Genomic DNA, 110,065 nt, shown 5'->3' on the forward strand with positions numbered 1-110,065 from the left:
GAAAGATACGCAATAGATGTTGTGTGCACAGAACAGACCAAGAGAGAAAAATTCCAGTATGGAAAAACAGAAATTATAGACAGATTGATAACATATATGAAGAATATATCGGGAGGACATCGAGCAGCTTCCAGATGCCACCAAACAGAACCTGAGCCATACAACTTCCTCTCACTGAACTCCATGTAATTAAAACGACTATTAACTTTGTCTCAATCTAACAAGTGCAATATAACTAACAGACATTAGTGAGATGTCAGATAATCTTGCATTTCCAGGATTCTTAAAGACTTGAATATTCACTTTGCTGCACAATAAAAAAAGAGATGGATGACGACATGACATGTCTGTCCCCAAATATTATGCCACATCACCAAAAATTGAAAGATTTATATTGTAAGGCTGCAATTAACAATTATTTTTATTATATTTATAATCTGATAATTATTTTCTCAATGAATCGCTTCATCCATAAAATGTCAGAAAATAGTGAAAATGGATGTTGTAACTTCTCAGAGTCAAAAGTGATGTCTTTAAATGTCTTATTTTGTCCGACCAACCATCCAAAACCCAACGATATTCAGTTTACTATCATGTATGACAAAGGAAAGCATTAAATCATAACATTTGAGGAGCTAAAAGCTAATTATTGCAGCTTGAAATCTATATTAATCATATTTCCAATTATTTTATATGTGCATATATAATGACATATTTCTACTTTTCGAGCATTAACCAACTTTGTTTTTGAAAGATCACTGGTGTTTTGCTTGTCAGAAAAGCCAAATTATTAGATGTTAACACATGAGAGGTACAGACTTTGACATTAGTTTGATCTGTACACGTCCACACAGTCCTGAGAGGAGCTCTAATCAGCCACAAGTGAAAACATCTGTGCATCGTGTGTGTAGGAGCTTTAATCAAGTTGTCCTCACCACTCCACTGTGCTTTCCAGAGAAGAGAGGAAGTTATTATGATATTAGACATGTTGCACTACATGATTAATGGTTTGGTTGCTGGGGTGATGATTTTTTATATGTGCATGTGTGGGATGATATCAGCTGTCAGTTTCAGTCATAGTAATACAGAGATGTAATATTGGAAATGTGAAATATTAATATAAAATCAATATCAAAGCCCCAGCAGCACTTGTGGTGTAAAGAACAATTTAATAGTTAGAACAACGCGTAGTCAGACAACACATTACAAAGAGTATGAGTCATACTCATCTTATTTAAAGGGGATATATCACGATTTTTGTTATTTTTATACTGTTATAATGTTGGATGTCTATGTTAAACATGGTCAACGGTCCAAAACTTGAAGTTAACGTATGTAAAAATGTTCCCTGAAAGTCAAAACCCAGGGCTTCAATGTGCTCTGAACATTTTGTTTGCAAAGTGACCTCTACTTCCTCCTTGTGATGACATCTTGCCCACAAACAACCATCCGCTCCGTAGCCTTTGTTGCTAAAGATGCTCCATGGGTTGATTTCGAACATGTACAGATGTATTTGAGAAGTTTCCATTTTGAGAAAAAGAAGTGAAATCCTACTACTATTGTTTGTTTATGTCTGTAGAGGGACAGCTTTTGGGAGCTAACCAATCAGAACAGAGTGGGTTCATCTGGAGGTGGGGCCTTAAAGAGACAGGAGCTAAAACGGCCTGTTTCAGAAAGAGGCTGAACTGAGGGGCTGCATAAAGGACCAGTATAAGATAAATAAGGAGTATTTTGAACTGTAAATCATGCAAATATATTCCAGGAGAGCCCCAGAATATAAATATAGACCTGGAAATGTGTATGATACTTCCCCTTTAAATGTTCTTTGTATTGTGTTGTATGACCCTGATGGTCCCCTGATGGTCCCAAGCTAAACACAAAGGGTCTAACACAAAAGCTGTTCTTTACACTTTAAGTGCTACTGAAGTTTCACCTCTTCTTTTCCTTTCCAGAATAAATAGGTGAAGTTTTGCCAGAAATCTCTATTCTGCCTCTACATGTAAAATATCAAAAAATATTCTCCAGGCTGAGATAAACTGCCGCTTATTTGGGCGTTTTTGGAAATTCTGAAAACATTTAAGTACTATGATATTTGTAAACATTTGTACAATGGTGCACATATTCTTTTTGGTCTTTTTTTATCCTGCAGTATCTCAGGATAAGATTTTTGACCCTGTACTTTCTCAGCGTTCAACATTAACACACATCTTCCACAGGCAAACAGATGAAATCAAACTTCCCCATATTAGAAACTGCTTCATAGTCTATTGACACAGGTCAGTGTGCCACCAGTATATCCCATTCGCAATTAAACCACTGATGCTCAATGAGCAAATGTTGCCAGGCAACAAATACAATTGCAGCCTCCATGCAGAGTCTTGGATGATATTGCTTTGTGACTACATAGGATGTTTAATACTGAACCCCGCAGTGCTGCATGAGTGTGATACAGTCACAGGGGTGTCATCAGGTCCAGATCACCTTTAGAAAGACCTTGAAGCCGGACAAGATAATCATCTGGATATAAATATATACACACGCAGACAGTAACACCAGCTGGACAGCAGAATCAAAACCATCCACATCCTCCGGACGGGATGATTCACCTGCTGAGAGGGAATCCATGTATTTATACCACAGTACGGAAGAGGCTAACCTGACACGCCAGATGGTTTGTGACACAGAACCATCTGAGAATTCGTCCTTGGAAACTGTTTGAAAAAGGGCAGGCACTTTCAAAAAATGGATGACGCACAGGTGAGTGGATGAACTATCTGTCTATCACCGTCTTACTTTGTGAGGCAGCTGGATTCGCGAGATCACAAGATCACATGAGAATCCTCATAGGACATCTGAACCACTGGTGGTTCGGATACAAGCACATAAATTGAAGCGTGACAAGATGGAGTCTCACATGATCTTGTGATGATGTGATTTCGAAAAACGAAAGGCCCTCTCTAGGGCCAGTGTTTGGTTTGTCCATTCTGGGCAACTATAACAACATGACAGTGCAACATGGCGGGCTCCATGGAAGAGGATACGCTCTCTATGTAGATATAAAGGGCTCATTCTAAGGTAACAAAAACACTTTGATTCTTATTTTCAGGTGATTATATACTAATTAAAACATACTTATGAATATTATATTCCATTTCTGCCAAGTCTTTTCTGCTAGATGCCACTAAATTCTACACACTGCACCTTTAAACAATTGATTTTCTCTATAAAAAAAAGTCTCTTAAAGGTTCTTTAAATTTAGAAAGCATACAGTTTTTTCTGTATCTCCTTGTTCTCACACAAACTTATTAACCAAGATGCCATTTTTATTGGCTGAACCATCAATCACCTGGAAATAACTTAGGTTTCCTGCGCATCATTTTATACATAGGTAGGCACATAAAATGATGCACAAGCAACCAGGGCCGCTGACACTGTGAGAACACTGGGTCCTTTGTCAGAGGCTCGGAAAAGAAGAGAAACAAAAAAGAAAAAATTATAGCATGTATTTGAAAAAAATATTGTGGAAGATGCCGCTGCAGCAAGTACAGCCCCATCTGTAATGGGGGTGGAGGGTTTTAATCGAGAGCAAGGTGAGACATTCATTTAGTTAGCTTAAACATCTGGCAAACACAGCCACTAATAGCTACCACCTAACTGTAATCTATTGTACTCGGAACTCGGAAAACAACGACCTCCGACACGGAAAAGTGAAATGGAACGGTCATTCAAGTCAGAATTCCAAGTCTGAAACCCAGGAAAGATCCATCTAGCCTGAGTTCACCGACAGAAACACACCTGATGTCACAACAACATGGCGGTGCGCATAGTAAACAGTAAGCAGAATTACCTTTTCATCAATTTTTACTTTATGTAATGTTTGTGTTGTTAAACATGCTGTAACAACTTTGTAGTTGCCATTTCCATTTGTGCTTGATAGGAGCCTTTGTGAGCATGAGGCACTGGCCTACTCCTCCCGTCTCTTTTAAAGTGTGCTAAGCTGTTAAATCAGCCGCTGTGTTGAGTTGGAATGAAACCCTGCATGTATATAGCCCTCCAAACATCAGTTTGCTGCAGGCGTCCATGTTTTCCGGAGCAGATGCAATGGGACACATTTAGATTGGAAGTCAGGAGTACATTGACTTCCGACTTGCGATGGATTGCAGCATAACTTTAATGTCCAATTATTAGCTTGTATAAAAGCCTAACACAACACGTCCTCTGACAGAAACAGCTGAGTCTGGAGATGGAAGTAGCTGCGTCAGAGAGGAGAGACAGAGAGGAGGAGAGACACAGCCTACAGATGAGAGTAGGGCGGGAGGCCAGCTGCGCCGGTGAGGAGAGGAAAGGAGAGGAGAGGAGAGGAAAGGAGAGGAAAGGAGAGGAAAGGAGAGGAGAAGAGAGGAAAGGAGAGAAGAGGAGAGGATAGGGGAGGGGAGGAGAGAAGAGGAGAGGAGCGCCCACCCTGGAGCCAGAGCAGCAGGTGGATGATGCATCATAAATGACTTTGCTATAAGGAAAGTTCGACACTTGACATTTGGAGTTCAACATGCTGCACCAACAGTAGCCTGGAACACTGGAACTAATGAGATTATTTTCTTGTGCAGTAAAGAAAAGGTTAGTACAGCGGGTTCATTCATTCATTCATCACATGCCTATTTTGCTCAATAATAAGACTGTGTGTGGGAAGTCTATGGGCATATATACCATAAAACAACCAGTACCTGTTTTACACATTTACATTCGAAAGATTGACTGTGGTGAGTTTTTATCAGTTTTCCATGAACAACCTCAAAGCATTAAAGTTGGGATTGATAGCATGTCTCTAATGTGACTGAACTTTGGTGGTGGGGCTACCCTTTTATAGTTAGGCTATATTTGGATTAAATAGTGTGTGAGAGAGGAGAGCTCTTTTATTGTGTGTGCGTTAAGGTGCAGACACACTGGATCTGTTGACAGATGTCAAGTCAACATATCCTATTGATTTTCACTTTCTATGGAGAGCAGGAGATCGGGCCGCGCAGTGTATGATGGATACAGCACGGCGAGTTGATGGACCAATCGCTGTATCTGAATTTGCATAATCATGAATTGACGTCAACTTTATGCAAACCCGGTGCAACGCACATGGCTCACAAAACTCAAATTGTCAAACTAGGCAGTGCTGATAAAGTATGAATAAATATTCTGTTAATGCATTGCCTATTTCTCGCCTCAAATGTTTTCAGAAACTTATTTTAGTGTACTGTTTAGCTATAATATAAGAAAGTTTGTGACCCAGCTGCCATGTTCAAAACAGACGAGGCAAAACCAAACACCGCTCAACTCACACTTCATCACCCAGCACGTCACCACCAGCTGCGATTAGTGGCCCAGTGTGTCAAGATGCATTTTTGCCGGAGTCTATGTGTCTGCATTAGTGCAAGTCAGCGACCTATGCGCAGTCGGGACTTGGGGGGTTAAATATTGATTGTGAGAGTATTGTTTTATAACTAACATGTAGGCAAATGATCCAGAATTGTTGTTTTTGCTATAAAGTTGACTTTTCATTCCCCAAATTAATACATACTTGGAAAGATTGGGATCTTCGCTAGAACTTAAAGGGGACCTATTTTGCTTTTCCTTATTGTCTGTCATATATATATAATGTTACAGTGTTGGATTTTCATATTAAACATGGCAAATAATGAGGTAAACGTATGTGGAAGTAATTCCTGTTAGCAAAAGCTTCAGCTTCAAACTGCTCTGAACGCTAGGTTTCCAACAGTTTTTTCTACTTTCAGCCTAAGCTGACGTCAGCTCATGATTCATTTCTTTATATGGTCATCTACTCCACACACAGTGCGCAACTTCACTGCTCCACGCCGCTAACATTATGGTGTTTTTTCCATTGTTTTGGGGTTAGTCATGCTGAGTCCTGACTCAAGTTGAGCTGGCACGCTGTGAGTGTTTTTCCATTACACAGCACAACAAAGTAAAATAAGTGGTTTACCTGTTGGAGGTGTGCTGGTCATCTGCAGCTCTTCATCAAACATCATCATCACTGTGGCTGTTTCTGCTTGTACTATTCCTCCCTGCATTACTATCCCCACTGACAGAGCTCTGCTAATTTGGTTATAAATACATTTCCTATAAAATGTTGGGTTTGCATCCGCAGTAACTTAACACGACTCTGATACGGCTGCCCCTCACTAGGCTTCCTGAAGCTGGCCAGTCAGAACAGAGTGGACTCATCGGGAGAGGGGCCTTAAAGAGACAGGAGCTAAAATGGCCTGTTTCAGATAGAGGCTGAACTGAGGGGCTGCATAAAGAGCCAGTATAAGATAAATAAGGAGTTTTTTGAACTGTGAATCATTCAAAGCTAGTCTAGTGGAGTCCCAGAATAAAAATACAGAGCTGGAAATGAGCATAATAGGTCCCCTTTAAAATAAAGTATAGTTAAGAGGTTAATAATATATCAAAATGAGCCAAATATACCAAAATGAGAGGACAGAAAAGTGTGAATGAGCACCAGAGTTTAATACCTGGGACCCCACCAGTCAGAAAGGCCTCTTTAACAACTTAACCAGCACTTCCAGTTGCATTTTCCTCTCCTAAAACTAAAAGACATTATTAGGCCCCACAAAAAAAATGTTGTCGCCCAGATCAGTATGCGGTACTGTACACAATCCCTCCTCTGATCTTGGGATAAAAAAGTTGTCCTAGTATTGTGGGGAAAGCGAAACACTCTTACAGTAACATTCTGTCTAACATGTTTTTGGTTCATGTAGAGGTCTTTCTTCATACTTTCTGCATCTATACTACATTGCAGCAGGAGTATTTCGAGGATAATGTGGTATTTATATCAGGTAGATACTAAATGGAGGACTGGTTCAGTGGTTAAATCAGTGTGAACTGTGTTCTGATCACGAACCTGCACTGGGTCATAGAGGCAGGGTCACTATAATGTCACCACACTTGATTGCAGCCATTTGGACGTAACCAGAAAGCGTACAGTTTGGCTGTGTGTAAATGTGTGTTATTGCACAGATACACACATATATTGATCTTTGTGAAGGCCAGTTTTAGACACTGAAAGTATTTCAACTTTTTTTGAAAATACACTTATTCACTTTGTTTCCAAGAATTAGATGAGAAGATCAATACCACTTGACACATTGATACCACTTTCATGAAAGTGGTATCAATTTTCTCATTTAACTCTCAGCAAGAGAGTAAATAAGCAGATTTCCCAAAATGTCTAACTATTCCTTTAAGGAGGGAATAAAAGTTGGAGTTAAGCATGTAGTCGTGATAGTAATGGTTAGCTAAGCTAGCCCCAGTTTGTGCCTCTCATGTATTAGCGTACATTCAGGTCACAGAGGTAACCATCAGTTTTACTAAAACATTATGAACTGGTGATGTTTGTAAAACCCAGAAGGTCGTTTAAAAACACTTAGTGTTGTTCTGAAGGTGTCTCCAGAACCCCTAAAGACTCTTTTAACCATCTGGATGAAAAAATATTTTGTCTGCTGAATGATAAAAAAGATTTTTCGGCCTGTTTCCCAAGTTGCAACTCTGTCTCCGAATCAAAAGAAAGATGGCAGCCCTCGGGCTACCTGAATAGAGTTGCAACTTGGGAAACAGGTAAAAAAAAATCTTTCTTAGTGTGCAGCAGAGAGAATATTTTTTTCATTTAGATGGTTAGAAGAGTTTTTGAGGATTCTGAAAATACCACCGGACAGTCATCGGTTATCACTGAATGTGTGTTAATACATGAGAGAGACAAAGTGGGGCTAAGGTCAGGTGAGCTAACAGATAAGGGGTGCATTATGTCAGTAACAGCCTTCACAAGAACAAATGTGTATGTGTGGGTGTACTGGTGCAAATAGTATCCATCCAGTATTATTACAATATTGTTTCATTTTTTTTCTAATTTCTATCCTGGAACAGAAAGTACTAACTAAAACAGAAGTTATTTACTCCTACTTTTATGCTGGAATTAGACATTTATTACAGTTTTGCACCTCCTGTCGACACATTGCCACTGACCAACTGCCATTTTGTGATCTTACAGGTTTTGTTGAAATATGATTGATTTTAACCAAACCTTTGCCCCTCAGTCCTGATCAGGAAAGACTCTGAAGCTAAGCAGGACTTCTAAAATCCTTACTGATGTTACACTTGGCTGGGAGAATCTCTCAGCTGTGGGGCATCCCAGTGAATCCGTGGGCTAAGGTGAATGCCATTCCCACAACATCACAAGTATGTGATGTTGTGGGATCACATCTGGCTCCCGGCCTGTCTCGTTCCCTCTTTGTCTCTCTGTCATTGCTCTGCACACAGTCTAATGAAGCAGAAACAAATCCCAAAGCTTTATATCTGCAGTAGACAGAGCTGTGAAGATGAGATGTTTCCTCCTACGCAGGCAGGCAGACAGGCAGTAGCTCTGGAAACGAAAACACGCTCCGAATGTAGCTACTGTAATTCTATGGAATATCTGATTAAGTCTCAATGATAGAAAACACTGAGCCTGCAGCCACCATCTGAGCTGATAGATTTATTCTGTGGATTTATATCTGCAGTGAGCATCTGAATTCACTGTGTGGATCGATGGCAAACCTTTAGGCACTGAAATAATAGAATACAGCTTCATAAATAGTGAACAGTATCGCTGTAGGTGGCTTATGACAAATTCAAAAAACCTGTAAGGACTGCCATGTTAGTGAGTTCTCCTCTAGCTGACAAGATGGAGTTTTATGAGCTGAGTGAGTCAGTTAACATCAAGATGGTTGGAATAAAAATGTCAGGAGAGGTGTGCAACCATAGGCAGAGGAGACAACAAAAATTTTAATATTTCTTGATTTGATGCAATATTTAGGGTTTTTTTGGAGTCAGATATTTCTAATTTGACAAATGTCAAGTGATGATGTTGTTTACCTTGATCAATTTTTAAGTATTAGCCACTACTTTTTTAGTTTGAATGCTGCACAAAAATCTTTTTGTGCTTAATTTTTTTTTTCTTGGGTGGCTGGTTTCTTTTTCAGCTATTGTAATATCCTCCGATGTTTCCTCAAGATGGTGATAGGTTAACAGGTACTTTTCTCTGTTTTTAGCAGCCACTGGTGAGGATAAGTGTTGGAAAAACGAAACGTTTATGCATTAATTATGTCTATGTGGATTGTTTAAGTTGAAATGGTTTTAAAAGTTGTATATGATTTAGTATGTTTTCTGTTATACAGATACCTCATGTCGTCATGTCTGGGGTAAGTGTATGTACACTATATATTACTGTTCATAAAGAGGTGCAACCAAAGTATTTACAATTTTTTGTGTAAATATCAGTGTCTTTTTGAGTCTGTGATATTATTCATGAGGCAAAATATTATAATATTTTGTCACTTTTGCATGTGAGTGTTAAAAAGGAAGGTCTCAACTCCTCAGCCAACATTTTAAAGTTCCTACAGGTTACTTTATTTGTCAAAATCTCTTTGTGTCAATGAATGTAGTTTAGTTAGACATTGATTTTGGGAAAACTGTCTATACACCATCCCTACTCTCATAAAATCCAACAGGAGGACAAAAGCATTCCACAAATGTCTTTTTAAAAAAAAAAGATTTCCTGCAGATTAAAGTTTCACACCTGATCTAAAAGAGCCTAAAAGTGTGTGAGGTGTCCTCAGGTGGTTGGGTAGAGGACTATTGTTTGGGGGGAAGCAGCCGAGCAGAAAGCCAAATCCCCCGATGGTGCATAGCTTATTCCTGAGGGCACGGAGGAGCCGGCTGTCGCCTGACCCGAGGTTACTGATGGAGGTTTTGGGGAATCCTGGTGACACAGAGGACTGGCAGGCATGCCATGCACTTACGGTTTGAATCCAACACGTGACCTAAGTTGCATATTGTCTCTCTATACGATCTCCAAATTGTAGAAAGTCACGGGGAGTGTAGATTCACTTGTTAACTCGTATATCTGTCCACATCAATAAAGCATGTACAATCAGACAAACAAAAAAAAACCCTTGAAGTTGAGAAACATCCCATTATGTCTTTCTAGTTTACAGTAGAAAAGCCACACAGCAGTGAAGCAATTCTGGACTAATGGGACAGCATGATGCTGCACAGCTATGGTAAAATCCCTGATACAAGAGTATAGATGAAGCGTTATGTAATTAATACTCCTCCTCCAATGCAGATACAGTTGACAAGCCTAGAAATCCTCACCTCAGCTGAAACTGTAGCCCTAAAATCACTGATACAGCTCATATATGTGGTATAATATTAATCATTCTGGCTCCTATATTCCCATATAGTCCAGGAGCTCTTGACTCAGCATTTGCATCACTGATACTGTAAAACAGGTTTCCAGTATAATGTAGGTTTCATACAGTAACACCAAACCCCCTCTACAGCCACGCAGCATGCAGAGAATCTGTCTTTCTCTCCGTCTCACCCACACATGCAGTACAGTCAAAGCCCAGAGAAGCCTCTGTTTACCTGCTATCAGTGTCCCATAATTCACAGTGCTGGCAAGGACAGGTGACTGGTAAAGCCAAGACAGACAGAGAAAAGTGGTGTGGGGCTCTCTTACCAACAAATCCCCCTTCTTCAGGAATTCTTCCTCTCCTCTCCCTTCAGCCGGCTTCCTCCAGCGCTCCGGCGTTCATCTTTTCCAGTAAAGAGAGCAGAAAGAGAGCGAAGGACTTTAAATAATCAGCATTCCTCTTGCTCTTGTGTTTTCTCTCTGTCTCTCCTCTCTACTCTCTCCAGATTTCTCCACAGTCTCCGGCGGGGGTGGAGGGGAGTGCGGGGGGGAGCAGGAGCATCAGTGATACACTGCCACGCGCTCCTCCGCTGCAGGAGGCTGAACGTCAATCACACAGGTAACCTAGGAAACCACTGGGCCCACCCCTATCCTAACGTTGATTGGCCCGGCTGACGGAGAACCAGAAGTGACAAGTCCTTGCAGATCCACAGATGGGTACTGAGAACTGTGGTGGGATCATGTACAGAGCCAAACAAACAGTAGTGGATTGCAGTACTTGTGAACTCTCTTTCTCTCTTCTCGGTCTCCCTCTCTCTCTCTCTCTCTCTCTCTCTCTCTTCTGACTTCAGAGCCTTTATTTTACAGTTGCCTAGCAACAGACGGGCATGTGTGAGTGTGTGTTGCAAAGCAGGAGGAGGGATGTGGGAGAGAGAAAAGAGTTCAAGTCCTCAACTCTCTCTCTCTCTCTCTCTGTCAGAGGTGTGTTGAATATTTCAGCTCACAGCAGCAGTCTGTCTCAGTATTATGAAGGCTGTTGTTGCTTTGTAGCAGACTGTTACTGTAAATGCAGCATCGGGAGACAAAATGACTCAAACTACAAAATACATCTCCTCAGTAAACCTTAGCTTTAAAGGGGACGTTGAGGGGAAAGCTGCTCTCACTTAAAACGTTAGTATGGGTCTTTTTTTTTAATTCACTACCTCATGATCGGCTGTAATTTGTTAGTGCTTGTATGAATAACACAGATAATATAGATAACATGGAAGTTTCAAGATTTCAAAGGCTTTCTTTGTGTGTATAATATAAATAGTGAAATGCAGGGTGGCATACTCTTAAAGGTATAAAAAAAAAGTTCAACATCTTGGGAAATTTGTTTATTTGCTTTTTTTTGACCTGATGAAGATGTGGCTTTAGGAGTAAGTGTGCAGACTTTACTCTTTTTTTTTTTACAATGCAAATATATTTATAGAAATATGAAAGTACATCACACTTCCACTGGTCAGAAATTGTAAATGTGTAAAACAGTAAATGTGCTATAACAGATACAACATTTTACATCCCTCTTTGCCTTTAACTTTTCTCCATTAAATACACTTCACAGAACAAGTGCTTACAATTGTAACACTGTCTATAAAACCTTAAAAAAGACAGCTAAAAAAATGTTGTTACTGCAATGCTGAAGATCCCACAACCCTCAGTATATAACAGTAAGGCTGATTGTACAAAAACCTGTCAGCAGGGGGCATCGTTTTCACTGAACAGAGAAGAAAAAAGAATTAAAAAGGTAGAAATGTTTGGAAAATTGAGTTGAATGTTCCTAATGTAGTAACAGGTACAAGTGTGTGTGTTTTCTGATTGATCGCCACGGAAATCAGAAGTCTGTTTGTCACATTCATATGTGGTAATGTGCTCCGCTGACTGTGTCATAGTTTTGTGATGTGACTGGCTTGAGGCTGACACGAGTTTGCCCTCTAGATCTGAACACATTTAAGAAGAGTCGCCATGAAGCAATTAGATGTGAGAATCTCCTCCCGACAGAGCTGACCTGATAGAAACTGTCCTTGTAGAGTCTAAAAGACTGTACAGACTGATTTTCCATGACACACTTCTGTTAAATGAAAGCAGAATATGTAGATGCTTCAGGGTATTTCTTGAATATTTAAAGGATAAGGCTGGTGATTTTCTATATTTCTCTGTATGTGCAGAGCCAAACCAACAATGAACTGATCATACTTACAAGTATTGTGTGTGGATCCAAAGCCTTATTTCTCTTATTCCTCTTTGCATCAGCGAGCCACACCGCTGGTCACGGTAGTTTGTTTAGAAACAGCTCCAAAGACTAATAACAGTGATCACATTTTCAGTCTCCAGAGAGTAGTTCCTTGTAATGCAGTTTACAGTGTTTCGCTAGCTTGTTGTGCTACATATTATAACCTCTTGACTTTGTGCTATATTGTAATTTTCTTAAAGAACTTCAGAACAAAGTCAAGAGGTTGTAATATGTAGCACAACAAGCTAGTGAAACACTGTAAATGGAACTGCGTTACACAGAACTGGAGACTGAAAATGTGATCGCTGTCTTTCGAGCTGTTTCTAGAAACTACTGTGACCATAATCTTTGTGGTGAAGGAACAGGTCACTCAGCACAAATTAGTTTTTTGGACAACAATGGAGGTCTATGGCACAGAGGAATAAGATTTATCAGGCTTGGGATACACACACAATACTTGTAAGTAGATCAATTAATTGTTGGTTTGGCTCTGCACATGAGATTTGTGGCCAACAAGAAAAAATACAGAAAATCAACCAGCTTTATCCTTTACAAACATAAGACCAGACAAGATCATTGTTTGATGACTATTCCCTGTCTGCTTTTTTTTTACCAGACAGGTTTGTTGTTATGTTATTTCTCATTAAAATCAGATTATTATCTGAATCTTACACTGAAACAACAGAGTGAATATACTCACTGAGGTCCAGGACTTTACTGTTGGTGCTTTGGAGCCAGACTTTCACTGCAGTCAGCCTCTCAGTGCGCTCACTCAAGGGTAAGAAAACATCAAAGGCGCATTATGAATATTCAAATGGATGAAAGAAAGCATATGGACGTGTAATGCAGTTGGAGTAGTAGTGCAGAAATAGAAACAGGCTTACAGCTGCCACATACTCTACCCATGGAGTACAAGAAACTACTTAAATTTGGTGAATTACAGTATAAATATTTTACTATTACTATTGTACAGCTGGCTATGCACACAGCCAGTAAAACTTTTTCCTAAAGCTATTAATCAGAGGGAATCTAATTTTTGATGTGACAAGACTGGAAAATTAAGGGTTAAAGACAGCGAATGGGTCATATTTTAATTTTTCCAATCAGAGTTTTAGGATTATTTTGTGCAAGTATTTACACAAACCTACGGTGCATTGCACATCACTCCCTCTTAGAGTGATATGAAAGCATTTTCCTAAATAAATAAATCTTTGAATGACCCATTTTAAAGGCAGTTTTTCTGTTATAATGAAGCCTATTCTATTATAGTACTGCTTGTAATTTCATGTACGGCTTAGAAAATGAAGTGTCATGTCCGGTAAGTCTGTGTGTCTGTGTTGATAAATGAATTAAATGTATTGATTACCTGCCTGCATGATGATACTGAAACCCTCAATGCATTATCCTCCCTGACAGTTTCATTTAAATGATTATAAACAGAGAGAGAGAAGAAACAAGATTCACATTTATTCAAACAAGGTTTTCTGATCAAAGCACTTAGAACCAGATGTTTGTCATATTTTTTGTTTTGGTTGTGCAATTAAACCAAATACAACCTATTATCTTCTTTCCAGTCATTATGCCAAAACCAGCATGATACCTAGTGGTGTAGTGGCGTATTATTTGCTTGGGACTGTTTGTTTTTCTTAAATTTAGCCTGTAAGCTTAACTTTTTTATTGCATATGGGAATTGATTTACAATATCTAATTAAGGTTACAAATACCAGATGAATATAACAATATGTAGACATTCATACAAATTACATGCTTCATGCAAGAACATTTTAAAGCTAGTCAAGACTAATCTTTGCTATTTCTGAGGATTGTTAATGTGTGTCTCCCAAAACAACAAATACTCTCTTGTGGTATAATTCTCTCTGTTCATATTCAAGCTGCCTTTTTGGACATTTTAGGCTGTGGGTTTTGTCTCGGTGGGAAAACATGTTAAAATTATAACATTTTGACACATTGATATACAGTATAGAAACACATATTTATCAAATAGACAGAGGTAAAGGCTCAGAAGAACTCACCACACCCTTACAACAAAGTCAGTGGCATGGCGACAGTCGCTAACAAACATGTGAGCCAGAAACTCAGTAATTAAGGAACAAAGCAAACGTGTTTCACTACCTTTAAATGAGCTGATGCAACACTAAGAATAAGAGGGGACTTTGTTTTGTTTTTTGTTCCAAGAAATCTCTTTCTTGGAACATTTTTAGTGGGACTTTTCTCTTTCAAGCGTGTTATTCCTGCAATATTTCAGTTAATGGATAGACTATTAATCTAATAGATAACCATACATTATTTTAGCTGAAGTCCTGCAAACATTTTTTTTTTTAATTCTTACGAAACATTAGCTTTGACACCAAATGGAGGAAGAGTTAATCTGTGGAGTCTGTCACATGGTGTTTCGCTCCACTGGGCTGCTCGAGAAACACAAAGCACTGTTCTGCATTGGGAGTGAGGTAGGGCACCTTCGGGTGCGAAGGCACAGCTCTGAGATTCTCATCAGAGACAACGCTGGAGATGTGCACCCTAAACAGACCAGAACCCCTGATCTTGTACAGGTAAGCAAGTAATACTGATTGAGTAAGGGAGAGCAGGGAGGGGGTAACAGGAAGATTTCTTTTATCTTAAGAAAGTGAGTACAAAGTGATTTTGATATGAGTGATTTGGAGATCTCATGATTGTTGCAGTAGATACTCAATAAAGCTATATTATTTATTTGTTGAAGACTTTACAATATGAAGCTATTAACTTACCATGAATGTGAAAATTGGTCTGCTTGTTGTGTTAAAATCCTGTAATTGTTCTTTAAATAAATAAATAATCAAGTCCTAAATATAATGCAGTCCTGTACAACAACACCACAAATCACCATAGAGCTAAATCAACACACTTCTAGCTAATATGTGTCAACAAAGGTTATTAGGTACAGGTGTACCTAACAAACTGGAAGTGACAGTTCAATATTATTCATATAGTATGTATGTTTTAGGGTGGATGATCTCTTTAACACTCTAATAAACAATAAAGCTGATTTTATGTGCCATCTCTGTCATTCAAAAAAACAGATGCAGCGGAAAACATTGTACATGTATTTGTGTTTGTGCAGCTCAGAGGTCAGTGGAAGAACATCACCAGGTGGAGGAGTGTTGATGCTGAGCCAAAGTCAGGAAAAGCAGAAGAGAGTGCTGCTTTGCAAAACCTCACTGATGAGGTAAAAACCGAACCGCTGCACAAACCACACTTCATCTTTCCTGTACTACAGACATGCTAACATCCAAAACACAATGGAAAAACAATTGTATCCATCCACCAGAAGTATTTTAAATTGATTCTCTCTTCTCTGACTTTCAGTTTCACAAGTTGAGGATGTCTGTTGAAGAAATTTTACCAAACGGCTCAAAAAGGAGAACCGACACTGAGGTGACTGCTCTTCCAGTCTCTTTCCTCATACTGTACATATTTTTCTTTTTCCTTTCACTGTACCATTCAGCCCATGGTATGTGGTGAGCACTTATCAATGTACCACAAGCATGCACATTTCTTCTATGTTGTAAAAAGCTCTTCAATAATAGATTAAGTCATCACCCAGCGGTGTCAGGATGAGTCACAGGTCACTCTGGGAGAAGACAGATACAAGACAAGAGTACATTTTAATGATAGTGGGTCTCCGGGTGACAAAAGAAATGAGTCATTTTGCTCCAGGGTGTAAGATGTTTAAAAATCAATGCTGATGATGAATCCGTCCGCTTATAAACACATTTCTTAGGCTTGTGGGCGTCAGCTGGGTCACACTGACAGACTGAAGGAGATGAGGGAAATGGCAGCTCTCCATGAGCACCAGCTGGCCCTGATACATGCTCACAACCAGCAGCTGGAGCAGCAGAGAGACGGTGAGCAACAAGCTGCTTGAGACCCTGTAGGCCAAATATCTCCTCTGGCCTTTGTGTGGAAAATGTAGGCATCATCTCAAATATACACTTGATATCAACGTCAGAGATTGCTCTAAAACTGTGTTGTGTGTATTGTGTGTCAGAGCTGGCCCTTCAGGTAAGTGTGCTGACTGAGCAGAGCAACATAAGTCACCTGGAGGGTCTGCTGACGGAGCTCAGAGAGCAGGAGGAGAGGAACAAGGAAACACTGCAACAACTCACTGAACACCTCCACACATTACAGTAAGTGTGTATGTATGTGTATCCAGTTTCAGGCTTTTCTTATCAAGTAAAAGTAGCAATACTACAGTGTAAAAATATTACTGTGCTCAAGATTGTGGATAAAAGTGCAGAAATATTAGAAATTAGCTCCACTAATACAAATGTGGCATTTGAGGAAAAACGACTGCTTCTGTAGTGCTCTCTCACCAAGAGGAATATTTAGTAAAATATGTCTTTTTTTTCTAGCTGTTGGATGACTCAGAGCATCAATTATGTGTTTCATTATGCCTGGGTAGTTCCTCATTGCACCATTTGTGGTCGAATAAATTGAATTTCCTATTGTGAGGTACTGTGGATACTGGCTGGGAGACTTTCTGTAGATGCCACAATATGATCTCATTTAGATGATCTACAATGTTTTTATTTCTCCTTTTCTTTTTAGTATAAAAGAGGTCTCTGTACCTGCTGATCAGCTAGCTCCACACAAGAATAAAAGGATGCATCATGATGACAACTATGAGCTCATTTCTACTGTGGATGGCCCCCTCTCTGCACAGATAAAGTATAAACCTACATTTTTCAAGAGTAATTTATTTTAAAACCACTTTGCTGTTAGGAGAAAACAAGATCAAATGCTGTTACTGTTACAAAAAGCAGGTTGCTTATATGATTATGAGTACATTCGACTGAGCTGTATGGTTATATCAAGTAAAAATCTGTCACTGGTGCAGAGCTCTGCGGCAGGCATACATGCAGTCAGGTGGGTCAGATCCAGCCATTGTGGCACATATGATTGACCTGCAGGCAGAAGCCCAAAGTCTGGAGAAGAACCAACCAGCAACAGCCGCCAAGGACAGGAAGAAAGAGAGTAAGAATCCGAGCGATGATGAAGAGATAGTATGTTGTGTTTGTCACTGTATAAGTCTCAGCTGTGTTAATGTATTTAAGTAGAGCAGGATGGGCTTACTGCAGAATTCACAGGCTTTGTTTATTAAGTTTACTCGGCTTGATTTTTCCGCTCTGAAAACTAATTTACACCACCGAGTCCATGATGAGAAATTCTAGTCCATTATCTTTTTTTTCACATCATCAGTTATAACATCTAAAACACAGTGAATGCAAAACGCACTCTGGATTGGAGCATTGCAACAAGCGACAAAGATTCAAACTGAACTTTGTTTTTCCTTCTATAAACTTTATTAAAACAGCAACAGATAATAACTAATGATACAACTTGCTTTTTTTGCTTGAATATATTTATTGGTTTTCACATTTTTCCACTTTAAATAAGGACATAAAAACCAAAAACATTACATGAAAAATGACAAAAAAAATACTGTCACACATAAACTACATTTCTTCATCACTTAATCAGAAAGTATAAAGTTAGTATAGGGTAACTTGGTCTCCCAGTATTATTTTGCAAGTGGCCTTTTGCAGCATGCGTCAGTTTTACCGTTGCCAAGCAGCTTGGGAGGCTTTTTATCCATTGAGTATCAATGGAAGTGCAATACAATATTTTGCCTGCAGGATATTTTGATAGTGTCATATCATCAGGAAAGAGACCCAAGACGCAAAGACGGGGGCAGGCAGGTAATGTTAATGAAACAATATCTAATAAGATCTGCGCTGTTTTTATTGCTTTTTTTCGTTACATTCAGCTGAAGATGAAATATATTGTTTAACATAGATTATCAACTCAGGAAACTTGGGCTCCCTGCTTAGCAAATTAAGCCATGAGGCAATAAACAAAACCTTGTCTCAAGTATTCAGTACAAACTCCAGGCTTATGACACAGAATTGAGGGTAAATTACTGTTTGGCCCTGAGCCACGTCTCTGGTTGTCCTCGTGCCCAGAGGTGAAGCCTCTTCAGCGGGGTCCAAGCTGGGAGCTGCTGGCTGTGGAGCAGGAGAACCAAAGACTGGAAGAGGAGATCCTCATGATCCAGCTGGCTAGGAAGAAACATCATAACTATGAAGGTTGGACAGTGCTCCTCGACTCTGGAACAACCTCCTCTGCAAAGTCCCAGAGAAGCAGTGCATTTCTTTAAAAAGTTTTCTTTGGCTTTTTCTTTATTTTACTACTTTAACTTTGTGGATTACACATTTATTTCTCCTCATTTTATATATAGTTTTCTCTGTCTCCTTCCTGTAAAGCAATTTGTAACCTTGTTTTGCTGCATAAATAAATGCTGTTTGCTTGCTTTCTAAACATGTCTGACAGCTCACAGAGGATGTTTTATTGTGTTCTGCAGCAGCAGCGAGGACTGAGCTTGAGCTGATTCAGACTCAGAACCTCCAGCAGATTGTTGCTCTACAAGCAGAGATGGAAAGAAGCAAAGAAACTCCCAGGCCTCGCAGACAGCCTCCTCCACCTCCAATCCCCCTCCAACCCAACACCCACACGCATGTACCTCTTCCCCTGGTACACAGTTTACAACTGCAGTCAAACATGTTTATGAACTCTGGTTTCAGGCAGTTTTTCAATCCAACTAATGTAAAAGTTGCTTTCAATCATGTCATAAAAAGTCCTTAGATGACTGATTGCTCAATAATAATTTACTGTCAGTGTTTGTTTATGACATTGATTCAGAAATGTCTCTGTGTGCCTCAGCTCCAGGCCAGATCCTTCACCTCTCCATTAGGAAGATGCATGGTGGACCCCCTGGACTCCCTGAGTCCAGCACCCTACGACCCTGCGTCAGTTTAGTTCCCCTCACCGTCCACCAAACAGGCCATTTACATGTCAGAATCAGACTGGAGTTTAGCTACACACTGAGCTCACATCAAGCGACAAATAGAAACAACCACTCACACTGCATTAACTATAATGTATAAACTAGGTAAATTACTGTAAGTGACATTTATATTCCCACTGATAACAAAATTACTGAAACATAAGGATCTTTAACAGGTATACAGCATTTCACTACCGCTAAACAAAAGCACTTAACCAAAAGAGATGTGCTATTATTCAAATCAGCTCACATACAATCCATAATATGTCAAATCCTCACTTCAAATCTGCATGTTTCTTACACACAATTACCCCAAAACCTATTTAAATAATAAATAAAAACACTGGACTTACCCTTAGCTGCACACTTTACACAGGAACCAAATCAGTTAAACTCACACAAAACACTTAAAACACCCAAAATCTTGGAAAAGAAAATCTGTCTCCATACTAAGCAGAAAAACTGTGTGTTGCAACTGCACAAAATATTGGTCTCAATTAGCCAGTTAAGCTGCCTCTATGTAACAGTATACAGAACGGGTTGCATATTTAAATCTTCGCATATAGCCTATAATTCAAGTGACACATTCAAGTAGTAATAAAGTGACTGTGAATCACATCGAATCATCTACTCATCCTGTCGATGATTTACCTCACTGAGTGAAAGATGATCTCTGGTTTTTCAGAGCTGGTTTTGTGGTTTTTTATGACCTGGTGCTTGGAATTGACGCCTCTCAGACGGTGTTGCGCCTGGTGGCGACTCTCTACTCTGAAGGTCAAGAAGTGGGACCACTGACTCCGCTGCCCCCTGTCCAGTGCCTGCCGGGAGTGTCCCTGCCATACACCCATAGCCTGCAACCTGGAAACTATGCCCTCCTGTCTGTCAAACAACCTGTACCCAGGTAGGGGCAACACCTAGAGAGGAAGTTGGTTATATTTATACATATCTCTACAGGATCTACTATATAGCGGTGAAGCAGTCTCAAAAGACTATTCTATTATTTCAGTATAAATCCGACTTCAGTATCTCAAATGGAAATTGCATGCAGTTATGACATATGCATTGTCTGTCTATATACTGTATATCTCTCTAACCTTTTCTCCCCGTAGGATCCAGCCGTCACGCTCCCTCTCTCTGGTGGTGGAGGTGCAGACAGCAAGAGATCTGGATGTTTATAACCAGGACGTCTTCAAACTGCTGCCCTGTGGCTGGACACGACTGGAACTCTTTGACCAACACAACCAGGTCTAAAAGCAGGATCAGTCACAGCTTGTATACTGCTGTAAAAATGTGCAAATCCATTTTATACTAATGGGAATTTGTGATGTTATTGCAGTAGCTACAGCAGTGTGTTATGTGTGCTCTTATTGCAATCTGTAAAGATGTACATTAAAGGAATCACCTGCAGAGGTAATAAGGAGCATTAATCTATCAGAGTTGATCATACAAGCCTAAATAGTTTTAACACATTTCTAACTGACCCAATACTCTTTTTTAAAGTATATGTGATAACATTTTAATATTTTCTCTTCACCAACAGCTCTGTAGTGGCCACTGGAGGGCGCCAGTGCGCAGACTGCCTATTAGACCCTCCTTAAGCCTTGCCCAGCTCAACTCAATACCTCAGGTATAAAGACACCAAGAGTTATCAGGTTCAAATCCTGAAACCAGCAGGTGCTACAATACATACACAGTACTGTATCCATGTATGTTGTCTATCAGGTGTTATATCTAGGCAGCAATTTGATTGAGATTTTAGGGCCAAAGCACTATTTTGGTTTAGAAAGAGCAAGGCAGTAAATTACAGACCTGACTGTATCTGTGTCTTTAAAGGTGGACAACATGGAGCTGTGTGTACGTTTGGTCAACGGTCGAGATGGAGATGTGCAGACTATGGTAAAGCCTGACCCCAGCAGCACCAGCCACTATAAATATGCAGCTGTGGTAGGTTAAGAAGAGCCTGAATGGATTCCAGTATTTGTGCTGAAAACCAGTTTATCAAAGGAATTTGTTATACACAAGGCTCATACTGTAATTTGAATTAATTTGGTTTTGCTCCAGTGTCAGTCCAGATGTTTTGTCATCTTTAGGCAGAGACAATTAAATCTGTGACAGTTTACACTGAGAATAATGTAAATACTATGTACCACTATCAGACCACCTACACTAGACTAGAATACTGGAGAATTTCATCATCTTGCATTGGAGGCAGGTGCATGCTACACTTTTTATTTTTTTTTACAAAAGATGCTTCATTGCGGTGTTGTGTATTGTGTCTCAACACAGGTGTCTACTCTTCCTGTGACTCTTCCTGTTTCAGCTCCGCAGCCCTCTGGAGCGGATCGACTCTCCTCCCACCTGCCTTTCACTGATCACCAAGAGCCCCCCCCCACAGAGGAGGCCAGTCAGAGCTGAAAAAGACATCAATACCATACAGGATGTTACACAGGATGTTTCTTCCACATCTTTAATGATGATTTATGTGGTGTAATTGTGTAAAAGTATAAATGAGGGCCACTGAAGTTTATTTCACTTGTTTTGTGATTGAGGTATGCAGTGGTCTACATTCAGGGCCTTTATGCAAGATGTGTTTTATGAACATGAAGCAATGAGCTGTTGGAAAGAAGAGCACAGGGATTTGACTTTCCAATGTTAAAATTAAACTGTTTTAACTGAAGTGCTTTCATTTTTTGTACAGTCATACTTTTAGGATTGCAACAATGATTCATTGTTGGGTTTTTTTTTCTTCAAATTGTTTGGTCTATAAATGTAAGGCAATAGTGAAAATACTCCCCAATTTCCCAGAGCCCATGGTAATATTTTCAACTGTTTGTTCAACCAACAGTTCAAAACCCAAAGATAATTGATTTATTATCATAAAAGACTCAGAAAACCAGAAGCTTTGTACATTTAAGAAGACAGATTGAGCAACTTTGCTTGCAACGAATGTAAACTTCTTATCAAAACTTGCAGATTCATGTGAAGTCAGTGGACTAATTATTGCAGCCGTTTCCCGTTGAACCTGTTGCAGTGGTGGAGTATTCTTTAGAAAAAAAGTTATGTTTGGAAAAACTCTTTCCCCAATCAGAATAGTCTGATTTATGCATTTATACATAAACATATTATTCAGACTAAAAGGTGAACACATTCACTGTGGCTGTCCATCAACTGACAATTACTAAACGTTAACTGCAGTGAGTCCTCAAAGTCAAAAGAAAGTTGGTGATACAATCTTACTTTTGCAAATTCTTTATTCTTTTTTTACTACAAGTATACAAAACTGGACAGACAAATCTATGAAAATGGATCTTATTTACAAAAACAAAAGTGTTGTAGGTGGAGGGGCTCGACAGGCATGCTGTGCTGGTTTTTGAAGATCAGGAAAGAGGTGAGGATCATCACGCCGAAGACTTGACAGAGGCTGACTGGTTGGCAGGCTGCAGGAAACAAGGAAGAAAAAAAAAAACAAACAATTTAACATAACAGCAGGAAAGGCTTCAGACTGAACTCTGCCTTCTTCCAGTCAAGAGAAAAATGTTCAGATTGCTGGTTTGTCTTGATTAACTCTTGTAAGAGCTCTCATCGATTAAAACTAATACAACTTGAACAGTCACAAAAATGACTTAATTTGTTCCTTTTTGAAAACTGCACAAAGACATACACACACTTTCTGAACTTTCAGTGATGTAAGTAGTTTGTTCTGATTCAAGTCACCATTTAAGACAGCAGTAACTTAAATCACAGGAACACTTGAGGCTTTAAATGTAGTTAGGTGGTCTGGGACTGAACGGTGTGATTTTCACCTGTATAGACACCAAGAGTATCTGAGTGGTGATTTTGAAAGAAAGCCATATGATCTTGTCACCTTTTTGTCTTGCTCCTACACTTTAAAAGCCAGCCAGAAGGTCCCAGACACAGATTTTAACCACAGGCATTCAGTTTCATCATGTGAACCCATACAGAGTTAAAAACACCACATTACAAAAGGATTCCTCTCAACTTTGTGGTAGACGTCTCTGCATTTTCCCTCCATTTTTACAGATTCCAGGACTGGAAAACAACCCGAACACGGATTGAGACGTGATTGCTCTCTCAAACCCCGTAAGTAGTAACTACTGTATCCAAAAACAGCATCACCACAGCGCAATCTTATTTTAAGACTGCTGTCCTCAGGTTTATCTCTTTGTAGGAATGTATTCTAACACTCGCCTCCTGTGATTTTTCCTCCTGGACTCCATTGCCGTTGCTGGCACTAGAACCCCCACTGCCATTAACTGTGGCTTCCTGTTTCGCCTGCTTAGCATCAGTGTCCTTTACTGGGCTCTCCTCCTCTGGTTTCCTCTGTGTAGAAACATAACCAGGACAAAAGGGGAGGGAAGAGAAGACTGAAGGCCGCTGTACACAACTGTTTTCCATGCAAACAACCTTTGAGGGTAATATTTAGAAAAAAAGGGGAAACCGAATTCAGCACTAAAGAAGCTGCCCAACAATTACAATTGTCAAGGTCACAATTTGATGCATCATGCACACAGCCCAGATCAAAAGCTTAATTACTAGTATTAAGCTCTACCACAACACAGTCACCTACACACATACACACCACAACTACAGATCACTAAAAAACAAAAGTCACACTTCAAACACTGCAAGGGACACACACCAGCTAAAGATTGACACTCACAGAAAGCCATGACTTCCTGACGTGTGTTCAGACAGAAAGTGATGTGAAATTTTAGGAAGTTGCCCGATCGCATACAAAGTCAAGGGAAAGATGTGAATTCGGTGGCGGGGAGCCACACAAATGATGTGACGCGTCTGAGTGAAAAGGTTTCATTTTTGAACGAATTTGCACTTTTCCCCAGACTTTATGGATCTGCATCATAAACCTTCAGAGTCCATAGAATTGACCAAAAAAACACCAGGTCAGTGTGTTTGGTGCGTAAACTGGATATTTGGTCCAATGGTCAACTTTGCGTAGATGACGTGAGGGGAAGAATTCACTTTGCTTTCTGTCTGAAGACACAACTTACAACTAGAGCAGGCAAGCACACCTTGCAACATAAAAACATGGCCAGTTTCAACATACAGATTACAGCCCCGGTATGGAAGCAAAGAGTTTTTGAATTATGAAGGTTTTTTTTAATTCCTGCTAGACTTCTGCTGCTGATCTGTTAGATAAAAAAAAAAAAAATTGCAGAATTCAAGATGATTAGTGGAAAGTGGCGAGAGGAGATAAGTAGCCTCACCTTTTTCCTGACGAGGTGGGAGATGTCGGAGACGGCTTTGGAAGACGAGGCGCTGTCAGATGATTTCACTGGGATCTGAAATAGAAATGTTTAAATTCGTTTGTGATGTTTATTTGGGGAGGGCATTAGCATATGTAGGTTTTTTTTAACCCAAGTTTTTAAGTGCAATTCTATGTGCAATACAAAGTTCTTCCTTACCGTGCTGACTGTTGCAAATGCAGATGAAGATGATGATGAAGATGAAGGGCCCCCGTTTTCACATAGGAATGCTGAGGAGGTTGAGGCACCGCCCTGCAAGAGGTTGGTCAGTTACCCAAGAGCCAAGGCTGCATCAACTTGCCTCTTTCATACATCTATACTGCACTTAAACATGGTTTGCAATCCAGAACACACTTTTCATTCTCACGAAGAGAAAGAATGTTTTAACCGCTGGATCCTTTAACCCATCATTTTGTTGTCCCGTCTACCTACTAGCGTCTGCTGGATGGCATGGGAGGCAGCGCTGGCTGTTCTCTGGCTTTCCTTGGCATCCTCCACTTTTTCCTTGATGTCAGGCAGAAGCCGCTTCAGCTCTTCTATCTCGGTCTTCTCTTCCGCTGCCCCGTCTGCACCCTCTGCTGCGTCTATCACCTCCTGCAGCATGGCTATACACAGACAGTGACTGGGATCAGCACAACATCATGATATAGAAAAGTAAACAGGATAAATACAGTCTCACAGGTGGTCATGTCTTCAGAGAACATCCTGTGTAGTCTTACCCAGGCGGGTCTCGATGACCTTTATGGAGCTGTTGTAGTGCTGGATGGCCTGGCTGTACTGATCCATGTAGCACAGCGTAGTTGCGACATGGTAGTGGGTCTCAGCCAGCAGACGACTGTGAGGAGGCAAATGCTTCAGCTGCAGGGTGAGACACTCCTGGAAGTCGTCTAGCGCCTGAGGATAGTTACCTGGCGGAGGGAATGGATGAGTCAAATTTGGATAGGTGGAGAAGTTAAGGGCAGGTTATGCTCAGTAATAAATAATCTGCATGATTGTTGAACATTAGGAGGGCAAAAATGTTTGTAGACGTTCCTAACAGCCACACTTGAGGGTGGAGTAAAAAGTCAGCTGGCACAGGGAAGAGGGAGATAATTGAGCACATTTTCAAGTAGTCTCTCTGGGAAGGTAGTTAGTGTTTCACACATCAGGGGTGACGAATAGTTGTAAAGTACAAAAAAAAAAAAAAAAGAAGCTTTAGTTCTTCAAACCCTGGCTCCTTTCTCTCTTCTGCATGCCTGAAGATCACTGCAGCAAGCAGGTGTGAATGTCAGATTGTCAGTTTCACAACGTTGCAGAAATTTTAAAAGACACTGCTCCCCAATTCTGATGTCTGAAAAAGTGTAGGGACGAGCAATAATGAAAGCAAACTTACCTGATTCAGCACTGACTTCTCCAAGTTTCAGATATGCCTGGGCTGCCATGAGCTGGTCATCTTTGCTTTCCTTTCTGTGTGGATTAATAAGGGAAGAAATATACACTTAGGCTTCACATAAACCATCATCATTCTAAAAACAGTAAATGCAGTCTTAGATCCTTGAGCAGTGCTCTAATGGAGTCTTTCAATTCATCAGTAATTTCATCTGGCAATGTTACCTTTTGTAGATGACTTTAGCTACCTCCAGCATCTCCCATGCCAACTGCAAGTTTCCAACTTCTTCCTCCTCCTGGAAGGCAGAGACAGCATACAATAAACCAAAGACAAAAAACAAAAAACACAAGTTGTTTATATTTTCTATCCAATTTCAACAGATTCCCATGTGTTGTGCAAGGACTCACCTTATCGTCACCATTTTTCTCTCCATCCTCATCGTCGTCATCATCGTCGTCGTCATCATCATCTGTGGAAGCCACAGGAGAATTACTACACAGTGAGATAAATGTTTCCCCTGCAGTGCAACTCATGTTAAGTATTAATGAAAGTCAAAACATGCACAAAAATGGACCAAAAAAGAAAAAAGTTTCCTAAAAGTGCAGTTTACACTTGCTCTGGTGCATTTCCCTTCACCCTCTGTGACACCTGTACATGTGGACCGGATCAATAAGTGAGAGGAAAGGGGGACAAAACAAAACCAACAAAGTCCCCAGTTTGTGCTGCACCCATCCATACAAACAGTGCTGTGTATCTGAAGAACTACTGCCCTCTGGTTCCTCCTCATCCTGTTCAGCCTCTGGTTTGGATCCCTCGTCTTCTCCTTCCTCTGGCTTTTCCTTCGTCTTCTCGCCGTTCTGCTCTTTTGAAACTTCAACCTTGTTCTCCGTCACGGTTTCTTTTCCAGGAGACCCAGTAGGACTTTGCCCCACACCGTTCAGAGCACCCGGGCTCTTCTCAACTCCATTCACTTTGTCTTCCTGGACTGTACTCTTCTCTTCCCCGTTTACAGGTGAAACACGGGGTTTCTCTGATCCATTAACAGCGTGTTTGGCTGGGGACTTCGCCACACCGTTTTCCTTTTTCACTTTGGTGCTGATCTTCCCATCCTCTGACTCCAGCTTAGTGTCAACTGCCTCAGTCTTTTCCTCCTCTGCCATCGCATCATACACCTGCTTTCGTAGCTCATCTCTAGTTTTTTCTGCACCAGAGTAGCATGTGAGAAATTTTCTTAATAGATTAGTCTGGTGAAGTTTTTCTGAAAACCACATTAGCCTGATATTTCAACTCATGATTTGACTTCCAATGCTGCTGTGTTTGTTTGCGATTAGACATGGAAGATGGAAACGTTACATGTCCATGCATTTCTGCTATCAGCCACAGTGGGAAAACGGCAGTGAAACCTTTTTTGGCTGCCTACCAGCACAAGAAACATGTACACATTTCTTAGCTTACTATATTGATGTGTCAACTGATTTAAAAAACAAAACTCAGCTATGAAATTCAGGTTTGTTATTGTTGACAGCGTAGGCAGCCAGGATCTTTAACTTCATTTTGTGAACTGAGGTTAATAAAATAGAAGTGAAACCTCTGGGACGAACTTGCTATAAATTAAAAATAGAGTTGATCTAACCGTCTGACTAGGAAGATCAGGGTTTGTTTCAGTTTTTCATCATAATAATTTTCCTAGTGGGAAATCATAACTGACAAATTATAAAAAAGTTAGTTACTTTTCAGTGCTAAAAATTCTATCAGGCAACCCTTGATGATAGTTGGAAATACTTATGATACTGACCATCCAGGTTGTTGGCACTTTCAATATTTGGGTTGCTAGGTTGCTCCTCTTCCTCAGATTCTTCTGGGACTCCCTCCAGGGCATTACCGAGGACAGTGTTCTCCATCCTAACCAAAACACAAGAGACCACAAGTTACCCAAAGTTAACAGAATACACTGCTTAATGGGAAAGGAAAGACTTTGAGACTCTCTAAATCCAATTTAACAGCTGTCCAGTCAGCACTTTCACTTTGAATAGTCAATGCAAGGACTTAAGATCAAATTCTAGGCCTGAGTAGACATCAGGAAAATGCCATACTGAGAAAAATAAACATGTGATTGAACTTTAACCAACTTTGAATCAGCCTTACAGTGAAACCATCTTTTATACAGTATAAAAAGATTCAAAGTGAGTAATCCAAGTTACCTGGCAAGCTCCAGTAGGGACTTCCCACACAGGAAAAAGGCCTCACCACACTCATCTGCAGTGTCCCCGTACCTCTCAGCCCTGACAGACAGACATCACAAGTATTAAAGGAGCAAGTTTTACTGGGAGGAAAGTACAGTTTAATGTTACATTACCAAAACTACTGGAATTCAGTTGAAGTAGGCTATGATTCAATCTCATTTCAATATGCATTTTGCACAGACCAATACATTCTCAGAAAGTTGACATTTAATCACTTAAAAAGGATAGTTTTTTTTGCCATAAATCATTCCTTCTGAAGTCCTCCTTCGCAAAAGATGTATTTAAAAGTTTATCTTAAGCTAATATGAGGCTTTATCCATCCAAATGAGTCAAATCAAGTAGACATCTTTCAACATTACAATCTTTTTAGTGAAGTCCCTCTTTTTGTTACTATACTTCCACCGGAGCTGAACAGGGAAACACAAAGAGGGAATCTGATGCTAAAAGACTGTAAATGTGGCAGATATCCACTTGATACAACTAACCTCAGACTGCTGAAGTCTTATTAAAGCTTCAGATAACATTTAAATGCATTTTTGCGCAAAATGACTGTGTGGACATATTGTGGATTATGGCCCTCATCACTTACATTGAAAGCACATTTGAAGAGGATCTTTTAATAGCCAATATGAACAGAAAGAGTGATTACAGCGAGGAAACCTCTTTCAGTGTTCATATGGACACCTGACTGTTGTTTTAAGAACCTGAATCCCTGATACTCACAACATGCCGCAGGCGTCCTGGAAGACACTGACAGCGGAAACAACATCTCCCATCACGAGATGCCTGTTCCCTGTGCCTATCAGCTTCTTTGCCTCCTCCATGACGTCAACAGAGCTGCAAGAAATACAGAGCATGTGTAATAATAAGTCAAAGTCCAATAATGTTTTGAAGAGAGGCAGCAGAGTTGTTTGTTCAGATACTCACCTGTCTGCTGCAGCCGCTGACGAGGAGCACGGCTTTTCCTCCACACTTTAAAAAAAAAGTGAACAGAGATTAAGAAAAAAACAAAAACAAACACCGGAGTTCAGTCAAGGCCGTTATAAGTTGCTTAGCCTGAATCTCAAGTACAGGCACACCTAGTTTTTACTGTTGAACCACTCACTTGACATCCGGCTTTATTGTTGTTAGCACCGTGTGGTTGTTAGCCAACTAGCTTGCAAGTGGCGGTGTAAGCGATGTCTGTTAATAGCGTTTGCAGCCACCACCGGGTACACCGGTTAACTTTAACAGCTACTGTACGTTTGCATAACTGAGAGATATACAACAATCAATACTTATCACACAGGGTCGTGAACGGCTGCCGCGTTTTCAAGCTACAGGCTAGCTAGCTGTGTTTTCCCAGGGTAACGTAACGTTTTAGCGACTACAGTGAAACACTATAAGCGAGTCTTTACCTCCCGGAACTGGACGCGGCGGACGTTTCCTCTGGCATGCTTTCAGGAGGACAGTAGAGACGGCAGAGAGACACAAAACCGACGGTCTGGTGCAGCTTGAATGAAGTACAGATGGACCTCCTGTGTCTTCGTTGGCGCGCTTAAATAGAGAAAAGAAGGCTTTCTATTTCCGCTTAACTTGGAACGCGGGAGATTGTTGTTAAAGGGGCCGTAGCAGGGCTCGTGGTGCATTCAGGGGTCGTGGGAAAAGCAAAGTACAATCAAAACCAGCACGCATGCAAAGCATCAGTGGTGGAAGAAGTATTCTTCTCTAATCTTTGATTTTTGGTGAAATATTGGATCATTTGATCATTTATTGAAATGACACCATGTGAGAAGTTTAGAGGGAAAAAGGTTGGAGACCACTGGTTTCATCTTTAACAATGTATTGTATTTTAAAAGCTTGTTATATTATGCATTGTGTGAAATCTTTATCTGAAAAGTAACTAAAACTGTGAAATAAATGTAGTGGCGTAGAAAGTACAATATTTCCCTCTGAAATGTAGTAGAGATGAAGTATAAAGTAGCATAAAATGGAAATGCTCAAGTAAAGTACAAGTACCTCAAAACTGTACTTAAGTACAGTACTTGAATAAATGTTTTGTTACTTTTCCACTACTACAAAACATTATGGTATGGTGTCAAAGAGGTGTGAGCTACTGTTGTCTTAACAAAATACTTAATTGTGTAATTTCCCGTTGAGGCAATATCGGCCCAAACTTATCTATAATACTTGAATAGAGAGACCAGGCTCCACCGTTAAACTCGAGCTTGGTGAAAACTCAATTAAGTCGATTTCACTAGGGAATTTCATTTTCCGTGGTGATAAATATAGCAACTGTGTCACGCTAAGTTACTTTACATCGCATCAGTCGTGTTTGTTGTGAAAAAAAAAACGGATGTGAACTGGAATGAAACGTCTCGCATCTCCATGGCGTTTTCACAGAGACAAAAATGTGTGTGCTCACCTTGTGTTCTTTGTCGACCTCTTCTTTGCTGTCTTACAGCATATTAAGACGTTATAAAACAATTAAACCACACGATTTATAACTGTATTAACGTCGATTGCCTATGTTAAAATAAGTTGGTGACTCAAGGTGTTCTCAGAGCCTCGTTGGCGCAGTAGGCAGCGCGTCAGTCTCATAATCTGAAGGTCGTGAGTTCGAGCCTCACACGGGGCAAGTGTTTTGTTTCCTTTTCATCTGGTGTTGTGTGAAGTTATAGATTTACCGTTTCTTGTGTTGGTCTGATCGTTTTAATCAGTTTTGAGATTGTCCTCAGGTTGTCATAGCTGTGCTAAATTACCCAGTTAGTGTAAATTGGTCAACGGGTCAAAATAACCGTTGGAAATGTTGGAAAAACCCAGCTAACAGTTAGTTTTACTGGGCGTCCTGGTGGGAGTAACGTCGAGGAGAATCACCTTTTTATCAAACTGTTTACAAAACAATACAGCATCAGTATACACATGTATGATGGGGTTTCCCTCCTCAGCTAACAGTTGTAAAATAACAAGTTGTTGTAGCTAATGTTTTGAGACACAATCCATCATGATAATTGTGCTTAAAGTAATTATGAAAGAAGCCTGTATATTACATGAATGGCAGCGATTGTTGAATGACTCTGCTATGACCCTCAGTGACCAGCAGGTGGCGCCAATATTCCACTTTTTATACCTCACTTCTATAACAAGAGTGAGTCAAGTCTCGTCAACACGTTTTTTTTTTTTTTTAAATCATTAGCTCTGAGTACGGTGGCTTTGAGGGCAATATACAACATCTAAAAGGCAACGTCTGGACAGAAAGTTGACAGGCCACTACAAACATTTTTGTAGAATTTTATACTTAATGTTTCAGTCAGTTATGAAAATGGAAAGAGGAATTACTGTCGTCACGTGGGCCAGTGGCGCAATGGATAACGCGTCTGACTACGGATCAGAAGATTCTAGGTTCGACTCCTGGCTGGCTCGTACTTTTTCCTTTCGATATATAAATTACGGTCAGACTAGGCAGAAGGGACAAGTCCTACACTGCAACAAGTTGTGAATACTGCCTACCTCATACCACCACATTTAATCATCTATAATGTGCAGTGCAATCCTGCAGTGGTGGAAGACGCATTCAGATCTTTTACCTAAGTAAAATAATCAATACCACAATGCAAAAATACTTTCTTACAAGTAAAAGGAGTGCATTTAAAATCCTACTGAAGTAAAAATATGGAAGTATTACTTACTAAATTTACTTAAAAGTACTAAGTATTGCAGAAAATCGGCTGCAGCGTTTGCTTGAGGTGGAGTTAGTTTGAACTACTTTGTAAGGGTCATAAGATAAATCTGAGGGGTTTTGAGATGATAGATTGGAAAGAATAGTTCTGTTATATACATTTGGATTCATTTTTCAGAGCTTTTCTTTAATATTTGCATTTTTGTGAAATATTGGAGAGTTTTACCTCTTTGGGCCTCAAACAGTTATATATTTGAAACCATGTGAGGGGGAATGTCTCTTTGGTTGAAACATGACAAAGAGACACAAATACACACTGACTGGCCCACAAGCCAAAATGTTTGGGAACCACTGGTTTAATCTTTAATAATGCAGTGTAATTTATAAACTATTATGTAAAAATTTACTCTGAAAAGTAACTAAAGCTGTCAAATAAATGTAGTGGAGTAAAAAGTACAATATTTCAAGTAGCATAAAATGAAAATGCTTTAGCACAGTACTTGAGCAAATGTACTTAGTTACATTTCACTACTGTTATTCTGTACTATATACTCTTGCCACATGTAAATTGAGGTTATTCTTGGTAGTGACAATCACATTTCCGTCTGCTACCATAAATCTACCAGGATTTGTATGCTATGGCCAATCAGTGCTCATATTGCTACCAAGATTTCCACTAGCAACTACCAAGAATCGATCAATCAATGTCTCCGAGTGCCCGGACCAATCACAGATTGGTTTGATTGCAGTTGCCGACTGGAACATATATATGTTTTTTTTAATGAATAACCTGTGGCTCTGTAACTACCAGTGTTAGTAAACGTTACTTGTCCTATCATTCACTTTGTAACTTAAAGCTTGCTTTCCGATAGTGATTTTGAGGCTTCCTACTAATATTAATGTGAAGTCAATTTAATGTTAACATATCTTACAAACTAACCTGCCCATTGATGACATTAGGGAGCTATGTCATTAAATAAACATTAAGTTTCAAACAGGTGTCAAGTACAGAACAGTAAAAGTTACAACTTATTTTTACTATTGACTCATAGTGATTCTGGAATGTTATCTGTCAGAAAAATATACATAGACAGAACATAATATAAAATCAACATTACAAGGTGATCATGACTGAATACATCTGATAGTAACATAACATACACAGCTGCCCTTAAGTAATGTGTTACCAAATGTTTTGTCCATCTCATCTTTCACAGCTGTGTTATTTACACCTGTTCCTCTGTTTTCTTTATATTTTAATTTTTTTGATCTAGATGGAACGTCGCTTCAGGAGTTTCAACCTTACAGACACATCTGAAGCGACAAAGGTGAGGGATATTAACAAAGTAAAGCTGTGGATTCAACCCTTGTCCCTAGAGGGAGTGCTGGACAAGGCCAGAAAAGCTTTGATTCAGCACCATGGAGATCCAGAAGACACCTGCTGGTTTTCTTCAAAATCCAGGTGGTGTGTTTCGCAGGCAGACATTCAGGTGGGTAGCTGAAAATGCCCTTGGCATTGCTATAAGAGGGACCCTACAGGAGGGAGCAAAGACTCCCAAGACCAAGACCACAACAAGAGGTGTTTCAGGGGGTATATTGAGCTCTTTCCTTCTGGAAGAATTGCCATTGCCATGAAGGAAGAGCAAAATGCTGGGAAAACTCCCCAGCACGCTGCGACCACCCAGCACTCTGCGACCACCCAGCATGCTACCACCACCAAGCACTGTTCCCCCACCCATCGTGCTGCCACCACCCGGCACACTTGAACCTCCTCTCTCCGCTCCCTCTTGGTTAGGAAGTTGGCTAACCAGAAAAGCCTGACCAAGACTGGTCAAAAAGTCTGGTCCCCCCACCCTGTTCAAAGCCAAACTTTGTAAGCAAACATTTATTTGTATAAGACATTTTATGTTTAGTATTTACTGCTATTCAATACTCATGATGTTTATCTGTTGGTCCTGCTTTTTGTTTTTTTACCCACCCGACTGTGTCCACTGAACTGGATGACAGCACACTGCTGGCAGAGGCAACTAGGTTGGAGGAGGCACATGTGGCATGTACGTTTGTACTTATTTAAAACAGAAATCTGTGAGTGGTACTAATGATGTTCATTTCTCTTTTTTCTTTTTTTTTTACTTTATTTTTATTTACTTTTCAGAACTTTTCAGAACAAGTTTCCTTTCCAGGGATAATGAAGTAACGTGAAGTGAAATTAAGTGAATTTGCAATTGTTTATTTATTATTTATTGTTCATTTATTATTTATTTGTTTATTTGTTTTTGTTTTTCCTGCATGACAAGTATGTCTTCCAGCTAGCTGGATACACACCTTGTTTGAAGTGGACCAGAGGTGGATATCCAAGGCCCTGTTCAGGTTGACACCACAGGGGAGACCTGAGCTGGACTTTAGCAGGGCGGACAAACTTTGGTGGTATCCTCCACAGGTGTCATTGGAGACCCGTAATTCCTCTTCATTGGAAAATTATTTTGGCCATCCCCTGCTGCTCTGGATGCCACGAAAGCTGACGCAAGTCAAGCTGATCTGTCTGCATCCAAACTGTCACAAAGAACTTCTCACCTCAACTGGCCCGCATCAGAAGATCAGGCAGGTGGTGGCCGTGTGGAAGACGTACTTTGTTGCATCTGAGTACCTGATCTGCCAAAGAAGCAAGCGGAAGGTCATCAGCTGGAGCCATGGTATCGTCTCCCAGCTCAACATTGGCCACAGGGTGCAGTTCCCTTGCATCCTTACATCAAAACTTGCATGTGACGTCTAGGTAGCCAGTTTGATGGGTCAGTGAGGGCTGGGAAACAGCTGCAGACAGATCCAGCAGAAGCTGCAAGAGCATCATGCTGAGGTCTGGTTGCAGAAGACAGTCCAGTACCTAACAGATTTCTAGGGGATTTCCAGTGCTGTCACATTGGGACATATGGTGGGACACTGCTACTTGGGCAGCCAATGTTGGTAATGAGCATGGACAGGGGATTGCATCCATGCTCACAGCCAGCAAAGGTTTTGGTCTCGGGCTGATGATTGAAGGCCTCATCAAGCGATACAGAGTGGCTGGGTTGGCTCCTCCCGAGGGACTATATGTCGACCAAGACTGCTGTGGCAACACTCAGAGGAGGATGTTTGAAGAGTGGGAGCAAATGACCATCCAGTTAGACATATGGCACTTCATGTGGAGGTTTGATGTGGGTTGCACTAATGACAATCACCATTTGTATGCCACTTTCATGAGTCACCTCAGCCACTGTATTTTTATGTGGGACCAGGATGACGTAATGGCCCTGAAGGAGGAGAAGTGTGCAGAGCTAGAGTTGACTGGATACAATCATCTGAGGCTGATGTGCTGGGCTATATCAGCCAAAGTGAGCTAGCCCTGCATTGCAGGAGAACCACCCGCAGGACCGAGGAGACCCAGGCTCTGATTTAGAGCCATATCCAGTCCTTTGATGAGATGCTGGTCATGAAACTCTGGGAGTCCTACTAATCAACTTGGCCCAGACGAGCGAGATCCGGAAGTCCCAGTGGAAGCATGTGGCCTGCATCCAGGATCTTCCAAATCAAAAATGGTGGTTGGGATCCCCAGAAGATTCATGTGGCCAGGACCACAGCCAGTGTTTAATCCCTCCATGTTTACCTTGGTGTTTCCTTCAATGTTGATGGTGTTCATCCACCTTTTCCTCGATGTTTACTCCAATGTTTGAAAACCTAGACTGGCCAGGTAGCAGAGTCAGCAGGAAGAGAGCCTCCAAAGTGGCCTGATGAATGACTCATAGTGTCATATATTATCATCGTCCGATATTGTCCAACATTATTCACAAAAAGTTCACAAAAGTGCACAAATTTAGCGGAGTGGACGAAGGGGCGACTGTATAGGTCCACGCCTTCTCGAGTCCAGGGTGTGTAGAGAGGCTCAAGCATGCGTGGGTTACCTTACCAACATGGATCCTTTAATTTTCCTTCTTGTCTTTATAAAATAAATCTTTTGTCAGCTTCTTTAGTGGGAGGACAAGTGTCTGCTGTTGGAACTGAGAGCTAAGCATCATTTACCGTCGCCTCCGCGTCATTCGCCTTTACCTTCATGTTGTTCACCGTCATATGCTCCAGCTATGCTATGCTCTACAGATTTGGAGCAGTGATTGTTGTTTGCTGATTTAAGTTCTGGTTCTGGCCTGACTTCCAAAACAGGTTCTAGTTTTGAGTTGTTCATCACTGATGCTTTTGCGTCTTTGGTTGGTAATGAGGAGCATATACCAATTAAGCTGTTGTGTGACACAGGTGCTAAACACTAATTTATTTTGAAATCGGTGCTGCCTTTTCACGATTTTTGGCTACCTGGCTGGTAGTGCTGCGTGGGCCGATGTGCTGCCAACTATTGTGATAATTTCCAGGCTGCTGCATGTGGGGAGCTGGATGAGAGTGGTCGGGGATTTCCAGGGGTTTTTCCAGCCTGTGCGGTGACGCATGCACAGAGCCATAATGTGTCCAGACCCACCTGTTTCAGGGTGTATTAAAGGTATAGTGCCTGCAGAACATGTGGTTTCACTGCCTGATCTTCCTCAATGTGTTTCGTGGGAGGAATGGGTGAAGAGCCAAAGGCCTGAGTCATCCCTGTATCCCTGTCTGCTTTGTGGGATGAGGCTTTGCCAGTTGAAAAAATAAGAGACGTTGCTCATGGTTACTGTGTCCAGGGAGATTTGCTGGTGAGAAAGTGGGTGCCCTGTGTTGGAGACTTTGTTGGTGAGGCAATTTTTCAGGTTTTTGTGCCAAGTAACTTCCGTGATGTGGCATTGCAAGCAGCGCTTAATAGTTGTGGACATTTGAGGATAAAGAAAACTTATGACCGTGTCCTGCACTATTTCTTTTGGCCTTGGTTGAAGCGTGTTGTCTTCAAATATGTCAAGACGTGCCTTACATGCCAGCAGGAAACCGAGTCAAGTTGTCAAGCCTGCTCTGCTTTGTCCCAGTCCAGTTGTTAGCCAGCCGTATGATGGCACCGAAGAATTTGGAAGGTGCACAGGCTAGTTTGAAAAAACTGTTAGACCATCTGAGCATCGTCAGTGATTCTGTTGCTTAGGAAGTAAATCTTACTCCTACACTTGTGATTTCTCCTGTTCTTTCAGATCCTGAGGTTCCTGTTGGGAGTTTGAACAGTGAGGAGGATGTTAATGCTCCTGATGTTTCTATCACATGTGGTAGGCTGGAAAGCTCTCACTTAGCTCTGCTGGCCAGGATTTGTGTGTGTGTCACTGGCTGCTAAATCCTCCAACTACTGCTTGATATACAGTATTTGTCCCAACTAGGGTAGGTTAGTCAGCCCCAGTGGGTTAATTTTCTATGCTAACTTTGGGATTTCCATCAGTGCTTGTTTCTGTTTTTTCTCTCTCTCTCTCCCCCTTAATGTGCTTCCAGGATCCAGTTGCTGAGGTGAATCAATACAAAGTTATTGTTTTTCTTTTTTTTTCTTTATTGCAAGTCAACATATGAGAAATAGACAGAGGCCTCGCAAACAAGACAGAACAGTGTTAACATTCACTATTTGCATTAATGGATGAGACAAAGGTAGCACGGAAGCACATGACAAGTACAGAAGCTTAAACCAGGGGTCAGGTCTATTTTGGTGCATTTTGTGTGTGTGTGTAGGCCTGTGCGTGTGTTTGCACGTGTGTGTGAGTAGGGTGGAGATAGTGGTGGGGGTTGTGTTGGGGTTGGCACCTTTATTTTTGTTTTGTTTGTTCATTTTGTTATTTATGTTATTTATGCAATTTATTTCATTATATTTTATTGCACTTTTTAGTTTATTTATGCCTTTATTTATGTTACACTTTATTATTGTTGTTGTTGTTGTTGTTGTTGTTGTAACTATGTTAAAAAATATAAAACAGGTTAGGACGTTTCTGTGTTCTGATTTCTTCTTCATTCTCTTCTTCCTCTTATTGTTTAGTTAAATGATTACAACATCTTCACTCAAATCTACAACTTTTAATGTCTACAAATGGCAGGATTATCTGAACTCAAACTAGATAACAATAATACACATATTTGTCATATTCCTTGTCTTCTTCATCATCACATAAGGTCCTTAGTTTTGCTCTGGATTTTACATAGGCCTACTTCACATTTCTTCACATATTTGTGTGACAATATGAATGTACAGTATAAATAAATAGGATTTCGCGTTTTAACCTTACTTATCATTGTTTATTACAGGTGGAAACAACATAATTATTCATTTTCATAAGGATCTGGATATTTGTATGTCAATATGTAATGTACAGTAGTCATAATATGTTCATAACGAGTTAGGAACGAGTGGGATTCGAGGTTGTATTTCACGCTATTTTTGATGGGCGCAAGCCAGCAGTCTCATAAATCTGAAGGTCGTGAGTTCGAGCCTCCCACGGGGCAAGCTTTTATTATTATTATTATATAATTTGGCGTTTTTGGAAGTTATAGATTTACAGTTTTCTTGTGTTGGCCCGATCTATTTAATCAGTGTTAAAACGTGGTGAAGGCACGGAAGGAAAATATTATACTTGGAATACTTTTTGAGGTTGTTTTCAGGTTGTCATAGCTACGCTAAATTACCTAGCTAGCTGTAATTTATCAACAAAATAACCGTTATGTTGGACAAACCCAGCTAACAGCGAGTTTAATTGGGTGTCTTGGTGGGAGTAACGTCGAGGAGAATCACCCCCTTTTTTTTGTCAAATTAACAAAACAAAAGGTAAGATTAGATACAGTATCAGTACACACATGTATGAGGGGGTTACGTTAAGTTACCCTCTTTAGCTAACAGTTATAAAATAAGTTGTAGCAGATGTTTTGAGATACCATAATCATATTGATAGTGGATGTAATATATTCACAGGAATTGTTCAAGTTTGTATAATTATGAGAGAAGTCTATACATTATATGAATATTAGTAATTAATTTAACCGGGAGCTATTATTAGGCTAAATGACTGCTACGACCCTTAGTGAGCAGGTGGCGCCCATGTTCCACTTTTAAATAGTATTTTCCACTGACTTCACTTCTTCACAGCAATCAGTCAAGTTGAATAGATTTTATTTGCAGGATCAGCTGTTGACAGCTGTATGTGTGAGAGAGATATGATGTCAATAAAAAGGCAAATAAAGAACTTGATGCTTAGTAAAGCGAGCAATCTGTTACTAAGCAACACTTCTTTTTTTTTCTTTGGATTGGTATGAGAATTATTGTGTTGTCAGCTTATTTTAAAATGCAATAAGTTATTATAAACTACTCTATTGTCACCTATGCGTTTTCAAACAGCACGCTTTCGTAATAGTAGTTTGAATTTTGAATGCACAAGTCAATTAAGTAATTGAGCTGAAGTGAGCGAGAGTCAGAGAGAGACACAGAGGGAGGGCGCTGAGCCTGACAGTGGGCTCCAGGCAGTCTCCGGCTGCAGATGAAGTTTTCCATCAGAGTGCACCGTGGGACTTTTTGGAATTCATATTAACCATCCAGACTGTCTCTCTCTCTCTCTTTCTCTCTCTTTCTCTTTGTCCTTCTCTTCTTTCTGACTGAGATGTTGCGATGTTCCGTGCTATCTTACCAAACGTGGACTTGTTTTGGGTGATTTTGTTATATTTAGTTTTTCTGCCGGAGGCTGGCTGTGGATCAGCCGATGCAGACAGCTGTCATGAGGTGAAGACAGCCTACATGATGCGCCAAATAGGCCCGGTGGAGCTGGTGCCAGACAGAGCGGGAACAGGTCAGTGAACCCCCTTGGAAATATCAAATGAATAATTATTAGATTATATGAAGAAGAATAATTACGAAATACCCTACTAACCTCATATCATGAAGGTCCAAATAGTTTAAAAAAAAAGAATTAAATGAAATAGAAAACCAGACACTCTTTCTCCTCCAGAAATGACTAAGATGACAGTAAATAAAACCCATGCACCCCTTCAAATTAATCCTGCTAGTGGGATTTATGACATTTTAAACATTGTTGTGAATTGTTGTGCCCACACAGGGTTTAGACCCTTAGCTTTAGAAATGCAGGGGCCAAATTCCAAATAGAGGGGATCATAACTGTGTCGGGTAGGCCAACACTTCCCGGAGGGAGGCTATTTCTGTTGAAAACGAACATAAACACAGTCTGAAATACTGATATAGATCTCTTGATAGCACACTCGGCTATAAGAGGTGGTGTTAAAGATGCTGTTTTCTAAATGTAAGTGTCACTTGATTTTATGTGCGCAGCCAGGTTCTGAATCGCTGTATGAAATTGCATCCAAAAAAGAAAACACAGAAAGGTGAGACTCATGATTCATTTAGTTGGCAGTGATTGCAGATTTCCCTGGACGGCGAAGAAGATGATACAGATCTTTTCTCATCATTCTGACTTAGAATGAATGGTCTCTTTGTGATTATTATTCAGTTTGTAAAATGCTGAAGAATCAGATGTTTGTCATCTTGGCTAATCAGTAGACAGAAGGCAACTTCTGCCAGATATCAGTAGATAGCTCTCGTATAACTTTCCATCATGGGATTTTGCTTTTGGTCGATGACACTTAGATGTTGTTTTGCAGTTTTTCCAAATAAGACATAAGAAACTGTGATATTTACTATAATGTTACTGTTATTACTGCAGGGTTTCATAGTGTGTTGTATACCGGTGATCGTTATTAATTGTTACGGTAGTGGCTTTAGCGTTTTGCATTAATTCTGGTTATCGTCTTTGCACAATCTTTGCTCAACATCCCTGCACATCAGAGTCTTTTTCTCTGGCCTTCAGTGATCTGGCATGGCCACGGATGAATTAGCTTGAGAAAGGTGTCATTTTAAGCAGGCTGCACAATAGATAATCGGCTGCTTTCTCTCTTGACTGAGACATCCACACAAACACCGCCTTTGGACAAACGCACCACTGCCCGGCCTTGTTATTAGTGTTTCCTTCTCATTGTTAAACTGAAAAAAATGAGGTGGATGTTCTGGAAATGTTGTCAAATTTCACCTGAACTATCCTCTGAAATTAGGTTATGAATAGTTTGAGCTTTAGGTGTTCATTATCGAGCTCGTAAATGGAAACTTTTTAGCACAAAAGCCACTTAAAGAAAATTCTCCGCAGTTTTCAGCCTGGAACGGAGATCAGTTTCTCAATCTCCCCCCTGTATACTGTACGTCCTTCTGTTATAATGTGACTGAAATTCCATTCATACATCACGTGATAACAATGGAGCTAATTCCATGAAAATTGCTTGATGAAAGCCATGAAGGCTGGGAAAATTTCCAGTAAGTGGACATTGTGGGTAAGATTTTTTTTGGGGGGGATCAAACTAGACCTTAATGAATATTTTTGAAACAGAAAAAGAAGTCACACATGTTGCTGAATCATGCTACGTGAGTTAGTTTTAGAGTTTTTTCCAGCCTGAGCTGTGGCCTGGCTGTGCAGCTTCCAAACAACCTGTTGTCCTAATTGCAAACCAGGAATGCAACATACCATTATCAATAAATAGTAACCATCTCAGCTATGTATTCCATTGTCAGCCAGCGCTAATATGAATAGCCCAACGTTGATTGGTCTGTGTTTGTGTGTGTGGTTGTGTATGTGTGTGTCAGGTCAGACGTAGGTGAACGGTCCATTCCTCTCATCCCTCTCTGTCCCTTGATCTCAGTCAGCTGCTTGACAGCTTGGCTTACAGCAGTCTACCAAAGTCAGACCGCTCTACACACACACACACACACACACTTTGGTGTGAGTGGTGAAGTGTCGCCTACTGTGCATGTCATCATGTCGGGTCCCAACAGGCTCATTTTAGAATTATTTTTGTGAAGTCACAAGGCCGTGTGCACGAAATGCTTATGTATACTTGTTGGTTAGTTAGTAATAATATGTCAGAAAAGGGTTTTGATTAACCTCGCAACAACCTTTAGAAACAAATCTGTAGCTGTTATTACCCATTGATGAGCCCAAAGTGAAAAAATTTATCGGTGGAATTCTTTATTTTGCAAAAAATATTTATCATATAAAAAAATGTCAGTTTTTCTATCAATTACGAGGAACTTGGTGGCACTTGTAACGGGTGAGTAAGCCTGAAAAATATTAACCAGTTACAGTTGGTGTAAAGTAGGGCTACAACTAACGATTATTTTCATTATTGGTTAGTCTGTTGATTATTTTACTTAATCAATTTAGTCTTTAAAATATCAGATAATGGTGAAACATGTCAGTCACTGTTTCCCACAGCCCAAGGTGACATCCTCAAATGTCTTCTTTTGTCTCCACCACCAGTCCATAACCCAAAGATATTCCATTTACTATCATAGAAGACTAAAGAAACCAGAAAACATTCACATCAAACCAGAGTTTTAGTATTTTTTCTTAAAAAAATGAAAAAAAAATCTCCAAAAAAAATCACTCTAAAAATGAATCAATCAACAAAATAGTTAGGCTGTTAATTTTCTGTCGATCAACTAGTCAATTAATAGACTAATCGTTGCAGCTCTAGAGTAAAGGTTAATGGAAAACCTAAACAGACCCACTCTCTGTGTTGGGTGAGATTTAACGTCTCTATAACTGTACATAACTAACATTCTTATGTCCTCTCCGTCTCTCAGATGAGTCTCTGCGAGTGTGTGTCCACCCCGGGCCCAGCTGCTGTACCAGTAAGATGGAGGACAGTTACATGGCGGCTGTTCGCAGCGAGACGCAGCAGAAGATGCGATCCTACAGCTTCGAACTCAAGTATCTGATCACTGGACACACCAAGGCCTACCAAGGTGAGGGAGAAACGGAAAAGGTGTTCAGAAAACAATAAATGCTTTATTGAAGAGGAAAGCGTATTGGATAGTTGGAAAAACATTTTGCATTTGCTTAGGAAATTTTAAAATGTGTCCTGTGGAATTAAGGCGTTGATTGAGAACAATCTACAAAGAGGTGTCAGGAGGGCTGATATATATTGTATTGATTTCTTATTTGAGCTAGTGCTGAACTCATCAATTCATTATTAATTAGTCATTTTTAGGCAAATTCTTCAGACTCATATTCTGAAATATAATGATTTGTGCCTTTTCTCTTATATCATTGTAAATTGTAGACTTTTCTGACATTTTGCAGACTAAATTTTTGGTAAAATGATAAATAGGTAAATTGATGATGAAAAATCATCTTTATTTGTTGTCCTAATTTGAGCCCTTTGTTTCAGCTGTACTGATGATTGACACTAATAGCGTCTTTGGGCGATTCAAGAATCTAAATGTGACTTCCACTGCATTGATGATTTTGGTGTTTTAACAGTTCTGTCAAGTGCTTGTAGCCCCCCTGTCATTCTTACTTTGTGTGTTCATCATGAAATAGCTAGTTTGTGTCAGGGTGGTGGTGTGAGGCCAGTTTATTTTGTGAGGCGCCACAGTGGCTAGCCAAACAAACAACTGATGTTCGATTGAGTCTTTGAGAGAGAAAACTCTCAGAGGGAGCAGCGGAAAACTTTGTTACAACTCTCTGCTCTCTTTCTCTGTCTGTCTGTCTCTGTCGCTGCGATAATCAGGTTTTGTTCTTGACCAATGAGAGAGCGAGGGATGGAGAATGTTTACATTCAGTGCATATCCGCAGCAAAGTGTTGTTGCCGTGGGCAACAGCCGGTCTCTAACGGCCTGCTTTGAATAGGAGGAAGAATACTCTGCTTGTCCACTTGTCTCTCAACGCTATTCACCAGTCTGTGTGAGCATGTGTGTGTGTGTGAGATACAGCTTATGTGTGTGCATGAATGTGTGTATGTATGTTTGTGTGTGTGTGTGTAGTGCACACACTATGAGAGGGGTAGAGTTGATGAAACCCGGCAGACAGACATGGCAAACATGTACCTCTCTGTTTCCTTTTTTTTCTGTCTCTCTATCCCTTGTCTGCTACATCTGAATGCACTCAGGCTCAGTTTCAGCTGCTATTTATGCCCCACAGACAGCTAAACCAACCATGGGTAAAATTAATGGAAAACACCCATACACAAAGGAGGGCTGAACAAGGCCAAAACTGCAGCAAGTAGGAGGAGACAAGTTTAGAATATGTTGCACGTACTTGAATTTTATTAAGGTTAAAGCTCCACTAATCTATATGTTTTATGCAAACAATGAATAAAATGACTACGTGTAGTATGAAAGGGGTCACTCATTAAGAATTGTCAACCAAACCCATAGATGTACATGAGCTTTTTAGCCTCTTGTAGCTTTTTGTTTGTTTTTTTAAAAAAAATCTCTTATAAATTGACTATACACTACCTGCCCTGCACGAAACAGCAGACAGTCGAGGTTAGCAATTAGCTTATAAGGAAAGTGGAGCATTTAGCTGCTAAATAACAACATATTTTTCTTAGGAGAGAACAAAACAGAGCTCAATAAAGCGTGATCATTAGACTTACATTCATCAGGTGGCCAGGAACACACCTCCAAATGAAAGTTAATGTTGTTCTGTGTCTGCTGGATGTGTAAATAAAGACAAAGCTCATTAATTTACCGCATTAACCATAACAACTTTAAGGTGATATAATATGTCAGGTTTTTAATACAGTTAATACAGCTTTAAACCACAGAATTTCTTTACTCTTTAATGAATGAAATGAATTTTGAATGACCCTGTTGTTCTTCAACAGCTGAGCTGAATCTCAAAGGATCCCCTCTCCTAAGCACACTGATTATAACCCACTAGAGTAACTGAGACATGCCCAGAGCGGTTGTAGTCAGGCTCTATTTACACCCTGTGGATTACTTTGGTGTATGTGTGTGTATGTGTGTCCGCGGGCTTGCGTGTGTTTCTCCTGGCACGGTTAAAGACCCCTGTGCCCTCTCCTCCACGTTGCAGCTGTCATCCAATCACAGAGGCTGAAGAGATAATCACATGACCCCGGAGTAGTCTTTGCCATGTCACTCAATGCTGTTTGTATTTGAGTGGCTACTGCCAGGACATGGGTATGCAAACACATAAAAGTGAGACGCTCTCACTCAGTACTTCAGGCGAGTGAGCCTGCCTCTGCTGCTTACAGGTTGTTTTTGTTTTTTTTTGATGCATCTAGTGTTGCTTCATTTAATTTTATCTCATCTACTCAGGTTAAAATGGGTATGAATGTACAGAATCAAAACAAAAACTCATGTTGTTGCTGTATAAACTCCACAGAAGATCTTTCACAAGAGGCATGTGCATGCTTTTGTATACCCCATCTGCTAAAATGTTGCTTATGTAATCATATTTATCTAGTACATTTGTGAGTTATTTAATAAGTAGCCTAATAAATTGCTGTCACTTGGAGAGTCAGGTGGCTGCAGCTGTGATAGTGAAATCCAAAGCTATTCGGGCACACACACACATATACACATGCAAACGTGTGTTGACTGACAGAGTGACTCGCTGAAAGTCACAGATAAATAGGTTTCTCTCACCCAGTTGTCTGTGTGTGTGTCAGGATGCCACCAGATTGACATCACCCTTTATAGTTGGCAGGTTTCAAACATAGACACACACACACACACACACACACACACCAACAGGCATACGGTCCACTTTATTAGACCCTGTTGGACACAGGAAACACAGTGGATCATGAGATTTGGCCTCTCATTATCACCTGACTATAGATAACAGGGTAGTGAAAATGAGCTCCAGGATGAATTAAGTTGTGAGCTATTCTGGCTCGTAAGCAGCAGGATAAAGTCAGTTCAAGGTTAGTGAGACACACATGTAACAAGGAAAACTAATATATGGAAATGCTGCATTTTATATATGTGTATGACATACAGTAAGTGTGTCAGTTATGCTGCAATTCAAAATTGAAAAATATGGATACACTGTTTATGACATACATAATACACTGTATATTTGCTGCATGTACAGTTTATTCAGAGAGACTATATACGTTTGCTTCATATATGACCATATATGTAACATATGTCAGAGGTTCCTGCAGACCAGTACCGGGCCTTTGAACATTTGCCGCCGGGCAATGATTCAGTAAAAAAATCTGAAAAATAATTAGAGGATATTTTTGCTGTAATTACATTGAATTTGGCACAGTCTGTGCTGCATTTTTCCTCATCACTCCCTGTCATGCCTCCAACAACAATATACTGCTGTCTAATTAAAGTAGGTTATCATTAAGTGAGGTAACCATTCTGTCATCACGACCTTTCAGCATTCAGTAATAGTATGTGAAGTCTGTGTGAGGCCGTAATCTGAGTGCTGCTGAGAGTCTGTCTGTATTTTTTAGTAACCACAAGGAAATACAGAGGAAATAATCTTTTGGTTTCTATTAGGTTTTTATGCTTGCCCACTTTCTTCCTGCGTCTCTCTCTCTCACTCTCTTTCTGTGTCTCTGTCTTACTGTCAGTCATGTTATTACTCGGCACTGAGACTTATTTGTGTGTAGGGAGGATAAATAGAGAGAGATCATGCCTGAGCCACAATTTACAGGATTTGTGAACAGTCTGATGATAGACTTCTTGGTCTGTCTGTACTGACGGGGTGTGGAGAACGATTACGATCAAGGTCACTTAATTAACACTAATCCTTGTACTTTGTGCTAATTAGCAAATGTTTGCAAGCTCACAAACTATCAATCAATCAATCATGGTGAAGATGGTAAACATCATACCTGCTTAACATCAGCATGTTGGCATCGTTGTTGAGATGTTAGCACGCTGACATTTTGCTCAAAACACCAGTGCGCCAAAGTACAGCTTCACAGAACTGCTAGTGTGGTTGTACACTCTTCTATGTACTGAGAATAATTCAGACAAGAAACGTAAAAACTAAAATTCAATATGCAAGACCCCGATTTTCCAAATGGATGATTTTGGATTAGCCAAGCATAAACCCAGGGGAACGTGATACTAAGGTAGCTAACTTTGTGAACAGTGATTTAGTTAATAAACAGTTTAGTTATGGTTATTATGGATGTTTAGCACTAGTGTACATGGTACAATATCGAGTATATAATTTTTTTTTCTTTCTCTTTCTCTCTTCTTTCTCTCTACAGAGACGTTTGAGTCGCTTGTGTCTTTCACATCTAATCTGACCAGCACCCTGTTCGACAGCGCCTACTCCAGTCTGGCATCAGAGTGTCGCCCCCTTGTGCTTCAGCTGTTCAGCGACATCAAATGCCATCTTTCTGGAGACTCTGATTCCTCATTGGACAACACTGTACGTCGTTTCTACAATGATCTCTTCCCATTGGTCTACCGCCGCCTTCTCAACCCTGGGATCGGCCACACGTCACCTCAATCCTATTCCTCCCCCTCCGCTAATCACGACGACTGTTTGCGGATGACGCGGCAGGATGTCAGTCCCTTCGGACCCCATCCCCGCCTCCTGGTCAGCAGCCTGTCCCGTGCGCTCGGGGCGGGCCGAGCACTGAGCCGACTGCTCAGACTGGCTGGAGAGGTTGTGAATGCGACAGAGAAGGCGTCGTTATCCAGGGAGTGTGGGCGGGGGTTAGTGAGGATGCAGTACTGTTCCCACTGCAGAGGGCTGACACTGATACGGCCCTGTACCGGATTGTGTGTTAACATTATGAGAGGATGTCTGGTAAGTCTTTGAATATTTGTTTATTACTGTTTGGATGTGTGCATCTTTTTTAATATGTTTGGATTATAATGATGTTGTCCGTACTGATTCCGATAAACTACAGTATTGGATTCTGTATACTTTTCATTGGAAGATGTCTAGCAAGTGTGCGTGTAGAAACTTTATATATAAAGGAATAGTTCAAATGTTTGCTTTCTTATCGAGAGCAAGAGGAGTAGATCGATACTGCTAGAAGCCGGAGGTGATTAGCTTAGCTTAGCATAAAGACTGGAAGCAGAGGGAAACAGCTAGCCTGGTTCTGTCCAAAGTAAAACAAATTCAACTAATAGCAGGTCCAAATTTTATAACTTAAAATATTGTATCTCATTTGTTTCATCTGCACACAAACAGAAATGTTTCAAACTTCAACTTGTGGTTTTACTGGGAGTTTGCTGTAACTGTTTCTTGGCATCGCCTTGTGGTTTCCAGGCAACCAGCAGAGATGCTGCACAGACATACTGGGCAGATTGATAAACTGTTGTTTGTCAAAAAATAGTTACAGCACTTAATTCCTGATACAAGCCAAAAAAATTAATTGAATATAATTTTAAATAAAAATCTTATTAACCAAGATACAGTATGTTAGTTACAGGTGTTGAGCGGTGGATATATGAATTTAGAGAGAGCCAGGTTAGCTGTTTCCCTCTGCTTTCAGTCTAAGGTGATTGCCTCCTGATTCCAGCTTAATGTTGAACTAGCAGACATGATATTGATATTGATCTTCCCTTTTGGCAAGGAGGCAAATAAGCATGCTCATAATTTAAACCTCCTGTCACTTCAAAAGTAAATATGTTTAGAGATCTCACTGCAATAGCGTTTTGCTCTTCTAAATTACTTGTAATCTCCTTCCAGATTTAGTGTTTGGAAATGAGTAAAAGTTCATCTAACGAATTTCTTTTAACATTGTGTGTGTGTGTGTGTGTGTGTGTGTGTGTGTGTGTGTGTGTGTGTACTGTAGCTGACACTATTTTAGATGCATCACAGGCTTCAGAGTATTTGTCTCCCTCTGTCTGGGAAGAAGCAAGTAACAAAGTTGTAGTAATGCTTCCATTGCTTGCACTGCTGAATCAGTCATTCATAGCATTATAACTCCTATAAATTATTTCCACATTAATTTTGCGGCTGACAACTAACATGAGAATTGCCAAGAGAATTGGCAGCGTCTTCACTGCATTTTACTGGACTGCTTCGAAACTTGCTGGACAGCTTTAACGGCGCCCACAACAGAAAGACTTCTTTATAGCACAAAACTGGAAAATGCCACTGCTCATCCTGCTTGAGAGTTTCTTGGAAGCGAAGAAAGTGTGATGCAACTAAAAAACAACTCCCATTATGTTTATCCTCTTCAGTAAAGCGAATGAGAAAAGAAAAACACATACAGCGAAGCCAAAGAGAGCCAGGAGGACAAGTACAGTAGCAGCAGCCTCTCTGTAACAGGAAGCAAATGAAATGCGGTCCTCATTTTTACAAATACTATCTCTGTTACAGGGATATCACACTACTGTTGTCATGAGATAGATGCTTAATATGTCTTATTTCCATCCACCTATTAATTTGTTTTTCTAAGGAAAGCACAATCACAATCAGTCTTTCATTGACTTTCTTCAAAACGTGACATTAAAACCTGTACTTGCTCTTGTCCTCAACTTCCCTTTCCTTTTCCTTATTTCATCGACGGTCACCCCCTGCACATTTTTCTCTCCCTCCAATCCTCCGATCCATTTCTCATTTTCTTCTGTCCATTCTTTGATTTAGGTTGGTGTATCAGAACTTGGCGCCCCTTGGGAGAGTTTGGTGGTATTGCTTCAACGGTTATCCGCTACTTTAGCAACCAGCAGCAACCACAACAGCATGGAGCTCGCTCTGTTGGCGGTCCGAAACCATGTGAATGACGCCATACTGCACGCTCAGCTGCACGGGCCACGCATCACTGCCACAGTAAGGAGAGGGGATGAAAGGATGGTGGGGAAGATGGACTGCAGACAGGGCAGATGTGTGAAGAGATGTATGGTATTATTGTGGAGAAAATCTATAGAAGTTGTTTGTTATACACTACATAAATGAAGGTTTGCAGTTTTGGAGTTGATTCCAGTCCCCTAAACATTATGAAAACGGTTTAAATGGTCAATTAACTAAATACACCAGTGTTCAAAATTAAATTAGGATCAGTAACAGATTGTTAAACCATCCTTACTCATATACCCCAATAATAAAGTCATTTGAATTTTGGACACAGACTGAGGAAGGCCGTGGGTTTCTTTCAGCTTGGCAGTTGGATCTCCTCACAAAAGCCTTGTACCTAGATGGTCTAAAAACAGACTCATTCTTTAGAGAATCTGGGGTTCCCCTCAGTCTGTGTGTGTGTGCGTTAATGTGTATGTATGTGAGTGTGAATACAGATCCAGCGCCAGACAAAGGCTCTGGTTGGCGGGACAACCAATACCCAGAATGCAGCTTGGTTCTGAGTGATGAGAAAGTTTCTGTGGCTAATCTCTGGACAAACAGACGACACACAAACACATGCATGCATGCACACACTGTTGGAGGAAGAAATAGAGTAGCCGTCCAACCTTTGAGAGAACACTGTGGACTTAGTAGAGTAGATTCCTGAGAAGTAAACAAACACACACAAGCATAATCGCACTGATAATTGCGGCTAATAAGAACATACCACTTCATTAAATGTTTGATCAAGCTTTTCATTCATCAGACATACCACCGAAAGCTAACATTGAACCCTTTGACAGTTTGTATGTGCTATGTGCAGCATTTCAGGGGAAGCAGATAATTACAACACACCTTTTGATATAGCAGTAATTTCTGTAAACAAATAAGATCACTGTGGAGAAAACCTAAAGCTACTGGCCTCTGTTATGGATTTTGTGTTGTGCTCCACTGTGTTGGGTGGTTTTGAGGGTAATTTGGCCTCTTTGGCCGCATTACATACATCATACATTGCATACAGCACAAAAAAGAAATTGTTTTTACTTTGCAGATAGTACACAACACAAATCCAGTTTCATCATTCTACCTGCATAGTTTGAACTTCATGGTAGTTTAGATTGAAATGCATTTATGTTATGTGAACTAATCAGACTTTTTGTGTCATTTTATGAAATACTAAATACTCAGTTTAGTGCTATGTGTATGAAAATGATGATCCAGGTAGTATATCTAAAAGGAACAAGCCAGAGAGTCTAGTTGCCTTTGGCTTGCCAGATCAGTGATCACAACAACCAATGAACTTCCAGCTATAAAAGGCTGACCCGACAGGATTCACCTCCCAACAGCCTGAGTCAGTTGCAAAACTCAGGGAAGTTGAGATAGCTGAAGGATTAAACATCAAGCTTCTGCTACCCCAAGTTATATACATCATCCACGTTTATATATTTAATAGTGTCAAATAACATCCATCTTAAAATCAGTTAAAATTAGCACATTTTCAACATGATGAGTGGTCACCATGAAGGGGTATTGAGCTCATCTGATAGGACAGTAGGGGTATTTCAGAACAAACCAAAAGCAGGAACATCATCAGCCCTCCAGTCACTACCCTCCACTCTGTCTTCTCCTCAGGTAGAGAAGGTGTGCGGACCCCAGGCTGCTGGTCCCATGATGATGAGTACACATCCCACCACCTCGCATGTTCCAACATCTGTGACATCAGCAACCTCAGAGAGGTCAATCGTGACTTCACCACCCTCAGCGGGCCCTGCTGCACATCAGCTCCTGCAGCCGCAATCCCGGAGGTGAGTCACATACATGTGTGTAAAGTATGTTCTTGACAAAGGTGAGAATATTTGGGGAAAGTTAGGGTTAGTATTGAGCCACAGTAGGTGGATGATATCAGTGAACAGGGAGATTGACTAGAGGTTCTTTTGACCTTCAGTCTTAGCAGAAGAAAATTAAATTAAGCATTTTCTGTGTTTTTGTGTCTGTGTTTGTACATAAATGTTTGTATCCCACCAGGTCCTTCCCTCTGAAAGGTTCCAGAGGCGACAAGAGTCGCAGCCTGAAAAAACTGTCAAGGTAAATTCATCTCCATGAATCATCAAATGAGTATTAAGTATTGAAATTACAGAAATCTAATCATGTTATCATGTGCTCATGGTTTTTACAATGGTGATTTACTCTACTGTGTTTGTTCATTAGCCCTAAAAAGAAAACACAGTGTTGTTAACACCAGAGTTCTTTTTTCCTGGACTGGTTATATATTGAACAATCTTTGGAAACATCTGTGAAAATTAGTCAATGCAAATGATGATAGTTCATGATAGTTGAATAATTTAATTGAACACTGAATAATACAGTTTTAATTGTCATTCTTCCTGAAGAATATAGTCATTGACTAAAAGTGACTGAGAAAACAAAACCAAGGATGTTTTTCTGTCTCTCTTTCAGGGAGTTTGAGGGCTCCATCCAGCGGTACCAGTGGTTTTTCTCAGAGCTACCAGAGATGCTTTGTGAAAGTGAGATGGAGGTTGAGCAGCACACATGTTGGAGTGGCCAAGACGTCGTAGAGAGGTGTGTGTATTTTGCATTACATGCATTACTTAATCATAGATGTAGAGCAGTACCCCTGACACAGTATGTGGTTCTGGATGGACGCGATTGAATCAACTGTTTCTGTCATAATGCTTATAAAGTTCCACATTGGATGAATGCCGAAAATGCAACACCAACAGATGGAATGTAATTTTTGTTAGTAACAGTTAACCTGTCGTCATTTTTTTTATCTCAGACCCAGTGCACTGGGATACAGAGCTAAAACAACATAACAAGTTTACTTTAAATACTGCACTACTGTAAATGCATGTACAAGAGAGAGAATGACATGAAAATATCAGCTTTGGACTCTGAAAAAGGTTGGTCAGGCTCAAGTTGAAATTTCAGCTCCTGTGCAGCACTTAAAGGTGCAGTATGTAGAATTTAGGGGCATATAGCAGTGAGGTTGCAGATTGCTACAAACTGAATACCCACCCCCCCTTCCAAGCATGTAGGAGAAACTATGGTGGCCTCGAAACTTGCGAAAAATGCGAAAAGCCCTCTCTAGAGCCAGTGTTAGGTCTGTCCGTTTTGAGCTACTGTAGAAACATAGCGGTGCAACATGGTGGGCTCGTGCAAGACAACCCGCTCCCTGTGTAGATATAAAGGCTCATTCTAAGGTAACAAAAAGACAACAATTCTTATTTTCAGGTGATTATACACTAATGAAAACATACTTATAAATATTATATTGCATTTCTGCCAAGTCCATTCCACAAGATGCCACTAAATTCTACACACTGCACCTTTAAGAGGCCATGTAAAATCCAAGTTGGTGCATTGTTCATTCCTCGCTCACTGACTGGAGTGTTGCTCATTAGCATTGCTCTCTGTACTGCCACTGTTGCCCCGACGCTGCAGTATATTGCAGCAATGTTGATGTACAGTAGGAGGTACAGTATATATTTCCAATATACTGTAGCACCCAGCCACCATTCTGTGCTAAATGACAATCCAGTAGGTGTGTGAGAAAGATGTTAACATGCTTTCATGACTTTTACATCAACTCAACTGCGCTTCATTGGTCAAATCAAGTTTTCGTTACTTTAGATAAATCTGACATCAATGTGAAAATTGCCACTGAGAAGTTCACCATCCTTTCAGTGGGTTTGTATTGTTCGTATTTATCTGAAAAGGAGCTTTATGAGGATTAAACATGTGCTTCACTCAGATAGTCATCCATGCATCCATGTAGTCTGATAATCATCGGAGCCAGATTGTCAAGTTTAAAAGCTCTTAAGAACTAGAAGACTGTTGAGTTCCACTAGCTGACAAAAGAGTGAAAAAAGACAGGAATAGAGAAGTATAATTACATATACAAGAAATTAATTATATCATTTACATATATTCCAACAAAATGAAGCACATTATTAGAGTGTCCTTATTAAAATGTGCCATTTTTAGTCAGTATGATTTTTACAATTAAAAAGGGGACAAAATTATGCAAAATTCAGCATATGAGAATAATGAGTGTGCCTGGACGTGTGTGTGCGTGTGTGTGTGTGTGTGTGTTAGTGTGTGTGTGGCTCCTAATAGTTGGCCAGGGTGGGGAGGGGGGGGGGGTGACAGGGTTGTGAAGGTTAGAGAGTTCATTTCCAGAGTCTTTCTCATGGTGATTACATTGGCAGCTTTAACTGGTAACAAGACAAATGGGCAAACACACGTGCATGTACCAACACACACACACACACACACACACACATACACAAATTCACATGCACTCACATAAACACAGTCCAACACACACAATACTAACATGAACCCTTCAATCCACACTGAATATGGAATTATTGTATTCATCTGGCATCTAACTGCTCATAGCCCTGTCCCAAAACACACAGACATTCTGCACACATGACATTTATTGCCGTCCTGGCTGAACGCCCCCCCCCCCCCCTCTGTTGCTCTTCCTGAGGTTTCTTCCATTTTTTTCTCAGTTCAAATGTTTTGGGGGGAGTTTTTACTTATCCAAATCGAGGGTCTAAGGGTAGAGGGTATGGTATGTTGAACAGATTGTAAAGCCCCTTGAGGCAAATTGTGATTTGTGATGTTGGGTTACAAATAAAATTGACTTTACTTGACACACACACACGCACACACACACACACACACATACACATGCACACACACACACACACATTATGTTCTGTTCATCTCAGTAGGGAATGGTTTGCTGTGATGGAGAAAGTTTTCCATTAATGGTCTATCAACCATATGAAACAGGCCATGAAGCCTTGCAAGGACATCCTACACAAACACACACACACTGACTCACACACACACACACACACACACACACACACACACAGACTCACATTGCTTTATCACCATCAGCGCTGACATGAAGGCCAGTAAACCTTTATTTAATTAATAGGACTGCCATTTCTGTGCCTCTGCTATTTTAAGAAAACTATAGCAGGACCTCCTTTAGATCAATTATTTCCTTCATGTATGCTGTAAAGGACACATTTTTAATAAGTATTTATATTTATTATAACATGCATGTAACACTCAGAAATATATGTTCTAATACAAACAAATATTATAATGTTGGGACATGTGACATCATTGATGAAGTAGGAAAACAGGAGGGATGTTTTGGTTTTTTTTTAAATATTTATTCAATTTCATTGACGATATGTCCATACTGGATTCACAAACCCCCAAGTGAATCATGTTTCAAGTGTTTTAGGTGCAGTAGTGATAACTCTGATCATCAAAAACATTACATAATTGTGATTCAAGAGGTGGAAAATATGAATAACACAGTAGGGATGCTACTGACACACATGAATACTTGTATCAAACAAAAGAGGGTTTTTTTATAATATAGAGAAGAAAACTGCAGTTTAGCTAACATATCAGGTGCCAAAGCAGTTTCTTACAAAAAAAAAAGCATATTGGATAAAATAGCTTTGGTATGTAAGTACAGACTGGTGTTTCAAAGCAGTAGGTCAGTTGTTTTAATCAATCAATTGTTTTGAATTGTTGTGATCAATTTGAAAACTGTTTTTGGTCATCAAGTCTGACTTAATGGTTGCTGAATGCAGGTTAAAGAGTGAACAATGTGTCACTGGTCTCATTTGATAAGATCCTCATGATAAAAGTTTCCCAATGATCGTCCCTAACAAATGACCTGCTCTTACCTTCTCACCTTTCTTCTAACAACTAAGCCACATCTCATCTGATAATACTGCACGGGATAAATCCTGTAAGATGCATCTAAAACAATTATTTTTAATTATTTGTCTTTAACTGAAATAGGTAATACAATTACAATTTCGTTTACCTTTTAAATTCAAGCCATTTTAGCCCAGTGCATAATTAATCAGTTTGGAAAAACCTATCCTGAATCAGAAATCCATAGTCCTTTTTCATTTAGTCTGTGACAGGTCAGTGAGGTGAGATTTGTGAACAAGACAAGAAGTAAAATATTCAGTAATCCTGACTGTCATCATCTGTCAAGTTTGTTGCAGGCTAAAGTTTTGCTTAGAGGGCTAGTGGCCTGTGTTGGAGAGCAGCCAGCCTGTGCCTCTCTGACCTCTTTACATCTTCTTCTCTCTTCCATCCATCCATCCACCCATTCATTCATTTATTCAGCCATCCATTCATCTCCCCATCCTTCTATTCAGACCTCCATTCATCTCCTCCGCCCTCTGACCCACTTCACTTACAAATGTCTGTGTTTTGTGAGTGTGTGTAGTGAGAGAAAGTGCGAGAAACGGCAGACAGACAGATTGATGTGAAAGTCTGAGAGGGGATGAGAGAGGAGAGCAGATTATTAGCTTGTCTATTTTCAAGGTTACGAGCTAGAATAAAGATGAGGATAGTTACACCCATGTCTAGGGGAATAAGAGTCACAACACAGGAGGTGTGGGAGTCATTTCCCCCGCAGTCCTCAAATCAAGCCTCGCAACAATGTAGTTGAAGCATTTTATTATTATTTTTATATTTTATGCTTAATGGCATCTTAAATAGGATCTTGCAGAAATATATGAATAGGGTAAACTCAGGCGAAAACAACAAATTAAAGAAACATTTCAAAAATTTACCAAACTAGTCTACATTAAATGCAAGCCAAATAAACATTTCTTCCTGCATACAAATAAACAGGAGAAAATGTTTACAGAAGAAAAAGGCAGTCCACCCATTTGAAGAGAGCAGACACACTATAAAAATACAAGCTGTTTACAACACATATCTTACATAACAAAGTGTCAAAATACATGTATGTACAATAAGTATCCTAAAAAACTTGCTCTCAGCTCAGCTGCATATACACATTGAGGCAACGGCAGAGCCCGACTGGCAGTAGAGACTGTGCTCCGATCGCTCCCGGCCAATCCACCTACACACACATGCTTAAATATACAGAGACAGCAATGGGTCATCACAAAGTACACAATCAGATAAAGTTGTTAGGACAACACCCTTCAAAATTACTTGACGTGGGAGTTACAATGCTTTTATTTACCTCGCAGCAAAATAAAAAACCATATATAGTCAAATAAGCCCATATTTGAGTTAAACTGATTAAAGGCTATGGATGGCGATTTTCATGTGCAGAGTCAATAAAATATATATGTATATTATTTCTTATTGTAAGTAGAATCAATTCATTGTTGGTTTGGCTCTGCACATGAGATTTGTTGACCATAAGAAAAATGTAGAAAATTGCCAGCTATATCCTTTAAAGGATCAGTGCAAGACATATGACTGGAAGAAGGATAGTACTGGAAGTAGGATAGTTCAACACACTACAAATAACCAATAAGTACATTAGCCAAACCTCACCATCTTTACCACCGTATGTGTTTTCCATCACATCACATACAAAACAGTGAAAAAGAAACTGTAAATGTAATTCGATACATCTGCTCTACATAAAACATACAAAGACATTTAGATTGTATCATGACATTTAAAGTCGCAGCTGCACTGAGCAGCTTCCTAACCATCCTTCCTCTCTTAATGTCACATGGCTAATTTACATCTGCCATTTTCTTCCTCTATGAATGTTTCTTCATTAAAAGCAGGTTGGCGTACAGATAAATACCAAACAGATACAATACAGTGTGTTATATGTAGTTGAATGTTGATAATGGCCTCCAAACGAGACGACACAAATACAACAGTGTGATAATGTATTCATAGTGCTTGACTGTACTGGAATATTCATGATTGTTAAAGTTTTAAGGCGTGTGTTTTGCAGCTGTACAGACTGATTAAACTGAACTCTTTATGTAGCCAATTAGAAGTGTAATAGCTGATTGCCTCCAGAAGAGGGAAGCATCTTATCACGACCCCACGTAAAAAGATATTAACTCTGCTTCCACCACTGTAGACATGCCACACCCGATGTTTTGAAGTGTTTTGTGTATTAATGCATTAAAATCTGTTTTACATGAGCCATTACTGCTTCACAGAATCGGGGAAATGGTGTCAAAAGCAGAGAAAGAATTATCTGGAGGGGGTGAGGAGGACTGTAGAGGATAGAGAAAGTGAGACTAAGTGCAATTTTATCAAACCCAGCCAAACCACAGCATATCATTTCCATATCTGACACAAGAGGTACAGGTATAAGCCTCAGGTGTCAGTGTAGTGTGTGTGTGTGTTTGTGTGTGTGTGTGAGAGAGAGAGAGAGACACAGCTATGTAAATGACTCATTGGAATGCAGCTACATTTACAATTGAGGTTGTGACTCTCATAATTACACTTCTCCCTCAGATCAGATCGCTATCTAAGGTAATTTAATTTTCACTGTGTTTGTACGAGTGTGCCTGTGTGTGAGCGTGCACATGTTTGCGTGCACAGTACAGCCGCTTTAAATGTTTGCTGCAGGGATGAGACAGAAGAATGGATCTCTGTCTGTGTTACCGTTAGCAACCCTGCAGTAACCGAGGGCAACAGCGGAGCACCATTGTCGTTATGGTGCCGGTGAATTATGTCTGTCGTTCAACCAGATCTTATTAAGTGTCACTCACAGTCACACCTCTGTTTGCCATCTGCAGGACCAGCCCCCAACCCCTGAAAAATTAAATAGATAAATAAATACATGTGCAGTGATGGTTCTAAGGATACAAACATGCTTTTTGTTGATTAAAGTATTTACTAAAACAAATCTAATTGCAATTGCAATGTATGACTAAAACGAGTCATATCAAAGTCAACAAAAAACACAAGAAAGGCATGCAAAACTCACACAAGGGAATCATAAATAGACCATAGAGAACTTAAGTATGAATATGATTTAAATGGAACTGTAAATAGAACAGAAATTTGTAGATTGTTTGGAAACATACAAAGTATATGTGCAAAAGATCAATGAATAATATCCAACATGAATACAAATACAGCTTCAAAATGTGTAGATTCTTTTGAAATAAATACATGACTAATAAGTAAAACCTTTCATATGACATAATTTAAAACCAAAACATATCAAGGACACCAGTGTATTCTATAGGGATGCTGGGAGAATGTTAACCGCAGCTCGTTCCAGTGCATATTAAAATTGGTTTGTTACATCATCATCAATGCTCTAGCATGTTCTGACTGTGATGATCATTCACTGATGAACACTTTTTTTTTCTGGGCGCAATTTTGGCGGCCGCCTATGTTGCCTATTGGAAGCGGAAATCTGTCCCACACTTTCTGCTACATTATCACCTGGTGTCAAACAGACAGAGCGACCCGACAGTCTGTAATCTGGCCAATAGCTCATTCAGAGCAATGATAGCTTCCAGTACATTCAGCAAGACAGCAGGTACCAAATGGCTATTACAAGTAACTGTTTTGATCCTGGTTGGTTAATCTTCATTCGGGCAAAATGTTTTGAAGTGAAATGTTTTTTGAGGGAGTGTGCGTGTGTTACTCTTTTCCTATTGGTGCTTTTTTTAATAGCCTTGCACCTACATGATGTGCTTATAATTGCACCCCTTCAATTACAAGTAACTGAGCAGAAATGATTTGACCTCAGTAATCTTTGCATAGAATACCCATGTCTATCAACCCTGCCATGTGTGATTTCTTTGTATAAAAACATGCCAAATTAATGAGAGAGGCAAAAGATCTGATGTGAGTGAGTCTAATCAATGACACTGACATTCACTACATTTCTGCTTGAACTTTCATGTTAATTGCACTTACTGAATACTGAAAGGCAGTCAAATTAAAACAAACAAAGCCACCCCCTTTTCATCTCCAGTCTCAGTATATCTGATGGCTGTTTAGCATTAAGTCAGAATGATATCTCTTCACCTCCCAGCAGACATGTTACTGCCGCTGGCAGTGTGTTTAAGGAATGTCTCCTGTTACAGAGCTGATAAGTGAGAACAATGTGGATCCTTATCTTTTCATTCTATTGCACTAATCCTGACAGAGCGTAGTACATAAATAATTGATCTTTCCATTATATATTACAAAGTCAAAATCATGGAAATTGGCTCATGTGGCCCTGATAATTATTGTCAAAATTTCAGGTTGTCCTTCCTGTCACTTATCCGGGAGTGGTTAATCAATAGCTGAAGGCATTCCCTTTGCAGCACTCTTCATCAGTTTGCTTTTAGACCTCCATGTCAGTTGTTAACCTTTGTTTTTTATGATTTAGTCAGTAGTTTAGACAATAAAAAATGTTGTCCCTGTTTGTTCATACATTTATTAAATGCCTTTCACACAGTTGATTTATTACAAGGTTTATTCTCTATTGTCTTCAGGTGGGATGCTCCAAATAATTGAATTCATTGCACCGAATTTAATAAAACTCAACATGAGTCTCTAAGAACTGAGCTGAACAATTGCCTGTGGTATGAATTACTTCTTACATAGCCAGAGGCTTCCTGTAGTGCCCACCAGCATTTAGCTTGAATCTGGAAAACAGGGAATGTGAAGGTTCCTCTGATACACAGAGCCTTGGTCCTCTCTTCCTATATAGCCACCAACTGGTTCTGTGGCTTTTTAATTAGTTTACTGGTTACATTGATAGCCCTCACCAGTGTGCTCCTGTTTTTACTATTCAGGTCACCATACCATGATACTGCACAACAGAGCACTTTGAGACCACTTGTAAAATTTGCTACCTTACAACAAAACTATTATGTTGTTTGAGCCGATGAACTTTGTATATTCCTACTACTCCTACTACTAAGTTGTTTACAGTTTCCACTTACAGATCATTGATTATGATGGGCTGAGTGGAAAAGTCTTGTTTAGAGCAAAGAATCAATTATTATGTTTTGCTGGAGTTAAGCCTGAGGGCACTTTGCCTCATACAAAAGGCCAATAAAGGCCAGGTCAACAGTTTATTTGTATAAACCATGGCTTTTGTTGTGTATTATAATTTCATTGGTATATACAGAAGATAAAACAGTAGATAAAATGTTGCCCTGAGGAGCTCCTGTGTTAATTATGACACAGCACAAACCTTTTTGTGTAGATTCTCTGTGGGCATTGCTTATCCATAATATGAAACCAGTGGTAACTTCAAAATCATGTAGTTTCTGCAATAAAATATGCGTGGTAGAAGTATTAAAAGTTTAACTAAAATATATACATATATTTACATGCTTTCCTGTTTTTTTAAAATGTTGTCTTTTCCATCCTTGGCTGTCAAATACATCTTTATGCGGATGATACTGTTTTATACAGTGTAGCTTATTGCTCTCAATTAGCTACAAAGAAATGACAACTCTTCTTCAATGCACAATAAGATTCAGAGATTTGTATTGCAGTAGTTTGCATGTCTCCTCTGGATTTTTTTGTCTCTTTTCTGTTTTCATTGTTCTGCTCTGTTTCAACTGTAAACTGGGTGTTGCAGTAAAAGAGCAAGCATGCTCAGCCAACCTTGTATAAATAAAGGTCAAATCAATTACCTGTCACTCTTGGCTGCATTGCTATTAAAGAAGAAGAGCACACTCATGACTTAAAGACGAAGATAAAGGAAAACATGATATTTACCAGAATATTTGTGAGATGTTGACAATCGTGCGTCTGTAACGGATTCACTGGATGTGCGGTGTTGACACTGATCCCTAAAATCTTTGCTGGAGTCAACCTGGTTCTGTTATATTTTCGTTTATTAAACATTATTTTTTTGTTTGTCTCTTGTCTGTTTTCATTGCTCTGTTCTGTTTCAACTGTAAACGGGTGTTGCAGTAAAAGAGCAAACATGCTCAGCCAACCTTGAATAGATAAAGGTCAAATCAATTACCTGTCACTCTTGACTGCATTGTTATTAAAGAAAAGCACACTCATGACTTTAAGAAGAAGATAAAGGAAAACATGATATCTACCAGAATATTTAATAGCTGTTGACAACTGTGCATCTGTAACAGACTCATTGGATGTTCCGTGTTGACACTGATCCCTAAAATCTTTACTGGAGTCTGAGGAATCTTGGGATTTCCCCCTGGCACACAATCTGTGGTTTTTAATTGAGCTTTTTTTTGTTTTTTCTATCCTCCCTCCTCACCCTCCCTTCCTTCTCGTCCTTTTCTTTTTCTCTCCTCTTCTGCTGAGGGCGTATGCTGAACCTTTCTTCACATGTGTTAATGCATCTACATGTAGACAAATATCCTGTTATTACATGGGATACTCAGTCTTTCCATTCTGTTTTAGTCATGTCAGTACATGTAAGCATCATATCCTCGTTTTATGAGACATACAGTCTCATCCCAGACACACAGTAAAAGCAGAGTCAAGTCTTTGTATACACAGTGATTAGCAGGGATGCACCTTATGATCTTTTGTTGTTTATTGGTGCATCTTTCTAAAGAATATAAGCAGTTTCCATGGTGATAGTGTTTGAGATGTTTGAAAAGAGATCCGTGAATCAAGGCAGGGTCTGTCTTATGAAAGCAAGATTAGTTCATTTTGGCTTTGCAGTTCTATGAAGCTTTCTCACTTTGTTTTGTGCAGCATGGTTAACTCCCTGTTGAGCATGTTAAAAAGAAACACGACACACCCACTGACAAATCAACTCACTTCTCTAGTTTACACTCATATGTTTCAGGAGCAGTTTTGCACAAATAACAGATAGTAGGTAGACCATATTCAGATAGCAGATTCTTCTATTTCCATCAGTAATTGGTTCAGCGTAGCCTATTACACGCTTGTCAAGCACTTCAGAGCATCTGTACATATAAGGAGCCCTAAGTCCACAGAGGCAGCACTGTTGTTCTCTCTAGTAAAAACATGAAGCTTAACTTTACCTTCAGAGAAACTAATGTGGTGGCAACAAATATAATATTTCATGTGTGAGACCAAAATTTATCTTCCAAAAGGAATTATATCATATGTATTTTATATTATGATATGATTATGATATATGATATAATATATATACATATATTATATCATATATCAAAAAAGGCTACAGCCAGCGGCTCCTCAGACCTCCATAAACGTCAGAGCAAATTTACAAACAGACATTATTCAGAAAAATTGATGACATATTAGAAATCTAAATGCTCACTTTCTCACCTGAAAAAATATTAAAACTTACTAAAGTGACACAATAACGGTCCTAGAGTGAAAATTACAACTTTTACTTGGCTCAGCCATTGCTGTTGGTTGGTGCAAAATGCATTCTGGGATACTCAGCTATCCCAAGTTCACACAAGTCAGCTCCCGATGTATGCCAGATAAAACAGATGGAGCAAGAACACTTCCGGTCATTTGGACTCTACTTGTCTAGATGCAGACTTTGAATTGGAACAGAACAGTACTTCAGCTGTTACCAGTGACATTTCACAAGAACAACAAAGCACAAGTACAGACAAGAAAGCAGACCGAGAGAGAACTACAGGTGCCAGATCTTGATTACAGTGTTATACTGTATTATATTACGTGTTATACATGAATGCACAATGTCTTCTTTGTTTATCAGAGTGTGTTAAGATTTGTTAACAAACTAAGTTGACTGGCCATGTCTGTCCATGCGTTTGTTGAGTCATATTTTGAGGTTAGCATATTTTGAGGTATAAAGCCATCCCAGGCAAACTTCCATCACATCTCTGCAGTTCATCTTCCAATCATTATCTCAGGTCACAAGACACATATTTGCTGTGTGTCCCTACAACATGTACCACTAACTTATGTACACAATGTTACAGTCACAAAGACCTTCATCAAATGTTCTTTTTCTATAGCCATTATGTTTAATCATTTACAGTAAAATGCCATTTCCCCCTGCATTGGCAGCAGAAACACCATTACTGAAATAATGCATCTCATCATGAAACATAAGAGCAAAACTGGTAGTAATATTTTTTCCCCATACTCACTCCAGGCTACAGAATATATCGAGTGTCAGCAGTACAATCTTTAATTTATTTAGTTTATTTCCATTTCTATTGATTTTTTTTAAATATTATTATAGTATTCTTTTTCCTCGCTGCATCATGTTGGTTTTTTCGCCTCACTAATGACCTAATTTTCCCATGAGGATTAGACGCTCTTCTTATCTTAAATTATATACGCTGCTCTTGATCTTTTGATGTAATATATTGCCTATTTTATGTGAACATGCTAGATTGGAAACAGAGACAGTTCAGAAGCACTTTTGTGAGAGTGGTTATCATGGATTGCCAGTGTTAGGTTTAATGCAACTAAGTAACACAGTGTCACACTGCGTTGAACTCGCTTTGTAAGTCAGACCTGAGGACTAGAACTCTTTGGCTTGAATCAAACCTTCACCAAGATATTACCTTTAATCCAGAAGGATGTGTGCATTAAAACATGATCTATGTGGGAACTTTGAAAAAGTTTTGTTTTGGGAACTTCCAGACTTTATGCATCGTGTGAAGTTTCTGGGGTGATCTGATTCCAGACCAGCAGATTAAACATGTCTCCAGAGGCTGGAGGTCTTCACCACTACACCATCTCTTTGCATTAGTCAAGTCATTTTAGATTCGTCCGCCTCGTTTCTGCTGTCTGGTTCCCACAATCCCTTTCCCTCATTGCCATTGCCAGAGAGTGTTTGTGTTTTTTAGGGTGTGGAGTCAGTGGTTACTGAGTTGGTGGCTGATTGTATTAGCTAGCAAAGTTGCTTTGTAACATGGAAAAAGATGACTCATGAACCGCTGTTTCTTCCTCTCTTTTGCTTTTCTCTCACTTCATCACCCTTTTGATCCACCCACCCCAAACCCTCACACAGACCAAATGATGTGCCCACGCTTATATTGAACTTTAATGTGTGAGATGATTAAGAATGACAATCAAGGATGACGTTCATTTACTGTTTTCACACTATTTTTTCTGATTAATTATTTGAAAAAAGTTGCGAATATCTGCAAAAGAGAAACTAGTGCTAAAGAGAAACTACTAATATGTATCATTTAAATACTCCATTTAACCTACTGCATTTCAAATGTTACTGAGTTAAAGTAAATTGAAAAATAATGATCAATACAAAAATGGTCCCTTTCAGTGGCTTCAACAATAGTTTCTTTGATGTAGAAGCTCCATCGATGGTTTTATGTACAGCAGTGAATCACATCATATTCGCATATAGTCACCAGTAACTACAGTTATGTGATTAGTGCAATGAAGTAAAAGATACAGAATTTCCTCTTAAATACAAGTAAAAGTGTAAAATCTGACAAAATTACCACCTGTAAATTGTATTTACGGTACAGTTAGTTACTCTATTTTCAACCCCTGGTAAGTGCTCAGTCATTTCTAAAAAAGAATATCTTTTACATTCCTTAAATCATCTTACTGCCTTGCTGAAACCACTAATACAGTGACTATAAACTGAATCTATTCTTAATAAAAATCCCTGTGACTTAAACAATGTGATTAAGATTAAGATCAGTCTACCAGAAAATGATCTCATGTCACTATAGTTGAGTGTCTCAAGTGACTCCTCTGCTTGAACAGAAGTCTTCTTTGTTTGTTTTTTTTTGCCAGGAGTAAAGTTATTTTAGTGTGTGTGTGTGTGTCCATGCACATGAAGTGAATCACTACACCCTTTACTGAACACACTAGTATCTTGACTGTGGGAAAACTGGGGCAGGAGAGCAACACACACACACATACACACACACACACACATTCAGAGAACTGGGACAGAAAGTACTATATGTCTCTCTCTTGTTCTGTAGTTATGCAGGTCGTGTGGTTGGCAGCAGCTTAAAAGCCCAGAGGGAGAACCCAGAGATGACCGTCCGTAATACAGATCCTGTCCTGAAGGGGGCGAAACAGAAACTGGAGCAACTAACACAGGTACACACACACACATGATCATTTCAAATTAGGACAAGTGGGTGAGGTAAATGTTTGCAAACACTATTCTCACTATTTCTTACTTAAACAAAATCTTCATTTGCTTTCAGTGAGTTCCAAGTTTTATGTTAAGAGAGATCATATTCATCTGTTTCCCACACTAGTGGTAGGGCCAACAGATAGCAGTGTTGCGTCTTAATAACTACCGTGCAGATTATCATCTAATTGGTATGAATATTTATGGTCCTCAGATGATGATTCATAATGATTTGTTGACCTTTCTTCAAGTGCCACCATCTGGTCAAAATTTCTCTGCCAGCACTTGAAAAATAATGGCTGGATCTCTCTGAAATTTGCAGTGAATATTCAGGATCACCAAAGGGTGCCGTCTTTGGGGAGCACTTGACCTTTCCTCTAGCACCACCATTAGAGAAAAATAATCTCTCAAACACTAAAAATATCAAATCTAATAGGCCAGAAACACTTTTCATATTCATCACTCCATGAGCTTTTTTTTCTTTCTTCTAGCGCTGCTCTCAGGCCAAAATGTCAAGTTTGCATCAGCAGGAACTTTGTAACATGCCTCATAATCTTATAGACATGTCAGTGCATATCTGACAATTCTGACAATTCACATAATGCTTTTTTCCGTGAGTTTGCATGATGGAGACAGGAACAGCTGCCTCCAACAGCTATAAACAGCAGTGTGTGTATCTGTATTTCTATCAGCCTTATTCAGTGAATTTATGACTTATAAGCCTTTGGGATGTCTGAGCTTTGGTATTTACATCTCTGCTTCATTGCATTATACTTATGTACCAAACATCTTGGTGATTTAATGATCACATTCACTGTTATTACAGCAGGTGTGGCATTTTTGGCTTATTTCTGCTTAAGAAATGGTTTAGGAACCCACAGTAATAACATTTAATTTTTTGGATTGATTATTTTAGATCTGCATAACCAGAACAGTTTTTTTTTCTCTTTGTCTTCAACCAGTCTTTAACAATGTCAGCTTTTGATGTATTTTTGCACTGGGCTAGGTCCTGCACATGCTACAGCCTCTGCTGTAAACCTGTATTTTTATGTAGGTGTAGATAAAGTGAGATGAGAGTATAAGCAAGAGGATATGTGTGTAATTTCATAACTCTCCCATAGAGCATTAATATCTCCTGTCCTCACCTCAGCCATGACCATGACTTATGAACGTGGCATGGGTCAGCATCCTGCAGGTATAATGCACTCTGTCCTTCATGGATGGAGTTATGGAGGGCTTATCCAACCCATTCATATCAATACCCTAAATAATGATTCTTTTGTTAGTTTGATCTTTGGCTGTTATTATTTTAGTCATATTCCAAGATCAACCTCACAACCAAAGTGTGATGTGGCTGTTATGAAGCTGCAGCAGGGGCCTGGGTTCTGTGTGTGTGTTTTAGTGAGTGTGTGTGTATTTGAATTATTCATGTTGTGGGGACATAAATCTGTTTACACAGTCACATTGTGGGAACTTGCTTCCTTTTTGGTGACGCAAGTCCCCATAAAATAAATCATTACATTTTTGGGTGAAAACTTAGGTTAAGGTTAGGTTTGGGTTAGGCAAGCAGTGGTTATGGTTAGGGTAAGTCCCCAGGAAATGAATGTAAGTCTATGTAATGTCCTCTGAAGTGATTGAAACACGATCTGTGGGTGTGTTTCTGTCTCTGTGAGTGTGATGTCTCAGATGAGCCTCATCTGGCTCTCAATCATCTGTTATCACCTCTTGTGTGAAGCGCTGCTTAATCCAATAAACTTAAATGTCAGCACTCTAAACAGATGTAGATAATAACATGCAATAATAAATTAATTAATTCAACAATTACACAGAATTTATGCAGCGCTCTCAAAGCTCTGGACAGCATGGTAATACGGTGATACAATTTGCATGGATGATTCATAAAATCATATCAAAATGATACATGAAGGTTATTCATAATGATGATTCATTATTGGTACTAAGGACCATGTGATTGTGTTTGGGACCCTTAGAGAGTCAATCAGGCTGTCAGCTGAACTGATAGAAACAGACAGACCAACTGGAAGCCAGACAAGTAAACACAAACTGGAAGAAAAATCAAACAAACAAGCCAAGAAGACAACACAGAAACATATGGTGTTTCTGCCTTTGAAGAGTTTTTATCTTTAGCTATAACTATAAAATAAATGAAGACAGAGTTCAGATTTCCAGGTGTTTGCTTGTAGGGTCAAGATATCAGTTTAACTTGAATAAGTGGTACCGATGACATGTTTTCATGTAGCAGCAAGTCACGCTCACCGAGTGCTTAATCGTAATGTCAAGTGGGAAATTGTAGTTTGTCAAGAAAACCTGATAAATTCTGTCAAGTGTCGTTGGTGGTGATGGAATATTCATGGAAAAAAATCATAGGATGGGACATGCTAGATTTACTTTACTCTTTTTGCTGTTGAAGCTCTTTCTGTGCTCCGTCTAATTTTGGTGGGGAGTCCATTAATCATGTTGCATTTACGTGGAGGAAATGCCGAGTCAGCATCCCCTCGTGCCACATACACAAACACACAGCACACATGCACCATATAATTACTTATGTATGAGATTTGCTTTCTCCAGCCCATTAAATCTATGTAACCCGTACGTGTCCTGTTAGTCTGTGATTTAAAGAACATTGAAGTATCTAACATGATCGCAAGAACAAAGACACAATGAGGATAAGAAAAGTAAGATCCTTTTATTTTGGACTTGTAATACATGCCCGTTAGATGGATGATGGTAAATGCTAACAGACCACAACATGAAGCAAAGGGAAAAATGCAAATATAACACAACCCATATGCATTGCAAACTATTTTCAGTTCCAAATTGTGTGCAGTCTTTCCATCTTTCTGATAAATTGAGAAAATGCAAGTCTGTGCACACAAACTCTGTGTGAAACTACACACTATGAGCCGTTACTGTCCTTTGAACAAGTTTAAAGTCACCTTCGGAAATCCAGGGCCTGGGCTGTGCTTCTTTCATGCTAACTGCCCCAGTGCCTTCTCTGTGCGGGAAGCCATTCATCTGAGAGCACACATTAATGCACACCATTTATTAATTATTAGTCATGCCTGTCATGTGTGCCATTTACACACTCGCACAGCTAGGACGAGAGGAGGAACAAAATATGAAAGAGGACAAAGAAGCATCCTTGGAATTTTAATTATATCATCAGCCATGTTTTTGAGGTCTGTCTTTCCCTCTCTCTCTTCTTATCTTTCACTGTCCCATTTTGTATTAGGTGTTAATTAGACCTTTTGCAGCAGCGGGCTCTGTTTCATGCAAGGTTTGCCCTCTAATGGGATTCTATTAGTGTAGTCACTCACTTATCCGGGCAATTAAAATTTTTATGTACATGCTCAGCCAATCAGGATAAGCCTAATCAACCTTGTGAGGGCTGCTCATACACAGAAAAGGGCAGTGGCTTCACCGCTCCTCATCCACTTTTGTCTTAAGTGACAGCACATATCCAATGATAGCTTCATTAGACGACTTGGCAAAATTCTGCTCGTCGTGAAGGTCTTGGTCTAGCCCGGTATCCAAAGGAATTAAGTTTGCGTTGAGTGTAACAGCTGATTTTGCAGTGAACAATTTACATTAGGGCTACAGCAACTGTCTTCATTATCGATTCATTTGTAGATCTTTTTTTTTTACTCAGTCGATTGTTCAGTGTGTTTCGTATAGTGTTTATTTATATAGCACTTTTCAAAAACTACAAACTACATTAAATATTAGAATAAGTTCAGTGCAATCAAGAAATAGAATATCTTAAAATAGATTCAATTAAAAAAAAGGAAAAAATTAATTAAAAGTCAAAATGTCAGTGAAAAAGGTCTTCACACATCTTGTTTTGTTCAACCAGTAGTACAAAACTCAAAAGATATTCAGTTCACAATGATATAAAACTGAGAAAAGCCACACATCCTCATTTGAGAAGCTGGAAAAGAGAATGTTTGGCTTTTTTTTTTAATAAATGGCTTAAATCATTAATCAACTATCAGAATTTGTTTGTTATTTTTTATGTTGATCGACTGATTGATTATTCAAATGATTGTTTCAGCTCTAATTCACATCCAGTGAAAATGTTCACTGCTGAAGGAAGTAGTGGGTATGGTAACCCTTTTCATGCCAGAGGCTTGAGTGTGCAATACCAGAGACCAGTAGATAATGTTGGCTTTTTATAACCATGACCGTGATCTTTTACTAATCTTAGCCAAAAGTTTTGGTTGCCTAACCAACCTTAACTTAATCTAGATTTTCTCTAAATCCACATTTTCTCTGACGTTGGAGTTGCTTGGTCACCAGTATAAGGCAGCCCCTGCAGTGTTTCATAGAGGGTTCATCCTGAGTGGCTTGCGTTTCATTTTTTTGTGTGCAATGACTACTTGTCAGGTCAGTATTACAGGGCTGCACATGTGTACATGCAACTAGTTGTATAATATGTTACTATTAATCTTCGACACAGCAGAGAACAAGCTACGTACATCATTGATTGTCTTGGCTGATATGTTTCAGTTAAGTGGTAAAGCTATCGCCCACCATTTCTCATTTTTGTTTACTTTTAGAAAATATCTTAAACTTACAATGGTAGCTTACCAATTAAAGAAAAGTAATTATTTTAATTACCTTTCCATCCCTCATTATTTTGAATTAGTCCTGTCTTCCTTGCCTTGAGCTTTTAGGAGACGTGTTTAATTTTTCCATCTTCCAACTCTTCTGCACAGATTTTCAAAACAAATCAAATAACCAAAAGTCCTCATGTTATCCACTGACTAAGTTTTTCCCCTGCCATTAATTAGATAGGACAGACCACTCTGGAGCTGAATAATTTAACTTGTAGGTCTATTAGTTTCACCGAGTTACAGAGTTTCAGTGTCGCATGGCCCAAATTCTGTTTAGATTCAATCCTTTCCACATGACTTGTAAAACACAGTCCTGGTGGAAACATTGCTGTAATGTATTTTTGTCCTCCCTCAGCCCTCATTTGCAGTCTGATGACATGATGGTGAATCACCACACAGAGTCTAGTCTGTTTCTAATCCCCTTGGACATGCTGTCATATAATAACCTTGGTTCCCCTTGTTTCCAAGGCTGCCCCACACCTACTGTATGGTGGAGGCCAGATGTCCCTCCTTATGCATACAGCCTGTATCTATCCGGAAGAGTCCAAACCTAAGACATATGTGCAGAATGTCACCAATTGCAATTTTGTCCCTGAAATAAAAAATAGTAATTAGTGATATACCTCACAGTGTCAGGTCAATGTTTTTTTTTCACAATTTCCCTAACATTGAGTGCGTTTACATGGCACTAGTATCCCAGTTTTGAGTCTTATCTTCTGTCATTTACATGGAACATGTGAAACCTGGTTATTGCAATATTGCAATTGACACAGATCTCATGATTTTCAAACAAAGGAACAGCAGTTGTTTTTTTTTCAAGTTCAGATGGGCTGAGGCACAGACCATAACAAGGTCAAAGCAGCACTTTTCACAGACGGTCTGTGAATGCACCGATCATCATCTGTTTGAACCGAAAGCGTGCAACAATATTCATTCAATAATCATTGCGATGCACGTTTCAGTTGAGCAGCCAATCACAATGATTTGTGAATCATGAACCCACTGAGCAAGAGTGGAGCAAGTCTGGAGAGACTGCGGTGTTAGCATTGTTTCTCACTGTGCGGCTCACTATGTCTGCATTACAGTTATACTAACGTTAGTCAACAATGTTTCAATCTTCAGTGAGTAAGCACCAAAACCCCTCCCCCCACCCCTCCCAGGAACAAATCTCACTCCAAGCAGAAGTCAGAAGTTGGCAGCCCTGTGTAAACACGCTCAGACAGAACAACAGTTGCTATCATCATATATAATTGGTATCATATACTTAATAACAAGACTTTATAGTCTACAGCTAGCGGCGAGGCTGTACCTAGACACAGTGGTGCTTTTAGCTAAATGCTTACATCAGCATGCTGAGCATTTCCATGATGATAACATGCTCATAATGACAAGGCTAACATGCTGATGTTAAGCTGATGTAATCTTTATCATGATCATCATCTTAGTTTAGAGTCTTAGCATGCTAACATTTACTAATTAGCAGTAAACATAAAGTACAGCTGAGGCTGTTGGTATTGTCAGTAGTTTTGCAGGTATTTTGTTATAAAGTACAAATAAATATAATAATATAAATAAATATTTTGACCTGATGATGGTGCTAGAGGAATGGTCAGGGGGTCACCAAAGTTATTATAATTCATCTTTAGAGAGACAAGAATATATGTACCAAATTTTACAGCAATCCATCCAATAGTTGCTGAGACATTTCACTTAAAACCACAAAATGTGAACCTCATAGTGGTGCTAGACGAAAAGTCAGGGGATCACCAAAGATAATTAGGATTCATCCTCTGGGCACCATAGATATCTGTCACATTTCATGGCAATCCATCCAAGAGCTGGTGGGCCAAGTGACTGACCGACACATGGCTCTAGGGATGACAATGTTGGCCGGGCAAGTCATTTTCAGCTGAATGATCAGCTTGTTAATCACATATGCTGTAGTTGTAATGTCTCTGAGCACAGGAATGTGACTCCAGAACAATGCAGCAGTTTAAAAGGCATAGAGTTCTTCTCTTGAATCAAAGCGAGGTTCGGCAACAGGCAATCAGTCAGCTAGGGCAAACAAAGCAGGCAAGGAGCAGGCTGGCTGAAACACAACAGGAACACGCTTGGGTCAAAAACAGGACTGAGTGCTGGAAGGCTAAGACTGAGTACATTAGACAATCTGGCAGATGACTGGGGAATGAGGGCCGGTACTAGGGAGATAATGGGAGAGGAAAACGAGGGTAACTGCAGGGCAGGTGAGAGTTGCAGGGTCTGATATGACAGGAGATGTTAGTGGCAAAGAAAAAAGGCAAGGATGAGCAATGAAAACTAATCAGAGGTGACAGTCATGATAGTAGTCACGTCTGTTTACATGACCACTCCATATGTTTCTCCGTGTTCAAGTATGAAAACATACAGTGCAGTATAACTATGTGTATGTTTACTGCTGCACATTTCCAGGGTCACAGTGTGAGGAAATACATATAGCATTTGCCTGCTCAGTCAGGCACCACAATATAGTAACAGCTTATACCATATGTTTTTGTGTTAAAGGGATTATCATTTGCAAGGCAGAGTAAGCCATCTTTAAATCCTGGAAAGTCGTATGGATTTTAGCTGTCTAGCAGCAAGCCAACAACAAAATTGTGGTATAATTACTTTTACCATCCATGGGATTGAATTTCTGAAAGAATGTTTGCAATTATAAAAAACAAAAGTTTACTCTCACTTTTGCCTTTGGTAGTATTTAATTTGCCAGACATATTTCATCATTGGAAGTAATATAAATCATTATGATAGATGTTACCATCTTTGTGGCATCAGCCTATCTGTGTATATAAAAATGTTATCTTAGGGGAAAATAAAATAAAATAAGATGTCACATATATCTGTTTGCTTTATCTCTGTCCCCAGCAGTCATTTATATATTACCCACTTTGACTTTCTACAATACACATTCATCACACTGTAAACCAATTATAAACTGCTGTCACTGTGTATGTGTGAATATCCAATAATTTTTGTGGTTTTTGGTGGAAACTGCGTAGATCTTTTTTCAGTCTCTGGAAAGTTGAGCGTTAGGAAACATGAGGTTTTCATCCAGCATTCAAATTATGTAACAGGCTCCGGCATCTACGCTGTGACTTAACTGAGCAGCAGATAGTATGGATTCAGCATGACCTCAATTACCCTTTAGTGTGCTCTGTGACCTATTTGTGTGTGACAGAGAATAAAGTAACAGAGAAAAAATACCTTCCTTCTTGTTCTTGCCCTTCTCTTTTGTGATTGCTCTAGTATCTTGATCATTAAATGAATAGGTCCACGTTTGGGTCAATACATTTATTCGCCCCCTTGAATTACAGTACCAGTCAAAAGTTCTTCACACACTTTCTTATGAAGTGAACGGGAACGTGTGTCCAAACTTTTGACTAGTACTGCAGATGAGAAAATTGATACCACTCTTTACTGTATCTTTCTGTTCAACATGAAGACAGTTCTTTTCATTATTCATTTGTTAGCACATTTAAAAAACTTTTTATTATTTTAGAAAAAAATTATATGATTAGATTTGTGTATCCATTTGTATTGCCTATATACTGTATACTCAGCTATACATGAATTCAAGTGAGCAATGCTTGTGCAGGAGAGGTAAATCAATTAACAAGACTAATGAGCCAGGAGAAAGTTAGCCTAGCTTAGCATAAGGGGAAACAGCTAGTCTGCCTCTGTCCTGGACTCTCTGCTGGTTGCCTGGCAACCTCATGGCGACAACAAAACTTCAGGAAGTCACTGCTCCTGACCACATAACTCCTGTAAAACCACAACTTGTCGTTTTTACACTTTGTTTTTTTTTTGTAAAACAAGATATAACATGTTAATTAGTGAGCTTAAGAGGTGGATGTTTATCTTTGGATAGAGCGAGGCTAAGTGTTGTTGCATGTTTTTCCGTCTTTATGCTAAGCAAGCTCACTAGCTGCAGGCTCCAGCTTCGGACAGACGCTATGATGATGATATCTAATTTAACAATTGGAAAGAAAGCAAATAAGTGTACTTTTCCAAAATGTTGAAATATCCCTTGAAAGTATACTTTCAAATCCCCCTCCAGTCAAAAATATATTTTTCTTCTTATTCCTGCAGTTGGATGTTTGAGCTTCACTGTGCAGAATGATGTATGTGCAGAGTTTGACACTAGACTGTTTTCACATTCATCTGCTGAAAGTGGAAAGTTTCTCTGTGCTCATTGAAAATCTGATTTTAAGGGGCAAGCCTACGAGCATGATTTATGACATTGCAAATAGTTTGGAAGCCAATTCTAGTTCAATATTCAAGTTACACAAGTGTAATGTGGAAACTTGAAGCTTCCAGTGTACATACACTGAGAATGGACTTTACAGTGAAGTAGAAGACATCTTTTGTTCAGGAGTTAAACTTCTGAAATTAAATATTAATAGATTTTGCATATTTATAGATTTCTAATGAGGGAAAAGGAGTAGATGTCATTTTAAGGATTTTAAAGTGGTAATTGTCCTTTTTTGTGGAAAAACCATATGAGACACATTTTATTGTTTCAAGCAGAGTCTTTGTATGTCTTAATACATGTCTGGAGGGGATCTTTAAAGTATCATCAGAGCACACTGTGTCTCTGACCTTTTAACTCATTGCTATTAGCTGTTTGTAATGTCTGCAATCTTTGAGTTGAAGCTTTTCCTCCTCTGCATCCCCAAGTAAAACAAACTGTAAATGTGAGTTTTAGCGGGTGTTTTTTGAAGTGTGTGTGTAATATGTTTGGACATTTGTATGTGTGTGTGTGTGTGTGTTTTATTTAGGAACTGTTAGTGGAGCTCGGGTGGGCGAGCAAAGCCAGAGGGAGGGTGGAAGAAGAGGAGGGAGGGAGCGCACAGACAGAGAGAGGCAGCGGAGACGACTGTGATGATGAAGATGGCTGTGAAGCATCTGGTGAGGAGAACGGTGAGTCACACAGACACACAAACATACACACACACACACAGACGAATGCGCTCGCAAAATTGGATAAACAAATATTAGCAAACATTCGACCACACATACTCGAATACATTACACGTATTGATGTGAATGTGCAAGTTTGTCATTTACTTAAAATATTGTGATTCTGATTCATATGTAACACATCAGTATATACACACACGGACACACATCAAATAAAAAATAACACACACACACAATTCATTGGTCTGGTGGAGGCTTTAAAATGCTGCAGCCTCCACATATCTTGTGCCAGCAGGGAAATGCCCAGAGGGAGGGATAGTACTGAGAGATGGATTCAACTGTCCTCTCTCTCTCTCTCTCTCTCTCTCTCTCTCTCTCTCTGTTCCTCTCTCACTTTTTCCATCTCTCTTTATGCTGGTCTCAGCAGTTTTTTTTTTTTTTCCTACTCAGTCGGGATAAAGGATGCACTAACAACCAGGTCACCCCAAAAACAGAGATGGAAAAATAAACTGTAATTATTCATTTATCTTTTGACTTATTCATCGTGCATATGCTTATACATAATACATGGGTGTCACAGTGAGATCTGGGGACCCATCTGAGCCTGGAGGTAATCCCACAGAGTCAATGCAGTTTAAATTTGCTGTAATTTAAATTGTTGATGAGAAAATGTTACTTTGTGTTGAGGTTAAATGGCCAAATGTTATGTCCTTGACCTGAAAACATTTTAGGGGCTGTTTCCTACAGGTTGACAAAGTATGTGTGCTAGGTCCCTTATATTGGGGTAAAGAGAGGATTCAGCAAAAAAAAACAAAAAAACTAGGTCTTAAAATTGTCTCTAAGTCTCCAGTAAGTACGCTCTGTTACGGAACATTGCATAGTCCTTGTCAAATATTATGTTTTAAGGGTCTTTAGGGAGTTAAAGTCCTCTGGTTATGAAGAAAAAAAGTAAAAATAAAGTATACTATAAATGTAAAACATCATTCCTGGTGGGTCAGCTTTATTTAGGTTGGAGTAATGGCTTGTAAAATATGAATGGAATATGATTGATTTATTGATTTGTTTATTCGAGTGTCCTGCACGTATTCTGGTCCCCGGGCCATATGGGCTTACAGCGAACTAGCCAACAACAATAACCAGGATGACATGGTTATCACATGACAAATCATGATGTACAGTTCCGCAACTTCAAAAGGAGTACTTTTCAAAATATTCAATTCACATGACAGAAATGTCCTGTGAGGATATATACAGTGTAGCTTTTGTAGCTGCCGTGCATTTTCTCGCCTGAACTATAACCTTCACATTAAAAAGCCAACTCAACATATCAGCTTCAGACAACCAAAACAAATCATGATTCTTTGACTGAATATGACTTTTAAATGAAGTCTTATAGCACCTAAGCGCTCAGTTTCACATCCTAAGTATTTCTCTGTAACATTAAAGATTCTTGACTTAAAAAATAAACAAAGTTAAACACTCAAAAACTTTGTTAATATGCTAACAAATGGGACTGTGTCAATCAGATTTGAATGACAATAATTCGTATATTGCTACAATCTGATTGGTGAGTTGAAATAGGTTACCAGGGCTGTTGCCGTAATTTTAGAAATACTGAGGTCATCTGCCAACATAAATATATATTATTTATGTATTTCTTAATCTTCTTAGCCTGAAAATAGTCAAAATTATAAGATCATTTCTGAAAAACAGTAATGGTGGCTTTTAACAACCCACCCTGTGTCACTTTAAATAGTAACTTAAAAGATACGGCTACCAATTTTCTTTGTTTTTTTTTTACTGTCAACTAATCTCATGCAGCCAAAACAACAATGAATCGATCCTACTTACGAGCTAACAAACGGCATGCACAGGAATGCATTTCTGTTTATGGAGCTTCACTGGCTTTGTTTTGCTACATATCACAACTTTTTGACTTTGTACTACATTGTACATTATAAAGGACTTTAGTATAAAGTCAAGAGATTGTGATATATAGCACAACAAGTAAACAAAGCTCTGTAAACAGAACTGCGTTCCTGCACATGCACAGTGGCACCTGCCTTACAGGTAACTACTCTCCGGAGACTCCGGAAAACGCGATCGCTGTTAAACAGAGGCTGGAAGGACAAATAGTCCTCAAAGGTTGCTCACATACTGTACCATAGATGCCCCTTGCTTTGTGTGCTATGGAAAGCTTTACAGTCTGTATCTATCTTTAGCTGGAAAAACACATATGTTGATTAACAAGAAGACCCAGGCCACCTTTATGGTGACAGAACTTTCCATGACACCCAAGTGGTTTGCGACCAGAGTTTCTACGGTCGTATTGGTGATGACCTGGGCCAATTATTTTCAGGTCAAATCAATAACGTCATAACAGCGTTTGTTGGTGGTGTTTTTGTCATCTCAGTAGGATGGAAATTTTCTAGTACTGAATCGAGTAGAAACCTCGTGTTGGAGCTGTGCTTGCTTCATGGGATTGATAATTTGATTTTCTAAACAAGGGTTCATTCTTCTGCATCATCACCTCGTTACACATGACAAGAGGTTGTGTCAGCACTCTGATGATGTCATCGGGCAGTGGGATCTCTGTTCCTGAGGGCAGGCTGTAATAGGTTTAAAGGTCATTGTTGCATTCATTATCCGTACGCTGCCCTCGTCATCGCTCGAGTCAGGAGTGCGAAACTAAATTAGATCATCAATATGCGAGGTAATCCGTCCATCATCAGGAACTCAGTCTGTATGTGGTGTGTGAAGTTTTGCTCACAAATCCAACTGGTCCTGAAAAAAGGTCTCAATCTTAGGCCTGTGCAAAACTCTAGTAGTGTGCTCCTGTTACTGCTCCAACTATCCAGCAACAAACAAACCTGAAGAGACAATTTGAAAGAGCTTTATGAGGTAGGAGTGATTTGACCAACAGTGATCTCCCGGGCAACTTAAGGTGCCTTTAGACTGTGCAACAACAATGATCTTGTAAGTTTATCGCATTGTGTCACATTGTGCGAGATGGATCTAATAAAATCTTGGTCACAACCTGTGTCAGACTGCACTATATCAGTTTGAGGCGGTCAGATTGTGCACTCAATGCACGGTGAATTGTAGCGCTACAATGTAAATAGAAAAAAGTACATGAAAGCGGAGACACGTCATCAGCTCGTGTCATTTTTCTGCGCTGCTCACTCGTTTGAAAATGCAGCAAAGTCACACAAACTTCTTTTACGTTGTGTGCTATGGCTGTTTTAAGGAGAACGAATGTTTTTTCCTTAAACTTTATTCAAAAAATGGCACCTACAAAATGCCACGCCGGCCAGTGTATTCTGAGTCATTTCATGTCATATTCTGATTGGTTGGTTTGTAGATGTGGGTTGTACAGTAGCAGCAGTCACATTACGACAATTTGGTCTTAAAGTTCAGACAATGTCAGAATTTTGCCTCAGGCTGTTTTTTGGTTGTCAAAGCTCCACATAAGTCGTCGGTTGACAAGTCTCACAGTGAGATCTAGGACGTTTTGGATTGACATCCAAAGATTTTACCACGTTTCGCTCACGATTGTCGGCTTTCATCCCAGAAAGCAAAAAAATCATACAGTTTAAATGAGCCTTCAGGCAAACAACCCTACAACTGTCATCAGAGTCTTATTCTGATTCTTATCTAAATTCTGAATGATGCGTGGAAATGCTTGACCGCACCACAACATTGTCAATATATAAACAGTCTATGTTGCAAAAAGGTAGAAACTCCTGCTTTAGGTATATGTTGGTTAAGATTTCCACTGAAGTTACAGGGTTTGATGTAGCACAAAATTAAAATCACAATAAAATAAAGTACCAAAGTGTCAACTCTCTGTATCGATGTTAATGACATTTACTACGTATAGTATATTTATTACTATTGTTTTTTGTGTCTATGTTTTATAAGAACCAAACAGAATTTAAGCTTGAATTTTAGATATTCAATTGTGAACCAAGGTTTTTCAATTCAAAACATATAAAATAATAATGGTTGGCATGGTTAATGCACATAATTTATATTCAAGATTTATATGGCTTTGTTGCAAAACATCATTATTTTTTGAACATGCAAACACTGATAGGGTAATTTTGAATGGGAGGCTGTTTTCATTTTTACAAGACTTGACTCTAACATTTATAACACCTCTTCACAGCACATGTATGATTAAATGTTTGCTTTGTTAGATTGCATCGCCCCCTCATTTAACGGCTCTAAAAGTAAGGTATTTGTCGTGACATTTGTCATACCCTTCCCGGTAACCTTGATGTGTCAGATCTGTGGAAACTATCACCTCCCACTGGGCCTCAAACTGGTACACTGGCTATTTACAGAGAAAATTGCTGGTTATGACTTAGCGAGCTGGGGGCGTGCAGGGATTGTATCTTCCAAGCCACAGTGAATTCCTGAAGAAAGAATCACAATAAATAGTGACAAAGGGGGATTTTTCTGCATGTCTCTCTGCTCGTTGGCATCTCTATGCATATAAACAAGCCTAACAAGCACCGAAGCTGAAAGTCTGATGCAGTATCAACCAAACCAGACAAATCACAGACCACAACAAGCCGTTTATTCTTTGAATTATTTGTACTTTTCATGCCTGGACTGTACATTAAATCAGTGGTTCTGAGTTAATGTATGAATAAAACACCATCAAATGCAAGCCACTTAGATTTTTTTTTTTTTTGAAAGATCTGCCACTAAACCTGCCTGTCCACGCTTTCTGACTCTCTCTCTCTTTAAAATTCTGCCTACAAACCGCTTCTCTAAATCTGAATTGCTGAAATGTGGAGTTTATTATTCCACAGGAAAGGAAGAGCATGGAAACAGAATTATGCTTGCGTGAGAAAGATAGTGTTTGTGAGTTATGTGTATGTGCGCACACAAATAAATGTTTATGACTTCTTGTTTGTGTGTGTGCATGCCCTACATGTGCCTTATGTGTGTTCTGCGTAATCCAGTATATTTTATGGATGGCCCAGTTGTCTGTCTGACTGACTGAAACGGATCCAGTAGAGCGCTGTTTCTTGACTTACAATGTCTTTCTCAATATCAACCCACTGTTTTCTTAAGAACACACATGATTGAGCTTAACTTCTCTTTCTCCCTCTATCCCTCAGCTGCAGATATGAACAGGGTGGAGTAAAATGAAGAAAATATTCTGCCTGTCTTGTAATTAATTCTCATGACATTTGGGCTTTATTGAATACCAGAAAGGGACAGTAGAAGTGGAGGATGGGAGGCGGAGATGAGGTGTTGCGGCGATATCAGCCAACCGTTGAAATCGACCCTCAAAACTACAACATAATGACAAACCCTGTGTTTTATTTATGCGGGACACGTAACAGTGGAAAGTTATTTTAGTCATGCTGAGACAGTACATAGCCTATTATTATTTGATTTAAGTCCATTTTCCACATCAAGGCATGTTGATCCCATCCCAGAGAAGGAGAATCGCTTGGCAAACAGCATTCAGAGATCAAAAACAAAGGAAAAATCCAGGCATCTCAACATAAGAGCAGTTAAGAGCAACAAGCTTAAGTTAGCTCTGTTTGTGTCTTTTTTTTTTGTATGAAGGTATTTAAGAGAGAGAAAGTGAAGTCCAGCCAGAGAGATGGGTTTGTTCTCATACACCGTAGTCTTGAAATCAGTGTTATACTGAAGGTTAAAAATATGCAGTATATTTATTCACTGAGCTATATATAACTGCAGGTCCTGTCCACGGAGAGGCCCTGCTAATTCATCCTGAAATGTCTATGGAGTTCTGCATTACTATCAGCAGTCAGATACACCTTTCATACTGAACTTTATTCGCTATTTATTGTCAGTAGTTATATTTATCACTGTGATGAGATAATAAAAACACAAATGCCTGTCACAGATGCCACTATAAACACAGTCTGTTGCAGAGCTATTATTTGCCGGGGAGTTTTGACTTTTCTTCTCTCTTCCTTTAGTCATTTCTCATCCTCCCCTCCTCTGGAATTCACCAAGATTAAACTGATTGATTTTCTCTCCTCAAACCAGCACAATCCCTTCTTCAACTGCCCCTTCTCCGATCTCTCTGTCTCCCCAGACATATCCAGGTCCTGTAACGTCAATAATGTAAATGTAATCACAGCTTCTCTTCTCTTCTCTTCTCTTCTCTTCTCTTCTCTTCTCTTCTCTTCTCTTCTCTTCTCTTCTCTTCTCTTCTCTTCTTCTTCTTCTTCTTCTTCGGTGTAACAAATGATATGCTGCGTCACAGTAATTGCCATGCTGCAAGCTGTGATGTGGTGGTGGATAAAAAAGTGGGCAAACTGTAACCTCCAGGTATCCATGAGTCACATTACAACCGCTAATGTCAGTACGGTCTGGAAAGCACCGATTCTTTTCCCTCAAAAGACCGTGGGCTGGTTTGAATGCTGTCTTCTGTAACAGCATGCACACATTCTTATTAGCTCCTTTATGTTGCAGTACATCAGAATAAGGTTAAGTGTAGTTTAATTTGCAGATAAAATGCTGTTAGTGTTTGGTTCTTATCATAAACCTGTACTAAGCATCATACAGATATACAACAGGATATTGCACATTGCTGAACCATTTTTCTATTTATTGCCTTGCTTCATGCATCTTCCCTCCGTTATCTCTGCCTTGCTCCTCTGGCCTCTCCCCCACTTCCCTGGGGCCAGATTCACAAAGCCTTTAGAAGCTATTTCATCTTAAAGGGAAAGGCCAGTGTTTTCCAGCGCTTGAACATGTTACCCCTCTGCCTGAGGACAGTTTGATCTGCATTCGTAAGCGTCCATTGCTGTCTGAAGGGAGCCAGAAAGAACAATAAAAAGTCTGGCGAGGCTTCTAATCTGCACTGGTGACTATAAAAGTTCCCAGGGCGAGCCTTTGGATGGGATTGATCAGTGCTATAAAATGAAACTGCTTTCTTTGTACATCCATGCGCTGGAAGAACATTAGGGTGTAAAACATGCTCTGAATGCAATCAGTATCCCACTGATACAGCAGCGTTACTCAAGAAATCCAGACTGAAGCAGTTTCTCTCTAACATATGAATATATATTTAAAAGCTATTTAAATCTGTTACCACTTACTCTTCATTTTATTGGTTGTCTTTTAGAAATAGCTTTGCTTTTAATTTGTCAAACATATGATTGTCATTTGTAGTTGACATTGTGAGTTTGTGTGATGTGCTACTGTGTTTTACTTGGTATTACGTGCCATGTTTGTTTTTTGTTTCGTACTGCTCTGTTACTGTGCATATATTTTACATAATTGTGACCTTCCAAGGGACTGCAGATGAAAATAAGCTTTAAGCTTTAACTCTGGTACAGCATATAAAATGGTAGCATTATGTTTAATACTGCACATGGTCTACAGTGGCCGGTTTACCATGTTCCAACTCCCTGGGCTACTTAATCTGCAAAGTATCTTAGTTTTGACTTGTGTTCCACTGAATTGAATCCAATTTTCTTGTGAAACATCACAAGGACACAAGGAAAACGTACAAACATGTATTTGAAGTTACATTAAGCCTACATTACTAACTTGTTGTTGTATACCTAAACTGTAACACACATGTTATAACCCTCTATCTCATGCACACACGATATACACGTTATGCAAGGACAAACATTGTTTTTAAGCAGAACTTATTTGCAGATTCCTCTACATTTTAGCACTATGTTTTTAGTGCATTTTTGCACATGCACATTAAAATTACCTTATGGCACAATCTACTGTCACAAACAACAACAAATATATGTTCAGAATAATAATAGAAAGTACACATAACCTTAGAAAAGTCCACCTATATACTCTTTCAAAACATACTTAACCTGTACATAAGCTATACATAAACTGTTGCATGAACTTAAACAATACAAACATACAGAACACAAATACCAATATGTGCTTAAGTGGCTCTTACATGGTTCCTTACCAATAAAAATAAATACATAGAAAATATTTTATTTTTACAAGTAGACTATAATGCAACCTAAAAAATCTTTATATATAAGTAAGTTGCATCAGCAAATGTGTTTTTTAAAATGATTTTATATTTACATTTGATTTACACGCAACATAACAAAGACATGACATAGATAATTATGCAGACACACACCATAATATAAAGAAAAAAAGGATTGATAATCAATTGCAGGCATGGGATAGGAATGGGGAGGGGGAGAGTTTATTGTGGGGATTGGATGGGTGATTGGGGGGTTGGTACAAGACCCGTGGCACAACAAAGGCCAGGTAATACATTAGAATCTTAAACATCAGCATGACTATAGCTTATTTCATTGGGTTCATCTGAAAAGGCTATCTATAAGGCATCGTGGTCATTAATTATACAAAGCACAGACAGCAATCATAACACCATGGGTCTACTTCTTTTGGGAATACGAGTGGGGCTAAGCAAATTGCCTAAAGGCCATAAAGCGAATAAATTAGCACATGTTTTGTAATGTAATATCGCCCAGATTATTTTTTTTACCAACAAAACAAGGAAGCCTTAATATTGGCAGCAATTATGTCTCCTCCCAGTAGGCAAATCAAATTAGTAGCGCATAACACATTAGCATCTTTTGTTTTCTTTTAAGTGCTCCTGTTTTTCTGTCCTCCCTTCAGTGGTTTGATTTTGTTTTTGTTGCCCACGTCTCACAGTTCGGGGTATATTGACTACTGTAGGTACACACAACATAACAAACACACACACACACACGAAGAAATCAAGCAAGGAGAAGAAGGAGATAGGCATGAGCAGATACGATAGGACACACACTGTTACTCCTGAGAGGACGATAGGGAGTAACACTGTGTGCATAAAAAAGGAAATCATAAATGATGGAGCTCACACGCTGTGTGTGTGTGTGTGTGCATGTGTGTGTTTAGCATGAGGCAATGCTTAATAAGCAGTAGAGTTAAAGTGATAGATCCTTAGGGTGGGAGATGTGCCTCATTAAAGAATTACACATTCACTTTGCTCTCACTCTCTCTCTCATTCAAAGCGAATAAAGCCTCTCTGTTTTGTTCGACACACCCACAGAGAGATGCAAGAATTGAACTTTACATAAAAAAAGCTACAAAATCTCTACTGAATAACTATCTGCATGGTTGACTTCCTGCACTCAAATTATCAACCATAACCTCTACCGAGCATCTCATCTATTGGCTGTCATGTCTGTGTTCACTGCCTGCCTGCCTGCCTATCATCATCCTGTCTGTTTGCCTGTTTTCTTCTCACTTGTCTTTCTTTCTGTCTGCCTGCCTTCTTGCCTCTACACCTGAGCGAGTTTCTTCATGCAAATCTGATTAGACATCATCTGTTTATTAGTCCTCCTCTCTGCAGTGATGTTTTTGTTCCCATACTTGACCTTTTGGAAGAAGCCTCCGGCACCTCCTGCTTCATTCCTCACGTATTCAAATGAGCATTCACACACACACACACACACACACACACACCACACACAGTAGACAACACCCCTATAAGCCTGTGTTGATGTACGGCCTTCAACCAATCACTTTGCCGCGTTCATCCTCTCATCCACTTCCAATCACAGTCAGCCCCTCGCTGCTTTTATACTGTGATCTTCAGCTCATTTTTTCTCTACATGTTTCCTCCAAAGGTTTTATGATTCCACTGGAGGCTATTCTTACTGTAACCTTGGTGAGCGTGACCTTGGACAGATGCTTCAGTATTGAGAGTCAAAGCGTTAGTAGGTGTTATAGTCATTTGAAAACAAGCACTAGCTGTTAAACTGGATATCATTTCAGGGTCTATGTTACCTCACAGTTGATCACATGTCGAGAACGTGATGGAGATGCTACCAAGATAATCTGTCCAGCCATCCACAGTTCTTCAAAAAATACACAATACAATTTACTGGGAGATTATCCAGTTGATTAACTTGATTATGAAATTATAACATCACAATTGTCTATTATTCCAACATGTACATTTTCCTCTCCATTACAGCACTTGAATATATAATATGGTAATTTATGGTAAGCAGTATACAAGCTAAGCAGACATTCATAGCATCTTCTATTAAATTATTTTTTTTAAAATCAGTCAGGTTTATATTCAGTTGTATTGATGTATTGATCAACATGTATTGATCTTTCATCCCTAATTATGAGGTGAGGGACATGAACAAATCCTTGAAGAAACATCTTACAGTTTCACCTGATGTTAATGTGATGCTTCACTGGCTAAAAGTGCATGCTTGGTTTTTTAAAAAAAATGTTAATTCATAATAATTCATCATTAAGGGCTCATAAACCCTGAATTGCTCAATTTTCTTTTAGTTTCACTCACTATTAAGGGTGTTGCTTATTACAGTTGAATCAGACTCTGGTTTGTTTTCCCCCTTGGTGCAATTTGTTTGGACAGATCAGAACACAGCAATCGTACCTGGGTGCAGACTAAAACCACCCTACCAAGACCCTTTAGAGGAAGTGGTCTCGGTCCAGTCATATGCAAAATCAACTGCTGTTAACAGCTAGCTGGAGACTGAATCAAGGTACAACCTGGACTAGCAACTAGTAAGTTGCCTTTTTTAATATTTGGGCTCCAGCTCCAGACACATTTACCAATGAGCAGAGTGTACGTTCTCACCTGGCTTTTAGTAATATATTTTGGTTCGCTTGATTTTTTCTGTGTTAAAAGAAAGAGGAAGACGAAAATACCAAAAGTTTACTGACTCATCCACTGATTCTGAACCAGAGTAAATTAACTACAGTATTGGTTTGAAAACACCCTGACACTTGATGACATCCAAGTCTATGAGGCTTCCTCTCAGTAGAAACAGCCTCTGACACAGATCATGTCCTGGTAAAATCTGAACAATGTGTGCCCTAGTTTAAAATTAACATTAGAGGGGCTGCCAAAAAATCCGTCTCTCCCTTCAAAATGATTTATTATATCCAGTAGCTTCAGAGCAACTACAAGTTCTCATTTTTCCATTCTGAGATAAGGAGCCTCAATTACCAACCAGGGACACAAGGATGATTTTATAGATTCTCATCTCAATGAGTAAGTTGTCTAATGAAAACTTGTGCATAAATAAGAAGATAACAGCAGTGAAGAATATTAAGAGAAACAGTGGAAAGCTGAGCTGCTTTCATTGCCAAGTGTTTTGCAATTGCTTATACACATTTTTGAAAACTAGGCTCATTTTCTCAAAACACATAACACATTTCACAAAAACACACACCCAAAGCGAAAAACACCTAATATATCCTGCAAAATGAAGCACTGCATTCAAAACTATATAAACACTTCAAAATAAAACTTGTGCGCCAAATGGCACACACTTCATTCATATTACGAGATTTTTATTGAAAGCAACTTTCATCTTTGGTTGGCTTTGTCATAATAAGAGTTCTGTGTGTAGAAGATTCTGCAGATTGTTCAAGTCTACAGAAATTTGTGCAGAAACACTGTTGAAACAGTATACATTACAGTTGTGTGAACAAAAAATATGCTCTCCATAGAATACAGTAAACAGAAAAGAAAACTTTGTGGAAAAAATATACAGAAAAAACACAAAAAAAAAAAAAAAAAAAAAAAAAGGAAGGAAAAATACTTAGGTTGCATCTCACCACCTAGCTGCTTCTGGCCACAGCAGCTCATCAATATCACAGGCAATATCTTCCCCAGCTAGACATTGAGAGAAGAAGCGCCTTGAGTGTCGTATCCAGCCCTGGAGATCACCCACGTCAATATCATCACATGCCTGTTCCATTGCCTGCAGAAGAGGCATGCACACGTAGGGCTGATGGTCATACACCTTCCGCCGCCATGCTGAAAAGAACTCCTCAATTGGATTGAGAAATGGAGAGTAGGGTGGAAGGTATTGAACAAGAAATTTTGGGTGGTCAACAAACCAGTTTTGGACCAGGGCTGCACAATGGAAGCTGACATTGTCCCAAACTACAACATATCTGTGCTGCTCTGTGTCATCCATATGGTCCACTTGGTATGGTGGACCATATGGATTGCTGTGAAAAATGTTGTGCAGTCTGTCCAAAAATGTGGGTACATGGGCTGTGTTGTATGGACGAAAGTTGGCATGGCGGTGGAGGACACCATAATGCTTGATGGCGGCACACATTGTGATGTTGCCACCACGTTGGCCAGGAACATCTACAATGTCCTGTGAGGTTGAAGCCAACCTCATCTATGAAAATTAACTCATGTGAGATCACATTAGCATCCATTTCCAGTGCTCTCTGTAAACAAAAAGCAATTTTAAAAAAAATTAGTTACTATCATAATAATAGTCAATAGCGTACTGTAGTCAATCTTGTACTTACATCCACATATTCATGTCTCAGATCTTTGATTCTTTCAGAATTTCTCTCAAAAGGCTCCCTGCTAAGCTGCTTCATGTGCACTTGGTTTCTATGGAGAATACAGGACAATGTGGACATGCTGACTTCCCGGATGTTGTTGAAAATTGTGTCGTCCCTTCTGATGTGGCTTTAAATCTAATTGCATTATTTGCCAAAACCAAGTTAATTATTGCTGCTTCCTGTGCCTCATTGAACATTTGAACCCTTCCACCATTATGTCTTCTGTTTCTCAGTCCTTTAGAAAAATCAAAAAGTTGGGCTGGACTCTCTGTTCAGCTTCTCTCATTGTCAGCCCGTGGTTCATAACATTGTCGACTAACGTTGCCCTGATTTCATCAGGAAGTTGTTTTCTTCCTTGTCCTCTTTGTCCTTGTCACCCCCCCCCCTCCAGCTTTACCCCTACCTCTCACTCTTCCTCCCCCTCTCACTCTCACCCTCCCTCTGCCTCTTCCTCTCGCTGCTCTGTTGGCTTCCACTGTCGTTGTAAAAAGGTACTCACCTGTGGTCTTTTTACAGCGCTTATCCTGATTGATGAGTCAACAATTAAGCAATTAGGTGTTTGGCCAGGTGGCACGTGTATTGGCCAGTTGTTCCACTGGTGTGGCATTTTGAATCGCAGTGTTTTGAAATGGCAAACAAGTGACTTAATGTCTGATTCCTGTGTCTTATGTAAAGAACCGTGTTGAATTGCACGTTGGGTGCAAAGCATAAAAATGTGTTTAGAGTTTTGGAGACTTGAGCTGAGGTTTTGCTCTTTGACTGTCAGTTTCAGTAATTGTGCTTTGTGTCATTTCAGTGTGTTAGCAGTTGAAAAAAAACTGTAAGATAATAGCATGTTCACAACATAGTCATTGTCATTTACTATTTACAGACTTTCACAGTACACAGCCTGTTTTCTTTCTTTCTACCTTTTTATAATATGATTCTGATTAGTGCTTGCTAAAGGTATAATCTAGAGCTCTACCATGCTGTACCTGCTCTCAGTGTGTGTGTGTGTGTGTGTGTGTGTGTGTGTGTGTGTGTGTGTGTATGGGTGTGACTTAACCTCCTTTTGGGGACACATTTCAGACTCAAGACCAGTTGATTGGGGACAGCTAGCCCAACTGGGGACACAAGACATGTCCCCAATCAGGAAAAAGATGATTTTTGGATCAGTGGTTAAGGTTAGGGTTAGACTTAGGGTTAGTGTTAGGGTTAGACATGTAGTGGTTATAGTTATACTTATGGTTAGGGTAAGTCTCCAGGAAATTAATTTAAGTATCCCCCAGAGCGAGTGCAAAAAGACAGAGTGCATTAATGATCGTGTCTGATATCAGGTGCCTGTGGTGTATTGTACAGAACTGACAGTTGAGGCCCCAATTATGCCAAATCTTGTTGCTCCTCAATTTGTATGTATACAACAGACATTCATTCACACACACACACACACACACACACACCACACACACCACACACACACACACACACACAAAGGGGGGAGGTGACCTTGAAAAGCGTCTGGAGAGCTGGTGTGTGTGTGTGTGTGTGTGTGTGTGTGTGTAGGTGTGTAAATGTATCCCTAGCATTTACAGCTGAATCAGTAATGAGCATTTCATTACTTCAGCCTCAGTTCCCCTGGGAGGAAATGCAGACACACACACACACACACACACACACACACACACACACATATACATATACTATATATTTATTTTCACCTTTGCTGTCGGTTCCCTTTTCAACTTTCACTCATCAGATCTTGTTTCCCTGACTTCCTTTCATCTTTCCATCCATACGGACAAACACACAAGCATACATTCAATGAACATAAACACATAAATATTTGAGCTACCTGCGGTTACCTTCTAAGGCAAGACAAGACCGTACAAATGCTTCTCTTCCCTGTTAACACATTAAAATCATTTAGTTCTGCTTTGCGCATAAGTTTGCCCGATCAAAGCATAACTATCGTGTTTCTGTTACACACACTGTGTTTACAGAACCACACGCACACACACACACACACACAGCGCATACACAGTATTGTCTGCTGCGATTAGAAAGATGCTGTGTTGTCGGTAGGGTTTTGTTTCAGATGGCAGACTGGAGGAATGCATGAAAGAGCATTAAACACAGTTATGCTGAGGTTTGTGTGTTGCATATTTTCTGGAACGGATGGTTTGGGATTGGTTGCTACAGATCAGGCTGGAATGTCTGACTGTTTCAGTGGATTAAATGAGCCACAGGTGCAAATGATGAAAGTGAGTTTGGCTGAATTTTGAGATTGAATGTTTTCAATGATACAAAAACATCATCAAACACACAACAATAGACATTTATAATTTAACAGAATTCACCTTAGCTAGTTTTATCTGAATGTTGGTGTATGAAATACAAATATATCAACATTAGATTAGCAAAAAGTAGCAATTTTCTTCAAAATGTATAGTATTTTTAGCAAAGACAACAGCTTTAGGCTGTTTGATATCTACTCTCATTTATAATTGACACAGGTAAGCATTCAATAATTCAACATAATCAAATAAAATCATCATAATAAAATAGTGAAACCAAATTAAATACAACAATCAGATTTAAGAAAGAAGAATTAAGATTTAAGAAGAATTAAGAAAAATCCTGCTAAATTTGTTTCTATAAAAGACGGAAAACTTGTGACTGAATTCAATATAAAAGTTTTAATATTTTTTTCTTACTCATCTCAAAACCATGTCTTTTTTGGGGGACAGTTTATTAGTCTAATAACAACAAGAACGTCACAATAAAATAAAGTATCCAGATTTATTTTTCCCAAATGACATCATAACATTCCTGACAACGTTCCTCACACAACTGTAAGGCGTCTGTCTGTCTCTTTTGAGACTAAAAACATCCTCGAAATCTGTGTGTGTGTGTGTGTGTGTGTGTCTGTGTGTGAGAAAGAGAGAGATGCACTTACTGCTTGGCAGCCAGTCTGCTTCCTGTGGGTCACCGCAGCTCTGATTTATGGCTGTGCTCCACCTGCCTGGGACCCTAACTGTCACCCCTGGACCACCGCTTCGCTCGAATCTAATTCCATTTTTATCTTATTATTTTGGAAAAGTATCTTAATTACAAGTCAACGGTGAAGAAGACACATTTATTTGTTTGGAAAGGAGGGGATGATGGATCACAGTCCTCTTGTTTTCACCAGCCATTATAATAGCTGCGACCATTTGTGTCCCTTCTTGTAAACTGTCAGTTAAGCTCTGCTGGGGATGCAAAGCGTGGAGCGAACGGAGCTGTTGGCTTTTTATATGTCTGGCGTTCATGAAAAAAAAAAGGCAGAAACTTTTGGCTGAACTGAAATAGTACTAACCTGTACACTCCAATCTACAAATGCAATTCACTGACAGCATCCTTCAAATGTCACTCCCGCATTCTTATCACACACGCACACACTCATTACTCATTGCAGGAAAGGTTAAACTACCCCATGAGTGTGACCAGTGACATTGTTCATCATTCATGTCTGGCTGTGTGTGTGTGTGTGTGTGTGTGTGTATTTCTTGCCAATCTGCCATATGTGACATGTTCTGGATAGTTGCTAAGAGACAAACATGCCGGAGGGCACGTAGGAGGAGACTGCATGTTGTCACCCGCTTTAGAGCACACACACACACACACACACACACACACACACACACACGGACAAGCATATGCACATACAAAGCAACAGCCTTTCAAATAGAAGTTGGAGCGACACTAATGTAAGATATTCAGTCTAATTATAATCCTCATGGTATTGGACCAGTGCTAAAGCAGAAAACGCATTAACGGTTTTTATTAATGGTTACATCCTTTATCAATCTATTGCTGCTTCAACCCTCTCAAATATGAACATCTGCTGCTTTATATCACTGCATACTGAGTGTCTTTGAGTTTCGGGCTGTTAATCAAAACAATCATTTGAAGACATTACATTGGGCTTTAGAAAATTGTGATTGGAAATTTCAATTTTTTGGGGGACATTTTATACATTAAATGAATTGAATGAACAATTCAACTTCATTTAGACAACATCAATCATGTAAGGTTGTCACATTGTACGAGACGCCTATAAACTCTTGGTCACAATCTGTCAGACTGCACGATATCATTTGTTAAATTGTGCGCTCAATGCACTGAATTGTAGCATCACGATGTAATCTGATGCTTTTGATGCATTTGAAATCTGAAAATGCAGCAAAGTCACACAAACTGCTTTTTTTGTTTTACTTCCATCATTTTGGTTTTTGTGTGTCATGTACATATTAAGGAGAACAAGTGTCTTCCCTAAACTTTATTCAATAAACTGCTTTATTGAAATTACGAAATTACAAATTACAAGAAATCACACCGTCCTGTGTATTCAGTGTCATTTCAAGGAATATTCTGTTTGGTTTGTTTGTAGTCGTGGGTCGGAATTGAAGACTTACATTTCTAGCATTCTTTCGGACTTAAATTTCAGACATTGTCAGAATTTTGCCTCGGGCTGCCTTTGGTCACCAAAATGCTGATCAAAGATTTTACCACATTTCTCTCACAATTGTCAACTTTTGTATCAGAAAGCCCAAAATCTGACAGTGTAAAGGGGCCTTTAGTCTGCTCTCCTGCCAACTACTCCGGTCTGAATCTTCATTCATCAATAAATCAAAAAGTAGTATGTTATTTATTTCTTGTTACCTATTTCAAAACTTTTTTCATATCTATCTAGCAGCTATTTGTAACTGTTTTTATACTATTTTCCTATATTCCTCTAAAATCATAATTTCATAGGACAATATAACTCCGGATGTTAGAGTAATAACTCACACACCCTGCTAGTGCTCCTCCTCCTTAAAGTATTTTTTAGGTACTTTATGCCATTAAAATAGGACAGAAGAGAGGTGACAGGAAATGAGGACAAAGAGAAAAAGAAGGAATGACATGCACTTGGCCCCAATTAAAAACAATCCGGAGACACGTACCAATATATGGTATGTAACCATACCATATAACCAACCAATATATCAATCACTAAGCCACCAGGACAATTCTTTATGTTTATTTTGTCTAATCAAAGGGACAAAATAAATCTACTTGCCATTGTTCATCTAAACTATCTCACATGAAGAACATAAAGGAAGGTGAGAGTGAGAGACATGAATGAATTTCATGTCATAGCATGACTTCATCACACCACACTTGTTGTTAGGGAAAAGCAATAATATTATGATCCATTTCTAAGGGGTTCACACCAGATGTGACACACGGTTTTTCAGTTCTGATGGGAACAGATGGACACAAAACAGACCACACACACACACGCAAACATGCACACACACACACACACATTGACACAGCTATGAACTCAGGGTAGAATATTGCTCCATGCAGCTATTTGTCAAGACAGCACACAATAAAGGACAGATGCTTAATTGGTAAATATTCTGCTGTGACTAAATCATCTAAATCATTAACACACACAAAAACAAAAACACATCACACGTCGTCTCTCAGACAGATTTGCCTCAATATGCTTTGTTTTCGCACTGTCTGCGCTTTGGGTTTCAAAGCTTTGTGTGTGTGTGTGTGTGTTCAGTTGTATATTTATATGGGTGTTTTCCTAATTTCTGTATCATTATGCCAGATAATAGTTGTGCGAGTGTGTGAACGTTAACGACTTACCTCATTCCTCAGCTCCTGAAAGAGGCTCTTTGTCTATTGTACTGAAGGACAATGTCTATTGTAAGACAGAATCAGATTTCTGCCCAAGCAAGTGTGTGTCTGTCTGTGTGTGTGTGTGTGTGTGTGTGTGTGTGTGTGTGTGTGTGTGTGTGTGTGTATGTATGTGTGTGTGTGTGTGCGTTTAGCCAGTGGCACAGTCTGTCACTACATGAAATACGTGCACATACGCATTGAAAACGTGCACACACACACACTGCTTGTGTGATTTGCAGGAAGGCTTAGATTCACAGCACAACCTGGACCTACATAAGTCTACGGTGTTGTCCTTTCAAAGATGTACACACACTTATTATTATTAATTGTAGTTGGTCTTTTAGCCTGTGATCAGCCATGGGTTGCTGCCAATAGTGATGAAATATATGATTTTTTCATCCACATCGTGCACTGTACCCAATCTATACAAGATAATAGACGGTCTACATTTAATACTCAACCTGAAACAACTTCCGGGTGCACTGAAATGATTTTACTCGCACACACAAGTAGCTTATATCCCATCGTGTGTGAAGGTGGTGGGGTGTGAACATTTTCAGTGTATGTGCACATTTTCAGTGCATGTGTGCACATTTTCAGTGCACGTGTGCCTGTTGTTAATGTGTATGTGCATGTATTTCAGTGTTTTCAGCCTAATCGCCCTCCCATATGTCTCCCTCCTGTCCTGATCCACTCATTTACCTGAGTTCCTCCCATGAGGGGCCTGGAGAACTGCCAACACACACACACACACACACACACACACACACACGTACACTAACACATGCATGCATATCAAAGCAGTATAGCAGCTGGTGAAGTCCGGCCGTATGCCCATTAAATGAAGCAACATCGCACACATCTGTGTTTGTGTGTGTGTGTGTGTGTGTGTGTGTGTGTGTAAGGTAACAGTATTCACAACAGTGGGAAGCTGCGGTGGGTGGGGTAAAATCTATAAATCTTTCAGGTCTGAACAACAACAAAACAGCCATAAATAATGTAAAACTTGTGCAATCATGAGACTAAAAGAAATGCCAGAAATGACTTCAATAAATCTTGACTCTTAGTTTGTGGACTTATTTATCTATACAGATATTTTTAAACTAGATATTTCTAAATGATTGCAAACCCTGAACTGGTTTTGATTCATTTAATTGATCTTTCCAGACACTTAAACTGCCTCAAATGTGGGCTCAATGCTTGTAACTAGATTAATCAAGTACTGTATTTCCCATGTTTTACATTATAAGAACATAATAATAATGATAATAATAATAATAAAAGACATCTTTATTTGCAGAGTTTTTTTAAATGTGTTTTACAGAGGGTAACCATAACAAAAACAAATGGAAACACTTGGAAAATGTGATCAGATTAAAAATTAAATAAGGTGACACAAAATTCATGAATAAAATAACAAAGTAAAAATGACAATAATATAGAAAATAAAAAGCTATATAATATTATGTACTGTTATATCTTTTGCTTCTTTTTCTCCTCATTTGTTCAGGTGAAGGGACAGGTGATTCCTCCAGTGGTCATAGTCCAGTGAAGAAGGACATGGCTCCTCCTCCTCCTCCTCCTCGTCGCCCCGTCCCTCCTCATCACGTCTCTCCTCCACAGGTAGGTCATGATCATTCTTCTTTACACTTTTCGATCCAGTAATTGGTGGATTGATTCTTTATTTTTGTCTATTTTGGTCAAAATAAATAATAATACAAACTGAAAACAGAAATGTTTTTTATAGACACAAAATAACAGAGATCTAACAGAGATGATGGCAATGACTGAGAAGGTGTAGGGTAGAGTTCAGTTGTTGTCCAAAAACTATTAAAAACACGTCAATGATTCACACTGTTGCACTGGGTGACGTGTTCCTTCGCCCTGTCGAGTTTGGTGACAGTAGTTAGTTTAGAAAACGGCTCCAAAGACTAATAATAGCGATCACATTTTCAGTCTCCACAGATAGCTCAGTGTAAGGCAGACACCCACCGCACATGCAGCACTTCGCCAGCTACATATCACAACCTCTCGACTTTGTACTGAAGTTCTTTGAGAAATTTACAATGTAGTACAACAACAGAGGTCTGCAGCACAGAGGAATAATATATATCAGGCTTTGGATACACACACAATACCTGTAAGTATATCAATTCATTGTTGGTTTGGCTCCAAACATGAGATTAGTTGAAAAATATAGAAAATTGTCAGCCGTATCCTTTAAGCCAAACCACCTTGGGATACACTGACATTTGTACAGACATGTAAATATACGTACATACAGATACACATGTACACAGGCCTGCACACATGCACTCACAGTACATATACACACAGACATTGATACACACATAAAGACTGGTACCTTTTATCAGTCAATCAACAGAATAACAAATTAAACTGGTGCATGTACTATACACTGTATGTTTCCTCACTTCCTCACTCTATTCATCTATTCTTCCTTCAGTCTAATCCATGCTCACCGTGTATTGTAATGCATATTCTCCCTCAGGTGGCCGTCAGAGGCTCAGCCAACACGTTGACTGCGGAGCCCTCACCTTTGACCCTGGCGACCCTGCTGTTCCTGCTGCTGTCACCATGGGAACCCCGCTGACCATCCAGAGACAGATCCTGAGACAAGACTAAGACAGAAAGACTGAGAGACAACCACACACGCTGTATGTTTTGTGGTTATTTGGTGTTTGAAATGTCTGTAAGCGCAGCTCGACACTGATTGTTTCTTTGCGGACGACGAGGGAGGACGAGCTGTTGATTTATCACAGTTGCAGGTTGCGCAGTGAGCATTTTTGTATTACCTGTACTGACCTCTTATGTGTATGTGTTTATTTGTATTTAACTTTGATACGTTAGAATTGCACATCACCACTGACTTTTTTTGAAGAGAGATGTAAATACAAATATATATATTATATATTTATATAAAGAGTTTCTATAGATAACAATGGTTTGATGTGTAAATAGAGATTAATATAGAACAGAGCAGATTGACTTGGATGTTAAGGGATGTTTGGTTTGGTTTGACCTTTACATTATGTATACCCCACAGAGATAAGATTCACGACAGCTATAGTTCAAACTGAAGGCTGCACTGTTAAGCAGTGGACTTATAGTGAAGGCGAACTTGTGAGGATTTTTTAATGTTAAAGAAAACTCAGCACAAAGAGCTAAACACAGGCTGGAAAAGGACGTTTTTTCAATTGGCAAAACAACAAGTTATGTGATTCTTCAGACTACTTACAGATGGCCATGCAACACACTGAAGAACTTGACAGTTTGGCATGTAAACCTGTGCGGACGAGGCCATCCAGCACTTTTTTTTTTTAACACAAACAAGCTGGGTGATTTTCATTCCTCAGCAAGTATGCTTTGATTTTAACTGCTATTGCTCAAAATTCAAATTCCTCCAAAGTCTTGGAGGTTATGGGAACAATGAGTTAAGATGACTGTCCTCCCAAGAGCTGTAAAAGCTCTATAGGAAAGGATTTAACAGCTTTCATTTCAACTTCAGTTCCATTTGTAAAACATATTATCCCTCTCAGCGGAAAACTCTCTTAAAGGGGACGTATCATGCACATTTTCAGGACTATATTTTTATTCTAGGACTCTACTGCAATATCGTTAATGTACATGATTTACAGTTCAGGAAACTCCTTGTTTATCTTATACTGGCTCTTTATGCAGCCCCTCAGTTCAGTCTCTGTCTGTAACAGGCTGTTTTAGCCCCTGTCTCTTTAAGGCCCGCCTCCTGATGAGCCCACTCTGTTTTTATTGGTTATCTCCGGCGGCTATGTAAACAAACAACAGTTGTAGGATTTAACTTCTTTTCCTCGTTCTTTGTTCAAAATGTCAACTTCTGAAATGCATCCATACATGTTTGAGCTGAATCTGATCCAAAATAATAATAATAAAAAAAGGCTATTTGTGGGCTTGCACGAATAATCTGACGTCATCACGAAGAGGAAGTAGAGGTAACTTTGCAAACGGAGCATTCCAAACAGGCTGAAGCCCCGAGTTTTGACTTGAAGGTGACATTTTTTATATACATTCACCTCAAGGTTTGGAACTTTGACCATGTTCAACATCTGACATTATAACAGTATATAAATGACAGAAAATCACAAAAAGCATAATATGTCCCCTTTTTAAAAAAGTATACAAAACAACAAAAAGCACCTCAAAACACTAAACTGTCGTGTGATTTCATGTCCAAACGTATTCATTTAAATTGCGATGACATCATACGCAAGACATCCAAGAAAAATGTAGTTAATACTTTTTCTAAGTCTGATACACGTGTCATCGGCTTGTCTCAGTATTCAGTGAAGACAAGAGTAGGGAGTGTCAAGAGAGTGATCATCGCACAGCTGAGCTCAGGTCCAAACATGTGAATTAAATGTAATTCATATTAATTAGGATTATCAAGTCCTCCTGGCTCTCTGTTGAGTCTCAAACCCCCCAAACTGTGCACAACAGCAGGACAGACAACTGGAATACTGATTAAATAAATTCAAAAGGGCTGCAGATGAACCAGCTGAAGGCCACTTTATGCATTTCTGTCAGTGGGTGACTGACTTTCTTCTCAGAGGTGTCACACTGTGCTGCATGTTTTAACCGACTCAGATGTGTGGAAGACCAAGAATACATGTTTCTCAGAGGTTTCACACTGTATATTAAATCCTTTTTGTCCTTGATCTGTCCTGGAAATTAGTAAAACTCATAAATGCGTCTACATTTTCATCACCTGAGGCAGTTTATTTATGAAGGATAGTGACTGACAGATGAGACAACGTAAGAAATGCTATTAAGAGTTTAAGAGTGTGAGATATCTGGGCAGTGAGCCCAAATACCATGTCAGCTAGCGGGATGCTTTTTATAACATAATCTGTCAAACAAATGTGCTATTATTTGATTACTATTTAAACGTTATACCCAAATGAGATTTTGGACTCAAGCCAGACCTTCCATTCCTCACAGCTCTTTCAAGGCGACCTCGTGCATAAACAAACCACTAAAACACACACACACACACACACACACACACCATAACCATTAATAAGATGAGTGGATATGGATAATGGGTGGATGTGCGCTATTTTATTGTTTTTTCTGTTGTCAACATGACTCTGGAGGAGATTTTAAAAATACAAAAAAATATATTTTCATATATTTTATATGCTTATAAGCTTTGTTTTATTTTTTCTCATAAAATAGTGGACATTTGAAGCTCTCTTGGGCAATAATTCAAAGGAAAATCATCTGGAAATTGAAGATAAAATTAATAATTCTGTGTTATTCTGTACTCACCTTCATTTGGGAGCTGCAAACTGCTATCTATGGATTGCAAGCTAAAATCTTTTGTATTGAAGGAAGTGTGAATCTTTCAGAGCATATTTGTACCTGAGCTTGAGCAATGTTTTTCATATCAAAGTGTTAAAAAATTTGCTTACTGATGTTCCTCTAGTGCTGTGCTGTCCTAATGGTTCTCAACATGTGTGTTGAGGCACGCCGGTGTGCTGTGTCATTGTTAAACAAAATCATTAAATGTACTTTATCCAAGTTTTAATACTTCTCTTTGTTTAGAAATTCTTAACTTTTTGTTGTAATGTAGCCGTACAGTATGCAGAGCCACCAGGACGCAACAAACAACCAGTTAGCAGCTATGGTTTCTCTCATCACACTCTGAAAACCACTGTGCTAATGTAAACTAAACCCGTGACTCTCATGTAAAACTAAAATAAACCTTCTGTAATAATACACTGTGTCCTGCCACTCTGTTGTGTCTTGTAATATCCTCAGTAATAAAATGTGTTTTCAAATATATATCATACTTTGTCTTTCATATATTGTGTCTCAGTGGAAGATGCCTGTGGGAGCAGAACTGAAACAAGATGAAAGACAGCAAATATGATCTCCAACAATTAAGCCATGGCAATTCAGCCGTATCTTGATCCAGTCAGTTGTGGTTTTAGTGCAGCAGTAACAGTACCAATGTTAATAATGATAATCAGAGTCTAAGGATAGAGGGTGTTGTATGCTGTGGAGCAGTCCAATCCGTCCCTCCAGCAAAAGTATTTGGCCCCCTGATGAAAGCTGAAGGTTTGATTTTTATATCATGTTTCACATTTATACTGATAAAATACATTAAATCCCAATGAATAAAACGTTGTTCCATCATATACTGCTGACATACCAGGAGATACATTATAATCATGTGCTATTTGAGCAGCGTGTGCTGCTGAAATTAAATCTAATAAGCCTTCCAGAAATAACATTTTAATATGTGAATTATAAAACTATTAACTTTAGCCTCTTGGACCAGAACACATTTATTCTTCACAAACACAAACAGGTGGCAGTCTTACAGAAATGGTGTGTCGATGCTGTTTTTTTTTTCCTGGGCTACAAGAATAGAACTTTCAATCAAGCATAAATGACGCAGGCCACTGTTTATCATGTTTAGATAACCAATAAAATGCATCTATTGTCTCCAAGTGCAATGCAGAACATCACATATGAGAAATCTTTAGCCAAATGAGGATCAAAATAAGCTGTACGGCCTGCATCTCCACTGTGCTGGTTAACGGACCCCAATCCCGGAAATACCAAAAATCCTGAAAATACTGAACTTGAACCTAATTGTTGACCACTGCCTTCACAATTTTTCTTAAAACAATAGTCAGGTGCCCAAATGAACATTGACACAGGTTTTGTTTACTGTAATCATCCCTCCTGTTCATACTGACTATTGGAAGATCCCCTTCAAATTTGTTTATAATGTAATCTGCTCTTTTAATTAAATTAAAAGTTTATCTGAAGATAATATGAGGCTTTAGTTGTCTGAGTTAGTCAAATAAAGTGTAATCTTCCAGATTTACAGCATTTCTAGTAAAAAAGAAAAAAAAAATCTCCCTCTTTGTGTCTCGATGGACAGTGTTTTCATTCTCAGCTGCAGTGGGAGTAGAGTAAAAAGAGGGAATTTGACGCTAAAAAGACTGTAACATTGAAAGATATTGACTTGATTTGACTAATTTGAACTGCTGAAGCTTCATATTAGCTTCAAATGAACTTTTAAATACATTTTTGCAGGAGGATTTTGTCTCCCATCACTTAGATTGTAAGTGCATTATGAAGGGATCTTCTATGTAGCTGTCTTGATAGAATATATTGATACAGTATATATGGTAGAAAAAAAATCCAATATAACATGTAGTGGTGGTCCTGTATTTGCACATACCTGTATACTAGTTTGCAATATGACTAAAATATGATTAAAATAAAATTTGAGCTGTATAGATAGATGTTAGATTTCATACTGCAGATGATGAATATGGTTGTGCAATCCATCATAAAGACTTTACTTAAAAAACACTCACTATTTAATTTGGTTAATTAGTATATTTTACCGTCAGTGCATCCAGCACATCAGGGTTATTAAAATGAATTTCAACAGACAGGACTTTGGCGGTGTCAAAGCCTTACGTGTACACACATATTTATGGGAACGCAGCCGCAGCTCTTTGGCCTCTGGCCCTTTGAGAGATTACTGTGATTGGATTGGCATGGTCGGGAAGTTGGCACAGATTGCCTGGTTGGCACAAGAAACTGCCAGGGGATGATGGGAAATAAAGACATCATTGAATGCAAATCGCCATGGAGAGGAAGACACAGAGAGAGAGGGGAGTGTTCTCATCCTGATGTTGGCACAATCACATCTCACCCATATATCCTGTTTCAGTCAAAGAATTTTGTTTCATGATGTCTTTAAATGCAACATTTTACCAGTTTTTATTAGTCATTGTTGATTTTCTTCTTTCTGTCATTCATGGGAATTGTCTGTTTTCCCTTGACAATGCAATGTTTTGCTTTTATCTTGAAGCAAATACCCGATACAAAAGTGCGAAGGGCCACTTCACTCTGCACACTGAACCTGAACGGAAAGCAGGACGAGAGGTGAAGAATGTGCAAAAAGAACAAGGAAGAGCTAGAGTTCATTACTGAGAGAGACGGGGGATTTGCAGAAGCTGGTGAGATTGCACTGCTGAATAATATCCTCCCTCTATGCTAGCGCTGATGAAATCAGAGCTTTGATTATCTTAACTCTGTCCAAGGGTTATGATTGATGTTTGCGCAATTTAAATTATATTTATGCTCCTATTCTTGCCAGTGTTTGCAGCCTTCAAGACACACATTACATCATATTACTGACTGTGTACATGTTACAGCGCCACATGATTTTATAGCTGTTTCAGCCATAAAATATGTTGAGAATGAGTTATAGAGAGGTGAGAATGAGCACACATGAAACACACTTGCCTACCGTATATGGACACAAAGCAACACTAAGTAATTTATAATTGAATTATAAACTGCTATGATTAACAGCATCGTAGCTGTGGAGGTCAAATTAGGAAATGCACGTCCTGCACTGGGCAGGATGTATTTATAAATGTGGGTCTGAAAATAAAAAAGGATTCTTAAAGGGACCAATGACTTTTCCTGATTTTCCCATATTAGGTTCAGATGCACGGACGTACAGATACGTCTCTTCCTGTTGAGAAATTGCAACCAAAGAATTAAGGACAAGCCGTTTCCCTCTCAGCAGTGAGTGAGCAACGCTTCCAGAGAAAGCTCGACTCACCAACATCAGATCTTTTGCCTCTCTTGTCCCTCAAGTGTTCAAACATATTGATTACATTAAGCTGTGAATGTGCATAAATCCATTGCTTCTGTATGTTTCTGGGTGTACGAGAGAGTCTTCAATAATAGACGCTAAAGGCAGGAACGGGGCATTAGTCTAAATTTGGATTGGGTGTTTAGCACTCATTCAGCCCTGAAAGCTGATCAACTTCACAGAATTTGGCAGCATACTGATCCAACGTCCTGCAACGCCAACACCAGAACAGCTCTGCTGAAGCAATCAGGGATTAAGTGTCTTGCTGAAGGGCACTTTAACATTACTTTCTGTGTGAAAGAAGAGCACTGAATCATCTAATTCATTTTAAAACACCCTCATTACCCCAACCATCCCAGCAATGATCTAAACTGCTAACTTCTAGTAGCTGTAGTAACAAGTCTACAGCCATGCTGGCAACATAATGCTGGCTGAATTATGTTTTCTCTCAACATAATGACAAAATGTTGTTAATTAACATATTTGGAAAGTTGCAAAAATATTAAGTGAAATGTTTAGCAATGATTTAGTTCTTTTTTTCTCACCAAAATATCAGATCTTGCAGTACAATATTCACCAGAAACTACAATGTTATAAACACTTTTTATGGTTTTGTTTAGGCACTGGCAGCACTAATGTAATGCTTTATTCATTCTCTTAATGTGAACATAATCTAGGCAGTGATTACATTTGCTAACACAGCATAATTGAGAAAACATTTTAGTTTTATATGAACTTAAAGGTGCAATATGTGAGAATTATGTAAGAATTTTGGTTTAAAACATTCAAGAATTAACTAAAATTATCAACAGAATGTGAAGAAATAATAAAATGAGACCTGTGGACTGATTTCTGTGTAAAGGACTCAGAACGGTTTGCCAGGAAAATCCAAAGGATATGACATTTATGCACACTCCTGAGTGCCTTGCCTCTATCCTGTCCCCCTACAGCGCCGACAGGGTACACTAACTATCATTAGCTTAGAAATGGAGTCCTCTAATTTCCGAACCAAGCTGGATTTCTTCCTATTGGACAGGTAAGCTAACATTACTGCAAAGCATGTGAAATATATTGTGATATTGTGGTTTTAGCTGACTAATGTTAGCACCGTTGCTCGCTCTCCTTTAATTTCTAGGAGACAGGGTTGGATATTTAGCATGTATAATGTATACCATCATAGTCAGGCTACATGTCCCCTCCCGTCCGTTCTGGTAGGCAAATGAACGACATCTGGTGTTACCATCACTGCCTGGTATGAAATCACCATCCAGACTCTTCTTGTTTGTGCTTCTGCGATGGTGGAATGAGCTGCCCAGCTCCACTCGGTCTGCTGACTCCCTTAGTGCATTCAAGAAAACACCTGAAAACTCAGCTCTTCTGTGCGCACCTCAACACTTGAGCCCCTTTAACCTTCTATACCTTTGTTGATTGTTGCACTACTATCTTGTTGCTTGTGGTAGGCTATTTCGTATGCACTTGCCTTCTTCCAGTTGTTTCTTACTTTAATAATTATAAAGGTTGGATTGAGAATTAGTATCACGGCTCTCTCTGACTGACTGTCCTCTAACATTTGATTGTTTTGCCTTGCTTAAGGACAAAATTCAAATGTAAATGCAAAAATGTTAGCATGCTAGCATTTGCTAATTAGCCCTAAAGACAAAATACAGCTGAGGCTGATGAGAATGTCATTAGTTTTGCAGATATTTGGTCATCAACCAAAGTGATGGACAAATGAAAATTCCGACCTGATGGTGGCATCAGAGGAAAAGTAAAAGGTTGACCAATGTTATTACAATTCATGCTGAGGGGGGAATTAATATCTGTACCAAATGTAATGGTTCAATTCAATAGTTCATTCACAGAGCAACATCCATACAGCTGCTAGCGTAGCTAAAAAGTCACCAATCCTCTGTCTCAACTGTTCTCTCACATTAATAGTAATTGACTTTGGCCTTTAACACTAAGTTTACACCTTTCAGGTTGGAGCAGGTTGACGTTGGCCTGGATGTCAGCCAGTCATTCCCTCCCATGCCATTATGTCAATGTTTATTGGGTACAACTCAGAGATCTTATCTTGAGTGACAGATAGTTTGGATCGAGGGTGGCAGGCAAGCTATTGAAAGAGACGTATGATTTCATTAACTGGATGATTTATTGTTTGCAGGTGTGTTTGTACAGTAGGTAATGGGAGTTGAGGTAAGTATGCTCTGAGGGAGATCTGCATGTGTCCACCACAGTGCTCCACTGATGTTGGAGTCCTGCTGATGCTACCAGGAATGACTAACATGTGAGTGAAAGTTGCCATTGGTTTAAAATCTGCTGAGAAAGAAATATCTGTCATTCTGACTTCCAAGCTTGAAAGGAGACAGAGTAGAACAGAGAAAAACACTTGACTGCAGCTCAGAATGTATGCAGGTTGTAGCAAGCTAAACAACTTTGTCTTTCATTATTTTCTCTCCTTGACATCTTCATGCTCCGGTGGTTCACTGGCATGCACTTGGAAATACAGAGCCCATGATATGTCTGCAAGATACTAACAGGCTCTATGTGTGAGCATGTGTGTATGTGGACAGCAAGGTGTGAAGGATGGCAAATGGGGAAACTTGTGAGGTATCTACAGTAGAGTGTGTGACCTTAGATAAAGTACGGCTTCACAATTTTTCAAGCAGGTCTTAAAACAACAGTCAGGTGCCCAGATGAACATTGAAATAGGTTTTTCTTGCTGTAATCATTCCTCCTGTTCATACTGGCCATTAGAAGTTCCCTTCATAATGCACTTACAATGTAAGTGATGGGGGCCAAAATCCATAAGCCTCCTTCTGTGCAAAAGTGTATTTAAAACTGTATCTGAAGCGTGACTATACTTCCGCTGCAGCTCAACAGGGACACACTGTCCAAGGAAACACAAAGAGGGAATTTGATGCTAAAAAGACTAAATGTGGCAGATATCCACTTGATGTTATTAACTCAGACTGCTGAAGCCTCATATAAGCTTCAGATGAACTTTTAAACACATTTTTGCACAAAATGACTATGTGGACACGCTGTGGATTTTGGCACAAATCACTTGAAAGCACATTTGAAGGGGATCTTTTTCAAAGTCAGTATGAACAGGAGGAATGATAACAGCAAGGAAAACCTCTATCAGAGTTCATATGGGCACTTGACAACTGTTTTAAGACAGACTTGAAAAATTGTGAACCTGTCCTTTAAGGGCAGATAAAATAGGGCAGGAAGTTCAGAGCAGGAGAAAATAGAAGAAAACAAGACAGGTTAAAAGAGCTCAAGAACTGGGTTAAGCTGATGAAACTGGTTCAATCCTGTGGTTAATTCAGATGTGTGTATCTGACCTGACCTGACCAGTTTCATATCATGCCTCAGGCAAAGAACTCAAAGGTTTGAAACTAGATAGAGATTAACGTTGGAACGAATGCGTCTTCCTAGTATAACAGGAAAATGAATTGTTTTTCATATGAATAAATGCGAGCTGTTACCCAACTGACAACATTTTGATACTGACTTGGTGGCCTGAGCCTGTACGAACGTGGTGCCAAAAGGAAAGTTGAGATGCACTCATCCGCATCCAATGTTCATTCACATTGTTAAATGAATTAATAACCTAAATATTTGTGTCATATCGGTTCAAAACCAGTTTGTAATGCTGTTTTAATCTGACATTTGATATATCACACCTTCAGTTTATGAGAAAGACTCATCCAAAAACTGGCTGCATCAGTGAATTTCCAAAACAGGAGAGTGCCATTCTTCCACTGGATTTCCAGACAAGTACAGCAATGGTATTGGATGAAAAAAGCAGATATTTGACATGTTATTCATCGCTCTCTTTCTCTATAAAACAACGTCTTTTTCTCCTCGAGGGCTAAAGTGCCTGGTATGTGCCAATCTCTTTTAACACATTAATCCTAATGGCACTCAGCCTGTCAAGGCAATAAATCATTGTCTGGATTAACACTTGCCCTGACGTTACACTAGGTGTGTGTTTAAGTATGTGTGTATTATGTGAAAGTGTACTGTAGCTCTCCCTTTCTCTTTGCATGAGGTGGCCCATAATGGTGTGTCCTTCAGATGACCTGACAGCTCAGCCCAAAATAACAACACAAATGGCTCATTTGACTCTGAAGTTAACCTGAACCAGCCAACAAGGTAAATATCAGTTGATAACTCTTTCTAACTCATGACATTAAACTCCACATAATGATTGACTACAAGCGAAAGTGCCGATTAATAATAAATGCATCTAAATAAATCATAAACCATCCGTTACTCTTTAACACGCTGAGCTTCAACATGTTCAGGCTGCTAAGAAGAACAAACAGTGGGGTTTATACCTGTCACATTATTTACACCTTGCTTTGGCTTCTTCGTTTGTTGTAAACTTTGATACATTTTGTCACAGTAGAAAAAGCACAAGTGTAAATAATAAAAGTAATGCTGAATTACATTTAGCAGCTGCAGTTTTAGGGTCCTGGGGTTGTGCATGCTGGCTCACTGTCACACAACATCATTAATGTTGCAGTTATCAGTAACACCTGTGCTTTTTTTTACTATGACAAGTCAAAATATGTACTATGAAAAAGGCCTATTAACCAGTGTACAGAGGTGTTTAGGATACTGAGGTCTGCAAAGGATACAAGAGTTGTGTCCTCAGAATTTTAGAAAACAGAGTTTGTGATCAGACAGACCGTGTCCATCTGTTATTCAGTCTTAAAATGACTTTGCAGAATTCAGTCTCTAAACTGGGTCACAGATCTGGTCTGAACCTCAGCTTGTTAAACCTTAACCTAAGATCGCCCTATTCTATTTTACAGTACGCACCTTCATATTATAACTAGAAAAATACCAAGCAAGACCATGCTTATTTTATTGGGTTCAATGTACACTACATGGCAAAAATTATGTGGAACATTACCAGTCTATATGTGTAGTTGGTAAGTTAATACATTTATGCAGCACATGTTAAGAGCAGATGCCACAAAGAGCTTCACAATATTTAAAAAAAAATAAAAAAGCAATGGACAAAAAATACAGACAAAAGTCTAAACAGGTGGGTCTTGACATTCTTTGTAAAGGTGTCCACACAGATCTTAAATCCAAAGAGGTCCAAAGTTTAGGATCCACACAGGAAGCACAGTGTCCTTTAGTTTCAAGTGAAGAAAAAAATAACAAATCCTGGTCAGAGGAGCTCTGAGACCTGCTGGTGACATGATGGAGCTGCAGTAGATAGTAGTAGGCAGGTGCCTGATCATGCAGAGCTCTAAAGGTGATCACAAGGTTCTTGAATTGGATTCTGAATTTGATGGGAAGCTGGTGTCAGGAAGTCAAGATAGGTGTCACACGAGGCCTTTCAGAGGATGTTTAGCAAAGACAGCTGAAGGTTGTGACTGTTGAACACCAAAATCATGGGCATTAAAAAAAGGTTTTCTTCAGAAAAACCTGGCTGCAGGTATTTTCTCCCATTTCAGTACAAGAGCATTAGTGAGGTTGGTCACTGATGTTGGGCACTAAGACCTGGATCACAGTCTGTGTTCCAGTTCATCCCAGAGGTGTTTTTCAGGTAAGACCTCAGTTCAAGCTAATCAATTTCTCTCACAACAAACTAGAAAAGTTTTCCCCAAATCGTTGCCACAATGTTAGAAGCACACTATTGTCTAAATTGTATTAATTTTTATTTTTATTTGCACACATATACAGTACCGCTCAAACATTTGGACACGTTTTCTCATTCCAGGAAATGGGAAGGTGTGTCCAAACGTGTGACTGGTACTGTGCAACAGCATCTTGATAATAGACATAAAACAAATGCGGCAGGAGAGGTGCAGAAGCCATAGATCTCCCCTTAACTTATGAAACAAAACGCAAAAAAGCCAAACTAATAAATGCAACATAATTTAGAAAATACACAGACGATAAATGACAATAAGAACTGACTTGAGCTTTAAGGCCCATATAAACAAAGTGACTAAAACAACATTCTGTCATCTCAGAAATATTGCCAAGGTTCGACCATTCCTCACTAAGCAAGAGCCTGAAAAACTAATTCATGCTTTTATTTCAAGTAGGTTGAACTATTGCAATGCACTTTTTACGGGCCTTCCTAAAAGGTTAATTGAAAAATTACAGCTGATTCAAAACTCCGCGGCTAGAGAGAACACATCACTCCAGTCTTGGCTAGCCTGCCCTGGCTCCAGAATCGATTTCAAAGTCTTCTTACTTGTTTATAAAGCTCTCAATGGATCAGGGCCGAGCTACATCACAGACTCCCTGTTACCTTATGTTCCCTCACAAGCCTTTAGATCTTCCTTTGGCTTATAGATCTCTTACGTGAGATCTATAAGCCTGCCCTAAAAGAAAAATTGGAGATGCAGCTTTCCTCAATTACGCTCCCAAACTATGGAACGCCTTACCTAAAGACATCAGAGAAGCAGTCTCTGTGGAAAGCTTTAAACGACACTTAAAAACATATCTTTTTAACCTAGCCTAATTTGACTATTGCACTGTATCATATATTTAAACACTTTAATCCATTTTAAGGCATTTTTATTCTTTTTCATGAATGATTATGTCTTTTACTTAAGATTTTTAGCTGTGTTTCCTCTCTTTTAATGTAATGCACTATCTCTCATCTTTCTTGTTTGCCTCCTTTTATTCTACGTATGTAGTCCTGTTTAATGTTCTGAATCATTATTGTTATTATTATCCTTTTATCATTTGTTTTTTTTTATCTTTTTATTATTATCATTAAGAAATTAGGATTAAGAAGAGTTCATCAGTCAACAGACAATAATCCTATAAAAACATAGACATGTCTGTAAGAAGATATAATAAAAAAAACCCATCATGAAATAAATGTGATGACAACTTCTCTTTAAAAGTGTTCAAAACATAGTCAGTTCTTGACAATGTTTACTTTCATAGCTGTACACCACATTATCTGAAGGAACAGCAGCCATGCTTTGTTTTGTAAAATAAAAAAAAAGGAAGAAGAAAATAATCAGCCTGTCTGATATTATAAGAATGAGTTTGAGAATAAAATATGAAGAAGTTGATATGAACACACAAATCTCTCCTTAAACCAAATCATGAAAAACAGCCCCAGACAAGGGTGTCCACATACTTTTGGCCACATATGGTAAGTTTGAGACTGGAGGCCTGGGTGACGGAACATGCCATGAACTAGTATATTCAGCGCAGAGACGTTAAGATTCTTTCTGACTTGAGCATTACATGTTTCCTAATACACCATTAAAAAATCAATCACCAGTGTTTGACGAGCACATTGTTAGAAAGACTAAAGACTGTGTTTTTCATCTTTTTATAGTCAGCAAATATATGTCAGACATCATTATAAATTAACACGCCTTCACCCCCGAGCCTGACGAGTGTAGCATTAACATCACTCACACAATTAGAACTTATTAAAACTATTTGTGGCTTCAATTTCACCCACAAATTACATTTTATTTCAGCTGACGTACTTCTGAAGTGTCAGTCAGATTTCAGGGTTGCTCGCGAGTGACCTTTCCTGACTCTGCTGCCGGGGAGGATGTAAGGATGTGAGGAAAGATTGGAGAGCGCCTGACAGCTCATCGGTCACGTCCAACAGTGAGCCGAAGAAGGTGCTGAAACTCTACCAGCCTCTGACCTCCCTGCAGAGATGCATAGCCGGTTCAGGGCTGTGAGCATTTGTATGAGTCACGCCTGGTTTCGCTCTGTTGTTGCATTTAACTGAGTTTTTATTGCACTCAGTTAGTCTACCCTTGAACCTCAAATCTTCCCCCTCGGTATCAATATTTAAGTGGCTGTGGTGAACGGTTCGATAGATGTTCCAGTGCTTGCAGTCCTCACAGTGTGGGTGAAGAATAACTGACTCGAAATTTGTTTTAAATAGTGTGGAATATAACAGAATAGACAACCGATTTCTTGACGTCCTTGTGCTTTTGAGGTCAACACAACAGAATGTTAAGACCATCAGAAAGGTTTTTGTGGTCATTTTTCTGTTCAACTTGTCTGCATTCATACACAGATTTCTGCTGTTGACAAATGTTTTCATGCCAAGAATACTTCAAATATTTAGGATTCAAACCATGGATTTATAAACATAAACGATATTTGTGATTTATCATGATTGAGAATTATTTAGAGGTAATGAAATCATTCAATCACTCATTAGTTTAGTTTAGTTTATTTGCACAGGCAGAAAAAAACACCAGGATTTACAGTATAATACATAATTGACAGGTGAGATCAAAAACCTGCATGTTAGAGTATCTCACCAAAGAAAAAAAAAGATTATAAATATAGGAATATAAAAAAAATAATACAATACAATTTTATGACAAAA

General features: G+C 39.3%; 3 protein-coding genes and 2 non-coding genes across 11 annotated transcripts; 4 read left to right on the forward strand and 1 right to left on the reverse strand.

Annotated features, from left to right (window-relative positions):
• The first annotated feature begins 14,881 nt into the window (after positions 1 to 14,881).
• Positions 14,882 to 22,403, forward strand: ccdc17 (coiled-coil domain containing 17). The gene is made up of 15 exons (XM_044361749.1): positions 14,882 to 15,079; positions 15,628 to 15,732; positions 15,873 to 15,941; positions 16,288 to 16,411; positions 16,555 to 16,693; positions 17,115 to 17,234; positions 17,404 to 17,540; positions 18,530 to 18,652; positions 18,928 to 19,200; positions 19,318 to 19,372; positions 20,096 to 20,311; positions 20,520 to 20,655; positions 20,951 to 21,037; positions 21,244 to 21,354; positions 21,697 to 22,403. Exons 1-15 carry the CDS (start codon positions 14,882 to 14,884, stop codon positions 21,823 to 21,825), a joined length of 2,022 nt encoding a protein of 673 aa, XP_044217684.1. The 3' UTR covers positions 21,826 to 22,403.
• A 240-nt stretch (positions 22,404 to 22,643) lies between these two features.
• LOC122989364 (nuclear autoantigenic sperm protein (histone-binding)) lies at positions 22,644 to 29,866 on the reverse strand. 5 transcript variants are annotated; one of them, XM_044362195.1, is made up of 15 exons: positions 29,705 to 29,864; positions 29,235 to 29,279; positions 29,031 to 29,144; positions 28,266 to 28,346; positions 27,856 to 27,966; positions 26,834 to 27,265; positions 26,472 to 26,533; positions 26,289 to 26,359; positions 26,068 to 26,141; positions 25,415 to 25,603; positions 25,128 to 25,300; positions 24,855 to 24,947; positions 24,657 to 24,731; positions 23,620 to 23,751; positions 22,644 to 22,847 (listed from the first exon to the last, which is right to left on the reverse strand). In XM_044362195.1, exons 3-15 carry the CDS (start codon positions 29,074 to 29,076, stop codon positions 22,809 to 22,811), a joined length of 1,578 nt encoding a protein of 525 aa, XP_044218130.1. In that variant the 5' UTR covers positions 29,077 to 29,144; positions 29,235 to 29,279; positions 29,705 to 29,864; the 3' UTR covers positions 22,644 to 22,808. The 5 variants fall into 5 exon arrangements, with proteins under 5 accessions (XP_044218130.1, XP_044218128.1, XP_044218132.1 ...); XM_044362193.1 differs by having other exon boundaries at positions 27,860 to 27,966; positions 29,705 to 29,860; XM_044362197.1 differs by lacking the exon at positions 26,834 to 27,265 and having other exon boundaries at positions 26,472 to 26,530; positions 27,860 to 27,966; positions 29,705 to 29,866.
• Positions 29,867 to 30,851: 985 nt separating this feature from the next.
• trnam-cau lies at positions 30,852 to 30,924 on the forward strand. The gene has a single exon. It is a non-coding gene; the product is annotated as a tRNA-Met (tRNA).
• Positions 30,925 to 31,636: 712 nt separating this feature from the next.
• trnar-acg lies at positions 31,637 to 31,709 on the forward strand. The gene has a single exon. It is a non-coding gene; the product is annotated as a tRNA-Arg (tRNA).
• A 6,601-nt stretch (positions 31,710 to 38,310) lies between these two features.
• On the forward strand, positions 38,311 to 97,138 carry LOC122989607 (glypican-5-like). Of its 3 annotated transcripts, XM_044362598.1 has the most exons (12): positions 38,311 to 38,695; positions 39,588 to 39,707; positions 42,563 to 42,724; positions 46,966 to 47,513; positions 49,308 to 49,490; positions 51,129 to 51,301; positions 51,522 to 51,581; positions 51,954 to 52,076; positions 65,201 to 65,321; positions 74,807 to 74,948; positions 94,522 to 94,634; positions 95,524 to 97,138. In XM_044362598.1, the coding sequence occupies exons 2-12, from the start codon at positions 39,656 to 39,658 to the stop codon at positions 95,623 to 95,625; spliced, it is 1,779 nt and encodes a 592-aa protein (XP_044218533.1). In that variant the 5' UTR covers positions 38,311 to 38,695; positions 39,588 to 39,655; the 3' UTR covers positions 95,626 to 97,138. The 3 variants fall into 3 exon arrangements, with proteins under 3 accessions (XP_044218533.1, XP_044218532.1, XP_044218531.1); XM_044362597.1 differs by lacking the exon at positions 38,311 to 38,695 and having other exon boundaries at positions 39,393 to 39,707; positions 74,807 to 74,936; XM_044362596.1 differs by lacking the exon at positions 38,311 to 38,695 and having other exon boundaries at positions 39,394 to 39,707.
• Positions 97,139 to 110,065: the final 12,927 nt, after the last annotated feature.

Source organism: Thunnus albacares, chromosome 9 (genome assembly GCF_914725855.1).
Source record: "Thunnus albacares chromosome 9, fThuAlb1.1, whole genome shotgun sequence".
Classification (NCBI taxonomy): Eukaryota; Metazoa; Chordata; class Actinopteri; order Scombriformes; family Scombridae; genus Thunnus; species Thunnus albacares.

What these genes read in the sequence shown, in the direction of transcription:
- ccdc17 (XM_044361749.1), top strand. Translation starts at nt 14,882, where the DNA reads ATGGAGGAAGAGTTAATCTGTGGAGTCTGTCACATGGTGTTTCGCTCC. An exon ending in GCTGGAGCAGCAGAGAGACG is followed by an intron (nt 16,412 to 16,554) that starts GTGAGCAACAAG and finishes ATTGTGTGTCAG; the next exon opens with AGCTGGCCCTTCAGGTAAGT. An exon ending in CCAGCACCCTACGACCCTGC is followed by an intron (nt 19,373 to 20,095) that starts GTCAGTTTAGTT and finishes CTGGTTTTTCAG; the next exon opens with AGCTGGTTTTGTGGTTTTTT.
- LOC122989364 (XM_044362193.1), bottom strand. Translation starts at nt 29,742, where the DNA reads ATGCCAGAGGAAACGTCCGCCGCGTCCAGTTCCGGGAG. An exon ending in TCCCTACTGGAGCTTGCCAG is followed by an intron (nt 27,967 to 28,265) that starts GTAACTTGGATT and finishes TGTTTTGGTTAG; the next exon opens with GATGGAGAACACTGTCCTCG. An exon ending in AGGAGGAAAAATCACAGGAG is followed by an intron (nt 22,848 to 23,619) that starts GCGAGTGTTAGA and finishes TGTTTCCTGCAG; the next exon opens with CCTGCCAACCAGTCAGCCTC.
- LOC122989607 (XM_044362596.1), top strand. Translation starts at nt 39,530, where the DNA reads ATGTTCCGTGCTATCTTACCAAACGTGGACTTGTTTTGGGTGATTTTG. An exon ending in GCCAGACAGAGCGGGAACAG is followed by an intron (nt 39,708 to 42,562) that starts GTCAGTGAACCC and finishes TCCGTCTCTCAG; the next exon opens with ATGAGTCTCTGCGAGTGTGT. An exon ending in ACACACCAAGGCCTACCAAG is followed by an intron (nt 42,725 to 46,965) that starts GTGAGGGAGAAA and finishes TTCTCTCTACAG; the next exon opens with AGACGTTTGAGTCGCTTGTG.